The following is a 144,179-nucleotide window of genomic DNA, read 5'->3' as shown; positions in this document are numbered from 1 at the left end:
CACCATACCGACTTACACTTGTTAAGATGGCTATTTCCAAAAGACAAGAGATAAGTTTTTGGCAAGATATGGAGAAAAGAGAAACTTCTTATGCTATTTATGGAAACATGGATTAGTGTAGTCATTATGGAAAACAGTATGGAGGTTACTAAAGAAATTTAAAAATATGACCTAGCAATCCCTCTTCTGGGTATATACCCAAAGGAAATGAAATTATAACATGAAAATATATGCGGTCCATGTTCATTGCAGCATTATTTATAAAATCCAGTATTTGGAAACAACTGAAGTGACCATTGACAAATTAATTGATAGAAAAGCATATCTCTCTCTCTCCCTTTCTTTCTTTCTCTCTCTTTCGATAGATAGATGATATTTGCCACAGTTTCGTTATATGTATGTATACGTATACACACAATGGCATGTTATTCAGCCTTCAAAAAGGAGATTCTGCCATTTGTAGCATTATGATAATTGAAATAATCAAGAATTATATAGAAAAAACTTCATGGTCTCACATATATGTGGAATCTAAAGAAAATGAACACACTGAGATACAGAATAAAATAATGGTTACCAGAGGTAGTAGTGGGTAGGGAGAAACTGAGGAGATATAAGTCAAGGGATACCAAGTTGTAGAAATATAGGATGAAAAATTTTAGAGATCTAATGTACAACATGAAGACTATAGTTAATTATGTATCAGCCTCAGGATTTTTGCTAAAAGACTAGATTGTAGGTGCTCTTGGCACAAAATGAAAAAAGACAACTATGTGAAAAGAGGAATATGTTCATTACTTTACTGTAATAATCATTTCACTGTGAATAAATACATAAAACTTCATGTTATATTTTTAAAATATGTAGCATATGCAATAAAATGTGAAAAATAACAAATTGATTTGCTGTGATTTGACCATAATTGCATTGACTCTATAGATCAGGTTGGGGAGAACAGACATCTTGACAACCAATATTGTCTCCTTGCCCATCAACATAGAATACCTCACCATCTATTTAGTACTTTTATCATCTCTTTCAATAGAGTTTTATATTAATAGTTTTTCTCATGTTGATATAGAATATGTTTTATTAGATTTATACCTAAGTGTTTCATATTTGTGTATGCTGTTGTAAAGCTATTGCGTTTTTAATTTTAAATTTCAATTGTTCATTCCTAGCACATAACAATTAAGTTCCATATATTAACTTTGTATCCTATAATCTTATCACACTCATTTAGTATTTCCAGGAGATTTTTGTTGATTCTGTTAGATTTTCTATATAGACAATCATGACATCTGTGAACAAAGATAGCTTCATTTTTCTTTCTCAATATGTATAACTTTTATTTCCCTTTGTTGCCTTATTGAATTAGCTAAGACTTCAGTATGACAGTGAAATGAAGTGATGAGAGGGGGAATCCTTGTCTTTTTCTGATCTTAGTGAAAAAGCTTTGAATTTGTCATCATTAAGTGTGATGTTAACTGTAGCTTTCTTATAGGTGTTCTTAACAAAGATTAGGAAGAACTCCTCTATTAACATGTTTTTACGAGCAGAAATTAAAACAAGTACAGATTAAAATCTTTGAAAGAAAAGACTACCATTTACTTAGTTTCAATACTTAAGAAAGAGAAGAAATAAAACACAAAAATGGTGATTTAAATTAAGTGGAGGTAGATTTTGTGCATGATTGGTTGTATTTAGTTTAGTTCAACTACTATTTATTGATGAACTTAATGTATGACAGGCACTTCATGACCCAAGGAGAATGGATAATGAACAGCCCTTCTCATCAGGGAGTTTTCAACACACACAAATACACAGAAAATGTAAATTAAATACCCTAAGTCAGTGTTTTTCAGCCTTTTTTATCTCATGGCACACTTGAACCTATAGTTAAACTTCTGTGGCACACAGAGTATTTTTTTTGTTGTTGTTGTTCTTTCGGATTCTTGAAGGTAAAAAGAATTCAGTTATACTGATTGCATTTGTTACATAAAGTCCTCTTATAATTGTGTCCCACGTCCAAGAGTTGTGCCATAAACTGTGACCCCCATCCTTCCCCTTCCCCCATCCCCACTCCTCATTCCCCTGCCACCCCCTTGTATTAGTTCTTCTACTGTCTTCTTATAAGAATAGAGTACATTGGATTCTTGCTTCTTCATTCTTGTGGTGCCTTACTAAGAAGAATGCATTCCACCTCCCTCCAGGTTAAAGTCTCCATCTTTTTTAATGGCTGAAGAGTATTTTAAAAAATAATCTTTAAACTTTTTCATGGCACACCTAAGGTCCTCTAATGGCACACCAGTGTGCTGTGGCACACAAGTTGAAAATCATAGTGCTAAGCTATAGGAATATGTAGAGTGTTATGGAAGTACCCAAAAGGTGGGTATTTGTGCTCTACTATGAATGAGGACAGTTTCCAAAAGAAAATTAAGCCTTAGCGTCATCATTTGAAGGAAATGCAGATAGCAATGTGGAAAATATGTGAAAGATACTTCAGGATAAGAGAAGATAATGAGTAAGTCGTAAAATAACTTTGCGTATGAGGAGGGGTTGGTGGTAAGAGGGGCATGATTTGTCAGATATTGCTGAGACAATAAGACAGAAAGCAGAGACTGAAATTGAACGACGCTACAGAAAGGCAGAGATGCCAGCTCCTTGATTACCACACTAAGGGATCAGGAGTTTATCCAATGAGTGATGGAGAATTGCTGGAGACTTTTTAAGAAGGCATAAATTAAATGACCTGCATGTCCCTTAGTATATTTCCAGCTGCAAGTAACACAAAACCTAATTTAAATGATTTAAAATTAAGGAATTTATAACAAGGTATTTTGCTTGAGAAGGAAGGAAAGCTACTAGCTAATTTGTTAACTCAATAATATCTTTCATAGAACATTTATTCTGCTATTCTCAACCCAACTATGTCTCACCTCACTCCAAATGTGCATGCCCAAGCATAGTTAGAAAGAATAACCAGGTATTTCCCTGGGCATCTCTTCTTATTAACATCTCTTCTGATTTAGATAAATAATAATTCATTTCCTAGAGCTGAAAAACAAGCCACTCTTGTAGAAATATTCAGAGAGCTGATACTTGGATGGAGGGAAGCATTATGTGAGCAAAATGATGGTAGATAATCAACAGAACTTGCTATCATCTAATTTTTGATATATAATTCTTAAATGCTGAAAGATGTATTTGAGAACTTTAGGTTGGAGGCAAGGAGGTCAGTCAAAGCATAAATGGTCTCAGGGAGAGACAATGAGATATTCAACTACAGAATAAGAAATAGAGATAGAGACTAGACTATAACTTGGATAGAAAAGAGAGATTAAAAAAATCATTGGAATTGTATGGTTGCAAGTATGAAAATAAGAAAGATGGCGATGGCACATTCCCATGTTTGTGTATTGAAAGGAGTCTGTTTATTCATCCATTATTTATTAACCTTCTATCATGTGTTAGACATTATTGTAGCTGCTAGAAAGACTGAGGTAAAGAAGACAAAGTCCATTCCCTTTGTGGCTGATATTTTATTGGAGGAGGCAGATTAATAAATAAGCCAACAAATGAATATGAAAGAATTCTATATTTTGGTAAATATTCTTTTTAGATAAGCTGGTTTTAATATTTTTCTGTGGCCACTATAACTAATTGGTACAAACTTGGTAACTTAAAAGTAATTTATTCTTTCATACTCCTGGAGGCCAAAAGTCTAAAATCAAGGGGTTGGTAGGGCCATGCTCGCTCTGGAGGTTCTGGTACAGCATCCGTTTCTTCCCTCTCCCGGCTTCTTGTGTATGACAACATTCATTGGCTTCGGGTTGCATCACTCTAATCTCTGTCTCTATGCCTGCTCTTGTTTCTGTAAGTATACTTTAAACTGAGAATAGTAAGATGTCTTGTAAAAAAAAAATGTAGAATGCCTAGAAAGGAGAGGGAGCAGGAGGTAAAGCTGAAATGGTGAACATGGTTCAGACTGTGAAAGGTTCTCTCTCTTAAGCTTCGAGTCTGGGTCTGGGGTAATTTGATAAGGGCTACCAAAGATATGTGCATGCCTGCTCCCTGGAACCTGTGAATGTTATCTTATTTGCAAGGAAAATCTTGGCAGATATAATTAATTTAATAAATCTTGAGATAGAAAGCTTATCCAGGGTTATTTAGGTGGGTTCTGTATCCCATCCTGTGTCCTTACAAAAGAGAGGCAGGAAGAGATCTGGCACACGGCCAGAGAGGAAGGTGATGCAAGGACAGCACAGAGCCATCTGAGGTGCTGGTACTGAAGACTGGAGTCATGCTCCCACAAGACGAGGAATGCTGGTAGCCACCAACAGATAGAAGAAGCAAGGAATGGATTCACCCTCACTGCCTCCAGAGTGGGCATGCCTGCTAACACAGAGAACAATAAATGTATGACGCAAAATGTGTGTATTAGTAGAAAATATGAGGCACAGTCAGACCAACAGATAGGGCGACAACTATCACTGAAGAGAGTGTTACTTGTAGTTCCCAAGAAGAGAGGGTATGTCACACCACATGGGGCCAAGTGGAAAAACCAGGGAGGTCAGCCGCAAGACAGAGGGAGGAAGGAAACAGTGGACAAGAGTCTTTATTGTGATTCCTGTAACTAGAAACAGGAGATGAGGATTAAGCAGGTTTAGGATTGGCTGGTTTGAATAACTTCAGTGGGCTCTGGAGCATGGGCTGTCGCATGTTGCCTGGTACCCTGTCCTGGGGTAATCAGGGCAGAAGTGTAGAATCTAAGAGTATGAGAGTCCCCCCACCCCCAAAGTGGTTCTATGCAGGGACTGTGGATTGGTGAGTTTGTTTTTGAAAAGTGCACCCCTGGGAGGAGGACTCCTTCAGAGGAAGAAGTGGGGGTAATGAGGGAGGCAGGAGACCGACAGAAGTGGCTCAGGCCAACTATTATGGTGTCAGTACAAGGCGTGGCTGCCCTACACGTGCCGACCAGACATTAAAGCGTCCCCTTTAAAGAATCTAAAAATGTGCTCAACACAGAGTGATACTGATTTTTTACTTCTGGCCTCCAGAAGTGTGAGGGAATTAAGTTTTCTTTTTTTCAGCCACTAAGATTGCGGTAATTTGTTATGGTAGCAAAAGGAAGCTAATACAAGGATTTTATTTCAAGAAATAAAAATCCTTGAAAGCATTTATGGAAGGGAGTAGTATATCAAAAATTTAAAGAATAAAAACAGAAATTAAAGAAATAATATAAGATTTAGCTAAGAATAAAATCATAACTTGAATAAATCATCGTCTTGGTCATGCTCTCAGATAACAACTATTCATGAACAAAAAACTGATCTTTCTTGTGAAGGAAAACTTAGAAGGTATATTGTTCCGGTGGCTGATGACTAGATGAATCTATGAGGAAACTGACCAGCTCCAGCTCGCACACTGACAAGGAGGCCTTTATTGATAAGGAGGTGGAGAAAGGTTTTAATTTCTATTTGCTTTTCTGAGACTGCAGCACTTAACTCCTGTGCTATATCCCCGGGCCTGATAAGAACTTCAGGACAAGTGCGTGCTTGTCCACTGCTCTCATTCTTCTCCTTAGGAGACTTTTGGCATCGTCTGGGCTGATTTGTTAGGATACCAACCTGGTCAGGATTCTTCCCTGAAGATTTTGAATGATCTTGAGGATCAGAATTTGAGATTATAAGAGGGCACTCGTGGTTTATCTAGACATCTTGTGAGTCGGAAGTTATATTTTCTATTTGTGAACTTTCTGTGCAGTGGCTCTACTCCCCAATTCTTTGGCCCTTGCCTATACATCAGTGAAACGGCACCACATTGAGCCTTACTTTAGTCTGTTAAAATTTCAACTTCGTCTTTGGAGATGGGGACATTGCTCTGAATCATCTTTATCTCAGTCAGTAATTTGTGCATTATCTGCTAGAGAACCTACAGCGGGAATCACCACTAAAGTTAGTTTCTACGAAAAGGGCAGAATGTTGCCCTGAATCGTGGTCATTCCTGCCACAGGCTCCTCTAGTCCCCAAGCACAGAATTAGGGCTCCCCATGAACTTTCCTCACTTTTCTGTCTACTCTTTGCCTTCAGGTCTGCTGTTTGTGACTGTCACTCCAGATTCTAGTTGCTTTTTTTCTGACTTACTCCTGCTCTGGTGGCGTTATTCAGTTTCCAAATCCAACCTTCAACTCTCTATATGCTGGTGGTTTGCATTAAGACAATCAGCCTCAGATCATTTGACCCTATTCACTGTCTTTGGGGATCCCCCTTTCCAGTCATGGCCACGCCCTGCTGCAGATCAGCTGCTGGTCCAGCACCACACCTCCTTCTGCAGGCTGCCCTCCCCTGACACATCAGGGTTATGGTGCTCTGCAGTGTATCCACCGGTGTGCACAGAGAAAGGCACCCAAGTGCAGGTGATTTATCAGGCCCCTCCCCTTCCAGAGGTTCAGTGCTCTTCCAAAATCCGAAGGTTTTGATGATGATACAGGGAGACTACCCTTGAATAATACAAACAGCATGAGGAATATCATTGAGATAAAGCAGCCTAGTCATATTCAGGATGGCAGCTAGTACAAAACTCTTTCAAATTATTTAAGTAAGGATTTGCATTTTCATGACTTTCTGCCTCTTTCAACCTCCAGGTTTCTCTGTTATTAAATGAGTGAATTCTTCAGGTACTATTTAATACCAAAAATAATTGTAGCAGACTGGCCCCCAACCAGGAGATGAAGACAAGTTCTGGCAGCAGTAGATATCAACATCCACTGCCTACCTGCCACCCTGTGCAGAGGAAGGGAGGGAGACGCCTTGAGGTCTCACCTTTCCCATTCGATATATGGCAGAGGCTCATTCAAGAAGCGACAGACTTATACTGACCTACATGTAAGTGAGCTGGGTAAGAAAGTTCTAATATTGAAACTCCTCTTAGCCACTGATACTTGTTCAGTCAAAAAAACAAAGAAGGAGCTCTATTGTTTGCTACCATATTTCCTTGTGGCTAGGATTACTGTTTCTAGACACGAACTGTCTAGTTTCTCTGACAAGCCAAATCTAAAGCTACAAAGGTAGGTAGGTGTAACCTCAACATTGTTTCATAATTACATAACTTCTTTCTTGTTAGGAATTAGCGCAGTGTAAGAAGGTCATCGACAATCAGGTTTGGGAGTGAGTCTAACCAGTGCCATTTTTCCTGTTTATCTCTCAAAACACTTCATTTCTCAGCTCTTCATGAGATTATGAATTTCTGCTTTAGAAGCAAAACTTTAAGGTCATCTTTACCTAAATGAGGTAATAATCCCAGCATTTCTGAAGACTCTTGTAGGAGAAGTAACTATCCAGGTGACATCTCTGAGAGTTTCTTTCGAGAAAGATCTGGGTACCTAGTTGGTGGAGAATTAATTCCGGCATGTTTGGGAGAAGAGCTATATCAATCATATTCAAAAAGGAAGAACTGAATCCTTTTCCTATCTGGAAAATAAATGTCTTTTATTCTACTATGACTGGGGTATGAGCAAAGAGAAATGCATTTGGACTACATCAAGTTTCAAAATTAATTCTCAAGTGTCTATTGACAAAAGTTGATATTTAGAGGAGATTTTGGGTTTTCTTGGCTGAAGGATAAAAAGGAAACTTCATGACTAGGAATAGGCCTGGGTTAAAGACAAGACAGTCACATGGGAAAATTTTCATGGAATAATAGTTAGTAAAAAAATAAATCGGGATATCAAGCAGGGGTTTTTGGCCTTTATATTACACCACACTTGAACCTATAGTTAAACTTCTACAGCACACTTAAATTATGTTGATCAAAAAAAAAAAAAAAGAGTAAAAGAAAGAAGATACTATGTTTTAAACTTTTTTCAAAAATAATTTAATTAATGATCTTTAAACATTTTCACAGCACACCTAAGATCTTCTCATGACATATTAGTTGAAAATCACTGATTTAAAGCTTTCTTACATAGTTTTATCCTGATTTTTGAAAGTATACACATATACACATAATAAATACTGTCTCAATTCCACCATTACTTGAAAACATGCTTCTTTATCAGTTTAATTTCTTTTTATGTTTCATTTTATAAAAAGTGTCAAACAAATTATTTCTGTCTTTATCATGTGGTTTATGCTTTACTCAGTCATAGATGATGATCTTCAGGTATAATGAGGAGGCAGAGAGGATCAATTAAATATATTAGCTGCTCCAGATACATTATTACTTTTGCGTGGTCTGATACACAATAAATATTTTCAATTTATTCCATATGTGCTTGTGAAGAGTTTATAAAAGTTGGATTCAGAATGCTTTTGAAGTAAGACACAATTTTGTAATTAAGCTTGTTGATTATGTTGGACAAATCTTCTAAATCTAACCTATTTTATTTTACCTTATACTTTCAGTGATTGAAAGTTAAAAATCTCCAACTCTAAATGATTTTTTCTGTTTCTCATTGTACTTTCTTTGATTTATTTTTCTACCATGCGTTTTTATATGTATAGAATATGTATAATATGTGATATGTGTGTATTTAATAAATAGAAAGGAAATTTTTCTGATACAATATACAGTAAGGCAATATATGAGGTTGGAAAATTAAGTTCACAAAGTCATTCTACGGAAAAAGGGGAGGACTTAAAGGCGACCGTAGTGATATTCAGCAAAGAGGTATGTAGGTATGTAGCACTTTTTCTAGAATGACTTTGCCAACTTAAGTGTCAGACCTTATATGTGTATATATATATATGTTATATAAATACACAATTTGAGCTACTGTATTTTCTTAGATTGAATAATTTACCATTATGTCTGTACATAATTTTTTTTACTAAAATTTACTAATAAACATTTTTATTTACTAAAAGTCTATTTAAAGCTGCAGTATCATGTCTAAAAAGGCTTTTTATTAAAGTCCCTACTTTAACAATATAAATTTTTGCAACTTTTTTTCAATCTTAACTGACATTATAATATATTTGTATTTTGGTAGCAACATATAACTGGATTTATTTTTACTCCAAATTCAAAAAGTTTGCTGCATAGTTGATAAGTTTAATACATTTATATACATTCTGAAAATGTGTGTATTTTAATTTGATTCTTCCATCCTATTTGGTTTCAATTTGTAACATTTATTCTGTGTTTCTTGCTTCTTCATTCTTGTCAAGTTTATTAATGTTTCTAAATTTGTATTCTCCTTAAAATCAAGTCCCTTAGCACACTCTCTTGTGCTCCAGTCTCCCAACCACACCTCTGACTGTGTCAGTGTGTCCACACACTTGCTGTGTTCTTCTCTTTGATTCTGGCTGCACTTATTTTTAAGACAGTGAGAACCATAATTAAGGTATAATATTTGATCACTCTTTCTTCTCTTTTATATTTCTTAGATTTATTTCTTTTCATAATGAATAGTTTTCCCCCAAAGTTTTGGGTCTTTGTATTTATGAATATAAAAATGGTTTGGTTTTGTTTGAAGCATGGTCTGATACATGTAACATAAAAGTTATCATCTTAACCATTTTCAGCATATAGTTCAATAGTATTAAGTAAACATACATTGTGCAACCAATCTCAAGAATGATTATTCATCTTCAGAACGGAAACTCTACCCATTAACCAACAATTTCCCCATTCTCATTTCCCATAAACCTTGCAAACATCATTCGACTTTCTGTCTCTGTGAATTCAAATAATCCAGGCACTTCACCTAAATTTAATCATACAGCATTTGTCTTTTGTGACTGGCTTATTTCACTCAACATGCTGACCTTAAGGTTCATCCATGCTGTAACGTACCATGTGTCAGAATTTCTTTTCTTCCTAGGGTGTAATGATAATCCATGGTATGATACAACATTTTTGCTTATCCATTTCCATTGATGGATACTTTCACAGCTTTCACATTTTTAATCAGATTATTTGGGTTTTATTGTTATTGAATTATAGGAATCCTCTACATATTTTGGTTAGTAAGCCCTCATCAGATATATAATTTGTGAATACTTTCTCTCAAACTCAAGGTTTCTTTTTTTGTTTGCTTATTGTGCACATTGATGCAGAGAAATTTAAAATTCTGATGTAATCTAATATTTTCTAATTTATTCTCATGTGGCTTGTGCTGCTGGCATCATATCTATCAAAGTAGTGTATTGCCAAATCCAGAACCATGAAGGCTTTCCCCTGTGTTTTCTTCTGGCAGTCTTTTTTTTTTTTTAATTTATTTATTTTTTATTGTTGGGGATTCATTGAGGGTACAATAAGCCAGGTTACACTGATTGCAATTGTCAGGCAAAGTCCCTCCTGCAATCATGTCCTGGCAGTCCTGGCAGTCTTATAGTTTAGTTTTTGTATTTAGATCTTTGGTCTACTTTAAATTTATTTTTGTATGTGATTAGGTAAGGGCCCAACTTCATTCTTTTCAATGTAAATATCCTGTTACCCAACACTAGTTTTGAAAAGAATATCCTTTTGTGATTAAATGATTTTGATACCCATGACAAAAATAATTTGATCATATATGTGAGGGTTTATTTCTATGTTCTCTATTCTGTTCAATTGGTTTGTGTATCTTTATTTATACTAGGACCACGCTGTTTTGATTACTGTAACTTTGTAATAAGCTTTGAAAACAAGACAGCTGATACCTCCACATTTGTGCTTCTTTTTCAATATTGTTTGACTATTTGGAGTTCTTTGAAATTCCACATGAATTTTAAGATGAATTTTTGTATCTATTTAAAAAACACTGTTGGGATTTTGATGGAGATTGCATTGTACCTGTAGAGATCCTTTTGGTATAGGCCCCTTTTAAAAGCATTAAGTCTTTTAGTTCATGAACACAGATATCCTTCCTCATATTTGTGTCTTCTTTAATTATTTCTTGATGTTATGCAATTTCTAGTGACTGGTCATTTGACTTCTTTGCTAAATTTATTCCTAAATGTTTGACTACTTTTTAAGCTACTGTAAATGGAATTGCTTTCTTAATTTCCTTTGTGATTGTTTATTATCAATGTATGGCAGTGCAGCTGATTTGCATGTGTGTTAATTGTGTATCCTGCAAATTTGTTGAATGTTTATTAACTCTATGTTTTTTTTTGTAAAATCTTTGGATTTTTCCACATATAAGATCATATCACCTGTGAAAAAGGATAATTTTACTTTTCCTCTTTTGTTTGAATGTCTTTTATTTATTTAATTATTGTTTTCCTGCATGACTGTGCTGGAGTGAACTTACAGTACTCCCTCAAATAGAAGTGAAGAAAACAAGCATCCTTGTCATTTTCCTGATCTTTCAGGAACAGGAGAAATGCTTTCTGCCTTTTATACACAGGGTGTATAGATCAATAAGTGCATGCTAATAATTTCCACTCTATCCAAACTGGAGCTCGTAACTTTACCCTGAATTTTAATAAATCTATTTTGAATGATGTATTACCCTAACAAGGTTGAATTCTGGCTGTGGGATGTATTCAGAGTAATAAATGATTTGATTGTCATTCTCCTAAAGGCAAATACATTCAAGAGCTATGCATACAATCTAAACATTTTTACTCTCTGTTCTAATTAATTAATTTGTTCATTTATTTATGAAGATAGTATTGAAGAACTGAGCAATGTTAAATTCCATAATATTTAAAAGGTAAAGTAATCTAAACCTATCCTTTATGAAAATAATAACTAAAAGCATAGAGTTTTACTGATATGTCCATTCAATCTCTGCCTCCCCATAAAAAGAAAATTACAAAATGCTATTAATGCAACTAACATTTTATATGCTTGATTGCTTCAGAACCCTATATACATGTGTTTTAAGATAGCCCATTTTATCCTCATACTTTCTTACACTCTCTTTAAGAGATCTTGCTTATAAATGCAATTAAAGAATTGGTGAGTAATAGGTTATGTGTGTGAGATACTAGAGAGAAGGAACCGAAGGAGCTAAGTCAATGGAACAAGATATTGGAGAAGAGTAAGTAATGAGAAAAGTTGAAAACAAGTGAGTTATACAAGATTTTTCCTATAAAATTCTCCGTAACCTACTGAATGTATAATTGTGGCAGGTGTTCATTGGTGTCTCCATAGGACGAGGAGTCAAGAATTCCAACAAAAAATAAAAGAAGTCCAGCAAAAATTTTTGCTTCCTTTGTATCCAGGTGCTTCATATAATTTCAGACGACCTGAGATGGGAGCAGGAGAAAAATAGGGAGATAATCATTGTTCTAGAATTGCAAGCCAAAAAAATCCCTAAAGCAGGGAAATCTTTAAAAAATCAAAACAAAAGAAGGGCACTCTAAGATGACCTAGAACAAGCTGCACACACCCCCAGACACACACAAACGTATATGTGTATATATATATATAGGGTGCCCATAAAGTTCACGTGCAATTTAAAATAGTTTAATATTTTGAATTGCACACAAACTTTATGTCTACCCTGTGTATGTGTATGTGTATGTGTATATGTCCATCAATCCATTCCTTCCATTATTGTTACCTGTAGGCTATTAACTGTATCACTTTCTCTCATATATGTGGCACTTAACTAACAGTATTCTCAGAAGCTGGAGGTTAATATTCTTTTTTTGTTGTTGTTTTTTGGCTGGGGCTGGGTTTGAACCCGCCACCTCCAGTATATGGGGCCGGTGCCCTACTCCTTTGAGTCACAGGTGCCACCCTGGATGTTAATATTCTTTTGCAGAAAAGAGTGAATCAGAAGGACACAATCTATGAAATATAATATAGAATGGTTGGAAGTTGTGGGAAATGGAAAATGGTACACTATCAAGTGTGAAAAAGAAGATAAACTTCAACTCCACTGCTTTCACATGAGAACAATTGACTATAAGCTGAAATTGATGTGTGGAATTCACAGTTTCATCAAGGTGAGAACTAGATAGAGAAATCTCATTTTTCCTTAGAGGCAAATAATCTTTTTAGGCTTTTGGCAAGCCATAAAACCAAACCTACACTGTGAGTGGTAACCCAATAATTGAAATGTCATCAGAATGGCAACAGCAGTAACAATAATGGTAAACTCTTCAAAGATTATGAAATAATGCAAAGTCTCTACAAGGAACATTGGTAATGTTTAGTATACAATTCAAAGTCACAGACCTGCAGAGAAAGGGAAAATACAGCCTTATATAGGAAGAAGACACCATCTAGAACTTTCATAGCTAAAGGGACAAAGTCAATGACTGGCTTCAAAACTTCAGGAAGGCTGATTGTCTTGTAAGGGGCTAATGGAGCTGGTAACTTGAAAGTTGAAGATATCACTTACTTACCATCCCACAAACTATAGGACTTATAAAAATTATGCTAAATATAGTTTCCCTATCCTCTCTACATGATACAATAAAGCCAAGATAACAGGGCATCCATTTACAAACAGCTTACTGAGTATTTTAAGCCCATCGTTAAGACTCTGTGCTCAGAAAAAATTCACTTTGAAATGCTACTTCTCATTGACAATGACCTGGTCATCTAAAAGCTCTGACGGAGATGTTCATCTCCGCTAGCACGAAGTCCATTCTGCAGCCATGGATCAAGGAGAAATTTTGAGCTTCAAGTATTATTATTCAAGAAAAATATTTTGTAAGGCTACAGCTGCCATAAATTAGGATTCCTCTGATGGATCTGAGAAAAGTAAATTGTAAACGTTCTGCAAAAGATTTGACATTCTAGATGTCATTAATAACATTTATGATTCATGGGTGAAGTCTAAAATTACCAACATTGACAGGAGTTTGATTCTGACCTTCATGGATGACTTTGAAAGATTCAAGCTTTCAGTGAGGGAAGTAATTGCAGATGTGGTGAAAATAACAAGAAATTAGAATTAGAAGTAAAGCCCGGAAATATGATTGAATTGCTGCAATTTCATGATAAAATTGGAATAGATGAGTAATTGCTTCTCATGGATGAGCAAAGAAAGTGGTTTCTCTAGATGGAATCTAGACATAGTAAAAGCATTCAACAAAATTCTGCATCATTTTCTGACAAGAACACTTAAGAAAATAGTCATAGATGGTACATTCATTTTTAACTTATATTAGTTAAAACATCCCATTTCTTAACTGATAGAAGCCATCCACAACAAGCCCACTGCTAATATTACAGTGTATGGTGTAAAACTGAAAGAATTTCCACTGGAACCAGTCAAGGATGTCCACTATCACCAGTACTACACAACACAGAGCTGGAAGTTCTAGCCATTGCAGTCAGGCAAAAGAATAATAGACCAAACATTTGCTCTTTCCTGCTGATATGATCTTCTATTTTGAAAACCCCAAGGACTCAATCACAAGACCCCTGGAACTGATCAAGAAATATAGTAATGACTCAAGATATAAAATTGATGTCCACAATCAGTAGTCTTCCTATGTACCAATAACAGTCAAGCCAAGAATCAAATCAAAGATACAACACCCTTCACAACAGCTTCAAAGAAAATGAAATATCTGGGAATATACCCAAAAAGGACATGAAGGATTTCTACAGAACGAACTATATGTAACAGTGAGAAAAGTAATAGCAGAAGACATTAACAAATGGGAGAACATACCATACTCACGGCTAGGAGGAATCAACATTGTTAAAATATCTATGTTACCTGAAGCAATATACACACTTAATGCGATCCTCATTAAAACATGAACATCATACTTTGAAGAAATTGAAAAAAATAGTTCTTTGTTTTATATGAAACCTGAAAAAACCTTCAATGGCCAACACAATTCCAAGAAATAAAAACACATCCGGAAGCATTACATTACCAGATTTCAGGTTATACTATAAGTATAGCGATCAAAATAGCATGGTATTAGCATAAAAATAGAGATGCAGATCTATGAAATAGAACAGAGAACCGAGAGATGAAAACATCCTCGTATCACTATCTGATCTTTAATAAACCAAACAAAAGCATCTACTAGGGAAAACCATCCCTATTTAACCTGTATGAGAAGAAAAGGTTAGCCACATGTAAAAGGCTGAAACTGGATCCCTACTACTCACCACTTATAAAAATTACTCAAGTTGGATGAAAGATTTAAATCTAACACAAAAAATTTAGAAGTCTCTAGAAGAAAGTGTGGGAAAATTCTTTTTTTTTGAGACAGACTCTCAAGCTGTTGCCTTGGGTAGAGTACCGTGGCGTCATTGCTCACAGCAACCTCAGACTCTTGGGTTCAAGCGATTCTCTTGCCTCAGTTTTTCTATTTCAGTAGAGATGGGATCTTGCTTTTGCTTAGGCTGATCTCTGAGTCGTGAGCTCAAGCTATCCACCCACCTCAGCCTCTCAGAGTACTAAGATTATAGGCGTAAGTCACCATGCCTGGCCCAGAAAAATTCTTAATGATAACAGCCTGGGAAAAGATTTTATGAAGATGTCCTTATTGGCAATTGGAACTTATTTTGTTGTTGTTGCTACAACAACACAAACTAAATGGGATGTGATCAATCTTAAAAGCTTTGGCACAGCTAAGGACACAATCAGCAAAGCAAATAAATAGCCTTCAGAATGGGAGAAGATATTGTCATGTTATAAATGTGACAAAGGACTAATAACAAGAACCCAAAAAGAACTGAAGCAAATCAACAAGAAAAGAGCAAATAATCCAATTAACACTGGAGAAGAGACATAAACAAATCTTACTTCCAAGAAGACAGATGGATGGCCAACAAACACATGAGAAAATGCTCATTGTTCCTAGTCATCAGAGAAATGCAAATCAAAAATACCCTGAGATATTGCCTAACATCAATTAGAATAACCCACATGACAAAGTCCCAAAGCTGCAGATGCTGGCGGGTGTGCAAAGAGAAGGTAATATTTATTCACTGATGGTGGGATTGCAACTATGTACAGCCTTTTTGGAAAGAAGTATGGAAAATCATCAAAGAATTAAAAATAGACCTTCTATTTGATCCTGCAATCCCATTACTGGATATCTACACAGAAGAAAAAAAAATCACTTTATTATAAGGATATTTGCTCTCAAATGTTTATGGCAGCTCAACTAACAATTACAAAGATGTGGCAACAACCCAAATACCCATCATCCTGTCAATGGATAAATAAACTGTGATACCACCATAAATATATATATATATCCATGTATATATATATATATATATATATAAAACATGGAATACTCTTCAGCCATAAATAAAGATGGAGACTTTATATCTTTGTGTTTACCTGAATGGAAATGAAGAACATTCTATTTAGTAAAGTATATCAAAAATGGAAAAGGAGGGGGAGGCACCTGTGGCTCAGTGACTAGGGTGCCAGCCCCATACCGAAGGTGATAGGTTCAAACCTGGCCCCAGCCAAACTGCAACAACAACAAAAAATAAAAAGCCAGGCATTGTGGCAGGCGCCTGCAGTCCCAGCTACTCGGGAGGCTGAGGCAAGGGAATTGCCTAAGCCCAAGAACTGGAGGTTTCTGTGAGCTGTGAGTACTCTACCGAGGGCAACAAAGTGAGACTCTATCTTATATATAAAAAAAATAATAATAAAATAAAATAAAACAAAAGAATGGAAAAGGGACCCCATGTACTCCATACTCATTAGAAACTGGTAGATGGGGGGAGGAAACAAGATGGCTGAATGAAGCCAGCTTTCCACAGAGGCTCCTGTCCAGTAGGAGAGTTAAAGGACAAAAATTCAGCAAGTAACCTGGTGGATTTGACCTGCACTAAGAGAGAAGGTTGAAGAACGCACGTCAACCCTGCCGAGGTGAGCTGCGACCACAAGGATACAAATGAAAGGTACAAAATCCATCACCAAGTGGACGGGAGTCCCCTCTCCCATGAGAACGGCTCAGAGTGCCCCACAAACAATCGGGCAGAGTACAAAGGTCCTCCCACTACACTCCATGGGAGAGACCCTCTAAAAACTGGACCTATCTCCCTTACTACGGTGCCACGGCATCCTCCTGCCAGGTATAAAACTGTATAAACTGTATATAGTCTCTACCTGGAATTCTGAGCTCCCAGCACTCCCCTTTATTCACACTGAGGTCTGGAAGCCAGTCCCAGTCAGTGGAGAGGGGACCACACCGGAGTGGCAGTTCCCTGAGGCACAGTGCGACAGCTGACTTTTGGTGACAATACGGCCAGGCATAAAACTGTGTAAAGCTGTGTGTGTTCTCTGCCAACAGCCCCAGGCTCCCAGCCCTCCCCACACTCCCCTCTGCTCTCGCTCCAAGGTCTGGAGGCCTGTCCCCCAGGGGTCCAGACTCTTGGGTGATTGCTCGAGGGGTGTAGACAGTGCTGGGCTGCAGCCTGTCGGTGCAGACTCTGGGGTACGGGAGCGGAGAGAGGACGGTTGGCCAGAAGGGAGCTACACCAGAGCAGCGGTTGCCTGAGCCATAAAACAGCAGCCCTCTTTTGCTAGCAATATGGCTTACTACCAAATATTCTGAAGCCACACCCCCTGTCTCCCTGGGCAACCAGAGACTCTGAGTATAGGATTTGCCTGAGGCTACTCCAACTTGCAAACAGGGGAAACTCCCAGGGCGGGGCTGACCCAGAGGTCCACTTTACTAAACCTAAGATGCACCTGGCCCTCAGGGGATCATGAGCCTATAGACAATACAAGAGCAAAGACAAGCTGATTTGGAACTCAATTCAGCTTCTCTTCCGCAGGGGAACCACAGAGTTGTTCTGTTCTGTTCTGTCAGTAACATTAATCAGGGGCGAGACTGGACCTGAGTGAAAACCCCCCCAACCTTCATCAAGCACCCGAGGTTGTCAGGCCTCACCTCCTCCTGCTAGAGAGAGGCAGAGTGCAGTGGCCTGGCAGACTTCCTTGTGATTCAGGCAGGTTCAAACTCCTGGAGTACCGATTCACTACAGGCAACTGGGTCAGCCAACTGCAGGGCTATCAGTGACTGGGTGTGATAGCGGTGCAAGGTGGGGAAGGAGGCACCAACATTCCCAGACTGATCTATTGGCTGGGTGGCTCCTCCTGACTCCATGCAGCACTGGAGCAAGCCACACCACAGTAGTCACCAGACCCCTGTGATCCAGTTCCCAGAGACCTCTTAAACTCTCTCATAGGAGACAGGTACAGAATGAGAAAATTGATTCGGACTTTTTGAACTGAACCAATCACCTGAAGACAAATCAGGTGGTGCCCTTGGGTGCACGGTGGTAGGAAGGTTTGATTTTTCTTTTCCAATTGTTTGCAGGTGGGGAGTGGGGTGACTTAATTGCTGATATTTCTCCACAGCTAAGACTTCAATCCAGAGTATTTGTTTCACTAGGGTGGAACAGAAACCAGCTGAAAACAAGACAGAACCACTTAGCCCCACCACAACAGACGGGGCCCCAGTTTCTCAGGCCACAACACTGTACAAGCCTTCGACAAAGCCCCAGGGGAAAAAATAAGAGGGAGTAAAACAACCATGGGGTGCAATCAGTGGAAAAACTCTGGTAACATGAATAACCAGAATAGATCAACCCCCCCAAGGAAAGATATGGCAGATGCAATTGAAGATCCCATTCATAAACAACTGGCTGAGATGTCAGAAAATGAATTCAGAATTTGGATTGCAGACAAGATTAACAAAGTGGAATTAGGAATTCGAGGAGAAATTCAAAAGTTGTCTCAAGAATTTGACGAATTTAAAGACAAAACCACCAAAGACTTAGACACACTGAAGCAAGAATTTGCAGCCCTCAACGATATGAAAAATACAGTAGAATCCCTCAGCAACAGAATGGAGCAAGCAGAAAAAAGGATTTCTGACATCAAAGAAAAAGCCTTTGAACGCTCCCAAACTCTCAAAGAGGAAGAGAAATGGAGATCAAAAATGGATCATTCTCTCAGAGAGCTCTGGGATAATTTGAAGAAGGTGAATATTCGAATCATAGGAGTTCCAGAAACAGATGAAGTGGCCTCACTGGGCACAGAGGCCCTTCTGCATGAAATTATGAAAGAGAATTTTCCAGACATGCCTAGAGATTCTGAAATTCAGATAACAGACAGCTTCAGAACCCCAGCATGACTCAACCCCAATAAGACATCCCCCAGGCATATCATAATTAACTTCACTAAAGTTAATATGAAGGAGAAAATCCTCAAAGCTGCCAGGAGAAAGAAAACCATTACCTTCAAAGGCAAGAATATTAGAATGACTGCAGATCTCTCTGCTGAAACTTTTCAAGCCAGAAGAGGGTGGTCACCGACTTTTAATCTCGTAAAGCAAAATAACTTTCAACCCCGGATCTTGTATCCAGCTAAACTGAGTTTCATTTATGATGGAGAAATTAAATACTTTAATGACATTCATATGTTGAAGAAATTTGCCATAACCAAACCAGCTCTTCAGGATATTCTCAGACCTATCCTCCATAATGACCAACCCAATCCTATACCACAAAAGTAAACTCACTCAGATACTTCAGATCAAACTCCAATTTCCACACTGGCGAAAGGATTAAGAATGCCTGCTGGAGTTTTGAAAAACTCGATACCCAAAACTTCACCAGACTTATCAATATTCTTCATTAATGTGAACGGCTTAAACTGTCCTCTGAAGAGGCATAGGTTAGCTGACTGGATACAAAAACTCAGGCCAGATATCTGTTGCATACAAGAGTCACATCTTAACTTAAAAGACAAATACAGACTCAGGGTGAAAGGATGGTCATCCATATTTCAGGCAAATGGTAATCAGAAAAAAGCAGGTGTTGCAATTTTATTTGCAAATACAATAGGCTTTAAACCAACAAAAGTAAGGAAGGACAAGAATGGTCACTTCATATTTGTTAAGGGTAATACTCAATATGATGAGATCTCAATTATTAATATCTATGCACCCAACCAGAATGCACCTCAATTTATTAGAGAAAGTCTAACAGACATGAGCAACTTGATTTCCTCCAGCTCCATAAAAGTCAGAGATTTCAACACTCCTTTGGCAGTGTTGGATCCATCCTCCAACAAGAAGCTGAGCAAAGAAATCTTAGATTTAAACCTAACCATCCAACATTTGGATTTAGCAGACATCTACAGAACATTTCATCCCAACAAAACTGAATACACAGACTTCTCATCAGCCCATGGAACTTACTCCAAAATCGATCACATCTTAGGTCACAAGTCTAACCTCAGTAAATTTAAGGGAATAGAAATTATTCCATGCATCTTCTCGGACCAACATGGAATAAAATTTGAGCTGAGTAACAACAGGAATCTGCATACTCATACAAAAACATGGAAGTTAAATAACCTTATGCTGAATGATAGCTGGGTCAGAGATGAATAAATTGTGGTATATGTATACCATGGAATACTATGCAGCCTTAAAGAAAGATGGAGACTTTACCTCTTTCATGTTTACATGGATGGAGCTGGAACATATTCTTCTTAGTAAAGTATCCCAAGAATGGAAGAAAAAGTACCCAATGTACACAGCCCTACTATGAAACTAATTTGGGACTCTCACATGAAAGCTATAACCCAGCTACAACTTAACAATAGGGGGAAGTGGGAAGGGGGGTGGGTAGAGGGAGGGGGATCGGTGGGATCACACCTGTGGTGCATCTTACAGGGGTATTTGCGAAACTTGGTAAATGTAGAATGTAAATGTTTTGGCACAGTAACTGAGATAACGCCAGAAAGGCTATGTTAACCACTGTGATAAAAATGTGTCAAATGGTTTATGAAGCGAGTGTATGATGCCCCATGATCATATCAATGTATACAGTTATGATTTAATAAAAAAAAAAAAATTCAAAAAAAAAAAAAAAGAAAGAAATCGCCAACTTTTTGGAACAAAACAACAATGAAGACACAAACTATCAGAACCTCTGGGACACCGCCAAGGCAGTTCTAAGAGGGAAATTTATAGCACTGCAACCCTTCCTCAAGAGAACGGAAAGAGAGGAAGTTAACAACTTAATGGGACATCTCAAGTAACTGGAAAAGGAAGAACATTCCAACCCCAAACCCAGTAGAAGAAAAGAAATAACCAAAATTAGTGCAGAATTAAATGAAATTGAAAACAAAAGAATAATACTACAGATCAATAAATCAAAAAGCTGGTTTTTCGAAAAGGTCAATAAAATAGATAAACCTTTGGCCAACCTAATCAGGAAAAAAAGAGTAAAATCTCTAATCTCATCAATCAGAAACAACAAAGACGAAATAACAACAGACTCCTCAGAAATCCAAAAAATCCTTAATGAATATTACAAGAAACTGTATTCTCAGAAATATGAATATCTGAAGGAAATTGACCGATACTTGGAAGCACATCACCTTCCAAGACTTAGCCAGAATCAAGTGGAAATGTTGAACAGGCCCATATCAAGTTCAGAAATAGCATCAACCATACAAAACCTGCCTAAAAAGAAAAGCCCAGGACCAGATGGTTTCACGTCAGAATTCTACCAAACTTTTAAAGAGGAATTAGTACCTATATTACTCAACCTGTTCCAAAAGGTAGAAAAAGAAGGAATACTACCTAACACGTTCTATGAATCAAACATCACCCTGATCCCCAAACCAGGAAAACACCCAACAAGAAAAGAAAATTATAGACCAATATCAGTAATGAATATAGATGCAAAAATATTCAAGAAGATCCTAACAAACAGAATCCAGCAACACATCAAACAAATTATACATCATGACCAAGTCAGTTTTATCCCAGGGTCTCAAGGCTGGTTCAATATACGTAAATCTATAAATGTAATCCAGCACATAAACAAATTAAAAAACAAAGACCATATGATTCTTTCAATTGATGCAGAAAAAGCTTTTGATAATATCCAGCATCTCTTCATTATAAGAACACTTAAGAAAATCGATATAGAAGGGACATTTGTTAAACTGATAGAGACCATCTACAGCAAACCCACAGCTAATATCATATTGAATGGAGTTAAATTGGAATCATTTCCACTCAGATCAGGAACCAGACAAGGCTGCCCATTGTCTCCATTGCTGTTTAACATTGTAATGGAAGTTTTAGCCACCACAATTAGGGAAGAAAAGGCGATCAAGGATATCCATATAGGGTCAGAAGAGATCAAACTTTCACTCTTCACAGATGATATGATTGTATATCTGGAAAACACTAGGGACTCTACTACAAAACTCTTAGAAATGATGAAGGAATACAGCAGCGTCTCAGGTTACAAAATCAACATTCATAAATCGGTAGCCTTTATATATACCAACAATAGTCATGTTGAAAAAACAGTTAAGGACTCTATCCCATTCACAGTAGTGCCAAAGAAGATGAAATATTTGGGGATTTATCTAACAAAGGACATGAAAGATCTCAATAAAGAGAACTATGAAACTCTAAGAAAAGAAATAGCTGAAAATATTAACAAATGGAAAAACATACCATGCTCATGGCTGGGAAGAATCAACATTGTTAAAATGTCCATACTACCCAAAGCGATATATAATTTCAATGCAATCCCTATTAAAGCTCCACTGTTATACTTTAAAGATCTTGAAAAAACAATACTTCGTTTTATATGGAATCAGAAAAATCCTCGAATAGCCAAGACATTACTCAGAAATAAAAACAAAGCAGGAGGAATTACGCTACCAGACCTCAGACTATACTACAAATCGATAGTGATCAAAACAGCATGGTATTGGCACAAACACAGAGAAGTAGATGTCTGGAATAGAATAGAGAACAAAGAGATGAATCCAGCTAATTACCGTTATTTAATCTTTGACAAACCAATAAAAAACATTCAGTGGGGAAAAGATTCCCTATTTAACAAATGGTGCTGGGTGAACTGGCTGGCAACCCATAGAAGACTGAAACTGGACCCACACCTTTGACCATTAACTAAGATAGACTCTCACTGGATCAAAGATTTAAACTTAAGACATGAAACTATAAAGATACTAGAGGAGAGTGCAGGGAAAACCCTTGAAGAAATCGGGCTGGGCGAGTATTTTATGAGGAGGACCCTCCAGGCAATTGAAGCAGCTTCAAAAATACACTACTGGGACTTGGTCAAACTAAAAAGCTTCTGCACAGCCAAGAACACAGTAAGTAAAGCAAGCAAACAGCCCTCAGAATGGGAGAAGATATTTGCAGGTTATGTCTCCGACAAAGGTTTAATAACAAGAATCCACAGAGAACTCAACCACATTAGCAAGAATAGAACAAGGGATCCCATTGCAGGCTGGGCAAGGGATTTGAAGAGAAACTTCTCTGAAGAAGACAGGCACGTGGCCTTCAGACATATGAAAAAATGCTCATCATCTTTAATCATCAGAGAAATGCAAATCAAAACTACTTTGAGATACCATCTAACTCCAGTGAGACTAGCCTATATCACAAAATCCCAAGACCAGAGATGTTGGCGCGGATGTGGAGAAGAAGGAACACTTTTGCACTGCTGGTGGGAATGCAAATTAATACATTCCTTTTGGGAAGAGATATGGAGAACACTTAGAGATCTAAAAATAGATCTGCCATTCAATCCTGTAATCCCTCTACTGGGCATATACCCAGAAGACCAAAAATCACATCATAACAAAGATATTTGTACCAGAATGTTTATTGCAGCCCAATTCATAATTGCTAAGTCATGGAAGAAGCCCAAGTGCCTATCGATCCACGAATGGATTAATAAATTGTGGTATATGTACACCATGGAATATTATGCAGCCTTAAAGAAAGATGGAGACTTTACCTCTTTCATGTTTACATGGATGGAGCTGGAACATATTCTTCTTAGTAAAGTATCTCAAGAATGGAAGAAAAAGTACCCAATGTACTCAGCCCCACTATGAAACTAAAACTAATTTAGGGTTTTCACATGAAAGCTATGACCCAGTTACAACCTAAGAATAGGGGGAAGGGGGAAAGAGAGGGGAGGAAAGGAGGAGGTGGTTAGAGGGAAGGGGATTGGTGGGATTACACCAGCAGTGCATCTTACAAGGGTATATGTGAAACTTGGTAAATGTTCTATGAAGCTAGTGAATGATGCCCCATGAATATATCAATGTACACAGCTATGATTTAATAAAAAAAAAAAAAAAAAAGAAACTGGTGGATAAACAACTACAGGCCCACACAAGAGAAAAACATAACTGAATTCAAGAAGAGGGTGCAGGGCATCAAGGTAAGCTCCCACCTAATAGGTACAATGTAGTGGTATAATACGTGGCACACCTCGTGAGTGAAAGACTCAATGAGAACTCGGTTGTTACTTAACAAATGTAGGCAATGTAACATAATAGTATGTACCCTTATATTAATCCAAAATTTGATAAAAGGAGCACCAAAAATAATTTGGTCTGCTAAAAAAGAAATTTAATCTGCAAAATATATTTCACAGCCTACTGAAACTCACCAAGAAGGATAAGAAAAGATAACACAAATGACTAATGCCAGGAATGTAAAAAATGACTCTACAAAAACACATATATTAAAAGGATAATAAAAGAATATTGTGACTGATATCATGCCAGTAAATCTGGTCATTCAGACCCAATGGATGAAATTTTTGTAAAGCACAACTTGTGAAAACTGTCACATAAAAAGAAATCTTAATATACCTTTATGTAGTAAAGAAAACAAATTCATAACCAAAAATATTTACATAATAGAAATTTGGGGGTGGCACCTGTGGCTCAGTGAGTAGGGCGCTGGCCCCATATGCCGAGGGTGGCGGGTTCAAACCAAACTGCAACAACAACAACAACAACAAAAAAAATAGCCTGGCGTTGTGGCGGGCGCCTGTAGTCCCAGCTGCTCGGGAGGCTGAGGCAGGAGAATCGCCTAAGTCCAAGAGCTGGAGGTTGCTGTGAGCCGTGTGACGCCACGGCACTCTACCGAGGGCGGTACAGTGAGACTCTGTCTCTACAAAAAAAAAAAATAGAAATTTGGGGGTTAGACAAATGATGAATTCTATCAAATATCTGAGGAAAAGATATTAAAAGGTCTAAACATACTTTTATAAATGCCACTTTACTGTCAATTGAAAATTAAATGAAAGTATTTCACAAAAAGAAATAAAAAGGCCACTTCCCTCAACAAAAAATATGACATTTTAAAAATAAACCTGTCAGGGCTGCGCCTGTGGCTCAGGGAGTAGGGCGCCGGCCCCATATGCCAAGGGTGGTGGGTTCGGACCCAGCCCCGGCCAAACTGCAACAGAAAAATAGCCGGGCGTTGTGGCGCGTGCCTGTAGTCCCAGCTGCTCCGGAGGCTGAGGCAAGAGAATCGCGTAAGTCCAGGAGTTGGAGGTTGCTGTGAGCCGTGTGACGCCACAGCACTCTACCTGAGGGCTGTACAGTGAGACTCTGTCTCTACAAAAAAAATAAAAATAAAATAAAATAAAAATAAACCTGTCAATGTGGAAATAAATGATAATGCATCATGAAAAAGTATGTTTTATCTCAGAGAAATAGGATTGGTTTAGCATTTTAAATCCAATCACCCTTTCCTGTTTCTTGAGAAGGAAAAGGAGGAAGCAGCTCGTTGGGGAGGCCAATGATATCTTGAATGCATAAATCTACTTTCCTCACTGAGTTCTCAGACTAATAGGCATTATTGTGGCCCTTAGGGACAATCAGTTGATGAAAGAACATTTTCCATTTCTGATTTCTTCTCAGAGGTGACAAACCTTATCATAAGCCTTATCCATGGGCCTACCCGGGACCTTAAGAGCTCTGTGGTTTCTTGATGTGCCTGCTCTTCCATTAATACTGCTCTCACTTTTCTCCTTAGAGTCTTTCTGCTGTCTCCTGGACAGATGGCTGAGTACAGGTTGACAAATGTTTCCTGTGAAGAGCCAAACATAAAATCTTCGACTCTGCAGCGAGATGAATGCTCTTGCAGCTTACCAATGCTTCATTTGCACCATGGTACAGACATTGGCAATAAATAAATGAGTAAGCATAGTTGTGTCTCAATAAAATTTATTTTCAGAAGCAGATAGTGTGTTAGTGTTGTCTCACAGACAGTAATTTGCCAATATCTTGGGTGGGAGACATCCATCTGGTGGGAAATGTTACAGAGGACTTTGAATGATCCTGAGAATGGTTACTTCAGATGATAAAAATTCATGCAGGGGGGCGGCCCCATATGCCGAGGGTGGCGGGTTCAAACCCAGCCCCGGCCAAACTGCAACCAAAAAATAGCCGGGCATTGTGGCAGGCGCCTGTAGTCCCAGCTGATCCGGAGGCTGAGGCAAGAGAATCGCGTAAGCCCAAGAGTTAGAGGTTGCTGTGAGCTGTGTGACGCCACCGCACTCTACCGAGGGCGGTACAGTGAGACTCGGTCTCTACAAAAAAAAAAAAAAAAAAGTCATGCAGGTTCATCCAGACATTTTTCCTCATATTAAGTGTTCTTGTATATTCTATTAGTGAGCTTTTTGTGATGACATGAATGACTAATTTGGGGGGTATTGTCTCAAAGTTGGAAAAAATGCACAATTGTTCACATTTTTTTGTTTTATCTATGAAAATTTCATCTGCACAATATGGATTGTGGAGCATTTTTCTGTATTGTCTTTACTGATTTCTGTAATTTGTGTGATGGTGTCTCAACTGAAAACAATGATCTACGTGAAATAATTACAAGTGAAGAGACAGAAAAATATCCAGAAACATGGTCATTCCTGTCAGGTGTCCCTACCTCTGGACACCTGGGTCCTGGAGTGGGTCCTCTCTAACCTCCCTAACTATCCTCTCTACCAAGTACCTTAGAGCACCTCAGTACATTCATGTTAATAGAAACCTAAAGCCTGTAAAAGAAAACCATGGATATCCAAATATATTCACAGCTATCACTCCACAGATCTTCAGTACTTCTCTTTGACTTACTCCTGTGTTGATAAACGTATTATTATAACATGGTTTTAAATGCAGGCTTCAACTCTTCTTCCATGACCTTACTTTGGAATGAGACAGCTTTATTCTGCTCTGTATATGGCCTCAGATAATTTGTTTGTGTTATCTGTGAAGGAAACAAAAATATTTCTTTCCAAAATATTGAGGATTTTTTAGTTTAAAACGCTGAAAACACACAGGGACATTCTGCCTCAGCTCCTGCTTGTCCGATGGGAGGACATAGTGCCATCCTTACTGGAGACAACCCTTACTTGTGGCTCCGAGAAGGCAACACCAAGAACTAGAGGAATCTGGGAAGAGACTTTGCTATTTTCTCGCCTTTTGAAAGGCAGGTATCACTTTCTCCGTTGTCTTGTACCTACATAGATTTCTGGCTCTTTGTAGAATACTATTTGAACAAGGCCCCTAAGTGACTGACTGGAGGGAGAAACACATTCCAACTGAGGCCTCTTCCATGTAATGAGTATAGCAGGTGTTAATACACTTCTGATTGCTTTTCATTTGTCAATTCAACTTGTTTCTAAGAGAGCATTTCTACTAAGAATCTAAAAAGGAAAAATAAATAGAAATTCTGGGTGGTGCCTGTGGCTCAAGGAGTAGGGGGGCACTGCCCCATATACCAGAGGTGGTGGGTTCAAACCTAGCCGTGGTCAAAAACTGCAACAACAACAGAAATGCTGACAGTGGTCTTTGGGGTGCCTTTTTTCAGTCATGGCCACATTTGCAGATGAGATGGTGGGTTAACACAATCTCGTGAATTGTGCCATTTATTTGATATCTTGGAGTTGTACCATGAAAGGGACCCAATATCTTCACAACAACAACAACAAAAACCCACTGCTGAGGCGGAGCAAGATGGCAGCCGAGTAACAGCTTCCTTGCATCTGGGCACCATGAGTCTGGGGAGATAGGACTCCAGGCATCTCTGGCTGGTGGGAACTGCCTATCATCACTCCTATGAGGATACAGGGAGTCAGCGAGAGACTTCTGGACCCCAAGAGGAGGACTAAAACAGTGGAAAACCGGCAAGTGGTCACGTGTGACCGTCTAAACCCGCCCACAACTTCCACAGGCACAAAAACTTAAAGAGCAAGAGGAAGTGAAAGGAAAATTAGGGCAAGGAAACAGATAAAAGAAATCACTCATGAGGAAGAATCAGCAGAAAACTCCAGGCAACATGAAGAACCAGTCCAGAACAACCTCGCCAAGGGACCATGAGGTAGCTACTGCAGAGGATTCCACCTATACAGAAATGTTAGGAATGACAGAAAGGGAATTTAGAATACACATGTTGAAAACAATGAAAGAAATGATGGAAACAATGAAGGAAACTGCTAATAAAGTGGAAAATAACCAAAAGGAAATCCAAAAACAGAATCAAATCAGAGATAAACGATATGAAGAATATAAAAAGGATATAGCAGAGCTGAAGGAAATGAAAGAGTCAATCAGGGAACTTAAAGATGCAATGGAAAGTATCAGCAACAGGTTAGACCATGCAGAAGAAAGAATTTCAGAGGTAGAAGACAAAGTTTTTGAGATAACTCAGATAGTAAAAGAGGCAGAAAAGAAGAGAGAGAAAGCAGAAGGTTCACTGTCAGAATTATGGGACTTTTTGAAGCATTCCAACATACGAGTTATAGGAATCCCAGAAGGGGAAGAAGAATGCCCCAGAGGAATGGAAGCCATACTAGAGAATATTATAAAAGAAAATTTCCCAAACATCACCAAAGATTCTGACACACTGCTTTCAGAGGGACATCGGACCCCAGGTCGCCTCAACTCTAACCGAGCTTCTCCAAGACACATTGTGATGAACCTGTCCAAAGTCAAGACAAAAGAAAAGATTCTGCAAGCTGCCAGGAGTAAGCACCAGTTGACAGACAGGGGCAAATCCATCAGAGTGACCGCAGACTTCTCTAATGAAACTTTCCAAGCAAGAAGACAATGGTCATCTACGTTCAATCTACTTAAACAGAACAATTTTCAGCCCAGAATTCTGTACCCTGCTAAGCTAAGCTTCAAAATTGATGGAGAAATCAAATCATTTACGGATATACCAACATTGAGGAAATTCGCCACAACAAGACCAGCTCTACAGGAAATACTTCAACCAGTTCTGCACACTGACCACCACAGTGGATCAGCAGCAAAGTAAGAACTCAGAAATCAAAGGACAGAACCTAACCTCAACACTGATGCAAACGATAAAACTAAGCAATGGACTCTCACCAAATAAGACGAATAGAATACTACCACACTTATCAATTATCTCCATAAATGTTAATGGCTTGAATTCCCCACTGAAGAGACATAGATTGGTTGACTGGATTAAAAAACACAAGCCATCCATTTGCTGTCTGCAAGAAACACACCTGGCTTCAAAAGACAAATTAAAGCTCCGAGTCAAGGGTTGGAAAACAATTTTTCAGGCAAATGGAATTCAGAAGAAAAGAGGAGTTGCAATCTTATTTTCAGATACATGTGGATTTAAAGCAACTAAAGTCAAAAAAGACAAAGATGGTCACTTTATATTGGTCAAGGGAAAAATACAACAAGAAGACATTTCAATTCTAAATATTTATGCACCCAATTTAAATGCTCCCAGATTCTTGAAGCAGACCTTACTCAGTCTGAGCAATATGATATCTGATAATACCATCATAACAGGGGACTTTAACACACCTCTTACAGAGCTGGACAGATCCTCTAAACCGAAATTAAACAAAGATATAAGAGATTTAAATGAGACCCTAGAACAATTATGCTTGATAGACGCATATAGAACACTCCACCCCAAAGATAAAGCATATACATTCTTCTCATCACCCCATGGAACATTCTCCAAAATTGATCATATCCTGGGACACAAAACAAATATCAACAGAATCAAAAGAATTGAAATTTTACCTTGTATCTTTTCAGACCATAAGGCACTAAAGGTGGAACTCAACTCTAACAAAAATGCTCGACCCCACCCAAAGGCATGGAAATTAAACAATCTTCGGTTGAATAACAGATGGGTGCAGGAAGAAATAAAACAGGAAATCATTAACTTCCTTGAGCATAACAACAATGAAGACACAAGCTACCAAAACCTGTGGGATACTGCAAAAGCAGTTTTGAGAGGAAAATTCATCACTTTAGATGCCTACATTTGAAAAACAGAAAGAGAGCACATCAACAATCTCACAAGAGATCTTATGGAATTGGAAAAAGAAGAACAATCTAAGCCTAAACTCAGTAGAAGAAAAGAAATATCCAAAATCAAATCAGAGATCAATGAAATTGAAAACAAAAGAATCATTCAGAAAATTAATGAAACAAGGAGTTGGTTTTTTGAAAAAATAAATAAAATAGATAAACCATTGGCCAGACCAACTAGAAATAGAAAAGTAAAATCTCTAGTAACCTCAATCAGAAACGATAAAGGGGAAATAACAACTGATCCCTCAGAGATACAAGAGATCATCTCTGAATACTACCAGAAAGTCTATGCCCAGAAATTTGACAATGTGAAGGAAATGGATCAATATTTGGAATTACACCCTCTCCCTAGACTTAGCCAGGAAGAAATAGACCTCCTGAACAGACCAATTTCAAGCACTGAGATCAAAGAAACAATAAAAAAGCTTCCAACTAAAAAATGCCCTGGTCCAGATGGCTTCACTCCAGAATTCTATCAAACCTTCAAGGAAGAGCTTATTCCTGTACTGCAGAAATTATTCCAAAAAACTGAGGAAGAAGGAATCTTCCCCAACACATTCTATGAAGCAAACATCACCCTGATACCAAAACCAGGAAAAGACCCAAACAAAAAGGAGAATTTCAGACCAATCTCACTCATGAATATAGATGCAAAAATTCTCAACAAAATCCTAGCCAATAGATTACACCTTATCATCAAAAAAGTCATTCATCATGATCAAGTAGGCTTCATTCCAGGGATGCAAGGCTGGTTTAACATATGTAAGTCCATAAACGTTATCCACCATACTAACAGAGGCAAAAATAAAGATCACATGATCCTCTCAATAGATGCAGAAAAAGCATTTGATAAAATGCAGCATCCTTTTCTAATTAGAACACTGAAGAGTATAGGCATGGGTGGCACATTTCTAAAACTGATTGAAGCTATCTATGACAAACCCACAGCCAATATTTTACTGAATGGAATAAAACTAAAAGCTTTTCCTCTTAGAACTGGAACCAGACAAGGTTGTCCTCTGTCACCATTACTATTCAACATAGTGCTGGAAGTTCTAGCCAATACAATTAGGCAAGACAAGGAAATAAAGGGAATCCAAATGGGAGCAGAGGAGGTCAAACTCTCCCTCTTTGCTGACGACATGATCTTATACTTGGAGAACCCCAAAGTCTCAACCACAAGACTCCTAGAAGTCATCAAAAAATACAGTAATGTTTCAGGATATAAAATCAATGTCCACAAGTCAGTAGCCTTTGTATACACTGATAACAGTCAAGATGAGAAGCTAATTAAGGACACAACTCCCTTCACCATAGTTTCAAAGAAAATGAAATACCTAGGAATATACCTAACGAAGGAGGTGAAGGACCTCTATAAAGAAAACTACGAAATCCTCAGAAAGGAAATAGCAGAGGATATTAACAAATGGAAGAACATACCATGCTCATGGATGGGAAGAATCAACACTGTTAAAATGTCTATACTTCCCAAAGCAATCTACCTATTCAATGCCATTCCTATCAAAGTACCTACATCGTACTTTCAAGATTTGGAAAAAATGATTCTGCATTTTGTATGGAACCGGAAAAAACCCCGTATAGCTAAGGCAGTTCTCTGTAACAAAAATAAAGCTGGGGGCATCAGCATACCAGATTTTAGTCTGTACTACAAAGCCATAGTGCTCAAGACAGCATGGTACTGGCACAAAAACAGAGACATAGACACTTCAATCGAATTGAACACCAAGAAACGAAACTAACATCTTACAACCACCTAATATTCGATAAACCAAACAAGAACTTACCTTGGGGGAAAGACTCCCTATTCAATAAATGGTGTTGGGAGAATTGGATGTCTACATGTAAAAGACTGAAACTGGACCCACACCTTTCCCCACTCACAAAAATTGATTCAAGATGGATAAAGGACTTAAATTTAAGGCATGAAACAATAAAAATCCTCAAAGAAAGCAACACTGGAACAACACTGGAAGATATTGGCCTGGGGGAAGACTTCATGAAGAAGACTGCCATGGCAATTGCAACAACAACAAAAATAAACAAATGGGACTTCATTAAACTGAAAAGCTTCTGTACAGCTAAGGAGACAATAACCAAAGCAAAGAGACAACCTACACAATGGGAAAGGATATTTGCATATTTTCAATCAGACAAAAGCTTGATAACCAGGATCTATAGAGAACTCAAATTAATCCACATGAAAAAAGCCAACAATCCCTTATATCAATGGGCAAGAGACATGAATAGAACTTTCTCTAAAGAAGACAGACGAATGGCTAACAAACACATGAAAAAATGTTCATCATCTCTATATATTAGAGAAATGCAAATCAAAACAACCCTGAGATATCATCTAACCCCAGTGAGAATGGCCCACATCACAAAATCTCAAAACTGCAGATGCTGGCGTGGATGTGGAGAGAAGGGAACACTTTTACACTGCTGGTGGGACTGCAAACTAGTACAACCTTTCTGGAAGGAAGTATGGAGAAACCTCAAAGCGCTCAACCTAGACCTCCCATTTGATCCTGCAATCCCATTACTCGGCATCTACCCAGAAGGAAAAAAATCCTTTTATCATAAGGACACTTGTACTAGACTGTTTATTGCAGCTCAATTTACAATCGCCAAAATGTGGAAACAGCCTAAATGCCCACCACCCCAGGAATGGATTAAGAAGCTGTGGTATATGTATACCATGGAATACTATTCAGCCATTAAAAAAAATGGAGACTTTACATCCTTCGTATTAACCTGGATGGAAGTGGAAGACATTATTCTTAGTAAAGCATCACAAGAATGGAGAAGCATGAATCCTATGTACTCAATCTTGATATGAGGACAATTAATGACAATTAAGTTTATGGGGGGGAAGCAGAAAGAGGGATGGAGGGAGGGGGGTGGGGCCTTAGTGTGTGTCACACTTTATGGGGGCAAGACATGATTGCAAGAGGGACTTTACCTAACAATTGCAATCAGTGTAACTGGCTAATTGTACCCTCAATGAATCCCCAACAATAAAAAAAAAAAAAGAAAAAAAAAGCCACTGCTAATCAAAGTGTTTAATAGGCTCCTTACCCAGTCAGACATGAAAGGGTCTTCCAGAAATTTCAAAACTGGAATGTTTTCATGATATGAGCTTATTACCATCCACTTGTTTTATCCATGATTAATGCAGAAAGTATGAATAATCATAAATCATTGTGGTAAAGTAGCCTGGCCATACTCAAGATCAGAGATAGGGTCAAACTCCTTTGTAGGCAGGGTGTCCATAAAGTTCATGCGTGATTTTAAAATAGTGGCATATTTTAAAATTGCACGTGAACTTTATGGACACACTGTATAATAGAGGAAAGGTGTTCAAAGTCATGATTTCATACCTGGCAAGTCCCAGGGTTGTCAACTACTGATAATGGGGCAAATGCTTCAGGTAGTATTTAAGCCAATAGCGATTCAATAGCAGACATCCCCCATCCAGGAGCTACAGTGATGATGGCACTTGATGCTTCTACCAAGATCTCCTCCTGCCAGGGCCACTCAGTGTGCAGGAAGAAGAGACACCTATCAGGGCGGCTCACTTTGCTTCTCACACCTTTGAGCATCACTCAAGGGAATTTGTGTCTCTAATGAATCCCAAGTGAGACTGCCAGATAAAAATGTTCTAATTTGGGAACTCCATCCAGCTATTGACATTTATAATGAAAAAGTTTAACTATAGCTATGGTAATTTTTTCATATTGATTAAGATACTAATAGGAAGAAAGCTGTTTATTTTCACTAAGAGGATGGAAAGCTAAGAACATTAACGGGAGGCATCTCAACATTGTTTCACAACTCCTGTCTCCTTGGGCCATAGCACAGTGTAAGACAGCCAACATATCTGGTTATTACATGACTAATCCAGGTGGGCCTTTTTTCTTTTTTTTTTTATTAAATCATATCTGTGTACATTAATGCGATCATGGGGCACCACACACTGGTTTTATAGACCGTTTGACACATTTTCATCACACTGGTTAACATAGCTTTCCTGGCATTTTCTTAGTTATTGTGTTAAGACATTTACATTCTACATTTACTAAGTTTCACATATACCCTTGTAAAATGCACTGCAGGTGTAATCCCACCAATCACCCTCCCTCCACCCATCCTTCCCCCTCCCTCCCCTCCCTTTCCCCCTTCTCTTTGTTGTCTTTGGAAATATTTCATTTTGTTAGCACTTTGGGAGATTATAACATCCAACAGCTCAGTTTCTGAGAAATTTGCTTATTTATCTCTCTACTCAAAATAAGCATTGGACCCTGTGGTATGTGTACTGATGTTAAATATTTAGGAATTTTTCATACTGATTGTTAAGCAGTTTGGCATCATGAAAACAGAGGTTGTAATATATACACCATGAAAATTGGCAAATTGTGCATATCAGGTCATTTCTACTGTAATTGCTGTAAGTTAGATCGCTGTCTATAATGCTGCTAACTAGATTCTAACTGTTTTTTTTTTTTTATTGTTGGGGATTCATTGAGGGTACAATAAGCCAGTTACACTGATTGCAATTGTTAGATAAAGTCCCTCTTGCAATCATGTCTTGCCCCCATAAAGTGTGACACACACTAAGGCCCCACTCCCCTCCCTCCATCCCTCTTTCTGCTTCCCCCCCATAACCTTAATTGTCATTAATTGTCCTCATATCAAGATTGAGTACATAGGATTCATGCTTCTCCATTCTTGTGATGCTTTACTAAGAATAATGTCTTCCACTTCCATCCAGGTTAATACGAAGGATGTAAAGTCTCCATTTTTTTTAATGGCTGAATAGTATTCCATGGTATACATATACCACAGCTTGTTAATCCATTCCTGGGTTGGTGGGCATTTAGGCTCTTTCCACATTTTGGCGATTGTAAATTGAGCTGCAATAAACAGTCTAGTACAAGTGTCCTTATGATAAAAGGATTTTTTTTCCTTCTGGGTAGATGCCGAGTAATGGGATTGCAGGATCGAATGGGAGGTCTAGGTTGAGTGCTTTGAGGTTTCTCCATACTTCCTTCCAGAAAGGTTGTACTAGTTTGCAGTCCCACCAGCAGTGTAAAAGTGTTCCCTTCTCTCCACATCCACGCCAGCATCTGCAGTTTTGAGATTTTGTGAAAAAGCTTCAGTACAGCTAAGGAGACAATAACCAAAGCAAAGAGACAACCCACACAATGGGAAAGGATATTTGCATATTTTCAATCAGACAAAAGCTTGATAACCAGGATCTATAGAGAACTCAAATTAATCCACATGAAAAAAGCCAACAATCCCGTATATCAATGGGCAAGAGACATGAATAGAACTTTCTCTAAAGACGACAGACGAATGGCTAACAAACACATGAAAAAATGTTCATCATCTCTATATATTAGAGAAATGCAAATCAAAACAACCCTGAGATATCATCTAACCCTAGATTCTAACTGTTAACTTTGTTTCTTTGCCCCTTCTTTTTTCTACCTTCTGTGGTTTGAATCGACCATTTAATGATTCCTTTTCTTATTCATCTCATAGTATACAAATTATAATTCTTTATAAAGTTGGAGTAGTTTCCTGAGAGTTTCCAAAATATATTTTTAAGAAACCTAAATCTACCTTCAAATAACACTATATCACTTCACATATAATGTGGGTGACTTGTAACAAAAGATTTCCAATTCCTCAATTTCTTCTGCTATGGCAATCATGCCATTCATTTCATTTATTTATATGCCAATAAACACTGAATACATTTCATTTTCATTACTATTACTTTAAAGAAACAGTTACCTTTTAAGTTGATTAAGAATTAAAAATAGCTTAAACGGTATGTTATCTCAGAAAATCAAATAGGACAGGTTTTCATTTATGAATGGGAGCTAAATGAACACATGAACATGTACATAGAAAATGGAATAATAGGTGCTGGAGATGTGGAAGTTTGGGGGAGGGACGTGAGGGGAAAGAAATTGCTTAATGTGTATGATATATACAATGTAGGAGAAGCCCAGACTTCACAGCTAGGTAATATATCCAGGTAACAGAACTACACTCATACCCCCAAACTGATAAAAATATATAAAAAATTGAACTTAAACAATAAGCATTCAGGATTAAATTGTTTACTAATCTGGTTAGGTACTAGAGCATTGTTTCACATTTTCTCTGGCTGTAAGGTGCCAGAGGCTTCAAATTCCTTTAGCATCCTTTCTGTCTTTCCTCTTGACTCTGGGTTCCCTTCAGCATCTTCCTCAGAGAAAGTCTGGTTACTAAGACTAATAAAAAAAAAAAAGGAAGGGGAATGTAAATGATCAATACCAAGAATGTAAGGAAATAACACTACATATAATACAAATATCAAAAAGATAATAGAACATATTATACACAATATTATGCCAGCAAGTTTGGTTATTTAGATCTAACAGAAAAAATTCCTATAAATCACAACTTAATAAAACTGCCTCAAAAAGACATAAAATAAATAAATATCCCCATATCTATTACAGGAAATGGAGTCATAACCAAAAATCTTTCTACAATGGAAGATTTGGAAATTGACAAACGATAAATTCTATCAGATATCTAAGGAGAAAAGATTAGCAATGCTAAACACACTCTTTCAGAAATATCAGTAGTATTGTCATACCAAAATCAAATAAAGATATTACATAAAAGAGGCTATTTCTCTCATGAAAATAACTGCAAAATTCTTTTTAATATTTAAAAATTAAACCTGTAAATATTTAATAAGTCATTTTATAAATAATTATGAAAAAGTGTCCTGGGGGTATAAGACTGGTTCACCACTGAAAACTCAATCATCCTTTCCTGTGTTTCCTTAAGAAGGAAAAATGTACTTTCTTGTTCAAGTGGCTGCTGGCTCCATGCATGCGTGAATTGATTTTGCTGACTGAGCTCCTGTTCTAATAGATTTCATTCCAACCATTAGGGGAAATCAGTTGGCGGGGGCTTTAACACTCCCCGTGGTTCCATTTTTATCTCTTAGACAGCAAACCTTATGGTAAGCCTTTATCCATGTGCCTAAAATGGACCATACAAGACTGGACTATGTTCTCCTGACTGCTTTACTCTAGCTTTTCTTCCTAGAGTCTTTCTGTCATCTCCTTGACTGATGGTTGAGTACAGGTAAAATGAACTCTCCTGCAGCTTGTCAACGCCACAGCTGCACCATGACACAGACACTGACAGTGAATACATGAATAACCGTAGCTGTTTCTTATTTTAAAGTAGGTGGTATGTGTGAGACTTGTTTCACAGACAGTAATTTGCCAATATCTTGGGTGGGACATCAATCTGGTGGGAAATATTACTGAGGAATTTGACCCTGGGAATTAGTGCTTCAGATGATAAAAGGTCACACAGGTTCATTTGACATTTCCCCTCATATTAGGTGTTCCTATATGGTCCATTGGTGAGCTTTCTATCTAATGGCAAAAATGACTGGCCACTGCCTTAGAGTCAGGAAAAAAATGCCCATTTATTAGCATTTTATTGCTTCATCTAATAAAATTTCATCTTCACAGTAGGGATTATGGAGCATTTTTCTGGATTATCTTTCTTGGTGGCAATAATTTGTGTATTATATGCTGGAGTCTCAATAAAGAATGTTATCTGATATGAAAGGGTTATAAAAGACAGAAAACGTCCTGAAACATGGTCATTCTCTTTTCTGTGTGTGTGAGCTAGTTTTTTTTTTTTTTTTTGCAGTTTTTTTGGCCAGGGCCGAGTCTGAACCCGCCACCTCCGGTATATGGGGCTGGCGCCCTACTCCTTAAGCCGTAGGCACTGCCTTTCTTTTTTTTTTTTTTTAATATCGGAGATTCATTGAGGGTACAAAGAACCAGGTTACATTGATTGCATTTATTAGGTAACGTCCCTCTTATAATCGTATCCCACCCCCAAAAGGTGTGTCACACACCGTGACCCCCCCACCACCCTTCCTCCTTTCCTCTCTCTGCTCTCCCCTTCCCCTGCCTCCTGCTGTGTACTAGGGTCATTAATTGTCCTCATATCAGATTGAATAACAAACATATGAAAAATGCTCATTGTCGCTAATTATTAGAGAAATGCAAATCAAAACCACCCTGAGATATAATCTAACCCCAGCAAGAATGGTCCATCGCAAAATCTCAAAACTGCAGATGCTGGCGTGGATGTGGAGAGAAGGGAACACTTTTACACTGCTGGTGGGACTGCAAACCAATACAACCCTTTTGGAAGGAAGTACAGAGAATCCTCAAGCTAGACCTCCCATTTGATCCTGCAATCTCATTACTGGGCTTCTACCTGGAAGGAAAAAATATCCTTTGACCATTTTCACTAGACTGTTTGTCACAGCTCAATTTACAATCACCAAAATGTGGAAACAACCTAAATGCCCACCAACCGGGGAATGGATTAACAAGCTGTGGTACATGTATACTTGGCTCTTCTGTACGGAATACTATTCAGTCATTGCAAAGATGGACTTTACCTCTTTTGTATTGACCTGGGTGGAAGTGAAACACATTATTCTTAGTAAAGCATCACAAGAATGGAGAAGAAACTTGGTCATTCTCAAAGGTGTCCTCTATCCTCTGATCTCCAGATTGGGTCCTCTCTGACCTCCCTCGTTTCCCTCCTTACCACATACCTGTAGACCAGCTCGATGCATCCACCTTGTAAAAGAAAACACGAACCTCCAAAAACGTTCATGCCATCACTCCACACCCTCCCTGCTTTTTCTTGCCTTACTCCTGCTTTGGTAAAGGAATTTATTTGCTTTCAAATCCAGACCTCATCTATCTTCTCCCTGATCCTGGTTTGTACTAAGACAATCAGCTTCCTTCTGTTGCATAGACGTCTTCACATTATTTGTCTCTATGAGCTGTTTTTGAGGCCCCTTATACCATACTTGGCTACATCCTGCTTGCAGATCAGATGATGGGACAACACAATACCATCCGCTAGAAGGTATTATTTATATGACATGTGGGTGTATAATACTCCTGAGGGCTCCCCCAGTCCTTAGCGGAACAACAGTGCTGCACAGGGAGTTTAATAGGCCCCTCCCCATACCAGAAGTTCAGGAGGCTTCCAGAACGCTCAAGACTTCAATATTTACATGATAGGAGAGCACAGTATCCACTTGTTTTTACTCATGAATGGTGTAGAAAGAAGGAGTAATCAGGAATTTAATTATTAAGGTGATGTAGCCTAGTCATTGTCAAGAAGAAAGCTAGCATCAAACTCCTTTATAACTATTTGGAGGAGAATTTATATATTTATAATAATTTTCTGATCTGGCAAGCCTCAGGTCTGTCAACTAACTGGGCGAGTGCTTCAGGTAGTATTTAAACCAGTCATGATTCCACAGCAGACATTCTCTCACCCAGGAGATGCAGTCAAGCACTGGTAACTATTGATGCTTCTACCAAGCTGTCCTCCTGCTACTCCGCTCAGGGTCAGGGAGGAGGGAGACGTGGCTGGGGGGCTCTCTTCTTTTCTCTTAAATCTGAGCAGCATTCAAGGGAACATAGGTGTCTTATAAAGCACCTGTAAGACTGCTTGATAAAAAAGTTCTAATGTTAAAAATTCTTTCAGCTATTGACATAAGTAGAAAAAGAATATTTTCGATTACCAATTTATGGATGACAAGTGTAACTTTGTCACACGGCTATGCTGCATGGTGGTGAAGTCTGGGCTTTTATTGCATCCGTCATTCAAATGATATACATTGTGCCCATGAAGCAATTTCTCGCTGCCCACTCCCTTCCTTGCCTTTCCCCTTACTTACAAGGAAGAAAGCCAGTCGTTTTCTCTGACGAAAAGAAACAGAATAGAAAGTGACTAGCACTGACGGGCGGAGTCCCTGTGTTATTTTGCAACTTTTCTCTCCGTGGCGCCCTTGCATAATCTGAGACACCCACCACTAGCCCAGTTACCCAGTACTCTAACCAGGGCTTAGCACTAGCTCAGTTATTAAGTGACTCTAACGAGAGCTTTTGTTCCTTGGTGTATTTTGAAATACTTCATTTTCCTAACACTTCAGGAAATTATAACATTCTTCAGCTCAGTTTCTGAGCGCTTTACCAATTTATCTCTCTCCTCAAAACAAGCATTGATTCCTGCATTTCTAAATACCTCAAGCTGTAGACCACTGTTGAAGAAGTTTCAAGTGAGGTGAGACCTGGGGGTATGATTTGTAGAGATCTGGGTACTACCTTGAAATGCTCAAGGTCACAAGGAGAAAATCAATATCGGTTCTTGGGGGTGGGGGGTGAGGGGAGTAAGACTGTTGTCAACTGTACTCAGGAAAATGAAAGCTGTGGTTGCTTGATTCTAGTTCTTCACTTATGTAGAATGAGTATATATAGAGTAAGTGTATAATGGACATTTTTATTCTGTCACAAGTGAGACCAGAAAAACCTAACATTCATTTTAACTATTGCTGATATTAAAATAAATTTTCCAGGTGTTTCTGAAGGTAAGTTGTAATTTGGCAAAAGGCTTTCTTCTCTGGGATGGAGGGTGCTCAGGAAGTTGGTGGCTGTGGAGAGGCCAGGGTGAAAAGCGGGAGCGTCGTGTGCACAATATAACGAAATAATAATAAGTAAAATCACATCTGGACATAAAGCTGCATCTTATGGTATTACTCCAATTTTATAAAATATGAAAACAAATGCATACGTAGTAGAAAATTTCTCAGTTTCATCAGCACCAAAATTCCAATAAGTGGCATCTTAATATTTTCATAAGTTTAACTTTTACTTTAGCTGTGTTCTATACAAGGTGTTTTAGGCCATATTTCAGTTGTTTGTGGTTACTGTGAACCCTCCTGAATGTTAACAATTATTTGTATGGTGATAAGTTTAGGGAGTGAGTTAGAAAATATTTCAATTGCAAACACTGGGGAATTTTTAAGACTTTTTATATAATCTGGTACAATATTACATGTGAGCTTAAATAGAATGTGAGGTTTTATCAATAAATGCTGATCTCTGTTTTATATAATTGCTGAATAACTCTTGTTAATTTATGAATTTTGCTGCTCAAATTTTTTACATCTTCACTATTTTTTCCTTGTTCCTTTAGTAATTGAGAGATATGCTGTTGTTCTAGCATAAAATTGTGTTATTCCTTGTAGTTCTGTCAAATTCATATATAGTGTACAGATAGACTCACATATATATATTTATATATATGGGTGTCCATAATGTGCATGTACAATGAAAGTAGTTTTACATTGTAAATTGTGCATTAACTTTATGGACATCCTGTATAATAAATGTACAGACATGTATACACATGTAAAAATATATATGTGGATAGGGGTAAGTGTGCTTGTGTGTGTGTATGTCTGTTAACATGTCTGTTAACATGCACACATACAAGCACACATACCCCTATCTACATATATATTTATACATGTGTATACATGTCTGTACATTTATAGGGCCCTAATTATAGGGCCATGAAGATCTATATAATAATAACAAATAATATGTATTTATCATTGTTAGATAAATACATAATTAAAATTTGTATTCTCAGGCGGTGCCTATTGCTCAGTGGGTAGGGTACTGGCCACATATACAGAGGGTGGCAGGTTCAAACCCGGCCCTGGCCAGCTGAGACAGCAGTGACAACTGCAACAAAAAATAGCTGGGTGTTGTGGCAGGCACCTGTAGTCCCGGCTACTCAGGAGGCTGAGGCAAGAGAATCGCCTAAGCCCAAAAGTTAGTGGTTGCCATGAGCTGTGATGCCAAGGCACTCTACCAACAGCGACAAAGTGAGACTCTTTCACAAAAAAAAAAAAAAAAAAAATGTGTTCTTCTGATAATTGAACCTTTTTGTTGTTTAGTGTTTGAAATTACCTTAAAGTCTATTTGGGGTTACACTAACATATATAACATGGCTTTGTTATAGTTCCTGTTTGCAAAATAATTTTTAAACTTTTTCATCTTTAAGCAATCATTTGCTTACAACATATAGGTTGATTTCTTAAATCAAATTTGATGAAAATTGTCATTTAACTGGTTAGGGCTTTTAAGTATATGTTGATAATAGCTATCAGCTATATTCAGTTTATGACATTTCTATCATCCCCTGCTTAGCTTGATTTCTTTATAACTCTATTTCTCCCTCTAAGACAAATTCATTTGTAAAATGCTGCATTCTTTTTCCTTCCTCTTTCCACTATGTTGGTATACTTTGTGTTTCTCTTCTAATCTGTGGTGGTTTTCTTTTTAAGTCATAGGCACACATAATCAAGTTGATTTTTCACACTTATCTTTTGGTCTGTGTTATTTTTTAATCATATAGATTTTTTTTCTTGCTGAATATTAGTTCCAATAGATGTGTTTGTGTATGTCTTTGTGCTGAAAAAGTAGTGAGAACTTCATTATCAGAGAAGAGTTATTGAAGGTCTTCTGTTTGACTGTCATTTTGTGTAGACTAAAATTCTAGTTTTGAAATTACTTTTCCCTCAAAACAAGTGACGGGCAACTTTTCTATATCTCTGGGGTTAGACATTTTTTGAAATGCAGAATTTGGAGGATTTAGAAAGGCTGTTTACGGTGGTGCCTGTTGCTCAGTGGGTAGGACATCAGCCACATACACGGGGCTGGTGGGTTCGAACTCAGCCCTGGCCTACTAAACATCAATGACAACTGCAACAACAACAACAACAACAACAACAACAACAACAGCAACAAAATAGCCAGGTGTTGTGGCAGGTGCCTGTAGTCCCAGCTACTTGGGAGGCTGAGACCAGAGGATTGCTTAAGCCCAAGAGTTTGAGGTTGCTGTGAGCTGTGATGCCACAGTACTCTACACAGGGTGATAGCTTGAGACTCTGTCTCAAAAAAAAAAGAAAGAAAAGAAAAAGAAAGGCTGCTTAATACATATATTCTGAGTGTTGTATGTATTACTATAAATTCCACTGGTATTGGAGTCATTATACTAAAATCAAAAGCATTAACATTTCACAAGAAAACCTATGAACGCTCATATTTAATTGGAATAAATTAAGATTATACTTGGCCTCCTGTCACCTTACATTTTCTTTTAATTTGCAAATAGGTTGTGTTTTCATACACATAAAAAAAATCAAAATTTTCCCTTTCTGAACTTTTTTGGTTTTGCAGTACATAAGGGATTTTGAACCTGCATTGTATAAAAATTACTCTATTGGGTGGCACCTATAGCTCAAGGAGTAGGGCACCGGCCCCATGTACTGGAGGTTCAAACCTGCCCTGGCCAAAAACTGCAAAAAAAAATTACTCTATTGTCCTGCTGCGGGTAGTTTATTACCGAGAATCAGTTTCAATGTGATTCATGAATCTTTGTGGATGATCTATTTTTCATTTCTGGATGCCTCTGGAGTCATCATTTTGTTTTTAATATTTTTCAGTTTCACTATAATGTGTCTGTGTGTAGATTTTCCCTCATTCTGTGGGACTTTGCAATCTGAGGATGCTTACCTTCTCTCAAGAAGGAAGCAAATAACAGTGTCAGGATTTTAAATATTCCAACTATATAAACGGTACACAAAGACTGGTTCTTAAACTAAAAGTAACTATTAATTTTAAAAGAGCATTGGAATCCACACCATGCTCTGAGTATCCACAAGGAAGTTCACAAAGTGAGGAAGATGCCCAGGAGAGGCATATGGGACTCAGTCTATGTTAGGACCCTGGGAGCTACAAAAGATGAGGCCTGTGGTGCATCTTAAAAGTTGAGTAAGACTTGGGCAGAGAAAAAAATGTAAGAACAGCCTTCCAGGCAAGTGTGAAGGAAATTTTCAAAGTCATGAAACATGGAAATACAACGTGTGCTGCCTATTTCCGAAGTACAGGATACAAGGAATAAGAACGTATCAGAAGCAGATATTCAAGGTCTTCTGAGATATTTTAAAAGTAAGAAATTTTATGAAATGAAAATGGGAAAATACTAAAGGATTACAGTGGGATAAAGATTTGGCCTATAGAGAAAAAACTGGCACTGTGGAAAGAACGAATTAGATAAATCAAGCCCCGCCCCCTAAAAAATTAAATGGCTAATGAAATAAACATGTCACTGCACAAGAGAGCACGAAGATGTTCAGCAAAGTGACGGCATGAGGGCCACAGAGGGCACAGAGGACATAGTCAACATGGAGGTGACAGGATGCAAATGAGAGTTGCCTGGGGAGAAACAAGGGGACTTGGATTGAGACCCCAGCTCAGAACTCAGAATAGTATTTGTTTAAGGTAAGAAGCTGCAGACCACTTACCCTGAAACCAGTTTAATGACAGTGGGAGTGGGAAGAGTCAGGAACCAACAGGCAGGCATTGGCTGATGGCTCCAGCCCCAGTATGGAGGCATGGGATGAGGAACAGAAACTCTGGCAATGCACAGCCCAGACACAAAACACCATAACAATTGCCTGTTTCCACACCTCCTTCACCACATGCACCAGGACCCAACTCAACTATTCACATTTACACAGGATGAATTTCACTGTGGACGCAGCAGCTCTCAACCCTATCTCCATACTGACATATCTTGGTCATTAAGTCCCTCTTTGTCACACACATGCATGGAAAACAATTTCAAATGGTTATCCCAGGTAGGCATAAGCAGTCACTTACATTGTCTGTATATGTGAGTAATGTCGTATGCCATTTTTCTCTTGTATGTTTACCCATGTCTTTAGAGATGGCAAATGAACGCATGAAGATTGTTCTACTTAAAGGATTAGAGGAAATCAATGATTATCAGTTTAAGATGATTAAGTTCTTACTGGCCAGTCACTTGAAGTTGAATAAGAAAATGCAAGAAGAATACGACAAAGTCCACATCGCTAACTTGATGGTGGACAGGTTCCAACGTGATTCTGGTTTGGACAAACTTATAAAACTCTGCAAGGAGATACCAGTACTTCAAACCCTTGCTGAAAGTCTTAGAAAAGAAAAGACAAAAGGTAACATTCCCTCCTTGCCACTGTCCCCAACCCTTTTCAACCTTAAGAAGGACCCCACCTTGGACATAAGTGATATATTCCTGTCACAATTTATGTCTCAGCAGCCTTAACAGTGTCACTACTTACGAAGTTTTTAAAAGTCACGAGTCCCAAATCATCTTATCTCTCCTTGAAAATCTGTCTCGCATCTGCACTCACTGTTCTGCCATGTGAACAGGTTATCTGGAGAACAGCACTAAGCAGCACCAGGACAGTCTTTGATTTTCTTTTTTTTTTTTAATTTTTTTTATTAAATCATAACTGTATACAATGATATGATTATGGGGCATCATACACTCACTTCATAAACCATTTGACACATTTTTATCACAGTGGTTAACATAGCCTTTCCGGCGTTATCTCAGTTACTGTGCCAAAACATTTACATTCTACATTTACCAAGTTTCGCAAATACCCCTGTAATATGCACCACAGGTGTGATCCCACCGATTCCCCTCCCTCTACCCACCCCCCCCCTTTCCCACTTCCCCCTATTGTTAAGTTGTAGCTGGGTTATAGCTTTCATGTGAGAGTCCCAAATTAGTTTCATAGCAGGGCTGTGTACATTGGGTATTTTTTCTTCCATTCTTGGGATACTTTACTAAGAAGAATATGTTCCAGCTCCATCCATGTAAACATGAAAGAGGTAAAGTCTCCATCTTTCTTTAAGGCTGCATAGTATTCCATGGTATACATATACCACAATTTATTAATCCATTCGTGGATCGATGGGCACTTGGGCTTTTTCCATGACTTAGCTATTATGAATTGGGCTGCAATAAACATTCTGGTACAAATATCTTTGTTATGTTGTGATTTTTGGTCTTCTGGGTATATGCCCAGCAGAGGAATTACAGGATTGAATGGCAGATCTATTTTTAGATCTCTGAGTGTTCTCCATATATCTTTCCAAAAGGAATGTATTAATTTGCATTCCCACCAGCAGTGTAGAAGATTTCAAAAGGAAATGATGGAGACAGGACTGGGGAGGGGTTGCCTGATGTCTTGCAGTTCAGAGGACAGGAAGGAGGTGCTCAGGGCACAGGGGAGGGGTACAGGAAGCACCGAGCACCACGAGAAGGTGTCTGTGCCTGTGCTGTGACTGTGGCCTCGGTTCACCTTGAGCCCAGGCTGGGCTGGTGCAGTGGAGGCACCTGAAGCACCCCTGAGCCCTCAGCAGGAGCTGAGAGGAATTAGTGGGGCTCTCTGAGACCAGCAGCGCTGCGCTTATACATGTCCTCTTGTTTTCTGCATTAGTTATGAAAAGGAGATCCACACCAGCAAAAGGAAAACCCCCCTCCAAAAAGAACAAGCAGGACGAAGACAGTCCTGCTGTACCTGCACCCAGCACAAGCAACACTGTCAAGTCTGAGGGAGCAGAGGTGACTCCTGGACCTCAGGTGAGACTGAGGAAGAGCAACAGGTGTCAAGTTACACAGAGGTAACTCTGTGCTGAGCCCTTTCATTCAATCTCTCCATCAGGCAGTGATGTCTTCATTGGTTTCCCCTCAAGTTTCAGATTAGACAAATTGTTTAATAATTGATCTTCCTCTTTGTGCAAGATAATAGGCCAAAAACTTTAGTAAGCATAATTTAAATATACATAACCTAAGTATAATTTCATGTCCAGGAAAGAGAAGTGTTAACGTGGGAATCAGATAGGAAAATGCTTGGACTGTGTTTATAAAACCCTAGTTTTTTACTTCGAAATCAGCACGTCTCTCAACAGAGGTAATTAGAGAAATGAAATTATTTCTCGATTTCCTCTTTCCTTGTTTAAAGAAACCATATAAATGTATGTCCACCTCTTGAAACTGGCCAGACATGGGCAGCACCCCTTACGTTTCCATGAAACACTTTGATAGGTATAATAAGCCTACTAGCCAAGAAGGAAAACATGAGGTCCTTTGTGTGACACATCGAAGGAATAACAAAAAAACCGAACTACTTCCAGAAAAGAAAAAAGACAGCCCCAAAAAATGATGGGTCCAAAAGGAAGAAGATGTCCAAGGAGCAGACTCAGCCTCCCTGTCCTGCACGAGTGGACATGCCCACAGCCATCAGCCATCCCTCACCTCCCCAGACCTCATCAGCTCCAGCCAACATGCCTTCAATTGAGGTACCCTCTTTCTGGTCTCCTTTGGTTCAATTTCTGCTACTATAATAAAAAAATATAGAAATTGTATTTCATCCTCTTAAAATAACATCAATAATTAGCCAGTTAATCAAATGTATATATATTGAGAATTTACTACATTTTAAGCTTTTGCTTTCACAGGGATATTGATGAACTTGGCAGTGCAGAATGTTTTCTGTTTTGAGTTGTCTGGAGGAGGGAGAGAGAGCTTGAGGGTCCGTAGCAGCAGTCCTCAATCTTTTTGGCACCAGTTACCGGTTTAGTGGAGGACAATTTTTCCAAGGATTGGACAGGGGAGTGGAGCTAGATTTAGATTCTCATGAGGAGCGCAGAACCTAGATCCCTCACAAACGCAGTTTACAGTAGGAAGCTGTAAACGGTGGGAAGCTGATGCCACCACGGATGTGCCAGAAGGTGGCGCTCGGGCAGTGATGCAAAGATGAGGAGCAGCTGTAAATGCAGGCGGATCTTTGCTCTCTCACAGCTCACCTGGGGCTGCGTGGCCTGGATCCTGACAGGCCAGGAAACTGTACTTGTCCACGGCCGAGGGTTGGGGACTGCAGCACAACAGTACAGAAGGATACAGGGGTCGGTTCACTGTCCACTGCTCCCATCTCACTTACACCTTTCCCTTTGCTTCTAATCTGTTCAGGTTTTTTTCACCAACACTGTTACCGTTTACTACAGGATTTTCACATACTATGTTACCTTCACCTGGAGAACTCTTACCTAGCCAGCCCCGCTCACTGTCTACATCCCAACATGGAAATCTGGTCCTGGGGGAATCCTCACTTAGTCCCCAGGGAGCGTGGTGAAAACTTCATGGTGTTTCCTATGGTAGAAACTTCTATTTTTTTCTTTTTTCCTTTTCTAATATTTATCACAACTGAAATTAAGCACGTTTTCTACACTCCATCAGATTTTTTCCTATGTAAGTACATATAATTTTTCTTGAAGTGGTATCACACAATGTTTTCTCTTACTCTGTCTCTCACAGTTGCTACACAGTTCCCTTCCTGGGTTCCCTGCATTCATGTGACTCCTTATAAGATTTCATATTTCTGCTACTAATAGTCTAACTGGTTAACTTGCATGGGGGGAAGGACTTTACTGAGTTAGGCTACACGGGTCACGTTAATGAGAAGTCACATCCAATAAAGTCCTGTCACCTGCAGGTGATCACTGGGTGTCGCATCCCGGGCCAGAGCACCCCAGAGCCTGCTGGATTGTGGATGAGCCCCACCCAGGCCTCTCACAATTTTTCTTATTGACAAAAACAACTTTCCCTTCATTTAAAGTGTTCTTCTTCAATTTAAGAAGACAGGATGTTGTAGAGAAAGAATATTAAAGACAAATCATCCTGATCCCAAGTTTCTCAGACAGGATTTTGTAGAGAAAGAATATTAAAGACAAATCATCCTGATCCCAGGTTTCTGACAGTGAGCTGGAGCCCTGACCTTGGGAAATGCTGTGGTGGTGGAAATGGCAGTCCCCAACGTGTCTCAACCCTGCACCTGCTGACGCTGGGGTGTTATAAAGGCTTCAGGCCTCGTGTGTTCCCACCTGCTGTGACAGTACTAAGCATTACATTGAGGAACTATACTATGAGGAATTGTGACTCTCAAAATTGCCCAGTCCACTCTGGTGTTAACTGAAAACTTTCATGTCTGTGGTTTTCAGCCAGCACCATTTTCCATTTCAGTGCTGTTTCATTTATTTGTTTATTTCTGTGCCTGACACTGCACCCTGATAAGAGTAAGGCTACAATTTATGATTTTGTAAATTTTTTTTTAAATTACTTCATGGCAATGCTCTCAAAATCCACTGCTCTTACACTATTATTATTATCATTATTATTTTAGAGACAGAGTTTCACTCAGTCACCTTGGTGTTGAGTGCTGTGGCATCATAAGTCACAGCAACCTCAAACTCTTGGGCTCAAATGATTCACTTGCCTCAGCTTCCTGAGAAGTTAGGACTACCGATGCTGACCACACCACCCAGTTATTTTTAGAGACAGGGTGTCAGTTTTGCTCTCACTGGTCTTGAACTCCTGAGCTCAAGCAGTCCTCCCACCTGGGCCTCCCAGAGTGCTGGGATTACAGCCATGAGCCACCACGCCCAGCCCAAAGTTACAAATCTATGTTTCTCTTATAGTTTACTTCTTAAGGATCATTCTTGCACGAAAAGTTCTCCTGCTTTTCACACATGTAGGCTCCTCTGTCTTGTGCCCTGGTTGTGACCCCAGTTCAGGACTTGTTCTCCTGCTCTGCTCAGTGATTTTCAGTCCTGGCCACAGCTCTATACATTTGTAAATGTTGGACTTGGTGTTATGATTGGAGGTCACTGAATAGTGATTCAGTGATTCCTACTCACAAATTTCCCTTTTTTCCTCATATGCTATCATACACAGAAGCCAAAACCACAGGCCAAGCCTCAGGTAAACACCAGAGCGAATCAGCTCCAAAAGGGCCCGATGACAGTGATGGTACTGAGTACAACAGACCCATTCGAATATGAGTCCTCGGAAAAGGAGAAGAAAACGATGTTTCATGCAACAGTGGCTACAGAGAGAAAATTCTTTCATATGAAGGTTTTAAATATCAACTTAAAGAAATACATCAGCAGAGATAAAATCATTACTATATCAGATTATTTGGATTATGACCATCTCCTAGAGGTAAATGAAGCCTCTTCTGTATCTGAAGCTGGTCCTGAACAAAAGCTTGAGGTTCCAGTAAACCTCATAAACAGAGCACAGGAAACCCTGAAAATTGATGTTCTTCAAACACAAGCTTCGGGAACTGTTGTCTATGGATTATTCATGCTACAGAAGGTAAATTGTTTAGTTTCATTTCTCACTAATGCCTAAAACTAAAAGACCTTTTGGTGCTAAATGGAGTTCGCCTGTTTACTGAACATTAGAACCCAGGACTCTCACAAGACTAATGATAAGCTGTCTCCGGTGATCAATAGCTCACAACACAGTATGTTTGTTTCCTAGAACAACCCCTTATTTTGCTTGTACTTTCCTTATTGTCAGGATAAGGCTAGGAATTAGGGAGCCTACTAATATTCTCCCTCCCATGCTTTCTTTCTCAAAATACTACCCTGTACCTTTTAGGAAAATGTTCACTGAGAAACCTTGAGACTTCATGAGCTATGACTGTGTATTCTAAGCCACAATGAATAAGGAAAGTATGGGCCCCAGATCCATATACACACTCTACTGAATTTATTTTTATCATTACCCCAACTATGGCAATAATCAGTATATTTTCATTTTGAAGTATTTCCCTTTGAGATTTGAGCTCCGGTTTTTACCATCAGAGCAAGAAGTGAATTAACTGATTAAGCCTAGAAAAACAAAGGCAGTCAGGAATTAGGATGATGATCTAACCAGTGAGACTCATTCATCAAAGAGGTATTGAGCAATTGAGAAATATCAGTGTAGGCGTTACTTAGAGAATGAGGTAATCTAATCTCAATACTTACATATATAGTAAAAAAAAAGGAGCACAAAGTGGACTTCCAGGTATAACAGGGTCCAAAATCATGAACTTGGCTGTCATAGAACATGTAAACCCTTAGCCAGGCATTGTGGCGGGCGCCTGTAGTCCCAGCTACTCGGGAGGCTGAGGCAAGAGAATTGCTTAAGCCCAGGAGTTGGAGGTTGCTGGGAGCTGTGTGAGGCCACGGCACTCTACCGAGGGCCATAAAGTGAGACTCTGTCTCTACAAAAAAAAAAAAAAAAGAACATGTAAACCCAAGAAACCATCTCTACCATGCTATTGAGTCATATAATATCTCCTATGATCAGTAGCTCACAACACAGTATATTTGTTTTCTATAATATAGAAATATTAAATATAAATATTTAATAAATATTTCTATAATATAAAAATGTTAAATATAAATATAACCCCTTATTTTGCTTGCATTACTTTCTGTCCCTACTCTTAAAGTGATCATTGTTATAAGCGAAATTCTGGAATTGATGAGCACCTTCCTTGGTAGGTATGAAACTAGAAAGTTTGAGCTCAAGGACCTGAGTTCAGGAGGGGAACGAAGACTCAGTAAATGAAGAAGGTAGAAAAAGTAATTCGGAAGTTTCTAGAAGCTTGCTTTTTATTCCATATCACCCAAATCATACTGAATAAATAGTTACAGCACATGGCTATCTTATTTTGCATAGGAGAAAAGGATTTAAAAGCCTAACTCAGATTTCACATTTCTCTGCATAAAGGTGCTTTGGGAAACACGGCTGTCCTGGAGATGAAAATTGTAGAAATTAGGAAGATAACCCATTATTCCATAACTGTCAGAGAAATACATAGGACATGAAAGACTTAAAAGGATAATAAGGAAGATCTCACAGAGAAAACCTGGCAGAAGGCACCTGTGTGTCTACACATTTCTAGCACGTGCTGTCCTAAGACTTGTCTTATCCCATCGCAGGGGACTTTTCCATCTGTGTGATCGTTATTAACTATGTTCTCTGGAATTGGATATTAATTTTGTGTTGCAGAAAACAGTGAATAAGAACAACACAGTCTATGAAATTAAAGATGATACGGGAAACATAGAAGTAGTGGGGAAAGGAAAATGTCACAATATCCCTTGTGAGAAAGGAGATAAACTTGAACTCATCTGCTTTCGACTGAGAAAAAAGAACCGGCTGTCAAAACTGATTTCTGAAATACATAGTTTCATTCAGGTGAGAATTAGATAGAGAAATATTAGTTCCCAAAGAACATATTCATATGGATTAGTTTATCAAAAACCAGATTTCTTCTTTCTTATACATAGAGTCATGTAGGAGGCATAAGAAAATAGGTGATGCTCTTACTTGTATTTCAATACAGAAATATATCAAAACGTATGAAGAGAGTGGCACTATTATAGGCTTTATTGGGTTTTGAATTTAGTTAGGAATATGTGATATTAATCTCACATAGTGGTGAAAAGCGAGGGATTTGGAGTAGGATGGACTTGGTCTGCATATAGCTCATTTGTTGTATGATAGTCAGAAGTATCTTAAATGTTCCTCGTCAGCTGATTTTAGAATTAATGAAATTATGGATGTGTATTTCTTATCTCAGTGCCTTGTAAATTATGAGAAACATAATTCCTCATAAACATGTAGTAGCTACTATTAGTCTTAGCAAAGTAAAGATAAACTTTGGCAAGACTTCTAGGCAGAGAAAATGTCAAATACAAAAAAAATCAAAATTGTAAAACAGCATGTGATTTATGTACAACTCCAGTATGTGTCAAAAGGTATGGAAAATTGATGGTAGAGAGATAAAAAGCAGTCTCTGCTGAGGTGTCCTTTGTCATAAAGACAGAAAAGGATTCTTTACCGTTAAAAAAAAAAAGTAAATGTTGAAAGATTTTATTCAGAAGAATGCCTAATCATTTTACAAGTTAGCAAAAGATATGTGGGCAATTGTCTACACCATATATTAGAGACATACTATGTTTGGAGGTAACCGACATTTATTAAAACCTAATAAAAGATGATATTCTCAGAAATGAAAAGGTATTGTGCTGCTTCTGATGTTAAAAAACATTCAACAGAAAAACAAATACTTTCAGGTAAAGCCAAAAGCAAAGCAGAGGAAATATGACTCCAAGACTGTGAATCTACCCAAGGTGCAGAGCGTGGTTGCCAACCCTTCAGTGGCCTACACAACCCCAACTCAATGCCTCACTCAGAGGCATTCCATGACTCCTCAGATGCAGAGTGTGGTTCCCACCCGTTCAGTGGCCAGCACAACCCCAGATCGCACTCAGAGGCACCCCGTGACTCCTCAGATGCAGAGTGTGGTTCCCAGATGTTCAGTGGCCAGCACAACCCCAACTCTCACTCAGAGGCATCCCGTGAATCCTCAGATGCACAGCGTGGCTCCCAGCCGTTCAGTGGCCAGCACAACCCCAGCTCGCACTCAAAGGAATCCCGTGACTCCTCAGATGCAGAGTGTGGTTCCCAGCCGTTTAGTGGCCAGCACAACCCCAGCTTGCACTCAAAGGAATCCCGTGACTCCTCAGATGCAGAGTGTGGTTCTGAGCTGTTCAGTGGCCAGCACAACCCCAGCTTGCACTCAGAGGCATGTTACGACTCTTCAGATGCCTCCAACAACCACATCCAGCAGTTTCTTAACTAAGGTACAATTTCCTCAATCCCATTCCTCTTGTCTCCCAACTATAAATTACAGGGATTATCAGAATGTTGAGAGAGCTTCTCTCATCTCTAGCTGTGTACAGTCTCTTTATGAATTTAGATCACTAATACATTTATTGAATGCATGCATTGAAATTTTACCAGATCATCGTCATTTGCTGTTTTTAAAGTGCTATTTTTTAGGTGTGCAGTTATGAAATGATGCACCTGGTTGACCAGGTGTTGACCTCACGAAGGTGAGTTTCTCATGTTGCTGCATCTGTGAAGATAGGGGATGTGGTCAGGCAGGTGAAGGCTAAGACGAGAGTGTATTCAGACTCTGCACCCTTTCTCCTTTCCTTCACAGGTAATACTTCTGAATGTATTTCCAACCTTCCAAATTCCTTCAATCATTACTTGTCTTCCCATATGTTGATTCCTTGTTGGAATAGTCATTGGCACGAATCTTCTCCAATTTCAGTTCCCATGTTAAGATTTGTTTCCTCTGGCAAGCTTCTAGTGACGCAGGACTACAGAACTGATGAGTCCTCCCAGCCTTTCCCTTCATTGGTCCTCTCATCAATAAGTTTAAACCTACTCATTTCACAGAAGTGAATAGAGAAACTCACTTTAAAATGTTTCTCTCACACTGCCTTCATCTGGGGTTTCTATTAACAGAGTCAGCACAGCACAGGAAGTACATGTGTGTGAGAGCAAATCTCAGCACAGAGCATAGAGCAACAATCACAGTAATTGTATTTCTACAGTTTTTTTTTTTTTTAGCATTTACTTGGTGCTTGTTCTAAAATATGTGTTCCTTATTTATTTTCTCTCATTACTCTTTTATTTATCTATTTTTTAATTTCAGGTCAATGTGAGGGTATAGACAACCAGGTCACAATATTTGAATTTGTTAGGTAGAGTCCCTCTTGTAGTTGGGTCTTGCACCCAAAAGGTGTGCCTTACACCCCTAACTTGTGCCCATTAAGTGGAGCACTCCAACTTCTTCCTTTTCTCTCCCCCTCCCTCATACCCCCTCCATGCAACTTGAATTTAAATGAGTTTTTCTCCTATGTGGGTGTGAATTAGATTGTCTGCTGCCTTCATATTAGTATTGAGTACATTGGGCATTTGGTATTCTATTCTTGTGATAATTTAATGATAAGAATGTGTTTCAACTCCATCCAGGTTAATGCAAAAGATGTAAAGTCACCATCATTTTTTGTTGCTGAATAGTATTCCATGGTATACATATACAATAGTTGGTTAATCCATTCCTGGTTTGGTGGGCATTTAAGTTGTTTCCACATCTTGGCAATAGTAAATTGAGCTGCAATAAACAATCTAGTGCAAATGTCTTTATGAGAAAATGATTTTTTTTCTTCTGGATAGATGTCTAGTAGTGGGATTATGTGGTCAAATGGGAGGTCCAATTTGAGTACTTTGAAAATTCACCATACTTCTTTCCAAAGAGGCTGTATTAGTTTGCAGTATCACCAAAAATGTAAAAGTGTTCCTCTCTCTCTACATCTGAACCAGCATCTGGAACTTTGGGACTTTGTGATGTGGGCTATTCTGACTAAGGTTAATTGATATCTCAGAATGGTTTTGGTTTGCTTTTCTCTGATGACTAGGGATGATGAGCCTTTTTTTCTATGTTTGTTGACCATTTTTCTTCCTGAGAGAAGGTTCTATTCATGTCTTTTGCCCAGTGATAGATGGGATTATTAGTTCTTTTTTTGGTTGATTAATTTGGGGTTCTGTGCATATGTAGTTATCAAGCCTTTGACAGATTTGTATATGCCAATATCTTTTCCCATTCAGAAGGTTGTCTATTTGCTTTGATTATTGTTTCCTAAACTGTGTGGAAGCTTTTCAGTTTAATTTAGTCCCATTTGTTTATTTTTGTTCTTGCTGCAATTGCCAAGGGAGGCTTCTTCAAAAACAATCTCTCCCCAGGCTGACATCCTCAAGAGTTTTTCCCACAAGTTCTTATAGTATTTTTACCATTTCAAGCCTTAGATTTAAATCTTTTATCCATGTTGAATCAATTTTGGTAAGTGGTGAAAGGTGCGGGTCCAAATCCACTCTTTTACATGTGGTTATCCAGTTCTTCCAGCACCATTTATTAAATAGGGATTCTTTTCCCTAGTGTATGCTTTTGTTGAGTTTATCAAAGATCATATAGCTATAAGAGATTGGTTTCATCTCTTGGTTTACTATTTCATTCCAAATGTCTATGCCTCTATTTTTGTGCCAATATTATGCTGTTTTTATCACCGTGGACTTGTAATAGGCCTCAAGTCTGGTAGGGTGATGCCTCTGGCTTTGTTTTTATTACTAAATATTGTCTTGGCTATATGGTTTTTTTTTCTGGTTCCATAAAAAATGAAGTACTATTTTTTTCCAAATCTTCAAAGTATGATGTTGGTATTTTAATAGGATTGCATTGAATCTGTAGATTGCTTTGGGTTGTATATACATCTTAACAATTTTGATTCTTCCCAGCCAAGAGCATGGTATGTTCTACCCCTTGTTAATATCTTCCACTATTTCTTTTCTTAGGAATTTGTAATTTTCTTTATAGAGTTTCTTCACCTCTTTTGTTATATATATTCCTAGGTATTTCATTTTTTTGTGAAGCTACTGTGAAAGGAATTGTGTCCTTGATTAGCTTCTCATCTTGGCTGTTATCAACATCTACAAAGGCTACTGATTTGTGGATATTGATTTTATAGCCTGAGACATTGCTGTTTTTCTCATATTATCGGCAAAGAGGGAGAGTTTAACTTCCTCCACCCTGCTTTGGATTCCCTTTTTAAAATTCTCTTCCTGATTATATTGGCCAGAACGTTCTAGCACTATGTTGAATAGTAGTGGCAATAGGAGATATCCTTGTCTGGTTCCAGTTCTAAGTGGAAAAGCCTTCAGTTTTACTCTATTCATTATGATACTGTGGGTTTGTCATAGATGGCTTCAATTAGTTTAAGAAATGTGCCAACTGTGCCAATATTTTTAAGTGTTCTTTTTAGAAAAAGACGCTGAATTTTATTGAATGCTTTTTCTGCATCTGTTGAGAGGATCATATGGTCTTTGGTTTTGCTTCTATTGATAACAGTGAATTACATTCATGGCTTTGTGTGTGTTAAACCAGCCTTGCATCCTTGGGATAAAGCCTACTTGATTATGGTATACAATGTTTTTAATGTAGCTAGCTATATGGGATCAGATTTTATTGAGTATTTTTGTATCAATTTTCATTAGTGGAATTGGCTGTAGTTATCCTTTTTTAGTTGGGTCATTTCCTGGTTTTGGTGTCAGGGTGATGTTTGCTTCACAGAAGGTGCTGGGGAAGATTCTTTCCTTCTCAATGTTTTGGAATACTTTCTGCAGTGTGAGTATAAATTGTTGTTTGAAGGTTTGACAGAATTCTGGTGTGAAACTATCTGGTCTAGGGTTTTTTTTTATTGGAAGATTTTTTTTATTGTTTCCACAATCTCAGTGCTTGACGTTGGTCTGCTCAAGAGATCTATTTCTTCTTGGTTAAGTCTGGGGAGATGGTGTGATTTCAGGTATTGATCCTTTTCCTCCACATTTTCCAGTTTCTAGGCATAGAATTTCTTGAATTAGTCAGAGATAATCTCTTGTATTTTTATCATATCTGTTGTTATTTCTCCTTTTTCATTTCTGATTCAGGTTATTAGAGATTTTACTTTTCAGGTTCTAGTTAAACTGACCAAGGTTTATCAATTTTATTTTTTCAAAGAACCAACATTTTGTTTCATCAATTTTTGAATGATTCTTTTGTTTGCAATTTTGTTTATTTGTAATTTAATTTTGGTTATTTCTTTTCGTATGCTGGGTTTGAAATTGGATTGCTCTTCCTTTTCCATTACCTAAGCATGACTCATTATGTTGTTGACGTGCTCTCTTTCTGTTTTTTGTATGTCAGCATCTAATGTGATAAATGTCCCTCTTTAAGACTGCTTTTGCAGTATCCCACAGGTTTTACTAACTTGCCTTCATTGTTGTTATATTTGAGAAATTTAATGATTGCTTGCTTTATCGCTTCTTTCATCCAACTGTAATTCAAAATAAAGTTGTTTAATTTCCATGCCTTTGTGTGAAGGTAAAAGTTTTTGTTAGAGTTAAGTTTCACTTTTAATGCCTTGTGGTCTGAGACGATATAAGGTATAATTTCAATTTTTTAATTTTGTTGAGGTTTGATTCGTGTCCTAGAATATGATCTATTTGGAGTATATTCCATGGGCTGAAGAGAAGAACATATATTCCTTAGGGTTTGGATGGTGTGTTCTGTGTATGTCTATTAAGCCCAATTGTTCCAGGGTCACTTTTAAATCCCCTCTATATTTGTTCAGTTTCTGTTTACAGGATCTGTCCAGTTCTGTCAGAGGATTATTAAATTCTCCAGAAATTATGGTGTATGGGATACCAGATTGCTTAAACCAGGGGTCCTCAAACTTTTTAAACAGGGGGCCAGTTTACTGTCCCTCAGACCATTGGAGGGCCGGACTATAGTTTTAAAAAAAAATCTATGAACAAATTATGTGCACACTGCACATATCTTATTTTGAAGTAAAAAAACAAAGCAGGAACAAATACAATCACACCGCCTCACGTGGCCCACGTGCCACAGTTTGAGGACCCCTGGCTTAAAGCAATGAGGGTCTGTTTCATAAATCTGAGAGCTTTTCATTTGGGTACATAAATATTTAGAATTGAAGTGTCCACTTATTGTATTGTTCCCTTGACCAGTATGAAATGATCATCTTTGTCTGTCTTAGCTTTAGTTGCTTTAAATCCACTTGTATCTGAAAATAAGATTGTGACCCCTCCTTTCTTCTGATTTACATTTGTGTGAAATATTGTCTTCTCTAAAAAAGAGGGCATTTTATATATTAGATAACTGAATGCTATCTAATTCATAGAATTAATCTAATATGATTAATGGTAGAAATGGTACAGTAGAAATGATGAAAATTACTAAGAATAAAAGTATTACATTATATGATTGAAGATCCACCACCTTACCTTTGCCAAAGTACAAAGAAGCCAGTCACTAGAAATGGCCTGATGGGTTCTTGAATATTTCTGAATTTTATTAAGAACCCTAAATGATGGTGCTAGGCATGCTACAAAAGAGCAGAATTCTGCATCTAGAATTGTGGATTTGAAAGGATCTTCTAGCAATGATCAAAACACCCAAAGCACCACAGAGAAATGATCAATTTTGGAGAATGATCCATGGGCTGACCAGAAGAATGTATACTCATCATTATTGGAGTGGACTGTTCTGTGTATTTCTGTTAAGCTCATTTGTTCTAAAGTCATTTTTAAGTCCATTGCGTCTTTGTTTAATTTCTGCTTGGAGGATCTGTCCAGTTCTATTAGTGAGTGGGGGTTGATAGGATATCTTACTGTTCAGATGGGTGAGTGTTCATTTTATATACCTGGGAGCATTTTATTTGGGTATATAAATATGTAGGATTGAAATGTCTTTGTGTTATATTGTTCTCTTGACCTGTATATAATACACATCTGTATATTTCTTTACTTTTGTTGGTTTTAATCCCAAAGAATCTACAAATAAGATAGCAATTTCTGCTTTTTTCTGATTTCCATTTTCCTGAAATATTGTTTTCCAACCCTTCACCCTGAGCCGTGTTTTGTCCTTGGAGGTTAGATGTATTTCCTAAAGGCAATATATACTTGGCTTGTGCCTTTTTATCTAGTCAGCCACTCTATGCCTCTTCAGTGGGGAATTCAAGCCATTCACATTTATTGAGGGAATGGATAAGTATAGTGGAGTTCTGCTCATCTTGTTTCATGGAGATCTTTCTCTTAGTTTTATCACTTGTTCCATTGTGGAAGCTAGTTTAGTTTCTGGGTACTTTTACTTTTCTGGTGGTTCATTGTGATGATCAGTGTGTAGGATAGGTCTAAGTACTTTCTGCAGAGCTGGTCTTACTGTGGCAAATGTCTTCAATGTTTCTCACCTAATGGATGCAACGCAGTGGTATAAGGCACACCTACTGGTTGAAGGCTCAACTACTTGGACTTTCACCTAATAAATTAAAATAAATATGTAACTTAATCATTTGTACCCAGATATTAATCTGAAATTAAAACAAACAACCAAACAAAACCTAAAGCAACATGGTACTGGGTTTCTTGGAACCTAAAAAGCATATGATAAAACAAATTTATGTATTTTCCTGATTATCAAGGCTTAATTAACAAACACCTATTAGTATGACCAATTTGGGGGGAGATTTGCTCCCTTGTAATTAAAAAGGGTTACCTACCAAAACATGACCCACAGAATTGTGCTTCACTAAGTTAGCTTAAACTAGCTTTCAGGACAGGTAGAGCCAGTGTTCCATGCCAAACCAATGAAATTTTAAGTCTCTGAGTTTGGCATTTTTCAGAGTGAATATGGTTATTCTGGTTTCTCTGTATGCAGGAATGCGGATTAGTGAATCTACATGTTTATTATTCTTAAAGAGAAAATTGACAAAGTAACGATCCTGTTAAAAAGGATAAGACAAACAAAAGAAAAAATATATATCATGCCTCATCTCATACTGAAAACCATTACCAAGATAAAATAATTTGTTTTCCTTCAGACAATTGAAACCAAAATAACTAGAACTTGTGATTCCAAATAAATGACGCCTTCTCCAGAGCAGAGTTAGCCACTGAAAACGGCAGCAGTCAACACACTTTCATTTTTGATTTTTAAGGAACTTCCACAAATCTCACCCAGCAGTTATCGTTAGCCAGGAAACATCTTTATTTCTCCATCTTTGTGCTTCCCAACAACATAATAACAAAGCTCATCAGATCTTGTAAGTCAATTTCATTGAATCCCTGCTATATACAGTATCATTATTTGATTAAATTTTTCATAATTAATCAAGATTGTGCATTGAGATCCTAATGTAGCACATGTCCTTTCCTACTCACAAAGTGTATGTTCATCAAATTATTCCTGACTCATGAAGATTTCTGAATTTTACTGGTCCAGTTATGGAGAGAGATTGTTGGGAAGTAGCCAGAGGAGGAAAGATGAATATAATAATGCATTCAAAGTCTATATTCCAGTTTACACTCACCCTGTAATTTTGTTCATGAACTTACTGCAGGTTTTATTTTAAACCATCCATGCTCTCTCCCAAATCAGGAACTTGGACATAGTTTTGACTTCCTTTGCTGGGATCACTTTCCCCAGTCTCTTCTGTAACCCAGCTCTCCACAGGTGTGTACGCCAACATCTCTTCCTGTAGCAAGTCCTCACTGGTACCCCATTTCAGGATAGACTAGTTCTTCCCATTTTTGGTTCTCGCAGGTACTCCTTACATGTTTCTCAGGTCCCTTTACTGTCCCTCGAAGCATGTAAACAACTGGAATGAAGGAGTAATTTTCTACCTTTCTAGACTGTAAGGTTAGATTCTGTAGGTTCTCTCTACTGCAGGGAAAAGAGCTCAAGAGACAAAGTCAGTTCATGACGCTCTCATCAACCCCTATCCCAGCTTGTCTTGCCCTCTGTCCTAAAAGATGCTGCATTCAGGACTCTTATCATTTATGTATATTATATAACTTATTCTTCATGACAACCCCATAAGTATGATATTGTTCAGCTCATTTCACATATGACAATACTGATATTTATAGTTTTGGAAAATGTCTGTTAAAGAACACACAAGGGAGGAGGTTCATGTTGCTTGCTGCACAGAAAGCCAATTATTGAGACAAGAGGATTGTCAAGGAAGAAAAGATTTATTACAGGAGATGTATCTGCTGAGAGGGGGAGGTCAGAACAGTCTCAAATAGGTCTCCCCGACCAACAGGGTCAGGGGATTTTTATGAAGGTGAGAATGAATAATGCATAAGGGGAATGAAAATCATTATGTGTTTGAAGTGGAGTGTATGTCACACAACTACAGTGAGAAATCATGCTAATACATACATCTCCTGAACAAAAATGGCAGACGTTTCCCTCCCAGGGTAGGGAAACTAATATTTTAATGGGCTAGGAGTTAATATTGCTTATTCTTTCGGTCTTGTGCCAGGCTCAGTAGGTGCTTTGGCATAATCTGCAGTGAAGTGTCACTTATCTTGTCTTTTCTAGACAACTGGTGGTGTGTGGCTTTGTAGTTATCTCATCACTGTAATGAGGTACATTCCTGGGAAAGAAACTCAAAAGAGAATGCTTCAGTGCCACAGAAAGTTACAAAGTTCTGATCAGCAATTCTTACTGGCCTGGGAAATTGAAACATAAGTGAACTATGAAAAAACATCCATAAAAAATGTTTTCTTGCTTATGGAGCTGGTTACATGTTCGTTCCAGTAAGAAAGAGCAGATTTTAACTTGTCTGAAGTATATTTAGATGTGTGTGTGTATATAAGTATTTCAGAATACACATTGTAAGGGTTGGCTTTTTTTAATAGCTGAACTCTGCAGCCTCCAATGACATAGGAAAGGCAGAAGAGAAGTCAGAGAATGCGCCAGTCAGGGACGGCAGTGTGGCAGCAGGCTCCTCCAGCCCCTCCACCCATGACCTTTTAAACAAATGGTACAAGAGAAGTATATTACTGAAAGCTGGGAAGTGAGAAAAACTGTGGCAAATGGACATCAAATGTAAATTGGAAAAAATGGGTTTTCAGTATTATAATTAATAGTAGCGAAACTGTAACATTTTGTAGATACCCTCTGATCTCACTTAAATGAAGCATAAAGATCCAGATCCTGGAAATTCCCTAAGTGAGACCTAGAATCCTGTAATTGTGACTATGACTATTTAAGAATTATGGTTGCCTCATTTCTACAGCAGCTCACCTGTCGTTATGCTGACACTTGCTACCCTTATCACCAAGAAGGCTTATCTACCCAGAAAAGAGCCCAAGGGAAGTGCTTGACCATGCTGGGTCACATCAGTTCCTAACACAGGTTGAGCCAGGAATCTAAGATAAATGAACTTTCAATCATCTGCATTTCAACCTTTCCAGACCAAAGACTGTAATGCTGGTTCCTGTGTCTGCTGAAATGTGGATAAAGGAAGCTATATTGATGCCAATATCCAGGGGGAAATTAACAGAAGAATGATCTTATCAATAATTAAAAAACTTGTATATCACATTCAACTTATAGAGAAAAACTTTGTTCAGAAATAATACTACTTTTCTTCATAAAATAATAATAAATCTTCCATATTTATTGCTCCAGAAGGGAGAAGCTGCCCAAGTAGCACAGACATCCTCCAGAAATTCCAGTGCTGGAGTGCTACCTGCCACCAATCCATATGTTTCTCACCCCCATTCAACAGTTTCTTAAGCAAGGTACCACGTTTCTGTTTCTTCTGCTTTTGTCTCCTTCAAACATAAGGGTTGATCAGAACTTTGAAAGGGATTCTCCTTTTCTCTCTGAGTAAATGTAATTTCATTATGTTACTGGTTAACTTTCATCATTGATCATTGTATAATTGGACATGTCACTGGATTCTACATTCTTCATTACTCATAAGATATGCATTCATAGTGTCATTTTGGTCTTCTAAAAGATTAGTGTCTGTTGTTGGTCCAAATATAGAGAGAGTATGAGGAGAGGTGTCCAGTCAAGGAGAGATGAATACAACTGTATGTTCATTTCTTACATTCCAGTTCCCTTTCATAACTTTCCACTACGATAATGAACATACATTAGGGTGGTTGTCCAAAAGTCCTTCTCCTTCCTATATAAGGTGTTTTAACATATGGTGCTTCCTTTTGTTTAGATTCCCTTGCTCTCTTCTCTTCATTGGCCCAGAAATATTTCTGGATGGACCAAAATCCCTTCTTCAGCAAAACCTTGCTGCTACACCCCTTCTGCAATAGAGCATATCATGCCAAGTTTCCTGAACACAAGCCTTTATTTTCTTTATACCTTTAACAAAATCTAATGATTCGGTGTATTTCAACCCTACTAGAAAAAAGGTCCAGAAAATGGATTTTATGTCCAGGGGAAAAGCAGACAACAGTGCACAAATGAGTTGTACCTCTCTGTTCAAATTAAATCCATGCCTGCCATTGTTTTGCTATGATGTGACCAGTGTGGTCATGTCTTCCTGGGACACAGAACACATTGAGTGTGGAAACAGCTGGGGATAAAAGCAAGGAGAGCATTTCATCACTATTCTCTTACCTAGATCCTCACTAAGAGCCAAGGTGTACTCTAACCAGGCTACAGACGCCTTCCCCACCCCACACATACAAGTTGAAGACCATATACAGGGATTTGTGGTTTGTGGTAGCTTTTTGGTTTGTAATGTGTTTGTTGGTGTTGATAGGTCTAAGAGTCCTATTTTCTACTCAATAAAGTCTACATGTCTTATATGAGGGTCATCTTGATTTAGGTGACCCTGGATGGACTTCATGCCTAGTCATTACCAACTTAGACCCATTTATCTGGGATACTTCAGAAACATAAGTGGACATCCCAGGACAACATCCTAGGAAGGAATTTATTTTAGCTACATCTGGTTTAGAAGGGTCTATATGGAGTTTTCCTAAGTCCCATCTTTCACTGTCGGCAATACAACCATTCCTATAGCCATAGGAGTTATTTGTCCACATGTAAACCCCACTTGGCTTAGGCATCCCAGGCAGGGTCTCATGTCTCCTGCACGTAACCACCCCGTGTATTCATTTCTTCTTTAACATATTTCACCTCCACAGGAGGCCTAGAAAATATGTCTGATCACTTCCTCTATGATTCACTAGCTCTCAAAGAAGTCCTTGTTCATATACATCATGGGTAATTCCAAAGATATGGTTTGTAATTTGATTTCCCTAAGCCTCCTTATTAAAAACCAGAAGCAGGCTATTCTTTTTTTTTTTTCTTAAATAACTTTTGTCATGACTCCCCTCAAGCAAAGAGCACAGAACGGTCAGGAAACCAATTAGAGATATTGCTGGTTTAAAATTACTATACAGGGGAAAGAAACAAAATACTATTTTTATTCCCATTCATCATAACTTAATTTGGGGGTTTCACAAGACAGTCAACATAAATCTTGTCTGTGGATTGGGCAGACTTACAAACTTTACACACACCACGAAATAACAAAAGCAATAGTGAAGCTTCTGGTAACTGATCACCCACTGAGTATAGGTGGAAGTAAAAATTGTATTTTATGGACATTATTCCATTTATTCTTTAGTATACCCCTGTGATCACAGTAGGAAAATCATGTTCTAGGTAGCAAAAAAGTGTTTTTTGGACAGGTTAAGTTTGGGATCCCCATAGGATATATACAAGCTATCCACATGATGTGTAGATATTGAACATGGAAGATAATTTGGGCTGGGTCTTTGACTGAGTTATATCATTGTAGACATAGTCGTTAAAGTAGTGGCTGTGACTAATAGTATCTAAATAAAATAGTGATTTTGATGTAATTCATGTAATTCATGTAAAATCCATTGTTTTATGTATTAATTAATTTAACTTATTTAATTCTTTATGACACACAGTGATCAGGAAAGAGAATTTAATTTGAGGGTGATCAGCAGAGCTCCTATCACACTTAAATAATCAAGGATGCCCCTGAGCGAATGAGAACCTGCCCTGGTGAGAGACATACACTATAGCAGACAGGGGTAGTTGGGGCTCCATGACAGAGGCCACACTGTCACAAAGACAGACACGTTCCTGTGGGTTTCCAGGAACACTAACAAAGCCTACTACTGGAATGAAAACAGCTCAGAACCAAGGCTGACACATCCTGGCACATAGTCATGTACGTGCTCTCAGATGGGTTTAGTGCAGGGGCCATACGTCAAGCATCACAAATATTTCTTGACCTGGAATACCTTTGTACTCTCCTCTCAACTTTCTACCCAAGGAGAACCTTCCCCTCAATTCCTTGCATTGGGTACCTCAGCTCCTTCCTCTTTGATGTTTCTCCAGCATCTCCTGTACTTCCCCTGTGTTCATGCTGGGTAGTACTGTGAACCCCATTTCACAGTCCCAACCAAGGGGAGGGGAGACACGACTCAAAGGGCAAGAACTCATCCAAGGAGGTAGGTGGGAGTGCGAAGAGAGTCCTTTAGAGGGGAATAGAGGAGAAGAGGTTGTTTGGGAGGAGACAGTGTGAGTGAATGGAGAAATGAATTACCATCTGCCTTTCAACTGGTTAATCTGTATTTTTTTTTTCTTCAAGGTCATCAAGGAGGAGAATGCCAAAAAACAACCATTCAATCTAAATTTCACCTGAAGTCTTCCTCCTAAAAACATGGATGGCATTGATAATAATGTTTATGGAGTTAACATATAAATGCAAATAAAAAATGTGTGTGTGTGTGTGTAGGTGAAATACAACAGTATGTACACCAGATACTATTCTAGGGAACAGAGTACTAAGGATGCTTTTTTATTTTATACTGTTTACCTTTTTGTATTAACATGAGTTTTTGCATTTATGGCTTTCAGAATTTGAAAAAAAAAAAAACATTTTTTTACAGAGAGAATGGGGACTTAAAAGCCCATTTTTGGCAAGGTAAAACACCTCCAGAAAAAGGGAAAAACAGAGAAATAAAGTGACCAAGGCAGAATAAATACAGTTTACATAGCTTACTTTTAAGCCAGCAGCTAAATTACTTATCTGAGCAATTCCTACTTTTTCTAGAAGCCTGACTTGTATGCAAGAGATAAAGCTTGCAAACACCCCTGCTGGGTCTGTAAACAGTCTGAAGAATAATGGCCATAGAGGAAGCTACATGCAGGGCCCAGGAAGGAACATAAGCAGGCCATCCCCTGCCCAGTCAACAGTCAAAGCAAATACCTATTGTGGGGATTCATATTAGGGCCAGGGCAGAGATTAAGGGAACTGCTTGAGCCCTGAAATATGGGCAGGAGGGTTTGTAGCCTAATCACAGAGGGAGATGCTTTCAGGTGGCTATCAGAAGAAAATTCTTCTTTTCCACCAATTCTTCAGAGGAGCCTGATGCCATTGGGTCTGCACCACAGAGAAATAGAGGGGAATAACCTCCCCCAAGGAATGTGTGTGTGTGTATCCACAGACAGGAAGCTGCCCCACATAAGGCTCAGGTTTTGGATTTCTCAAGGCTGCTTAGACCCTTAAAATTAATGATTATAGATAGAATAAGACCTAACATGCTTACTCAGAAAAACTGCTGATGTTTTTGTTCCCTTCCTTGGCTTACCCTCTGGGCTAAAAGAGGAAATCACCTTCAATAAAAGCTGAGTGGAACAAACTCAGGGCCACTTGCTGGAAGCCTACAAGCTAGCAGTGGTCTCCGGTGTTCCCACCTTTGATAACTATTCTGTGTGTCCCGTCTCTTTGTCTCTTGCCACTTTTAACTTTATTTTTCATTAAAGTGGTCAACCACCACCAATTCCAAAGGTCTTAAAGGACTCTGCCCCAGGGTAAGGACACTGGCTTTTTTTTTTTTTTTTTTGTTCTTAAATAGTGCTTCTCAACAGTGACTTTAATCCATTTATGACTTTCTGGGAATCCTAGGAGGTGTTTGCAAGCTGCAGATTCCCTTCCCCCAACCGCAGGCCCTGGCTTTTTCAATTTGTTGCTGGCAAGGCTGAAACTTTGGCTGTGACAGCTCTGCTCCTATTGTGAGCTGCCCCTGGCCTCAGAACATCACTTAGAGGTCCTGCCCCCAGCTCCACTCCAGCCAGCATGGAGACAACAAAGCTGGTCCTCAGGTACCCCTACACCATGTATCTCCAAAAGGGAGCTTTGGGAGCTGTGTGCAAGAAGGACCACAGGAAAAAGCAGTAGCTCATTTAAACAGTCAGTGGTGATGGGAAGCAGTGAGCTCCACATCCTGGGGTTTCTGGATCTGATTGCAGCCTGTGAATTTTAGTTTCCAAATTGCCTTAACTCCTTGTTGAGTGGGTGAGTGAAACAAGCTGCCACATAGCTTTGACAAGCCCTAAAGGAGCATGGTGAACTCCATAACCTGACGCCCTTGAAACTGTTATCAGCCAGACTGTTTTAGTATACAAATATCCCCAAATCCCTGCTGAGCGGGCTACCTGTGTATCAAGCAGCCGCTTGACTCTGACAGGTTCTGGAAGGGATGGGGTGAATGTGGGGTGAACTCCACATTCTGGGGCCTCTGAACTTGAAATCAGCCCCTCAGATTAAGCATCCAAATGGTCCTAATAATCTACTGAGTGGTTTATAGAACAAATAGCTGCCTTGCATCAGGAATAAGAGTAAAGAGTCCAGCGCTTAGGAACCATCAAACTGATACTAGCCCACCAGATCAGGCAGCCACATAGCCCCCATACCCACTGAGCAGCTGGTGGAATGAGGAGCTGTCATTTGGCATTGGCAAATCCTAGAAGGGGTGTGGAGACCTCTGCATTTTGGGGTAGCCCATGCTATCACCATCCCATCTGACTGGACATCTAAATGGTCTCAGAGCTCACTCAACAGCAGTATTGCTGGCAGAGAGGTATGCTGCTACTTGGTCAGCCCAACCACCACCTTCCAGGTCCCAACTTTCTCTTAGGGGCTACCTAAGTAAGCTCAACTAGAATATTTGTCAACAAAAATTTAGGGACATCTTATCATTTTAGCTTAAACATTAAAAAATAATTGAAAGCAAACATGGGAAAGGATCAGCAGAGGAACCCTGTCAACATGAAAAATCAGAGCAGATCAACTCCCCCAAGAGATTACAAGGGGAAGAAAATACTATCCATAAAGAATTCATCAAAATGACAGAAATAGAATTCAGAATATGACAAATGGAATTGAGATGTTGGAAAAAGAAGTCCAAAAACTGTCTTGAGAAATCAACAAAATGACAAAGTCAGGAAGAATCTGGTCATAATTAGGAAGGATACAGGAGAGCTTAAGGAACTGAATGCGGCATTCAAGGAGTTTCAAAACACAGCGGAGAGTCTGAGCAACCGAGTAGAATGTGGGGAAGAAAAATCTTAGAGTTCAAAGCAGACTTTGTAAGTAACCCAATCATTCAAAGCGGCAGAACACAGTGCTCCGGTTGCGCAATTGGTTAGCACACGGTACTAGTATGCTGACGCAAGCAGAGCAAAGAGGCAGAACAGAAGAGAGCAAAAGCACACAATCACTTAGAGACATATGGAACTATGCAAAGTGTGCTGATACATGAATTATAGGGATACTTGAAGAGAGTGCCAAAAGCATGGAAGCTCTACTTCATTCGTTATTTAGGACTTGTCTTAGGCACTCTTTGATCTCTCAACTGTATCTTAGTTTCAGAGGTGGTATTTCTATGTTACCCAGTTTTCTATATTGTTGAGATTCTCTGTCCACAATTACTACAAATTTAATGAAGGTAAAGACAGGCAAATTGAAAAGATGATGAAGTGGTTTAAGTGTAGCCCTAACGGCTAGACAAAATATGCCCAGGGATATTCCCAAAATGCAAAGGTAAATTAGTTCCATAAAACTGGCTTCAAAGAATATTCGGATAAAGTCTGCCTTCTCTGTTATCAGTACAGGAGAAAAAACAGAGTGGAAAAAAAAAAAGCCAAGGGCATCATAACATTCTATCATCTCACTAATAGCTTTTCATTTCATACATAGTGGTACCACAGAAATATTTTTAGAAAAGCATCTCTGCCCACTATGTATATCTCATTTTTTTTAATAATTAGATGCAAGTTTTAATATCTTGCTTCGTTTATTCTTCTCAACCTTTTTTTTTTTTTTTTTATCTTATAGGCTTTTATAGACTTTGACCATACTCCTGCTCAGCTTAAGTGTTCCAGGCTTAAGTGGCCTCATATTTGTCATCCCTCTTCCCATCTACTATGTTGCCCATTTAATGATTCATCTAAGAATTCTCCAGGTCACCGCTACCTTCTATGAGGTGAAGTCACAAGTAGAATGTGTAGGACATGGTACTCTGTGTGCAGACATAGCTATGGTTATACAACAAAAGAACTTTCCATAAAGAATGGAAGATGCAACCTACAGAAAACAAAATGAAAGCTGTTTTTTTTTCACATAATAAATAGGGGCAGCAGAGGTAATAATAAATTTACCACATTCAATGCGGCCTAGGAATGACCTACAAGGAATTTTATAACTATAAGGGAAGTTAATTGATTTTTTTTCTATAGAGCAGTTGGTTGCTTTGGCACATTTTGCAAAGTTACTACTAAGTAGTAGCTATGCATAAGAACTACATTTTCTAACAACCTGGGAAAATATAGTGCACATCACAGTCCCTTCTGCAAAATGCCTTAGATCCAGCCTACCAGTTTATATCTATATAGCATTATGGTTTATATTACCACCTGCAAAGTCTCATTTAGCTTTCCTAAAAATCTTGTGATGGAAACCATGATTTCATGGTGTTTATACACACACACACACAGGCAAACATTGTGCAAAAGATGTCATAATTTTTGCTTTTAGAGTTGAACTTAAGTATTTAAAATTGTTATATTTGGGGGATCTCATTTTGGGAAGTCCTTGTGTGAGATCCTCTTCTGTTGGCCACTTTAGAACCTAAAGACATAAGGCAAGGATATGAAAATTGCATTTAGGGAAGAAACTCAGGAATATAAAAAATATATACTTCTGGCAGTGCCTGTGACTCAAAGGAGTAAGGCGCTGGCTCCATATGCCAAAGGTGGTGGGTTCAAACTCGGCCTGGATCAAAAAAAAAAAAAAGTATATATATTTCAGATGGAGATATTCAGTGATTTACCAGTTATATAAAAAGCAGTTTTGATGTGTGGGTAATTGATACTGTCATCAGTTGAAAGAAATAAAAGGATAAAGAATATTTGAATTTGAAGGAGAGTATCTCCTTCAAAGAAGTAGAAGAAACCCTTTAAGAAAAAAGTGTTCTCTGGGCCTTCAGTGGGCTGGAGAAAGGAAGGCAAAGTACAAACTGTGAAGAAGACCCAAAATGCCCAACATCCCAGCTTATGATTGTTCAGTGCTACAATTGCTTTATCTTCAAGACTTCGATAAAATGTGAGAGCAACACACACTGTATAAATGCAGGTTTGAGAAGTTTACATTGAAATTTTCTGTCTATGTTCACTGCAAATAAACCTGGGGCAAAGACATTCAAGGCAAAAGACGATAAATGGTAAGTGGTTCTAATGGCTGGAACAAGAGATGGAAAACAAATGCATAAATGGATTTGTGGAATTTGTAACAAAGTCTGCCTAAAAGCAATTCTCCTTAGAAGAGGACAGAGAGGCAGGTGCACTACATTAGCAAACAAATTCCAATAGATGCACTTTGGGCCTTATCTCACTGCTGTCAGGAAAGGAAAGCCCCAGACTGGGCAGAGAGAGGACTGGTCCTCCCACATTACCTTTCTCCTTCTCTTCCTGAAGACTTTTTGCCACATGCATGTAATTCAACTTCTGCAAAACACAAATGGTCTTCATCACTGCGGACTTCACAGCAGCATTTTGAGTCATCAAGTTAGCTACCTCTGTCATGTTTGTAGTTCTAGTTTGCCTGTAGGAATATTAAACTCATCTGGAGCAGAACCCACTCTCAATAGCCAGTCCATGAATCTCAGCCCATCCTCCACAAGCAGATTTTTCTGGCTTGGTGGGGCCACTTCAGCCCCTCCCTAGTAGCTTGCCCCAGTGGCCTGAGAGCTTCCCTTTGACCCCTGCACATTATTAAGAAACAGGGTGAAAGGATGCCTGCAAAGGAGCACATCACCAGCTCTCTAGCAAAGGATCACAGCAAAATGAAAATTTTACTAAAGTGACAGATAAAGAATTCCAAATATGAATTGTAAGGAAGACCAATAAAATCCAAGAGGAAGTAGAAAACTAACTCAAAGAAACAAGAAAAACATTCAGGAAATGAATGAAAATTTTCCTAAAGAGATAGATGTATGTTTAAAAGAATTACTGGAAATAAAGTTCATACAGGGAAATAAAAAACAGGGTGGAAATTTTTAAGAATTGACTAGACCAAGCAGAAAAAAGAATTTCAGAGCTTGAAGACAACTCTTTTTCTCCAACCCAGTCAAAAATAAAGAACAAACAATCAAGAGAAATGAAGAAAACCTTCAAGAAATATAGCAATCATAGATATCCTAGAAGGTGAAGGAAAAAAAGCACAAGAGTCATTGCAAAGAAGGAATCACCAAGACTTACAGTCATCATAATTCTCCACTTAAAAGACGTAGATTGGCTTAATGGCTGAAAAAGACATAACCCACAAGGACTCACACAGATTCAAGGTGAAAGAGTGGGAAAAAAATATTCCATGGAAGTGGAACCTGAAAGCAAGCAGGAGTCATCCTCATATCAGATCAAATAGACTTTAAATTAACAATGGTTAAAAAAATACAAAAAGTGGCGGCACCTGTGGCTCAAAGGAGTAGGGCGCCGGCCCTGTATGCCAGAGTTGGCAGCTTCAAACTCAACCCTGGCCAAAAGCTGCAAAAAATACAAAAAGTTCATTATATAATGGTAAAGGTAGAAATTCACCAAGACAGAACAATCCTAAATATACATGCACCTAACACAGGAGCCTCCCCTTTCATAAAGATAATTTTTCTAGATCTATGCAAATAAATAAACAGTGGTATCTTAATATTGGGAGCTTCAGAACTTCACTGACAGGGCTGGACAGATCACTGAAGTAAAAAATTGAAAAAAAAATAAAGAAAGAAAAAGAGAGAGAGAGAGAGAGCACTCTGGAACAAATGCACCTAACTTTTACAGAACGTTCTACCAAAAATTGACTTAATATAAATTTTTTTTTTCTCATCAGCACATGAAATGTTTTGCAAGACTGGTCATGTAATAGGTGACAATACAAGTTTCAGCAAATTAAAAAAAATTTAAATCATACCATGTGTCTTCTTAGACCACATGGAATAAAACTAGAAATGAATTTCAAGAGAAATATTCAAATGCACACACAATCATGAAATTTCAACCACCTGGTGCTGAATGATTTGTAGGTAAAAGATGAAGTTAAGATGGAACTCAAGGGAGGCGCCTGTGGCTCAAGGAGTAGGGCGCTGGTCCCATATGCCAGAGGTGGTGAGTTCAAACCCAGCCCTGGCCAAAAACCACAAAAAAAAAAAAAAAAAGATGGAAATCAAAAGATTCCTTTAAGCGGATGTCAAGGGAAACACAAGCTTTGAAAACATATAGGACACAGGAAAGCAACTTCAAGAGGAAAGTTCATAGCCTTAAATGCCTACCTTTAAAAGTTAAAAAAAAAAGTTACAAATTAATGACTTACTGTGCCTCAGATGCCACAGGAACCATATGGGAAGACTGGGCAACTGTCATAGTGGGTTCTAGGTCTGTGGGGAGAAACTTCGCTGACCAGAAACTATGGCCCACCTATGTATACCCTGCTGAGACAAATCTCTGGCTGTGTGACTGAGCATCAGCATTCAGCACAGTGGTACAGCAGCCTTCCTGCCCCAATGTGGGTAGCTCTGCCTCTGATATCACCAGAGTCAGCTCTGAAGCTCTTCCTATGCCAAAGTCTGAGTCCAAAACCCTTTCTGGGCCTGTGATTCCATGCCTACAACTCTTGAGTTGTGCCTGGACATCAAGACCCTACAGGTGAGGCCCAGCAGAAATGGGCCGGCCAGCAGAAATTCCCAAAGTTCCAACAATTCACTCAGAACAACCCTAGCCTGAGAATCCATCACTTCTAAACCTAGTTTGAAAGAGTCCCAGGAAAGGAGAATAGGTACCTTGCAATTCTATTAGCCTAGAGCCAAGAGAAGAGGAGCCAAATAAGAAGAATCAGAATCAGGAGCCAAATAAGAACTGGGGCAACATGAGAAACCAAAATAGTTCGATACTCACAAGAGAACATGGTGAGCTGTAGCAATTTACTCCACCCAGAAGAAACTTGGTGAAATAACAGAAATGGAGCTCAGAATATGGATGGCAAATAAAATGGATGGGATTGAAAAGAAAGTTGAAAATCAACAAAAAGAAGCCAAAAAATATTTCAGGGAATTAAAAAAAAAAAGGAAAAGTCAATAAAGAGATAGACAACATAAAAAAGGAGATAATAGGACTTAAAGAAATGATGGAGTCATTTAAGGAATTTCAACACAGCAGAAATCTTTAGCAATGGACTAAGTCAAGGAGAAGAAATAATCTCCCAGCTTGAAGATAAAGCTCTTAAGATAACCAAATCATTCAAAGGAGTACAGAAGACTATAAAAATGGCCAAGAAATCAATCAGATAGATACCAGACTTTGTGAAGCAAAATAACATTGTAATTATAGGCATCTCTGAGAGGAAAGAAAAAAATAAAGGCATGGAAAACCTGTTTGCGAAAATTCTTGAAGAAAACATCCCCAGCATTGCCAAAATTCGATGGCAATAAATTTTGTAGAGATGAGGTCTTGCTCAGTATGATCTCAAACTTCTGCCCTCAAAGGATCCTCCTTCTCTGCCTCCCAAAGTCCTAGTACTACAGTTGTGAGCCACCATGCCCAGCCCATTTGCGGGTCTTGCTTGCAGTCATCTACTAGACATAATAGTATATAGGCTGTTGCTATTTGTTTATTTTTTAATTGGCAGTCTACTGAAATAGAAGTGCCTTGTAGGCACAAACTTTGTCTTCTGTTCATTGCTACATTCCTACCACTTAGAATGGTATCGGGGACACAGCAGGTATTTAATAAACACTTGTTTAAATAAACACTTGTTGAATCAACTGTCCAGGCTCCCCACTCTAAGAATTCTGCCCTGGGCATCTGCATTTACTAGATCCCTTTGATTTACTTGGTTTGATTAATCAAGGGCTAGAGTTACTTGGAGATGGATTGAGTAAAAGTTCTTACTGTATAATTTCAAAGAGAGATTTTGCAAGCCAGAAATAGCACAGATGAAGCACAGAACAAGTCACTGTAATCAAATTGCAGTTCTACTGGTGGAATAATTTCAAAATGCAGAAAGGTTAAGAGGGCTTTTCAAAGTTTAAGATATGCCATATATGTAACACCATGATATCTAGGAAGTGGGAGGATTGATAGAGCTCAGAAGTTTGGAGACCAGCAGAGGTAAGAGCAAACCCTGTCTGTACAAAAATTAGAAAACTTAGCAAAGCACTCTGGTATGTTCCAGCTACTTCAGAGACTGAGGTAAGAGGATTGCTTGAGCTTAGGAATTTCAGGTTGCTGTGAGCTATGATGCCACTGCACTCCAGCCAGTGTGACAGAGTGAGACTCTGTCTCATCAAAAAATAAACAAAAAAGGATTTGCTCTGTTAAAATTGGATTCAGTCAGAAGGCCGCACTCAGGGATCCAGAAGACTGCATGTGGCCCCGAGGCCACAGGTTCCCCAACCTGAGATGAATGAATCAGGTTTTGGTTCTGTTAGCCTGAGAAGCTTTGGCCGTTTGTCATTGGCTAGGGAATAAGAAAGACCACAGTAGTGGGCATTTGTCCATCAACTTCCTATAATTTTTACGTCCATAATTCTATATATTTTTTTTTATTTTCTTTCTTACTCTTGCGCACTGGTTCTTAAACATCCAAGAATACAGAAAAATTTATTTGGTTTTCTGGAAGTTTCTTTTGCAAAGGTTCTCAAGCCCTGATCTAAAATATCAAAGGGAATAAAATTAAAACACCGTTTCTCCATCACTTGCAAATTATTTTTCTCTTCTCAATATATCAACACCCTAAATCAAGAAAAAATATTAAGAAATATAAGTCCCAATTCTTTTTGTACTTTTTTCTAAGTGAATCTGAATAAAGTATAAATTTTAGTAATGTGAGGTGAAAATTCCCAAAAGTAGATATTTAGGGTGTAGCTTTTTACTACTGTCAACAGTAGAGATTCTCAAATCCTATTTTAGGGTGAAACAATATCTGCAGAAAACTTAAGAGCCAAAAAAGGAAATATGGAAATAAAGCACAGTAAAGGAATTATCAATCTAGTAAAGAGTCTCAATGAATGCTTCCTAGAGAATGGTCTATCTTAGATGAAATAAGCAAATAGAACATGGAGATAGCAGAGATAAAGCCAGAGTAGATTCTATGGTTTGAAAGCTCTCTGTTCCCTCAAAAATCGCCATTGAAAGTTACCTCCCAAAGCAACTGTTGGGGGAGATGCCTAGATCCTGAGGGCCGTAATCTCACAAATGCACTAATGCTACTTTCAAAAGGGCTAAAGGGATTGAATTAGCTTTTGTGTTGTTATTGTTCCATCATGTGAAGGTACGGAAAGAAGACCTTACCAGATAATAGTGCCTTGATCTTGAATGTTCCTGCTTCCAGAACTATGCGAAATAAATTTCCATTTCATATAAATGGCCCAGTCTGCTATTCTATTACAGCAGCACAAAACAGACTGAAATGGTAGGAAAGTAGGCCTAGTCCAGTACATGAAGGGTCAGAGAACAGCAGCTTGGATGATCCAGAAGTGTCACTCAGTTGATACTCTCTACTCGCCATGTGATGAAGATGCGATCAATGGTGCCAACTCCATTCTACCTTAGGCCAGAATTAATCCACACCACTCCTGATGTTTACATGCAAATTCACCCTTCTCTCCCTCCCAACATTGAGTCTCTCACCTCACTCCAAAGTGCAGAGCTCATCCCCAGAACTACAGAAACCATTGCTACTACTAAAATTGTCTGGAGTTTATATTATTATTTATGCAAAAGTAAAAATAAAAGAAGACAAAACTTCTATACAGGCTTCAAAATTATAAAAAAGTCCAGTTGAGAGAAGGATTGAAGTTGAAAAGGAAGAAAGGCCCCACATCATGAAAATGTGTTCTGGGAACTGACCTCATTATAAGCTGTAGGAGGCTGCAGTCCATCCTGAAAAATGCTTACTGATGCCAAGTTAACCACGATGTCTCTAAACACCTTTCTTCCCCTTAAGATTGTGGGAAATGCAAACAATCCCCTTAAGCAGGAAGTAAGCAGATTAAGAGAGAAACCAGGTGGTTTAATACATCAGTGACTCAGGCACTGCCAGCCCTCACACCCGGCTTTCCCCATTCTTCTCACAGTATAAAAGATGAGACAGGCGTGCATTACAAACAGGGAAATCTACCTTCTCTTTCTCCCATTTAAGACTAACAAATATGGAAGTTTCTCCAGAATAAATCATTGACTACCAAACTGGGGTGGTCTGCCTGTTTCTTTGGCCTGTGCTTTCCTTGTTGTGTAGGGTGGTTCTTGGCCCTATGGAAAATCTTCCCATCAGCCAACTTACTACATCATCAGCCAACTTAACACCTTGGTACAGGTGCTCCACCTTCCTCATATTTTATCTGTAGAATGGAATCATACTATAACTCTATCATATAATAGATATGTATCTCAAAATACACGTTAGAAAGAATATAATCTATAAAATATAAGAAAATATAGAAGCCATAATTCAGTGGTGAAAATAGTACAGCATCAAGAGTGAGCAAGGGGGCAGCGCCTGTGGTTCAAAGGAGTAGGGTGCTGGCCCCGTATTCCGGATGTGGCAGGTTCAAACCCAGCCCCCGCCAAAAACTGCAAAAAAAAAAAAAAAAAAGTGAGGAAGGAGATAAGCTTTGACACCTGCTTTCAACTGAGATCAATGATCCAAAGATTGAAGCTGATATCTGAAATTCATACTTTCATTAAGGTGGGAATTAGATAGATAAGGGCTAATTTTCCAAAAGATGAAACATGGTTTAGGCTTGGTAAATACTCTGTTTCTTGTGGTTAAACCCCAAAAGTCTAGCCCCAACAGGAAGCATGAGAATCCAAGCAATGCCCTTGTGCTAATAATCTAAGTGAGTGGTTCTCAACCTTCCTAATGCCTCCTAATGCCGTGACCCTTTAATATAGCTCCTCGTGTTGAGGTGACCCCCCAACCATTAAGTTATTTTTGCTGTTACTTCATAACTGTAATTTTGCTACTGTTATGAATCGTAATGTAAATATCTGATATGCAGGATGTATTTTCATTGTCACACAGGGGTCAAGACCCACAGGTTGAGAACAGCTGATCTAAGTAGAAAATTTTGTTAAGAGACAATGTGGGGGGGGCGGTGCCTGTGCTCAGTGGGTAGGGCACCAGCCACCTATACAGAGGGTAGAGGGTTGAAAACCAGCCCCGGCCAAACTGCAACAATAAAATAGCTGGGCGTTGTAGCGGGTGCCTGTAGTCCCAGCTACTTGGGAGGCTGAGGCAAGAGAATCACCTAAGCCCAAGAGCTGAAGGTTGCTGTGAGCTGTGACACCATGGCACTCTACTGAGGGCGACAAAGTGAGACTCTGTCTCTAAAAAAAATAAAGAGAGAGAGAGACAATGAGGGAACTGGCATTCATGTGAGCTTAAAAGGGTACGAATGCTATGCTAAATGGTAAAAGTAAAGCAGGGAAGTAATTTTGCTTAGTAGTCAAGAGTGTGGACTTTGGAATAAGATAGACCTGGTTTGAATCTGGCTCCAATGTTCACTAGTCAGATACTATTGGAAAAACAGCTTAAATGAACAGGATTGTGTCCCCCAAATACATATGGTGAAGCCCTAACACCAAAAGTGATGATATTTAAAAATATAGAGCCTGGGGGTGAATTAGATTAGGAGGGTGGGCTTATTATAATGAAATTAGTGCCCATATAAGAAGCAGTATCAAGTTCTCTCTCTCATTCCTTTCCCTCTTTCTTCCTACAAGGTAAGGACCCAGAAAAAATATGGTTATCTGCAAGGCTGGAAGAGAGCCTACACCAGAAAACAACCAATGAACTGGCTGTCACCTTGACTTTAGAGCCCCCAGCATCAAAACTAGGAGAAATGCCTGTCATTTAAGCCACATAATCTGTGATATTTTTTGTATCAGTCCAAATGGAGTAAGACAATAATTGTCTTCTCATAATGGAAAAACTATGCCTTATAGGGTTGATTTTAAAATCAAATGACTTAATGTGTGTACTTTTAATACACTCATACATCGCAAGGGGTCAATATTCAGTAGATGCTACCGCTCTTAGTGAGGTGAAGACACTGAAGCTACTGATAGAGGGAATGTCACCTACAAATACTCAGAAGTTTGAAACAACATAAACAGCTCTACAAAACGGATGATGTATGTGCAACAGTATGGAAAATGAGGCCAGAAGGTAAAGTAGCTGCCTTTTGTCATAAAAAGAGACATGGAAGATTATTGTAAAAAAAAAAAAAAAAGCTTATAATTCAAAGATACTCTGCAGAAGAATGCCTGATCAATTTAACATTTTACTTATATATTCTGACAATTATCCTGAAGACTGCATCAGAAAGAGAGACACACAGACAGACAGACGCTATGTTTGGGGAAAGAAAGAATTGAAGGCAGTGGTGTTCTGGAGCCTAATCATTCCCAAGCTGGAAGGTAGAAAGAACTGATTGGTAAATATTGAGGACATACTGAGCTGATTGTAAAACATTTGGCATAATTAAATCAGCGGAGGTGATGCTACCAATCTAATGGAAATTTGCAAATGCTACAAATCAGGGCTCTTCTGCAGTAACTGCTGGAGTTAGATTACTATCTATAACGTTTTTAACTGAATTCTACTTGTTGCATTTGTTCTTTGTTTCTTTGTACCCTCTTTTTCTGCCTTTCATGGTTTCAATGGAGCATTTTATGATTCCTTTTTATTTCGCCTCATAGTATGTGAATTATGCTTCTTTTTAAAATTCTTTTATAGTTGTCTGAGAGTTTCCAAAATATATTTTTAAGTAACGTAACTCTAACTTCAAATAATGCTGTGATTATTTCAGATCTACTACAGGTAACTAACTTATAACAGAGAATTTCCAATTCCTCCATCTCTTCCCCTATGACAATTGTGTCATTTATTTCATTTATCTGTATGCTAATAATTACTGAATGTTTTTATTATCACTTTAAAGAAATAGTTATCTGTTAAGTTGACTAAGAAAGAAAATTTAAATTATGTTTTGTCACAGAAAATGAAATACTGCATGTGATCACTTATGAGTGGGACCTAAATAATGCAGGCACATGGACGTAGAAGGTGAAATAATAGATACTGGGACCTGGAAGTGTGGAAGGGATGTGAGGGAAGGGAAACTGCTTCATCGGTATTACACATAGGATGGGGATGATGCTACACTAAAAGCCAGGAGTTCAAAGCTATGCAATATATCCACATAACAAAACTGCATTTGTACCCCCTAAATCTATAAAAAATAAAAAACAATCAAAAAAAAAGAACTGAAATGATATCTAGAACTTCAGTATGAAATTGTTAATCTGGTGAGGTGTTAGAACATCGTTTGAAAATTGTTCCAGCTATAGGTGCCAAAGGCTTCAAATTCCTTCAATGTTCTCCTAGCTTTCCTCTTGACTCTGGCTTTCCCTAAGCATCCTTCTGGGAGAGAGTCTACCTGCTCACATTAGTCGAAAAAAATAAAATAAGGAGCAATAATATAAATGACCAATACCAGAAATATAAAGAAATGACACTACAGGTAATACACATATTAAAAAGATAATAAAAGAATATTACAAATAAGATTATGCCAACTAGTTTGGTTTCTTAGATCTAAGAGACAAAATTCCTCTAAAGCACAACTTACCAAAAATGTTTCATAAAGAAATGAAACACACAAATATTCCTAGGTTGATTACAGAAAAAGGAAGCCAAACCAAAAGTCTTTCTACAATGAAAGTTTTTGGAATAGACATTTGGTAACTTCTATCAAATATTTGAGGAGAAAATATTAATAATCCTAAACACATTCTTTTAGAAATACCAGTGCTACCATCGTACCAAGATGAAATAAATACAGCAGAACCTCCGTAAATGGACCAACCAATGGACGGTGACAAACTGGCCAGCATGCGGATGAGGTGGCCAAATAAGGAGATGCACTGTACTGTGAGTACATGTGGTGCATTTATGGTCTACGAAAATTAGGTCAACTTAAGGAAGTGGTCAATGTAGGAAGGTGGTCAGCTCTGGAGGTTCTACTATATATTATCCAAAAAGGAAAAAGGACCATTTCCCTCATCAAAATAAATAAATATTTAAAACATTTAAAAATTGAAACTATCAGGTTGGGCACTGTGGTTCACACCTGTAATCCTAACACTATGGCTGGCTGAGGCAGGTGGATTGCCTGAGCTCAGGAGTTGAAGACCAGCCTGAGCAAGAGTGAATCCCTGTCCTTAAAAAAATAGCTGGGCATTACGGCAGGCGCCTGTAGTCCCAGCTACTTGGGAGGCTGAGGCAAGAGGATCACTTGAGCCCAAGAGTTTAAGGCTGCTGTGAGCTATGACACCATGGCCCTCTACTTAGGCCACAGAGTGAGACTCTGTCTCAAGAAACAAAGAAACAAAAATCCTATCAATATTAAATAAATCATAATGGGTTATGAATGTGTTCTAAGGGGTTTAAGGATGTTGCAACATTCATCACTCTATCACTGTTTCCTGAGAAGGAAATGCCTATTTCCTTGTGAAGCAACTTAGTCAGCTGACTGATGACCTCCTGAATATGTCAATGAGTTTTGCTGAGCTCCTATTTTAATAGGTTTCAGTCTGCCCTTTATAGATAATCAGTTGAAGAAGGGCTTTGACACTCTTCATTTTCATTTTCTGCTTGGAGACCTCAAGCCATATCATAAGCTTTGGCCCATGGGCCTACAATGGACCTTAAAAGCTCTGACCATGGTTTCCTGATATGATTGCTCTTCTCTGAATACTACTCTCACTTTTCTCCTTAGAGTCTTTCTGCTATTTCCTAGAATGATGGCTGAGTACAGGTTGACAAACATTTTCTAGGAAATGTAAAATCTTTAGGCTCTGCAGCCAGATGAACTCTCCTGAAGGTTGGCAACCCCACAGCTGCACCATGGCACAGACACTGACAATGCATAAATCAGTAAGCTTTGTTTACATAAAACTTTATTTACAAAAGCATCTGGTGTGTTGGTATTGTGCCACATGCAAAATATACAACACCTTGGTAGGGCATCAACCTGGAGGGAAATACCCCTGAGGTCGGAATGGCCTAGGAATTAGTACTTCAGATGAGAAGTCATTCAAGTTCATGCAGACATTTTTCTGCATATCAGGTATTCTTTTATGTTCTATTAGTGAACTTCCTCTGTGATGACACAAATGACTAATTGTTCAGCTACTGTCTCAGAGGAAGGAAAACTGCACACTTTAGCATTTGTTTCTCTCATCTATCAAAATTTCCTCTGCACAATATGGATTATGGAGCATTTTTCTAAGTTCTCTTTATTGGTGGCAGTAACTTCTGTGTTATATCCCAGAGTCTCAAATGAAGACATTGCCCCAAATGAAATAATGACAGGGAAAGAGACATAAAAGTGTCCTGAAACATGGTTATTCCTGCCAGGTGTCCTCTGTCCCCTAAGCCCTGGATTGGGTCCTCTCTGACTTCTTTACTATCCCTTTCTAGCACACACCAAGGGCAGCTCGAGGCATCCACCTGACAGCAACCTGAAGCCTGTGAAAGACAGTCAGGAACCTCAAAAGGTGTTTGTGTCCATCTCTCCTGCTTTGGAAAAGGTACACATGTGCTTTCACATCTAAACCTTACCTATCCTCCCCATGACCCTAGTTGACATTAGGACAATCAGCTTGTTTCTGAGGCATAGACAGCCTGAAATCATTTGTCTGTGTGAGCTGTCTTTGAGGTTCCTTGTGCCACACCTAGCCACATCCTGCTTGCAGATCAGATGGAGGGTTAACATAACACCATCAGCTAGATGGTGTATTTCCGTGACATGTGGGGTTACCGTAGTTCCAAGGGTACCCACTGTCCTTAGCTGAAGAAACAGTGGTGAACAGACAGTTTAACAGGCCCCTTACTGTACCAGAAGGTCACTGCACTACTACAATGTTTAAGACTTCACCATCAGCCGGTCATGGTGACTCACGCCTATAATCCCAGCACTCTGGGAGGCTGAGGCAGGTGGATTTCCTGAGCAAGAGTCTGAGACCAGCCTGAGCAAGAGCAACACTCCATCTCTACTAAAAATAGAAAAATTATCCAGGTACCTGCAGCCTCAGCTACTTGGGAGGCTGGGGCTAGTGTCTCTTGAACCCGAGACTTTGATGCTGCTGTGAGCTATGGCACTGTAGCCTGGGCAATAGAGACTCTGTCTGAAAACAAACAAAACAAAACAAAAAGAAGACTTCACTGCTGTCCCTATATGCCCCCACCATCCACTTATTTTTCTAGGAATAATGAGAAATAAGTAACCATGAATCATTGAGGAGAAGGAGCCTAGTCACAATCAGGAGGACAGCTCATGATAAACTCTTTCATATATATAAGTAGAGGAAGAGTTCTGAATAGTCATCAAGATTTTCTGATCTGGCAAGCCCCAGGATTGTTAACTACTAATAACGGGGCGGGATTGGGGGGTGGTGGTGGTTGTGTCAGGCCAGTAGTGATTCTATAGCAGACACGCCCCATTCAGGAGATGCAGGAAGTACTGATGATGGCACTTGATGCTTCTACCAAGATCTCCTCCTGCCACTGCCACGCAGGGTGCAGGAAGAAGGGACACCTGTCTGGGTGGCTCACTTTGTTTCTCCACCCTTGAGCATCATTCAAGAGAATTTAGGTCTCTAATGACTCCCAGATGAGACTGCTAGATATGAAGGTTACAATACAGAAATGCTTTCAAGCTATTGACATTTGTGATAAAGAATATTTAAATAAATATATTTTATTTATTTTAATAAGTATTTACTTCACAAGTGTAATTTTCTCACGTGGCTATATTATGTCAGTGGTAAAGTCAGGGTTTTACAAATAGTGTATATTGTGTCCACTAAGTAATTTCTTCTCATCCACTTCCCTCTCTGCTCTATCCCTTTTTATTTGGGCAAAGGTATTTATAGGAAGGAAACTGTTTTCTCTGACTCACAGAATGGAAGACTAAGACTCTGATGGGAGGAGTCTCTGCCTGGGGCGATTGCACAACACCAGACAGTTATAAAGGGATCGCACTGGGCCCTTTCTCCTTGCTGTCTTTGGAAATACTTCATTGGGTTAGCATTTGAGGAGATTCTAACACTATCTGGTTCCATTCCTGAGAACTTGTCTGAGTTATCTCTCTACTCAAAATGAGTATTGATTTGTGCATTTCTAAATATCTCAAGATCTGGACTACTGTCAAAGAAGTTTCCAGTGAGGTGAGCTGGGGGGGTATTACTGGTAGAGAAGTTCTGGCTACCTTCAAATGCATAAGGTCACAAGGAGAAAATCAGTATTTCATTTTTCAGGTTGTGGGGGGCGAGGAGAGCAGGGCTGATGTCAACCACCCCCAGGAAATTGATAACTGAAGTTGCTTGATTCTAATCCTTCACTTATTTAAAAAGATAATAGACATTTTTTTTTTCCCATCACAACTGAGACCTGGAAATGGGGAATATGCATTTTGGCCATTGCAGCCTCTAAAAGATAATTTTCCAAGTGTCTAATAACATAAGTTGTAACCTGGAAAATGGCTTTGGTACTCTCGGCTGGGGTGTGGTCAGGAACTCAGGGGCTGTGGGAGCGACTGGGGAAAAGAAGAGTGGTCACTCATACCATGAAATAATATTAAGTAAAAATCACATCTGGACTTGAGGCTGTACCTTGTGTTAGTCCAAGTTCACAAACAAGAACAAATGCGCACAGAATAGAAAACTTCTGTTTTATACAGACTTTCCAATAAGTGGTGCCTTACTATTTTCATAAGTGTGTGCAACTTTTACTCTTGCTTCAACTGTGCCAGGTATTCAGGCAGTTTCAGTCATTTGGGGATTACTTTACGCTCTCCTGAAAGTTAATGTGATTTTTGTCTGCAGGCAAAGTGACGTAGTCAATAGAAAAAGGATGCTCTTGGCAGCTTTTACAATTTTTCTGGTTTTTATTTTTTTACTGTTTTTGACACAGAGTCCCACTCTGTGCCCTGGGTAGGGTGCTATGGTGTTGTAGCTCACAGCAATGTCAAACTCCTGGGCTCAAGAGATTCTCCTGCCTTATCCTGATGAGTACCTGGGAGCACAGGTGCCAGCCACAGGCCCAGCTAGTTTTTCTATTTCCGGTAGAGGCAGGGTCTTGCTCTTGTTCAGGCTGGTCTCAAACTCCTGAGCTCAGGCAACCCACTGGCCTCAGCCTCCCAGAGTGCTGGGATTACAGGTGTGAGCCACTGTGTCCCGCTTAGAAAAATTGAGAGTTTTTACATAGCCTGGTACAATATTTATTTCATGTGTGCTTGAATAAATGTAAGATTTTAAATGTTGATTTTTGTCTTTTATAAATGTTAGATAAACCTTGTTATTTTATCAATTGTGCTGCTCAAATGTTTTTATATCTTTATAATTTTTACCTTGTTCATTTAGTAATTGAGAGATACCTAATATTGTGTTATTCATAATATTGTGTTATTCTTTGTAGTTCTGTCAAATTCATATATAGTGTACAGATCTACTCACACATACAGAATGTATCTTATGTATATACGTAACATGTACATGTGTGCAAGCCTGTATACACATATATGTGTGTGTAAGAGTAACTGCGCATGTCTGTGTGTATGTGAAAGGAAATATATGAGTAATTATAATATATTGGAATGTAAATCAATAACAAATAAAATATTTATTACCATTATATAAAGTCATAACCAAAAGTTATATTTTCTTAAGAGTCCAACCTTTCATCATTATTTGGTATCTGAAATTATTCTTTGTCTTAAAGTCTATTTAGAGTTATGCTTACATAGATAAACTGGCTTTTCTTCAGTGATTATTTGAAAAATAATCTTTTTTATTAAGTCATATACACATAGATCATGTATACATTAATGCATTTATGGGGTACAATGTTCTGACTTTATATACAATTTGGAATGCTTAGATTGAATTAGTTAATATAGGGTTTCACTTCATTTCCTTAATTATTGTGTTAAGACATTTATACTCTATACTTAGTAGATTTGACATGTACCCTTGCAATATGCTCCATAGGTGTGGTCCCACCATAATTTTTCAAATATTTTCACCTTTAAGTGATTGTTTTTAACAACACGTATGTCAGTTTCTTAAATTAAATTCTACAAAAGTTGTCACTTAACTGGTTAGGCCTTTTAATATATGTTGAAGTTAGCTATCTGGTCTCATCAATTTATGACACTTCTATATCTCTGAAACTCTATTTCACCCTCTAAGAAATTAACTAGTACATTGTCATAACTTTTTTTCCTTCCTCCTTCCACCATATCAGTATACTCTGTGTTTCTCTTCTCTTCAATCAAGGTTTTCTTTCTAAGACACAGGCACACATAATCAAGTTGATTTTTTCCACTTACTTATCTTTTGGTCTGTAGTGTGTGTTAATCTTATTGATTTTTTTTCTTGTTGGATGTTACTTCCAATGTGTTCCTGTAGGTCTTTATCTCACAACGATGCTGAGGTGTTCCGTGTCAGAGAAGTGTTATTGAGCTTCTTCTGTTTAAATGTCATTTTCTCTAGATGACAATTTGAGTCTCAGTGTTACTTTCTCCTCAAACCAGTGGAGAACACCTTTCCTATGCCTGTGGGATTAGACATGCTTTGAAACACAGAATTTGGAGTCTTCAGAAACACTATTTAATATGTATATTTTAAATACTGTAAAGTCGGGGTTTTTATCTGTGTCTATCCCCCGAATAATATACATTGACTCACTCAGCAATTTCTTCCCATCCACTTCCCTCTCTGCCCTTCCCTTTTTCATTTTGACAAAGATACGCACTCTGACTCACAGAATGGAAAACTAAGAATGTTGATGGGAGGAGCCTCAACGTTGCTTCACAACTCCTCTCTCCCTTCCCTGTGGCAATTGCATGGCTTGGGACAGTTATAAAGAGACTCTAACTGTTTCTCATTTTTGTCTTTGAAATATTTCATTTTCCTAGCATTCCTGGTGTTCTTAGTGGCCAATAAGCTAAACCTCACTGAAAATGTAAGGAAGCACCAGAGATCAGCTTGCCACCTTTTTCTCAAGGATGTCCATAGATGATGCTGAATCAAACTAACATAGAGAATTCTGTCAGAATTTACCAAGAATTTACCCACTTGGCCTCCACATTCCCTGACCAGGAACTTCGGGAGCCACACAGCCCTGCGTCCTCCCTCCTGTGTCCTCCTAGCTTCCACACTAGCCCGTCCATCTGGACAGGAATTCTGGTAGCTGCGTGCCCTTTGGAGCCCTCCCTGCCGCTGCACAGAGCTCCTCTCCTGGCCAGAGACTGCTGGAGCCTTGGGCTCTCTGTGCCAAAGTCACTGGGTGTCTGGCACTCCCACAACCATGCGTACCACCCCCAGCCCTGTTGCTGGATCCGGGTGTGTCACAAACTGGAGCTGCTTCCACAACCAGAACTCCCTAGCTAGAGCAGCCCCAGAGGAACTACACAGGGTCACTCCCTACAAAGATCCAGCAACAATAGAGTGATCCCGTTGGAGTCTAATCTCGGAGAGACACCTCCCCAACTCTGAGGACAGCCAGAGGCAATGGTGAAAAACCATCATGAGGCGAAATCAACAGAAAAACTCTGGCAATATGAATAATCAGAGTAGATCAACTCCCCCAAGGATCAATTGGGCAGAAACAGCACAAGACCCCATGCACAAACAAATAGCTGAGATGTCAGAAATTGAATTTAGGATATGGATAGAAAATAAGATTGAATTAGAATTCCAAAAGTTATCTCAAGAATTCAGTGGATTAAAAGACCAAATGACCAAAGATTTCGACACATTGAGACAAGAAGTTGCATCCCTCAAAGATCTGAGAAACACATAGAATCCCTCAGTAACAGAATGGAGCAAGCAGAAGAAAGGATTTCTGACATTGAAGACAAAGCTTTCGAAACAAACCCTCAAAGAAGAAGAGAAATGGAGAGCAAAAACAGACCACTCTCTGAGAGAGTTCTCGGATAATTTGAAGAAAACCAATATTCATCTTATAGGGATCCCCGAAAGTGATGAAGTGGCTTCACAAGGCACAGAGTCTCTTCTCCATGAGATTATGAAGGAGAACTTTCCAGACATGCCAACAGATTCTGAAATTCAGATAGCAGACAGTTTCAGAACTCCAGCACGACTCAACCCAAATAAGACATCGCCCAGACACATCATAATCAATTTCACTAAAGTTAATAGGAAGGAGAAAATTCTGAAAGCTGCCAGACGAAAGAAAACCATTACCTACAAGGAGAAGAATATCAGAATAACTGTAGATCTCTTTGCTAAAACCTTTCAAGCTAGAAGAGGATGGTCATTGACTTTTAATCTCCTAAAACAAAATAACTTTCAACCCAGGATCCTGTACCCAGCTAAACTGAGCTTCATTTAAGATGGAGAAATTAAATACTTTAACGACATTCACATGTTGAAGAAATTTGCCACAACTAAACCAGCTCTCCAGGACATTCTTAGACCTATCCTCCATAAAGACCAGTGTAATTCTCCACCACAAAAGGAAGCCCACCCCAAAAATTTTTGATCAAATTCCAACTTCCACAGTCGCAAGGATTAAAAATGTCCACCAGTCTCTCGAAAGGTTTATCAATACTCTCAATTAATGTGAATGGTTTAAATTTTCCTCTAAAGAGGCATAGGTTGGCAGACTGGATACAAAAACTCAAGCCAGATATCTGCTGCATCCAAGAATCGAATCTTACATTAAAAGACAGATATAGACTCAAGGTGAAGGGATGCTCATCTATACTCCAGGCAAATAGAAAGCAGAAAAAAGCAGGCATTACAATCCTGTTTGCAGACGCAATGGGCTTTAAGCCAATGAAAAAAAATTAAGGATAAGGATGGACACTTCATATTTGTTAAAGGTAATAGTCAATATGATGAGATCTCAATTATTAATATTTAGGCACCCAAGCACAATGCACCTCAATTTATAAGAGAAACTCTAACAGACATGAGCAACTCGATTTCCTCCACTTCCATAGTAGTTGGAGATTTTAACACCCCTTTAGCAGTCTTGGATAGATCCTCCAAAAAGAAACTAAGCAAAGAAATTTTATATTTAAACTCAACCATTCAACATCTGGACTTAACAGACATCTACAGAACATTTCATCCCCAAAAAACTGAATACACATTCTTCTCATCAGCCCACAGAACATACTCCAAAATTGACCACATCCTAGGCCACAAATTTAACCTCAGCAAATTTAAAAAAACAGAAATTATTCCTTGCAACTTTTCAGACCATCATGGAATAAAAGTTGAACTAAATAACAACAGGAACCTGCATACCCATACAAAAACATGGAAGCTAAACCACCTTATGCTGAAGGATACATGGGTTATAGACAAGATTAAGAAGAAAATCACCATATTTTTGGAACAAAACAGCAATCAAGACACGAATTATCAGAACCTCTGGGATACTGCAAAGGCAGTCCTAAGAGGGAAATTTAAAGCACTACAAGCCTTCCTCAAGAAAATGGAAAGAGAGGAAGTCAATAAATTAATGGATCATTTCAAGCTACTGGAGAAAGAAGAACACTTCAACCCCAAACACAGCGGAAGAAAAGAAATAACCAAAATGAGACCAGAATTAAATGAAATTGAAACAAAATAATTATACAATAGGTCAATAAATCCAAAAGTTGGTTTTTTGAAAGGATCAATAAAATAGATAAACCTCTGGCCAACCTAACCAGGAAAAAAAGAGTAAAATCTCTAATTTCATCAATCAGAAATGGTAATGATGAAATAGCAACAGACCCCTCAGAAATTCAAAAAATCCTTAATGAATACTACAAGAAACTCTACTCTCACAAATATGAAAATCTGAAAGAAATTGACCAATACCTGGAAGCACACCAGCTACCAAGACTTAGCCAGAACGAAGTGGAAATGTTGAACAGGCCTATATCAAGTTCTGAAATAGCATCAACTATACAAAATCTCCCTATAAAGAAAAGCCCAGGACCAGATGGCTTTACATCAGAATTCTACCAAACATTTAAAGAAAAACTAGTACCTATACTACTAAACCTCTTCCAAAATACAGAAAAAGAAGGAATATTACCTAGCACATTCTACAAAGCAAACATCACCTTGATCCCCAAACCAGGGAAAGACCCAACAAGAACAGAAAATTATAGACCAATATCACTAATGAATATAGATGCTAAAATACTCAATAAGATCCTAACAAACAGAATCCAACAACACATGAAAAAAATTATACACCATGACCAAGTCGGATTTATCCCAGGGTCTCAAGTATATTTACGTATACTGGTTCAGTATACATAAATCTATAAATGTAAATCAACACATAAACAAACTTAAAAATAAAGACCATATGATTCTTTCAATTGATGCAGAAAAAGCCTTTGACAATATCCATCATCCCTTCATGATCAGAGCACTTAAGAAAATTGGTATATTGTATGAAATTGGTCTGTTCAGGAGCTCTATTTCTTCCAGGCTGAGTCTAGGGAGAGGGTGTGATTCCAAATATTGATCCATTTCCTTCACATTGTCAAATTTCTGGGCATAGAGTTTCTGGTAGTATTCAGAGATGATCTCTTGTATCTCTGTGGAATCAGTTGTTATATCCCCTTTATCATTTCTGATTGAGGTTACTAGAGATTTTACTTTTCTATTCCTCATTAATCTGGCCAATGGTTTATCTATTTTATTTATTTTTTCAAAAAACCAACTCCTTGTTTCATTAATTTTCTGAATGATTCTTTTGTTTTCAATTTCATTGATCTCTGATTTGATTTTGGATATCTCTTTTCTTCTACTGAGTTTAGGCTTAGATTGTTCTTCTTTTTCCAATTCCATAAGATCTCTTGTGAGATTGTTGATGCACTCTCTTTCTGTTTTTCGAATGTAGGCATCTAAAGCCATGAATTTTCCTCTCAAAACTGCTTTTGCAGTATCCCACAGGTTTTGGTAGCTTGTGTCTTCATTGTTGTTATGCTCAAGGAAGTTAATGATTTCCTGTTTTATTTCTTCCTTCACCCATCTGTTATTCAACAGAAGATTGTTTAATTTCCATGCCTTTGGGTGGGGTCGAGCATTTTTGTTAGAGTTGAGTTCCACCTTTAGTGCCTTATGGTCTGAGAAGATACAAGGTAAAATTTCAATTCTTTTGATTCTGTTGATATTTGTTTTGTGTCCCAGGATATGATCAATTTTGGAGAATGTTCCATGGGGTGATGAGAAAAATGTATATTCTTTATCTTTGGGGTGGAGTGTTCTCTATGCGTCTATCAAGCACAGTTGTTCTAGGGTCTCATTTAAATCTCTTATATCTTTGTTTAATTTCTGTTTAGAGGATCTGTCCAGCTCTGTAAGAGGAGTGTTAAAGTCCCCTGTTATGATGGTATTATCAGATATCATATTGATCAGACTGAGTAAGGTCTGTTTCAAGAATCTGGGAGCATTTAAATTGGGTGCATAAATATTTAGAATTGAAATGTCTTCTTGTTGTATTTTTCCCTTGACCAATATAAAGTGACCATCTTTGTGTTTTTTGACTTTAGTTTGCTTTAAATCCACATGTATCTGAAAATAAGATTGCAACTCCTCTTTTCTTCTGAATTCCGTTTGCCTGAAAAATTGTCTTCCAACCCTTGACTCGGAGCTTTAATGTGTCTTTTGAAGCCAAGTGTGTTTCTTGCAGACAGCAAATGGATGGCTTGTGTTTTTTAATCCAGTCAGCCAAATTTAAGGCATGAAAGAATAAAAATCCTCCAAGAAAGCATAGGAAAAACACTGGAAGATATTGGCCTGGGGAAAGACTTCATGAAGAAGACTGCCATGGCAATTGCAACAACAACAAAAATAAACAAATGGGACTTCATTAAACTGAAAAGCTTCTCTACAGCTAAGGAGACATTAACTAAAGCAAAGAGACAACCTACAGAATGGGAAAGGATATTTGCATATTTCCAATCAGACAAAAGCTTGATAACTAGAATCTATGGAGAACTCAAATTAATCCACATGAAAAAAGCCAACAATCCCATATATCAATGGGCAAGAGACAGGAATAGAACTTTCTCTAAAGATGACAGATGAATGGCTAACAAACACATGAAAAAATGTTTATCATCTCTATATATTAGAGAAAAGCAAATCAAAAAAACCCTGAGATATTATCTAACCCCAGTGAGAATGGCCCACATCACAAAATCTCAAAACTGCAGATGCTGGCATGGATGTGGAGAGAAGGGAACACTTTTACACTGCTGGTGGGACTGAAAACTAGTACAACCTTTCTGAAAGGAAGTATGGAGAAACCTCAAAGCACTCAAGCTAGACCTCCCATTCGATCCTGCAATCCCATTACTGGGCATCTACCCAGAAGGAATAAAATCTTTTTATCATAAGGACACTTGTACTAGACTGTTTATTGCAGCTCGATTTACAATCGCCAAAATGTGGAAACAGCCTAAATGCCCACCAACCCAGGAATGGATTAACAAGCTGTGGTATATGTATACCATGGAATACTATTCAGCCATTAAAAAAAATGGAGACTTTACATCCTTTGTATTAACCTGGATGAAAGTGGAAGACATTATTCTTAGTAAAGCATCACAAGAATGGAGAAGCATGAATCCTATGTACTCAATTTTGATATGAGGACAATTAATGACAATTAAGGTTATGGGGGGGAAAGCAGAAAGAGGGAGGGAGGGGGGTGGGTCCTTGGTGTGTGTCACACTTTATGGGGCAAGACATGATTGCAAGAGGGACTTTACCTAACAATTGCAATCAGCGTAACCTGGCTTATTGTACCCTCAATGAATACCCAACAACAAAAAAAAAAAAAAGGGGGAAAAAAAAAGAAAATTGGTATAGAAGGGATATTTCTTAAACTAATAGAGGCCATCCATAGCAAACCCACAGCCAATATCGTATTGAATGGAGTTAAATTGAAATCATTTTCACTTAGATCAGGAACCAGGCAAGGTTGCCCATTGTCTCAATTGTTCTTTAACATTGTAATGAAAGTTTTAGCCATTGCAATTAGGGAAGAAAAGGCATCAAGGGTATCCACATAGGGTCAGAAGAGATCAAACTTTCACTCTTCGCAGATGATATGATTGTATATCTGGAAAACACGGGGATTCTACTACAAAACTTTTAGAAGTGATCAAGGAATATAGCAATGTCTCAGGCTACAAAATCAACACCCATAAATCTGTAGCCTATATATATACCAACAATAACCAAGCCGAACAAACAGTCAAGGACTCTATTCCATTCACAGTAGTGCCAAAGAAGATGAAATATTTGGGAGTATACCTAACAAAGGATGTGAAAGATCTCTACAAAGAGAACTATGAAACTCTAAGAAAAGAAATAGCCGAAGATGTTAACAGATGGAAAAACATACCATGGTCATGGCTGGGAAGAATCAACATTGTTAAAATGTCCCAAGGAATATATAATTTTAATGCAATTCCTATCAAAGCTCCATTGTCATACTTTAAAGATCTTGAAAAAATAATACTTCGTTTTATATGGAACCAGAAAAAACCTCGAATATCCAAAACATTACTGAGTAATAAAAACAAAGCAGAAGGAATCATGCTACCAGACCTGAGACTGTACTATAAATCCATACTGATCAAAACAGCATGGTACTGGCACAAAAGGAGAGAAGTAGATATCTGGAACAGAATAGAAAACCAAGAGATGTATCCAGCTACTTACCATTATTTGATCTTTGACAAGCCAATTTAAAACATTCAGTGGGGAAAAGATTCCCTATTTAACAAATGGTGCTGGGTGAACTGGCTGGCAACCTGTAGAAGATTGAAACTGGACCCACGCCTTTCACCATTAACTAAGATAGACTCTCACTGGACAAAAGATTTAAACTTAAGACATGAAACTATAAAAATACTTGAAGAAAGTGCAGGGAAAACCCTTGAAGGAATCGGCCTGGGTGAATATTTTATGAGGAGGACTCCCCAGGCAATTGAAGTAGTATAAAAATACACTACTGGGACCTGATCAAACTAAAAGCTTCTGCACAGCCAAGAACATAGTGAGTAAAGCAAGCAGACAGCCCTCAGAATGGGAGAAAATATTTGCAGGTTATACCTGCAATAAAGGTCTAATGACCAGAATCCACAGAGAACTCAAACATATTAACAAGAAAAGAACACGTGACCCCATCTCAGGGTGGGCAAGGGACTTGAAGAGAAACTTCTCTAAAGAAGACCGATGGAAGATCTACAAAGACATGAAGAAAAGCTCATCATCCTTAATCATCAGACAAATGCAAATCAAAACTACTCTGAGATATCACCTAACCCCAGTAAGAGTAGCCGACATAACAAAATCCCAAAACCAGAAATGTTGGCGTGGATGTGGAGGAAAGGGCACACTTCTACACTGCTGGTGGGAAGGGCATTAATACATTCCTTCTGGAAGGATGTTTGGAGAACACTTAGAGACCTAAAAATAGACCTGCCATTCGATCCTATAATTCCTTTACCAGGTTTATGCCCAGCAGACCAAAAGTCACAACATAACAAAGACATCTGTACCAGAATGTTTTTTGCAGCCCAATTCATAATTGCTAAGTCATGGAAGAAGCCCAAGTGCCCATCAACACATGAATGGACTAGCAAATTGTGGTACATGTATACCATGGAATACTATGCAGCCTTAAAGAAAGATGCAGACTTTACCTCTTTCATGTTTACATGGATGGAGCTGGAACATATTCTTCTTAGCAAAGTATCTCAGGAATGGAAGAAAAAGTATCCAATGTACTCAGCCCTACTATGAAGCTAAATTATAGCTTTCACATGTAGACTATAACCCAACTATAGCACAAGACTATGAGGAAAGGGCCAAGGAAAGGGAAGGGAGGGGGGAGGTTTTGGTGAAGAGAGGGTAATGGGTGGGGCCACATCTATGGTGCATCTTAGAATGGGTACAGGCGATTGCACTAGTATACACAGCTATGATTTAACAATAAAAAAAAAAAAAGAAAAAAATTTTTTTTTGGTTTCAGGTTAATATGAGGGTACACATGATTAGGTTACATTATTTTCATTTGTATGATAAAGTCCTAATCAGAAAATAATAGATCAACAACCACAGGCCTACAAGAGAGAAAAACACCATTAAATTCAAGAAGCGAGGAGATAAGTTCCCACCTATTGGATATAATGTTGGGGTACTAAATTTATTTTTATTACCTCCACTTAGCAATAATCAGTATATTTTTATTTGGGATGAAGTATCTCCCTTTGAGGTTTGAGTCCCAATGTCTATAGCCAAAGAGCAAGAAATGAATAGACTGATCATTCCTGGAAAATGAAGGCAGTCAACCATTAAGGTCAGATTCTAACCAAAGGAGACTCATTCATCAGAAAGGTATTAAACACTTCAGAAGGAGGAATTTAGGTAAGACTTAGAAAGTCATGTAATCAAACTCGTCATTTAGGTATATCAGCAAAATAATGAGCAGAGAGTGGTTTTACTGATATGGCAAGGTCTGAATTCATGAATCTGGTTGTCATAGGACATGTAAACCCAAGGAACCATCTAGAGCCTGCTATTTATTCAAATAGATCTAATATAATCAACAGCTCACAACACAGTATTTTTATTTTCCCAATTAACCCCTTATTTTACCTGCATTATTCTGGGTACACACTCTTTTTTTTTCTTTTTTTTTCCAGGTTTCTGGCTTTTATTAACTAGTGAAACATTTGTATTTACAAGTTGATTGTCCTATACTCAAAATGCTTGAGACCAGAAGTATTTCATATTTTGGTATTTTTTTAAGATTTTGGAATATTTGCATTATGCGTGCTGGTTGAACATTGATGTGCATAATTCCCCAATGAGCTTTTCCTTTGAGCATCATCATATGGGTGCTCGTTTTAGACTTTGTAGCATTTCAGATTTCAAATTTCGAATGCTCAATCTGTATTAACTTACGTTTTTTGTTTGGTTCTCAGTAAGGAGAGATAAATGAGTTAAACATTCTGATTATAAAAGAAAGTTTTCAGAGTAGGACACATTATAATAAAGAGAAATTTTAATCAATTAAGAAATCCCTCCTTGCAAGTTTTCAGGAAGGAAATATTAATACCCCTTTTTCTTTTCTTTTTCATACTGTTTTTTCCCTTTGGAGGCAAGGTCTCACTGTGTCGCCCAGGCTGGAGTGCAGTGGCAATATCATAGCTCACTGTAACCTCAACCTCCTGGGCCCAAGAGACCTGCCCAGCTTAGCCTCCCCAGTAGCTAGCATTACAGGTGTGCACCATTACAGCTGGCTGATTTTTCTTAATTAGTTTTATAGAGATTGGGGGTGGGGGTCTCACTATGTTGCCCAGGTTTATCTTGAACCCCTGGGCTCAAGTGATCCTCCTGCCTTGGCCTACCAAAGTATTAGGATTAGAGGCATAAGCCACCACACACTGGCTCTTTTTTCTTTAGTCATTGTTCACTGAGTGACTCCTAACTCAGCCCCCTGTATAGTTTGGACTATAGGTGTATATCAACATACCCCGCTAATTTTTAAATTTTTTGTAGTGACAAGGTCTCATGATGTTGCCCAGGCTGGTCTTGAACTCCTGGCCTGACGTGATTCTCCCATCTCAGCCCCTCAAAGTACTGGGATAATAGCGATGAACCACCATGCCTGGCCTATGTGATATTTTTATACACACAGACACACACACACACATAAATATACACACACAGGGTATCCATAAAGTTCATGTGCAATTTAAAATTCCACACTATTTTAAAATGCACAAGAATGTGTATACACACACACATACATATACATTATATATATAAATTCCTTTCTGTAACACCCAAATTATCTTTATGAATCTCATTCCTAGAGTAATTCTAGGCTAGTGTCATATTTAAATAAACTACCTCCTCAAAACAATCTTTACAGGCTTTGTTCTCCCAGAAAAGGTTCTCAGTAACAAATCCATGAATCTCCAAAGTCCCACATCATAGTACTAACTACATTTTGGATAATAGTAATAAAAATGTTAAGTTTCCTGAGTTTAATTATTGTGGTTAAGTGGGAGACATGCATTGAATATTTTAGAGTGAAGGATTATGACTGTCTTTGCAACTAGTTCATCATCATCATCATCACAGTGGTGAAAGAGAAGAGAAGTTCTTGTAAATACAGAAAGATAAAACAAAATATTACTCATAAAATGGGGCCATGGACGTATAGGTGTTCAGTCTACCAATTTAGTAACTATTTGTTAGGTTTGTAACTGTTTTTTTTTTTTTTTTTTTTTTTTTTTTTGTGATTTTTTGGCCGGGGCTGGGTTTGAACCCGCCACATCTAGCATATGGGACTGGCGCCCTACTCCTTGAGCCACAGGCGCCGCCCAGGTTTGTAACTGGTTTTAAAACAGTGGCATACCAATGGTGGGGGAGCCAGGACACGTGGAAACAGATGGTCTCTGACTCCCGCCCCGCCCCGCACTGGTATACAACTGTTAATAAATGTTCTTGGCTACACACTTTTAAAGTGATCATTATTATGAGCACAATTCTAGAATTAATGAGTGAAATGTGTAGCTGTGGTGAGCAAAGAACTGAAAGTTTGAACTTAAGGTCCTGAGCTCAGAAGGAGGACGAAGTTCCCTTAAATAGTTCTTATTGCACATCCACATAACATACTGAATAAATACTTGTAGCAAATGATCATCCATTTTGCACAGGGGCAAAGGCCAAAAAAGCCTAGCAAGTGTGGCAGTGGAAAGCTCAGGAGGTGCTCATGGTATGCGGTGGAGGTACAATTTCTGCAGACAAAAATTACTATATGAGTATGGAATTTATTTTATATGCTTAGAAAGAGAGAGGGAATGAGACAGAAAGATAATGGGGACGTGGGAGAAAAGAAAGCAGGGAGATGGCAGCATGGCAACCCAAGGAATGAAAAGGGAAAAGCCAGCAGCTGAGGCCCTGGGCTAGCTGATATTAATGGAACTGTAAATTGGGGGCTGCAAAATCTGCTGCATCTGCTCCTTTCCTCCTTTTTTTTTTTTTTTTTTTTTTTGCCAAGGCTGGGTTTGAACCCACCACCTCCAGCATATGGGGCCAGCGCCCTACGCCTTTGAGCCACAGGCACTGCCGTCCTTTCCTCCTTTTTGCAGCAGGCAGATAACAATTGAAGCTGGGTAAGGTGTCAAAGGACAAAAGCTTGCCTCTCACCTTTCTTTGGAGGCGGGATTCATGTGGGACATAGAACTCAGCCCTGGAGATAACGCTGAAGCTGTTCTGCTGATGTTTACTCAGGATCTCTGTAAAGCAGATTCTCAAACAAATGATTTTGAGGAGAAAGATTTACCTCACTGTTCTGTCTGTTCAGCTCTTTCCAGAAGTTATTCAAAGGAGGATTCAAGCCAACTTATGGGACTGATCATTAATTTTTAGTAGGAAACTACAGGATTAGAAGGATTAGGTATTTTCCTGTTACTTTTGCAAATTTTGGCAATTTTTGAATCCCTTTGGCCAAGGATTTCAGATTGCCCTGTGTAAAGGTGCTTTGAGATTCATCGCTTGCCTGGAGGTGGAATGCAGTTGAAAGTAAGAAGATGTATAACCCACTGTTCTATACACATAACTATTGGAGAAATACATAGGACTGGAAAGACTTAAAAAGGATAATAAGGAAGCGCTCACTGAGAAAACCTGGCCTAAGGCCCATGTGTGTCTACACAGTTCTAGCACTTGTCCTGAGACTTGTTTTAACCCATCACAGGGACTTTCTCATCTGTGAGGTAGTTATTAAATATGTTCTCAGGAATTGGATATTAATTTTCTGTTGCAGAAATCACTAACAGGTCAGAGAACAATCTATGAAGTTCAAGATGATACAGGAAGCATCACTGAAGTGGTGGGGAATAAAAAATGTCATGGTTTTCCCTGCGAAGAAGGAGATACACTTCAATTCTTCTTCTTTCGACTGCAAAAGAGAAGAGGCACAATCAAACTATATAGTAACACACATAGTTTTATCCAGGTGAGACTTGAATACACAAGTATTTGTTTTTCAAAAGGAAAATTATTTGGTTTATGCTTTGCAAGGACCAGATTTCACCTTCTATAGCACATAGAGTCAAGTTAAGCATGACAGAATAGATAATGCCCTTGCACTCATATTTCAATAGAGAAACTTCTTAAAGTGTACTGAGACAAGGGTAGTCGTTGTTGGCTTCAACAGGATTTGAAACCAGTGGAAAATGCTAAAACAGTTGAAATTAGGCCAGTGTGGTACTACTCTCACATAGTGGTCAAAAGCAAGGGATTTGGAGTGGGATGGACTTGGTCTGCATGTGGCCCATTTGTTGCGTGATGTTGGGGAAGTATCTTTCATGTTCCTCATCAAGTGATCTAACAATTAAGGGGCTAGTGGACATGTATTTTTTCTACTAGTATGTACAGGACCCTGTACATTCTAAGAAATTAGCATGCAGTAGGTACTATTTATTGGTCTAAGCAAAATAAAGACAGACATAAGAAAGTCTTCAAGGCAGACAAAATAGTCCATACACAAAATCAAAATTGTAAAACAGCACGTGATTTTAGTTCAGCTGTAATATGTGTTAAACGGTACGGGAAACTAATGATAGAGAGATAAAAAACATCCTCTACTGGGGTGTATTTTGGCTTAAAGCGAGAAATTAAGTCTTCATTGTAAAAAAAAATAGTAAGTAAATACAAAACATTTTGTGCACAAGAATTCCTAATTATTTTATAAATTAATAAAAAAATATTTTGACCGTTGTCTGCAGCAATGCATTAGGGACTCTGACCCAGGCTGCAGCGTTCACCACTACCTCACACGTGCTAGTTGAAGACAAGCTACCTATACATAGGGGGTTTACAGTTAATGTTTATTGCTGTTAATAGGTCCAAAAAATCCTATTTCCTCAAAAAAATCCACATATGGGTCAGAAATCCACATTGAGGGTCAAGTAGCAGCCTCTGCTTTTTAGCCATCTTGGTTTAGGTGACCCTGGATGCAATTCATCCCTCATCATTACCAGCTCAGACCCAACTTTCTCTGGTACTTCAGAAACATAAGTGGACATCCCAAGACAACATCCTGGGAAGGAACTTACTTCACCTACATTCTGGCTTAAAAGGGACTATATGGAGTTTTCGTAAGTCCCATCTTTCTATGTAGGCAACACAAATATTTCCACAGCCATAAGAGTTATTTGGCTGCACATAAACTCTGCTTGGCTTAGGAATCACATAGCTCTGAAAGAAGTCCTTGCTCATATACATCCTGGGTGATCCCAAAGATTGTAATATGATTTCCATAAGTCTTCTCTTTGAAAACCAAAAGAAGGCTATTTCTCTCTCTCTCTCTCTGTCTCTCTCTCTCTCTATCTTTTGTCCCAACTCCCCTAAAGCAAAGAGCACAGAATGGTCAGGAAACCAGACATATTGCTACTTTAAAATTACTATACAGGGGAAAAAGAGAGACATTATTTTTATTCCTATTCGCCATATTCTTACTGGGGGACCCCACAGATAGTCAACATGAATTATGATACATCTGTAGACTTGTACAAGCCTTGCATAGACTGTGAAATAACAATGCTAATAATGACATTTCTGCTAATTAAATATCTGGGTCTAGTAGAAGTAAAAGTTGTGTTTTCATGTACATTATTCCATTTATTCTTGAATATACCCCTATGAACACAGTAGAAAGATCATGTTCCAGGAAACAAAAAATGTCTTCCTTTTTAGACAGGTTAAGTTGGAGGGGTTTCCATAGGAAATTATGAATATCCATGTGATATATAGATATTGAACTTAAAAGATAATTTAGAGCAGGTCTTTGACTGAATTACATCACTATAGACATAGTTGTTAAAGTAGTGGCTGTGCCTGGTACTATCTGAACAAAATAGTTACATTAATCATATTGATGTCAATATTTACTGAGCACTCAGGATGACTCAGCTTCTTCTAAGGGGTTTTCAATTATAATCTTAAGTAAGCCTTATAAAATTCCATTGTTTTACATATTAACTAATTTAATTCTTTATGACACACAGTGATCAGCAAAGGGAATTTAATTTGAGAGCTATCAGCAGAGCTCCTATCACACCTAAGTAATCAAGGATGCCCGTGAGCGAATCAGAACCTGCCTTAGTGAGAGACATACACTGCAGCAGACAGGGGTGGTTGGGGCTCCATGTCAGAGGCCACACTGTCACAAAGACAGAGATTACAAGATTATAGGAACACTAACAAAGCCTTCTACTGGAATAAAAACAGCTCAGAGCCAAGGCTGACACATCCTAGCGCACAGTCATACGTGGGCTCTCAGATGGCTTCAGCGCAGAGGCCACAAGTCAAACATCACAAATATTTCTTGATCAGAAATACCTTTTGTACTCTCCTTTCAACTTTTTATACAAGGAGAACCTTCCCCTCAACTCCTTGCATTGAGTACCCCAGCTCCTTCCTCTTTGCTATGTTTCTCCAGCTTCTCCTACTTTTCCCCTGTCCTCATCCGTGTAGTACTGCGAACCCCATTTCATGGTCCCAACCAAGGGGAGGGGAGACATGGCTCAAAGGGCAGGAACTCATCCAAAGAGGTAGGTGGGAGTGAGAAGAGAGTCCTTTAGATAGGAATCGAGGAGGAGCTCTGGCTGATTGGGAGGAGACAGTGTGAGTGAAGGGAGAAATGAATGACCATCTGCCTTTTAACTGATTTATCCTTTATCTTTTTCTTCTTGAAGCACATCTAGGACAAGAAAAGAAAGAAAGAAACACTCAATCCAGATGGAGATATGGAAACTTCATTAGAGCCTTCCTTCTAGACCCTTTTTAAAAATTTTATTAGCATTAATTTATAAATTAATTTACATTTGTGAATCCATTTGATTGGGAACTTGGGCTGCTTCCATGACTTGGCAATTGTGAATTGGGTTGCAAAAACATTCTTGTGTAAATGTCTTTGTTGTAAAGTGATTTTGGGTCATCTGTACATATACCTAGTAGAAAAATTACAGAATCGAATGGCAAGTCTACTTTTAGTTCCTTAAGTGTTCTCCAAACTTCTTTCCCGAAGGGACGTATTAGTTTGCATTCTTACCAACACTGCAGAAGTGTTCCCTTCTCTCCACATCCATGCCAACATCTGAAGTTTGGGGATTTTGTTATGTGGGCTAATCTTACTGGAGTTAGATGATATCTCAAAGTGGTTTTGATTTGCATTTCTCTGATGATTAAAGATTATGAGCATTTTTTCATGTGTCTGCTGGCCATGTGCCTGTCTTCTGCAGAGAAGCTTCTGTTCAAGTCTATTGAACACAATGAAATGGGATCACTTGTTCTTTTTTTATTAATAAGTTTGAGTTCTCTATGAATTCTCGTTATCAAACCCGTGTCAGAAACATAACCGGCAAACATCTTCTCCTATTCTGAGTGCTATCTGCTTGCTTTACCTACTGTGTTCTTGGCTGTGCAGAAGCTTTTTAGTTTGATCAGATCCCAGTAATGTGACGTAATTCAGTAACGTAATTTTGGTATTGCTTTGATTGCCGGGGGAGTTCTCCTCTTACAGTATTCTCCCAGGCCAATTTCTTCAAGTGTTTCCCCTATACTCTCTCCAAGAATCTTTATAGTTCCATGTCTTAAGTTTAAATCTTTTATCCAGTCAGAGTCAATTTTTGTTAATGGTGAAATGTGTGGGTCCAGTTTCATTCTTCTACAAATTGCTAGCCAATTCACCCAGCACCATTTGTTAAATAGGGTATCTATCCCCTAATTCATGTTTTTGATACCATGGAATATTATGCAGCCATAAAAAGATGAAAACTTTGCCTCTTTTATGTTTACATGGATGGAGCTTGATGATATTCGTTTTAGTAAAGTATCTCAAGAATGGGGAAAAAAATGCCCGGGTGGCACCTGTGGCTTAAAGGGGTAGGGCGCTGCCCTATATGCCAGACGTGGCAGGTTCAACCCCAGCCCCAGACAAAAACTACAAAAATAAAAAAAAAAAGGAAAAAAATGCCCAATGTACTCAATAGCATTATGAAATCAATACATAATCACCCACACTTTCATACGAAAGATAAGACACAATTATAGCCCAGAAAGAAGGAGAGAAGAGGAGGGTGGAGGGGGGGATGGACAGGCAGAGGAAGGGTAATCAGAAGGAGGGTAATTGGTGGGACCTTACCTACTGTGCATGACGTACATGTCAAATATACAAATAATAGAGTGTATGTGTCTAAACACAACAATTAAATCAGTGAGGTGAATGATATGTTAACCAGTTTGGTATAAACATTCCAAATTGTATATAAAATCAGCACATTGTACTCCATAAAGGCAGTAATGTACACAATTATGATCTAATAAAAAATTTAAAATATAATATATAATGCAAAAATATATTAATTAATTTACATTAATTTTTATAAATTTGATGAAAAAAAAAACTACTTTTTCTAAAAGAGTGCTTCCCCAGCAGTCTCTTCAACTCATTTGTTGAGTTGCTCAAAAGCAAATAGTGTGTGGCTTGCAAATCAAAGTGGAGCAGAAGGGCCTCATATCTGGACTTCATTCTTTGGGTGTGATTTCACCAGATGAGGCCCAGGTCAGGCATGAATAAACTGCGTCCTGCACACAGAAGCCAGGCTTGGCAGCCCGAGTGAACTATAGCCTGTACTTCAATGTCAGGCTCTGTGTTCTGCAGAGACATTGCTCTAGCCCAAAGCTGGGGATATCTTTTCAGAATTGGTTTCCTACAGAGGGCACAACCAGGATTTCCTCTGCTGAGTAGGACACATTCTGTGATTCACATGAAGGTACTTGTATTTTAGAAGTATTTCTCACCCTGTCTGATGTGAAATACCTGGCTTCATTCATTTCTTCCATACCAAAGCATCTCAACAAGTCTCAAATCTTATTTCCTGGTTCTCACATTCCACATGTAAGGAAACACTTAGACAAATCAGAGAATAATTAATTTCTTTAGAGTGGGAAAGAGAAGATATCAAAACTGAAGCTTACAACATATTTACTGATCACATATTTGGTACTTGGTATTTTGCAGTTATTGTGTGTTGTTTAATCTTTGAAATAGCATCAGAGAGTTGGTCATTTTCTCCTTTTTATTTGCCTTATCAAAGGTATAAAAAGGTGAACAGAAAGGTAAATTCACTCTCCTAGTGACACTTAGATCAATTATAGTCTCAAATTGGAATCTAAGCCTGATATTCTGGTTTGGAGTAGATGTCCTAATTTTCGGGACCAGGGATGAGATGAAAACGAAACAATGAGTAAGACATGATTCTACCCCAGATGGAGAAAGCTGAAAAGACCCTCACTCTCACTCCTATAATACTAAAGTGAAATAATATGCCAAGTCACAACCTTATAAACCCAGATTCTATAGTGGCCTGAAGCTATTTATAACCAATTATTCTAAGGAAAAAAGGCATTTGAGTTCTACTGTTACTGTTTGGAGCCAACTATTCAAAGAATAAATTAGTTGTTTCCCCTACACTGCTCTTTTCTGATATTTTTTTTTGTTTGTTTTTGGCCAAGGCTGGGTTTCAACCCGCCACCTCTGGCATTTGGGGCTGGGGCCCTACTCCGTTGAGCCACAGGCATCGCCCTCTGATGAGTTTTTTATGAGAAGCCATGGTAGATATTTATACCAGGGCTGAGATCTTGTAGACTTTTTCTGTTTGTTGTCAATGAAAGAAGTTTAAAGGCTACAAATCCAGTTTCCTCCTCTATTGTGGGAGGTAGATAGGTTGACTTCTCAGCAGTGTGCCCCACCTCAACCATGGGATAACCAAGGAAAATGCCCGCAGATGGCAATTCCTGGGGGTTCTTCAGAATCACAAGAGAGGAAAAGAATCCAGAGGTGTCCCACCCCTGGTCAGGACCAACTAGGCCCAAGCATTTGAGAGTCAACAGGGGAGATTAAACTCTTCTAATATGTAGTTAAAATAGAAAACCTGGTTTACTTCCCCTACCTGAACAGAACTGGCTTCTCCCTCCCCATCTATTTACATACACTCCAGGTTGTTTACCATCCCCCTGCCCCTCACCCTGGCTTTGTCTCTGTCCAGTCATCCCAGGAACCTGGGATTCTTTCAACCCTCTCTTTTGCAAATGCACCTTTGTTAAAAACTAATAAAAACCTTCTGAAGAAGCCCGGAAGGGGCTGCTGTTATCCTGGTCTACCCAGTCTGAGTTACCGCTTCCCCTTCTGTAAAAGCCTGCGGTTCTGTAAAAGCTGGAGCCTGCTTCTGCAGCTTGATTCAAACTGACCAGTGAGAAAGGTCCCCATGGGCTGGAACTTTTTGACCAGAGATAAAAAGGAGAAGACTGAAGCACTCCGGGAGCATGGCCATTTTGAGACTCTGTGTCTGCTGGTCCTGGGCCGGCTGAAATAAAACCAGCCCTTCCTCTTTCAAACGTGGTGTTTGGGTGCCCTTTCTCCCCATTGGGCCTTGTTTTCCCGCGTCACCACTTGTGAAACTGCTAGATGAAAAGTTTCTAATATTGGAATTCCTTTCAGCTATTGAAATTGTAAGAAAAAAACCGTTATTTATTTATGTGTACAAATTTATGGGATGCAATGATAGGTTTGTTACGTGGACATGTTGCATAGCAGTGAAGTCAGGGCTTTTATTATCTCCGTCCCTCAAATAATATATATTTTACCCAGCGAGTAATTCTCATCCTCCACTACTCACTCTACCCCTCCCCGTTGTTCTGATAAAGATTCTTGCTGGAAGGAAGCTGTTCCTTTTCTCTGACTCACTGAGCAGAAACGAAACCTAAGCCAGTTGATGGGAGGAGTCTCTGCACTGTTTTACAAGTGCTCTCTCCCAGGGGCCATAGCACCCTGTGAGACAGCTAGCACTCCTCCGTTATTAAGTGACTTTATCCAGGGTCTTTTCTCCTTGTTATGTTTGGAAAAACTTCTTTTTGGAAGCACTTTAGAAGATTATAACATCCTGCAGCTCAGCTTCTGAGAGCTAGCCTGATTTCTCTTTCTACTCAAAACACATTGCTTCCTGCATTTCTGAAGATCTCAAGATCTGGACTACATCGGAGAAATTTTCAGGGAGGTGAGTGTGGTGGTTTCATTTAGGTAACTAGAAAGGAATCAGTATTGGTGCTTCCTGGTGTGGAGAGGGGAGCAAGAGGAGTAGGGCTGACAGGAGCTGTACTCTGGAAAGTGAAACCTGCCATTTCTTGATTCTGCTCCTTTAATACCTCAGAAGGATAATAAACATTTTTTTTTTAATTTCATCACAACTGAGGTGTGAAAAAGTGGAAATGCATTTGAAACACAGAGACAGGAAAGGGTCCCCTCAAGCTTTAATGGCCAAAAAGACAGCAAATTTGGAGAACAGGAGAGTAAATCTCCCAAATTTACTCTGCTTTGCTTACAAACACAGCAGTTTTTTTTTTTCAAACACAGCAGTTTTTTATAGAAAGTTACAAAGAAAAAGGCATCTAGAAAATGATAACTTAATCCAAAACTTGTTCTACAGCAACATCAGAGTAACATTTACTCTAACAAGGAACACTATCTTTTGCGTCCTGGTGTTGATACTCCCTAGGACTGTTTTCTCAATTCCTTAACATACACATCTTTATGGTCTGAGTCTGGTAGTTGGTGGGAGCATGGAAAAGGAATGTTGCATATTTTTGCATCTATATTCATTAGTGATGTAATCATAATTATAGATTATAAAAATCTATAATTTTCTTTTATGTTGGGTCTTTTCCTGGTTTGGAGATCAGGGTGATGTTTGCTTCATAGAACGAGTTGGGTAGTCTTCCTTCTTTTTCTACATTTTGGAACAGGTTGAGTAATATAGGTACTAATTCCTCCTTAAAGGTTTGGTAGAATTCTGACGTGAAGCCATCTGGTCCCGGGCTTTTCTTTTTAGGGAGGTTTTGTATGGTTGATGCTATTTCAGAACTTAATATGGGCCTGTTCAACATTTCCACTTGATTCTGGCTAAGTCTTGGAAGGTGATGTGCTTCTAAGTATTGGTCAATTTCCTTCAGATTTTCATATTCCTGAGAATAAATTTCTTATAATATTCATTAAGGATTTTTTGAATTTCTGAGGAGTCTGTTGTTATTTCGTCTTTGTTGTTTCTGATTGATGAGATTAGAGATTTTACTCTTTTTTTCCTGGTTAGGTTAGCCAAAGGTTTATCTATTTTATTGACTTTTCAAAAAACCAACTTTTTGATTTATTGATCTGTTGTATAATTCTTTTGTTTTCAATTTCATTTAATTCTGCTCTGATATTGCTTATTTATTTTCTTCTACTGGGTTTGGGGTTGGAATGTTCTTCCTATTCCAGTAGCTTGAGATGTCCCATTGTTGTTAACTTCCTCTCTTTCCGTTCTCTTGAGGAAGGCTTGCAGTGCTATAAATTTCCCTCTTAGGACTGCCTTTGCGGTATCCCAGAAATTCTGATAATTTGTGTCTTCATCATTGTTTTGTTCCAAAAATTCGGCAATTTCCTTCTTAATCTCATCTGTGACCCAGCTATTATTCAGCATAAGGTTATTTAACTTTCATGTTTTTGTATGAGTATGCAGATTCCTGTTGTTACTGAGCTCAACTTTTATTCCATGGTGATCTGAGACGATGCAAGGAATAATTTCTATTCCTTTAAATTTACTGAGGTTAGATTTGTGACCTATGATGTGATTGATTTTGGAGTATGTTCCATGGGCTGATGAGAAGTATGTGTATTCAGTTTTATGGGGATGAAATGTTCTGTAGATGTCTACTAAATCCAAATGTTGGATAGTTAGGTTTAAATCTAAAATTTCTTTGCTCAGCTTCTTATTGGAGAATTAATCCAACAGGGCCAAAGGAGTGTTGAAATCTCCAACTATTATGGAGCTGGAGGAAATCAAGTTGTTCATGTCTGTTAGAGTTTGTCTTATAAATTGAGGTGCATTCTGGTTGGGTGCATAGATATTAATAATTGAAATCTCATCATATTGAGTATTACCCTTATCATTATTTGATTTTTGACAAGCCAATTAAAAACATTCAGTGGGGAAAAGATGCCCTATTTAACAAATGGTGCTGGGTGAACTGGCTGGCAACCTGTAAGAGACTGAAACTGGACCCACACCATCCACCACTAACTAAGATTGACTCTCACTGGATTAAAGATTTAAACTTAAGACATGAAACTATAAAAATACTAGAGGAGAGTGCAGGGAAAACCTTGAAGAAATTGGTCTGGGCGAGTATTTTATGGGAGGACCCCCCGGGCAATTGAAGTAGCATCAAAAATACACTACTTGGACCTGATCAAACTAAAAAGCTTCTGAACAGCCAAGAACACAGTAAGTAAAGCAAGCAAACAGCCCTCAGAATGGGAGAAGATACTTGCAGGTTATGTCTCTGACAAAGGTTTAATAACCAGAATCTACAGAGAACTCAAACGTATAAGCAAGAAAAGAACAAGTTATCCCATCACAGGCTGGGCAAGGGACTTGAAGAGAAACTTCTCTGAAGAAGACAGGCACACGGCCTACAGACATATGAAAAAATGCTCATCATCTTTAATCATCAGAGAAATTCATATGAAAACTACTTTGAGATATCATCTAACTCCAGTAAGATTGCCTCATATCACAAAATCCCAAGACCAGAGATGTTGGCGTGGATGTGGAGAAAAGGGAACACTTCTATACTGCTGGTGGGAATGCAAATTAATACATTCCTTTTGGAAAGATGTTTGGAGAACACTTAGAGTTCTAAAAACAGATCTGCCATTCAATCCTATAATTCCTCTACTAGGCATGTATCCAGAAGACCAAAAATAACATCCTAACAAAGATATTTGTACCAGAATGTTTATTGCAGCCCAATTCATAATCGCTAAGTCATAGAAAAAGCCCAAGTGCCCATCGATCCATGAATGGATTAATAAATAGTGGTATATGTACACCATGGAATATTATGCAGCTTTAAAGAAAGAAGTAGACTTTACCTCCCTCATGTTTACATGGATGGAGCTAGAACATATTCTTCTTAGTAAGGTATTTCAAGAATGGAAGAAAAAGTATCTAATGTACTCAGCCCTACTATGAAACTAATTTATGGCTTTTAAATGAAAGCTCTAACCCATTTATAATCTAAGAATAGGGGGAAGAAATAAAGGGATGGGAGGGAGGGGGAAGGTGGGCAGGGGGAGGATGATTGGTGGGATTACACCTGCAGTGCATCTTACAAGGGTATATGTGAAACTTAGTAAATGTAGAATGTAAATGTCTTAACACAATAACTAAGAAAATGCCACGAAGGTTATGCCAACAAGTCTGATGAAAATGTGTCAAACTGTTTATAAAACCAGTGTATGGTGCCTCGTGATCACATTAATGTACACAGCTATGATTTAATAAAAAACAAATGTTTGTGGGGGGGAGGGAAGCAAGCAATCATCTTATCTTTAGCAGAAACAAGACCATACTGCAATTCTCAATTCTCATGAAGAAATTTGTTTTCTTCCTTCAGTGTTCCCTTGGTCTTCTTTCCATAGTGGGCTGTGAAGCAGACAGAATAAAAAAATACCACTGAGCCATGCAATAATTCACAAATTCTACTTCAAACAGAAACATAGCTGCTGATATGTAGGAACAGACTAGTGTCTTGGAAATTCTTACCAAATAGCCTTGTGAGGTAGTAGCCCCAGTGAGGTGGGGGAAGTTAGAACTAAATCATGAGCATAGCAGTCATTAATTTAGCCCTTGTGTCTTACTAATGTTCTAATTGTGCTAGTCAATCTTGGAGGATTGTTTTGTCGATACTTATTTTATTATTTGGTATTGAAAATACATTCATTTAAAAAATAAAAATATAAAAGATGAACAAAAAAAAAAAAGAAAAGGAATGTTGCTTAAGCAAGGTGAGGGTGGGGGTCACAAGTAGTCTTCTAATTTTAAATACTCCTACTTTGTAAATAATCCAGAAATAACGATAAAAATAAAAAGCAGTAAGAGTGTACTTTGGATTTCTGTGATTTTCATTTCCTGAGACATTTCTCTTTGGTTTAGGAAATCAGTATGTTTACTTTGTTTATCCTCAAGTATCTACCAGAGAAACTTAATATATTTTTTACCATGATTTTATGCTTATAATGATTTTATGTTCACTATGATCAAAATATGAAAAATGACAAATAAATAAATACTCTTGCCAGGAGGCTATCAAAAACTTTAGCCTCAAACCTGAAAGTGGGGGCACTCCACCGGCAAAGATCTCACAGACCACCAAGGCTTGTAGAAAAGGTTTTTATTGGCAAGGGAGGGATGCTGCAGAGCAGCACCAAGAAGGAGAGAAAAGGAGAAAGAGAGAGGGGAGAAAAGAAAGAGAGAGGAAAGGGGAGGAGGGAGACAGAGACTGAAAGAGGAGGAGAGAGAGAGAGAGTTAGTTATATAGGTTCGGTTAGGGGCAGTCTTAGAATGGTGATGGGAGGGCAGAATAGCCAATAAGGAGTTACTGCCCTGGCCGGAAGAGGCGTTAGGGGCAGGACATACTTAATCTTGGTCTGTAGACCAAGTAGAAAGTAGGAGTGGCTTTTCTGCGGCAATTACCTAACATTTCTCCCTTCTTGATTTATTAAAAAATAGGGGGTTGGCCTTGGGATAGGGGAGGTAGAGTTCTCTCTTCTGTAGTTTCTTCCGGCTGAGAGGAGCTCATAGTTTCAATTGGCCAATTATGAATTTTTCTGTTGGGAGGATGTAAGTTTTTCTTTTCAGACTGTTCTTTATCAGTGGTTGTTTAGAAGTGGTATTTAGGAAAGTCTTGTGGTTCGGAGTAGCTTAGTTCATTCACGAAGAGCAGTTTCTCTTGTTGTAGGTTTGGAGTATCAACTGAGTACCTGTTGAAATAACTTTGAGAATTGAGTTTGAATAAAACAAGTTATTGAGTAGGAAATGTTAGCTGTTTCTGTGTCTATGTTAGCTGTGATTTTCACCCTTGTTAGTAAGGGAAGTTATGGCAACTTGGGAGGTTCATGTTTCATAGGTTGTTGGATAGGGAGAAAGAGGAGGCAATAGAATGGATTTATTTTCTGTAATAATTTTAAAATTAGGTAGTAACATAACTATGGAACAGACACTCTGAATGTGGATGGGGGAATTGGGTATAATTTTTTCCCACAGAGAAACTGGAAGGAAGGATGGCACTTTCTGTGTAACTTCTTTTTTTCGTTTGAAAGGGAAAGTGACTATATCAGAGCACTTTGATGGGTTTAGGCCTGATAGGGGAGTGGTTCCGGTAAAGTTAAAGTAAAGAGGGTATGACTGGATGACTTGACTGAGGGTACAAAAGGTTTAGTTTCATGTGTACAAGTTGTTAAATTAAGAGATGTGGGGTCTGAAAGGTTGAGAGATAAAATGTTAGGAATTATGATTGGGGCAGTTTGAAGTTTAGTGTGTAAGAGACCTTGAAGATTTACTCTAATTCAGTAGCCCAGTTTATATTTAGGGTGATGTTTTAAAAGCGAGTATGTTTGTAAGATGGAATTATAGGTTAGATTAATATTTAATTGGGGTATGAGGGTGGAGAGATTGAAATTTCAGATTTTGGCTAATTTCTTCTTTTAAAATTTGACAATGAGTGTTAATGAATTTGATAACATCTGTAAAAGGAGGGGTGAAATTTTGGTTTTAATACTGTTATGGTGAGTTCGTAAAAGTATGGTCAAGGGCATGGAAAAGTAGTTGTTGATAGTTGTATATTGGTGTCAGTGACCTTCCAGGGGGCTATGGATTTTCAGCCCCAATAGGCATATCCTTTTCCACATTTTGAGTTAGGATTTTGAGTACTACAAGTGTATATTTGGAGGGTGTAGTTTAGATAATAATGTTTGCCTAAAGAAACTAAGGTATATGAATTACCTTTAAATAATTTACATACGGTGACATTAAATAATATATTAGAGTGATTTGATTTTCTAATTAATGTTTTGTTAATGGAGGTGTGATATGATTTCCAGGTGTTAGACCACTAGTCGATGTGTAATTTTCATGTTTCTTGTCAGTGGTCAGAGAGTGAGAGAAGGTGAGTAATTGAGACCCGTAAGTATTAGGAGAGGTTATTAGGAATAAGAAAATTATGAGAGACATTTTAGGAAGGTAAAGAGAATACTTTATAAATACGCAGTAAAGGGATGGAGAGTATTTTGTTTTTGTGATTATTATGGTGGAGTAATTGTGATTGGATTAATCTTAAAGAGTAATATTAGGTTATTACTATTATGAAGATGTCTATTGGTAAGCATTAAGGGAGGTAGTGATTGAAATTTTATGAGATGTATCTTTTAGAGCATTGGGACCTCAGGTGGAGGCTGAATTTCGGTTTCCTGGACCTCTGGAATCCGAGTGAGTTTAAGCATTAGGGGGCTTGTTTCTTGAGTTGAGTATGAGGGAAGATTTTTAGGTGTCATCTGTTGACCTGTAGTAATAGCTGGATTAAGGAAAGGCTTAGTGTGAGATATATGAAATTATCCAGGAAATGAGGCTAATTTTACTGCACTGGGTGTTGATAAAATTACTCTATGAGTTCCTTGTCATTTTGGCTTAACTGGGTTTTGGGTCCTGTTTCTTGAGTAGAGTATGAGAAAAGAGTTTTAGGTGTCATCTGTTGACCTGTAGTAATAGCTGGATTAAGGAAAGGCTTAGTGTGAAACATATGAAATTATCCAGGCAATGAGGCTAATTTTACTGCAGTGGGTGTTGATAAAATTACTCCATGAGGTCCTTGCCATTTTGGCTCAAGTGGGTTTTTGGGATGATTAGGAGGAGCTACTAGAACTTGATCTCCTGGGTGAAAGGAGGTGGGTAATGATGGTGTTGGGATAAGAAGAAGTGTGTCTGTTTGTTTCCATAAAAGGGATGGGATATACTGAAGAAGAGAGGATAAGATGGAGGGAGATAATGGGCTATCTGATGGTGTAAGTCCTGGAGGAAGAATGGGCCTACCAAACATTAATTCAAAAGGAGAGATGTTGGAGCGTTTCTTTGGAAGGGAATGTAGGTATAGAAGTGCCAGGGGTAGAAGAGTGATCCAGTCTAAGTGAAGTTTAAGGGAAAGTTTGGTTAATATAGATTTTAGGGCTCTGTTAGACCTTCCAAGCTTCTCTGAAGATTGAGGATTGAAAGAAATATGGAAATGTCAGGGGACACCTAAGGCTTTGGTTAAGGTTTGAGAAATGTTGGAGGTGAATTCAGGTTCATTGTTGGACTGTAAAGAACAGGGGATTCCAAAGTGGGGAATAATGTCTTGGAGTATGATAGAGGCAATAGTGGTAGTTCTTTGGTTCGTAGTAGGAAAGGTTTTAATTCAACCTGAGAAGGTATCTACTAATATTAAGAGGTATTTATACTGTTTGATTTTAGGTATGTGTGTGAAATCAAGTTGCCAATCTGTTTCAGGAAAAAGTCCCCTAGCCTGGTGAGTTGGAAAGTGTGGAAGGCAAGACTTTGTGGGTTGGAGTGCTGGCAGATTTTACAGGATGATGTAAGTTGTTTTAGAAACTCTGAATCTATTTGTGAGAGAGGAAAGAAAGTTCTAAGAAATTGTAGTAAAGTTTGATAGTTGGGGTGAAATAACTTGTGGAGATAGATGAGGAGGTCATGAGTGAGAGGTTGATTTGTTTCTTCTACTGTAGCAGTGATAGGAGTAGAAATAAGTAGGAAGTTAGGAGGTGTCAAGAGATGAGTGTTGGAGAGTAGCCGTACGTGCTGCATGGTTGGCTCGGTTACTACCCTTTGATATAGGTGAGTGGTTAGATTGATGTGAATGGCAATGAACAATGCTTATAGTCTTAGGTAATTTAGAAGCTTTTAGTAGTTAGATAATAAAGTGAGAGTTAAGAGGTCCTTCTTGTATGTTGGAGAGGTAAGGGAGAATCATGAGTGGGTGACGAGTCAGAGGGAGTAGGTAAGAGGGATGCAGGATTTAATGTAGATATGTGTTAAAAGATAATGATGGGTTAGATAAGAGAGGTTTGAAGATTAAGAATGTGGTATGGCGGTAGAGTTTGAAATTTTTGTATGTTAAAAGATCAGATAGAGAATGAGGGGATAGGACAGTACTAGGGGAATTAAAAGTGAGTTTCTTTGATTCTTGTATTAGAGTAATTGTGGCTGCCAATGTCTTGAGATAAGGGTTTCAACTTTGAATAGTGTGATCTGTTTTGAGAGATAAGTAATTGGAGTAAAGGTGGGGCCTAGTTGATGTTTAAGTACGTTGAGAGAAAATATATGTTTTTTTGTAATATATAGGAGGAACTGGTGAGAAAGATTAGGAAGGTGGAGGGCTGGAGCTTTTAATAAAGTACGCTGTAGAGATTTAAAAGAAGTTGGAATGGAGGTTAGGAGAGGCTTATGAGGGTTATTTTGAGTAGTATTATATAAAGGAGTAGTTAGGAGAGAAAAGTTGGGAATTCATGCTCTGAGGTATTCAGCTAATCCTAAAAAGGAGAGGAGTTCTTGTTTTGTGGTAGGTAGAGGAAAGTTGCAAAGAAAGCTTTTTGTCTATGGTAATAGTTTTGAAGTTTGGGGATAAAAGGATATTAAGGTATGTGACTTTCTGTTTGAATAATTAAATTTTTGAGGGAGCGATCTGATATCTCCTATTTGCAAGGAAATTAAGGAGGGAATAGGGGTTTTGCTTAGAGTCATATAAGGTGGGATTATAGAGTAGGTTATCAACATGCTGAATTAAGGTTGAAGGAGAGGGATTATAGGATTGGAGGTCTTGTGCTAATGTTTGACCAGATAAGTGGGGGCTGTCATGAAATCCCTGGGGGAATATAGTTTAAGTAAGTTGGGAGGGAGTCTGAGAAGTAGGGTCAGTCTATGTGAAGGAAAATATATTCTGGCAGGGCGGCACCTGTGGCTCAGTGAGTAGGGCGCCAGCCCCATATGCCGAGGGTGGCGGGTTCAAACCCGGCCCCAGCCAAACTGCAACAAAAAATAGCCGGGCGTTGTGGCGGGCGCCTGTAGTCCCAGCTGCTCGGGAGGCTGAGGCAAGAGAATCGTGTAAGCCCAAGAGTTAGAGGTTGCTGTGAGCCGTGTGACGCCACGGCACTCTACCCGAGGGCGGTACAGTGAGACTCTGTCTCTACAAAAAAAAAAAAAGAAAATATATTCTGGCAATTAGGGTGTAAGGGAATGAGCGTAGAGTTAATGAGTTTTAGATTTTGTATTAAGTGATAGGTGTCATTAGGTTTTTTAATTGCTAGTATGGGAGTATTATATGGTGAGTGGACAGGTTGTAAAAATCCTTTCTTTTTTTTTAGGAGATCTTGTATAATAGGTTGGAGTTCCAGGAGATTAGATTGGGAAGTATATATTGATGTTGAGAAGGAAAAATAGAGGGTTTTTTTTTTTTTTTTTTTTTTTTTAGTTTAATAAGAATTGGAGAGCAGGAGGCAATCGAAGGTGGTTTAGTATCCTAAATTTTAGGATTTACTTGCTGTGGTGGAATGGGCTAGGGCAACGAGTTTTTTATAGCTGGGGAAAAGACGAGGCAGAGGGAGATGGGTCAGCATTTATCAATTTAAGATTAAAAGTTAGGGTGGTACTTAATTTGGAAAGTATGTCACGTTCCAGAAGGGGAACTGGACAGGAAGGTAACATTTAAAAGGAATGGATGAATGAGAAATTGCCAATTATGCAGTGTAAAAAAGGAGTTTGATGTAGATGGTGGGAAAAAACCTTTATTCCCGATAATAGTGGTGGGTGACAGGGAGGTAGGACAGGTGAACTCTTTAAGAACTGAGATGCTAGTTTCCATGTTTAATAGAAAGGCAATCATCGTACCTGCCACCATCATGGTTACTCTTGACTCAATAGAGGTAATCTTCGTCAGGTGAGAGAAGCCAGGGTCCCATTAGCCTTCAGAAGAGGTAATTCCCAGTACATCTGCTTGTAGATGCTGTATGTTGACTGTCCCCATGTCCTCTCTGAGCCAAGGGGCAGTCAGCCTTCCAGAGACCCTTTTTTTTAGAGAGAGGAAATGGCCGTGGTGGAGTTTGGGATTGGGGCAACGTATTACCCACTGGCCTTCTCCATCGCATTTGTAGTACGATTCAGGTGGTTGAGTCATGAAGCTGTCGTTTGTCCCTGATTACTTAGGTAGGTTAGGAATGATGGCTTTAGAGATACTGTAATGTTTTGAGCTAGCATTTGATAATTTTGGGTTTGAGATTTTTTTATTTTCCCTTTGGGAAATATCATCCCATCTCATGTAAACTTTAAATGCCGTGTTTAAAATTACAGCCTGGGTGTCAGGGGTCCATGCTTCAAGCACTTTAGCTTAAGGTTGATGTTGGGGTAACTTTGGTTAAAGAAATAAGTTATGAGAACGTTTTTCCCATCTACTGTTTTAGGATTTAAGTTAGTATATTTACTAATAGCCTCAGTAAGGCCTTGGAGGAAAGTTGAAGGATTTTTAGACTTATCCTGTATGATTTCCTGTAATTTATTATAATTGATAATTTTTTGGCAGAAGCTCTAAATCCACAAAGAATGTAGGTAATAAAAATGTTTCTATGTTTTCTTAGTATTATTATAATTCCAATTTGGCTGGGAGTTAGGGACTGTAGCATCACCTGTAGGATGCTTATGATATATGAAATTGATTTGCTGCCTCTTTTGCCCTCTCTCACACTCATTTGCACTCGTTAGAGGTTGGGGTATTGGTTAAAATAATAAAAACATTATGCTAGGTAAGTTGATAAGATATAGTAATACATTGTTATATGGTGGTACTGTAGGATTATTATATGGAGGAGCTGGAGGGAGAAAGGAGTAAAGAAATCTGGAAGAGTTTCTTGGAGTAGTCAGAAGTGGACTGAGAGACCTACAGAAGAACTGAGTGCTAGTTGGAGGGGAGGAGTTAGGAGACGAGCTCAGATTGATTGATGGGGAAGTAGGAGGGACAGAGGGTGGAGGTAACTGTGTGGTTGAGGGAGGAGTCGAATATGGTGGGCCAGAACAAAAATTACTCCTGTTTAGGAACCGGTGGCCGCTGGTTTTCATGGTGGAGGATTATTTGCCGGGTCAAATAGGTTTGGTTTAGGGAGATAGAGAGTAGGAGAGCCCTTAGTTATGAGAATTTTGGAATTATCCGTACGTAAATTAGGCTTGGTTTTAAGAAATGAGAAGCCCTGAACATGGGGAACCTCGCTCCATTTGCCAAGGCGCTTACAATGGTTATATAAGTTTTGATTTAAAGAAAAATTAAATAAAGTGGTTAAACCCGGGTAGAGAGTTTCTTAATTCTACCAGGTGGTGTAAGGAGCACCCCAGGGGGAGTTAGGTGGGCTAGAATGGCTTGCACCCATGGCGATTCCTTGCAGAAATAAAGCATGAGTAGAATCACGTGAGGACCAGGACAAAGAACAAACATCTTTGTTACTTTGTTGCTGGCCAAGAAAATGAGTAGTCTAGGCTGGTCAACAAGGTACAGTAGAGCAGTGTCAGGCCCTTGAGGCCTTGGAGAGCTTAAGACCTGGCGCCAGGAATTTTCATGCGAAGGCGTGGAAGCTCTGTGCTAAGCCACGCAAGGTCAAGGGGAATAGGAAACTCAAGCCTCAAGGAATGGGTGAATCACCAGGAATGTAAGCAACCCAGCCCACGATTAGGGAAAATTTACTCCCATGGGGGTACTCACCAAATCTGGATGGGGCTGGTGGTGGGTGCTGGTTAGAGCGCTTTGGCGAAGGGACACAAGCCGATGGGGTGGTGAGTGCCGGGAGTGCGAGAGGAAGATAGGGAGCTCCCAGGAGCTAAAATCCCGTGGAAGAGGTGGAAGTTACCCTTGGGAGTGTTCCCTAATAACATCCCACTTCTGACTCCAGATGAAAGGGGGGACACTCGACTGGCAGAGATCTCACAGACCACCAAGTTTTGTAGGAATGGTTTTTGTTGGTGAGGGAGGGATGCTGCAGAGCAGCACCAAGGAGGAAAGAAAAGAAGAGAGAGAGAGGGGAGAAAAGAGAGAGACAAAAGGGGAGGAGAGATGGAGACTGAGAGAGACAGAGAGAGAGAGGAGGGGAGAGAGAGAGTTATAAGGTTTGGTTAGGGGAAGTCTTAGAATGGTGATGGGAGAGCAGAATAGCCAATAATGAGTTACTGCCTTGGCTGGAAGTGGCATTAGGGGCAGGCCATAGTTAATCTTGGTCTGTAGGAAGTAGGAGTGGCTTTTCTGGGGCAATTACCTAACAAAACCAACCCCATTTTCGCTTTTCTGTTCACCAACATTCCCCACTTTTACTACTAAGTTCATATCTATGAAATGGACTTTAAATGGAAATTATGGCTATTATTCATTGCATTAACTTTAGGATTAAATCTCCTAAAACTAAAGCAAGCAGCACAATTAGTGATCCAATCTGGGACACATTGAACGCAGCAGCAAACAATCCAGAAGAATAAGGGAACTGGCCGCAGCGATTAAGGCTCAAAGCCACCCTGTACTGGGAAGCCAAGAAAACAGTTCAAGATCGGCTGTGAAGAATCCTTCTCTCTGTTTGATACCATGAATACCTCTTTTAAAAACCTCTTTTAACTTATTTTCAATTAATTGGGAGTTATTAGATAGGCTAAAGCAGCACATTCCTTTGAAATCGTCACAGGTATGGTTGTGTCTGAGGAAAAAATAATCTATTACAGCCCAGTCTTCTAGGCTCCCTCCCTGATTTGCCCCTACTCCATACCCAGGGAACCTAGGGCCTGAGGGGTGGCATTTAATGCCTTGACCTTAGAGCAAGCCAAATGACCGACTGCACTGTTGAGGCCAACGACCCTGGCAGGCATGACAAAATCAGATGGGACAGTGTATTCAGCAGGACTGAGGAGTTGCAGGTCCCTGCTGCAGTCACCTGACAACTGAGTTCTCTGGCAACTTGAGTGAGGTTAGGCAGGAAGTCCTACATAGGATGGAAAAATCCGGTTAATCTTCCCAGAGCACAGGGTCCTCTTGTGGCATCTTCAGAGAAGGCCTATCTCTCACATAATAAAACCATCCTCTGGGCAGCTTGATGTGCCTGTTGGCATAAGAGACTGTTGTGCTTTTACTGCAATTAAGAAAAGTGAGTCATCCTGAGCAAGAGCAGGAACCTGTCTCTACTGAAAATAGAAAAGCAGCCAGACTTTGTGGAAGATGCTATAGTCTCAGGAACTGGGGAGGCTGAAGCCAGAGGATCTCTTGAACCCAAGATTTAGAGGTGGCTTGTGAGCTATAATGATGCCATAGCACTCTACTCAGGGCAACAGTGTGAAACTCTCTCTTAGCAAAAAAAAAAAAAAAAAAAGAGGAAGTTGATAAGGTTCAAACAAGAAGACAGGCATCCTGAAAACTTAACACACTCTTCACTGGGGTGACTGTTTTGATCTAAATGAAAAATATGTCCCTCTCTTTCTCTCTCTGCTGATGGGTCCCTAACCAGTAGATGGATATCCAATAGCCCGTGGTCTTTTGGGTGTTGGCAAAAGAGTGAAATTGCTAGTCAATTCTATAGAGGTACAGACTCCCGTTGAACATGAGGTAAACTCCTGTTGAACACAAGTTCCTCGGCAAGGCAGAAGTCAGACACATTACATTTTGAACAAGATTAAGTCCACATGTTTTCATTTCTCTGAAAAGGAATGATATCTTGGGACAGTCCAAAAGTTAAACAAAGTTAAAAGAAGTCACTGCCAAACATCTTCTTATCTTTGATCTTAGTTTCTCCATCACCTGAGGCTGGCCAGGTGTCTGGTGTCTCCAAAGGGTAAACTGTGGTCCTGGTGTGCTGAGTCCATGCCTTCAGTCCAGCCACTTGTCCTGCAGTGGGAGTGGTGAGCAGAATGTCTCTGGGCCTGCTTTTCTTCCAGTTGTTCCTCAGGTCCGTCCCTCCTGGTTTTCAGGAGGACCTTATCTCCAGGCTGGACAGGGTATATATTACCTAAGGGAGAAGGTGAGGATCTGGGGAGAAAAAACCGATAAATTGCAGGCAAAACGTGTTGGATATGCTGTACACATTTTTGAACCTTGAAATCAGGTTCAACCTACAGGGCTACCTGGACTGAGGCAGTATGGAAGGGTCTTCCATAGCCTGTTTCATAGGAACTTAACTTAGGCCTGCTTGTGGGGGCTACCAATCTGCAAAACCTGGTCCCAGTGTAGATGGGTCTCCTGGCATGGTTTGGCAACATGTTTCTTTAAAGTTTGGCTCATCTTTTCAAATTTACCCGACAATTGAGGTCTCCAGGCTATGTGCAATTTCCCCCGGGTTCCCCCCAATTTGCTTACTCTTTGTGTTACTTCAGCCACAAATGACAGACCATTATTACTCTGTAGGCTCTTTGGAAGCCCATAATGGGGAAGGGGTGGATCATTTCTTTTAGCAGAATTTTTACTATGTCTGGGGCCTTTTCAGTTTGGATGTGGAAAGCCTCTACCCACCCTGAAGGCGTCCACAAGTATGAGAAGTAAATACAGCCCATGGGTCAAGGCCATCTGGGTAACATCCACTTGCCAGTCCTCAAATGGTCCCATTTCTTGATGTCACAGGAGTTCCTTATTCTTGTTTTCAGGCCTGGGATTGTTCTGTAGGCAGATTAAATGTTGAGAAGTCACTTCTTCAATTATTTGGGTCAGGTTTCTTCCTTTTAGCCAGGATCAGACAAACTCAGTTAAAGCCTCTTTTCCATAAGTCATATCATGTCATTGTCTGATGAGTTGGGAGGCCAAAGCCTCAGGCAGTAGCATCTTCCTTAGTTATCTAATAGCCAACCAGCACCTTCCTTTTGTAACTTTTCCTTCTTAGCCCACTCCATTTCTGCCTTGTCATATGCTGGTTGAAAGTCTGGCAAGTCCACTGGTGGCTTTTGTCAGTTGTAACCTTGTGGCTCGTCATGCTTCAGCATCTGCCGGTCAATTCCCTCTGGCAGTCAGGTCCGTGCCCTTTCAATGTCCCTGGCAGTGCATAACTTCCACCTTACAAGGGAACAAGACTGCTTCTAAAAGGCGGAGGGCCTCTTGATCCTGCTTCATTTCTTTCCTTCCTATTGTCAGCTGACCTCATTCCCACCAGATGGCCCCAGGTGCATGTAAAAGTAAATAGGAAAACCTTGGATCTTTTTAAGTATTACCAACCTTACCATCTGGAAGTTCCAAGGTTCTGGTGAGCACAATCAACCCAGCCATTTGTGCTGAGGTTCCAGGAGGGAGAGCCCTTCCATAGTGACCACTGCACGTCCTGCCCTCCGGGTTCCATTTTCAACATAACTACTTCCATCGACATACAAGGCCCAGAGAGGTCAGGCTGTCTGGAAAACACTTGCTCGGTAATCTCAAGACATAGATGTTCTAAGGGTTCCTGACTGGGAACTTGACAACTTTCCAGGCAGTGAGAAAGAAATTAGCAAGGTCATGAAGCACACAAATACAAGGTCTGCTATTTCCACAGCATCAGTTATAATGAATACAAAAGTACAAGAAGTAAAGAAAATGTGGATATTTGAGGTCTTCTGAGTCATTTTAGGAGTAAGAAATTTTTTAAAATGAAAACAGGGAATCACAAAAAATGTCAGTGAAATAAAAATGTGGCTTAATGAAAGAAAACTTACATAAATCCAAAAAAATCAAGCAGCTAATGATATCATTTCAGCTAATAAGTTCTGTAACCCTGCACCATAGATTGCAGAGATGTTCATCTAAGTGGTGGTATTAGGACACAGAGGACATGGTCAGCACCACAGCAGAGAGTATGTGAATGAGAGCCGCCTAGGAAAGAGAGAAGGGGAATTGGGTTGGGACTCCAGCTCAGAACTCAGAATGGTATTTGTTTAAGGTACGAGGCTGCAGACCATTTACCCTTAAACCAGTTTAATGACAGTGGGAGTGGGAAGAAATAGGAACCAACAGGCAGGCATTGGGTGATGGCTCCAGCCCCAATACTGGATGAGACAAGGAACAGAAACTCTTGTGCTATATAACCCATGCTCAGAACTCCATAGTGATTGCCCATTTCCATACCTCCTTCCACCACACACAACTCAGCTATCTTCATAAAACAGGATGAATTTCATAGATGTTCCTAATACAGCAGCTCTCAACCCTATCTCCACAGTGACCTATCTGATCATTAAGTCCCCTTTTGTCACACACATCCATGGAGAAAACCTTGGCTCCTCAGGTCGGCACAGTCATTTAAATTGTGTACGTGTGTAATATTGTATGCCATTTTTCTCTTGTATGCTCACCTGTGTCTTCAGAGATGGCCAATGAATGCTGGAAGATTATTCTGATTAAAGGATTAGAAGAAATCAATGATGACCAGTTTAAAATGGTCAAGTTCTTACTGACAGATCCATTAAAACTGACTTCAAAAATGCAAGATGAATGTGGCAAAGTTCAATTTGCTAACCTGATGATAAAGAAGTTCCCGGAAGATGCTGGTGTGGACAAACTGATGAAACTCTGCAAAGAAATAGCATCACTTCAAGCCTTTGTTGAAATTCTTAAAAGAGAAAAGGCAAAAGGTAACAGAGAACACTCCCTCCCTGCCACTGTCCCCAGCCCTTCTCAACCTCGAGTAGAGCCCCACCTTGCACATAGGTGGCACATCCCTGTCATAATTTATGTCTCAGTGGCCTTGATAGTGTTGTTGCTTTCTGATTGCAATACATTAACAACATAGAGATTTCTAATTCTAAAGCAGTTTGCTGTGTTTTGGAGGGTGTGTTTGGAATGCAGTGAGAGGGAGTTGAAGAGAGACTGAGATTTCCCATACCTTAGAAAGATGAGACCATGACAAAATAAAAATTTAAAATTTGTTGTTTATATTTGAAAGTAAACTTTTAACCAATTAATGTATTTGTCCCATTGAGACTATTTAATGCATCATTAACCCTCATACTAAAAGAGGCAGTAAAGTTTAAGCCTACTGCTAAGAAGCATGCTCTTCCCTGTCATAAAAGTCATTGAGTTACTATATGTGTATAGAATGCGTGTATGTGTACACACAACAGAACCTCAGTCGTTGACCACCTCCCTACCATTGACCACCTCCTTAACTTGACCTAATTTTCATACTCAGAAAGGAAAGTACATGTACTCATCACTACAGTTCCTATGCTGACCAGCTTGTTATAGTCAATTCGATGATAACTTATAGAGGTATTACTGTGTATATATATTCTTTAAGTCAGGAGTCCCAAACTGCCCTATCTCACCTTGAAAATCTGTCTCGCATCTGCACTCACTGTTCTGCCATGTGAACAGGTTATCTGGAGAACAGCACTAAGCAGCACCAGGACAGTCTTTGATTTTCAAAAGGAAATGATGGAGACAGGACTGGGGAGGGGTTGCCTGATGTCTTGCAGTTCAGAGGACAGGAAGGAGGTGCTCAGGGCACAGGGGAGGGGTACAGGAAGCACCGAGCACCACGAGAAGGTGTCTGTGCCTGTGCTGTGACTGTGGCCTCGGTTCACCTTGAGCCCAGGCTGGGCTGGTGCAGTGGAGGCACCTGAAGCACCCCTGAGCCCTCAGCAGGAGCTGAGAGGAATTAGTGGGGCTCTGTGAGACCAGCAGCGCTGGGCTTATACATGTCCTCTTGGTTTCTGCATTAGTTATGAAAAGGAGATCCACACCAGCAAAAGGAAAACCCCCCTCAAAAAAGAACAAGCAGGACGAAGACAGTCCTGCTGCACCTGTACCCAGCACAAGCAACACTGTCACGTCTGAGGGAGCAGAGGTGACTCCTGGACCTCAGGTGAGACTGAGGAAGAGCAACAGGTGTCAAGTTACACAGAGGTAACTCTGTGCTGAGACCTTTCATTCAATCTCTCCATCAGGCAGTGATGTCTTCATTGGTTTCCCCTCAAGTTTCAGATTAGACAAATTGCTTAATAATTGATCTTCCTCTTTGTGCAAGATAATAGGCCAAAAACTTTAGTAAGCATAATTTAAATATACATAACCTAAGTATAACTTCATGTCCAGGATAGGAAAATGCTTGGGCTGTGTTTATAAAACCCTAGTTTTTTACTTCGAAATCAGCATGTCTCTCAACAGAGGTAATTAGAGAAATGAAATTATTTCTCGATTTCCTCTTTCTTTGTTGAAAGAAACCATATACATGTATGTCCACCTCTTGAAACTGGCCAGACATGGGCAGCACCCCTTACGTTTCCATGAAACACATTGATAGGTATAATAAGCCTACTAGCCAAGAAGGAAAACATGAGCTCCTTTGTGTGACACATCAAAGGAATAACAAAAAAAAAAAAAAACTACTTCTAATAAGAAAAACAACAGCCCCCCTAAATGATGGGTCCGAAAGGAAGAAGATGTCCAAGGAGCAGACTCAGCCTCCCTGTCCCACAGGAGTGGACATGCCCACAGCCATCAGCCATCCCTAACCTCCCAGACCTCATCAGCTCCAGCCAATATGCCTTCAATTGAGGTACCCTCTTTCTGGTCTCCTTTGGCTCAATTTCTGCTTCTATAATACAAAATATAGAAATTGTATTTCATCCTCTTAAAAATAGCACCAATAATTAGCCAGTTACTCAAATGTATATATATTGAGAATTTACTACATTTTAAGCTTTTGCTTTCACAGGGATATTGATGAACTTGGCAGTGCAGAATGTTTTCTGTTCTGAGTTGTCTGGAGGAGGGAGAGAGAGCTGGAGGGTCCGTAGCAGCAGTCCTCAGTCTTTTTGGCACTAGTCACCGGTATAATGGAGGACAGTTTTTCTAAGGATTGGGCAGGGGAGTGGAGCTAGATTTAGATTCTCATGAGGAGCGCAGAACCTAGATCCCTCACAAACGCAGTTCACAGTAGGAAGCTGTAAACAGTGGGAAGCTCATGCCACCACGGACGTGCCAGAAGGTGGCGCTCGGGCAGTGATGCAAAGATGAGGAGCAGCTGTAAATGCAGGCGGATCTTTGCTCTCCCACAGCTCACCTGGGGCTGCGTGGCCTGGATCCTGACAGGCCAGGAAACTGTACATGTCCACCGCCCGAGGGTTGGGGACTGCAGCACAACAGTACAGAAGGATACAGGGGTCGGTTCACTGTCCACTGCTCCCATCTCATTTACACCTTTCCCTTTGCTTCTAATCTGTTCAGGTTTTTTTCACCAACACTGTTACCGTTTACTACAGGATTTTCACATACCATGTTACCTTCACCTGGAGAACTCTTACCTAGCCAGCCCCGCTCACTGTCTATATCCCAACATGGAAATCCTCACTTAGTCCCCAGGGAGCGTGGTGAAAACTTCATGGTGTTTCCTATGGTAGAAATTTCTTTTTTTTCCTTTTCTAATATTTATGACAACTGAAATTAAGCATGTTTTCTACACTCCATCAGATTTTTTCATGTAAGTACATATAATTTTTCTTGAAGTGGTATCACACAATGTTTTCTCTTACTCTGTCTCTCACAGTTGCTATACAATTCCCTTCCTGGGTTCCCTGCATTCATGTGACTCCTTATAAGGTTTCATATTTCTGTTACTAATATTCTAACTGGTTAACTTGCACGGGGGGAAGGACTTTACTGAGTTAGGCTACACTGGTCACGTTAATGAGAAGTCACGTCCAATAAAGTCCTGTCACCTGCAAGTGATCACTGTGTGTGGCATCCCGGTCCAGAGCACCCCAGAGCCTGCTGGATTGTGGATGAACCCCACCCAGGCCTCTCACAATTTTTCTTATTGACAAAAACAACTTTCCCTTCATTTAAAGTGTTCTTCTTCAATTTAAGAAGACAGGATGTTGTAGAGAAAGAATATTAAAGACAAATCATGCTGATCCCAGGTTTCTGACAGTGAGCTGGAGCCCTGACATTGGGAAATGCCGTGGTGGTGGAAATGGCAGTCCGAGAGTGTCTCGACCCTGCACCTGCTGACGCTGGGAAGTTATAAAGGCTTCAGGCCTCGTGTGTTCCTGCTGTGACAGTACTAAGCATTACATTGAGGAACTACACTATGAGGAATTGTGACTCTCAAAATTGCCCAGTCCACTCTGGTGTTAACTGAACACTTCATATCTGTGGTTTTCAGCCAGCACCATTTTCCATTTCAGTGCTGTTTCATTTATTTGTTTATTTCTGTGCACTGACACTGCACCCTGATAAGAGTAAGACTACAATTTATGATTTTGTAAATTTCTTTAAAATTACTTCATGACAATGCTCTCAAAATCCACTGCTCTTACACTATTATTATTATTTTTTTTTTGAGACAACATTTCACTCAGTCACCGTGGTGTTGAGTGCTTTGACATCATAACTCACAGCAACCTCAAACTCTTGGGCTCAAATGACTCACTTGCCTCAGTTTCCCGAGAAGCTAGGACTACAGACGCTGACCACAACACCCAGTTATTTTTAGAGACAGGGTCTCACTTTTGCTTTCACTGGTCTTGAACTCCTGAGCTCAAGCGGTCCTCCCACCTGGGCCTCCCAGAGTGCTGGGATTACAGCCATGAGCCACCACGCCCAGCCCAAGGTTACAAATCTTATGCTTCTCATATAGTTTACTTCTTAAGGATCATACTGGCACCAAAAGTTCTCCTGCTTTTCACACATGTAGGCTCCTCTGTCTCACGCCCTGGCTGTGACCCAGTTCAGGACTTGTTCTCCTGCTCTGCTCAGTGATTTTCAGTCCTGGCCACAGCTCTATACATCTGTAAATGTTGGACTTGGTGTTATGAGTGGAGGTCACTGAATAGTGATTCAGTGTTTCCTACTCACAAATTTCCCTTTTTTCCTCATATGCTGTGATACACAGAAGCCAAAAACACAGGCCAAGCCTCAAGTAAACACCAGAGCAAATCATCTCCAAAAGGGCCCGATGACAGTGATGGTACTGAGTACAACAGAGCCGTTCGAATATGAGTCCTCGGAAAAGGAGAAGAAAACGATGTTTCATGCAACAGTGGCTACAGAGAGAAAATTCTTTCATATGAAGGTTTTAGATATCAACTTAAAGACATACATAAGCAGAGATAAAATCATTGCTGTATCAGATTATTTGGAATATGACCATCTCCTAGAGGTAAATGAAGCCTCTTCTGTATCTGAAGCTGGTCCTGAACAAAAGCTTGAGGTTCCAGTAAACATCATAAACAGAGCACAGGAAACCCTGAAGATTGATGTTCTTCAAACACAAGCTTCGGGAACTGTTGTCTATGGATTATTCATGCTACAGAAGGTAAATTGTTTAGTTTCATTTCTCACTAATGCCTAAAATTTAAAGACCTTTTGGTGTTAAATGGAGTTCGCCTGTTTACTGAACATTAGAACCCAGGACTCTCACAAGACTAATGATAAGCTGTCTCCGGTGATCAATAGCTCACAACACAGTATGTTTGTTTCCTAGAACAACCCTTATTTTGCTTGCACTATCCTTATTGTCAGGATAAGGCTAGAAATTAGGGAGCCTACTAATATTCTCCCTCCCATGTTTTCTTTCTCAAAATATTACCCTGTACCTTTTAGGAAAATGTTCACTGAGAAACCTTGAGACTTCATGAGCTATGACTGTGTATTCTAAGACACAATGAATAAGGAAAGTATGGGCCCCAGATCCATATACACACTCTACTGAATTTATTTTTTATCATTACCCCAACTATGGCAATAATCAGTATATTTTCATTTTGAAGTATTTCCCTTTGAGATTTGAGCTCCGGTTTTTACCATCAGAGCAAGAAGTGAATTAACTGATTAAACCTGGAAAAACAAAGGCAGTCAGGAATTAGGATGATGATCTAACCAGTGAGACTCATTCATCAAAGAGGTATTGAGCAATTGAGAAATATCAGTGTAGGCGTTACTTAGAGAATGAGGTAATCTAATCTCAATACTTACATATATAGTAAAAAAAAAAAAAAAAGGAGCACAAAGTGGATTTCCAGGTATAACAGGGTCCAAAATCAGGAATTTGGCTGTCATAGAACATGTAAACCCAAGAAGCCATCTCTACCCTGCTATTCAGTCATATAATATCTCCCAAGATCAGAAGCTCACAACAGAGTATATTTGTTTTCTAGAAGAATCCTTTATTTTGCTTGCATTACTTCCTGTCCTTACTCTTAAAGTGATCATTGTTATAAGCGAAATTCTGGAATTGATGAGCACCTTCCTTGGTGGGTACGAAACTAGGAAGTTTGAGCTCAAGGACCTGAGTTCAAGAGGGAAATAAAGACTCAGTAAATGAAGAAGGTAGAAAAAGTAATTTGGTAGTTTCTAGAAGCTTGCCTTTTATTCCATATCACCTAAATCATACTGAATAAATAGTTACAGCAGATGGCCATCTTATTTTGCATAGGGGAAAAGGATTTAAAAAGCCTAACTCAGATTTCATATTTCTCTGCATAAAGGTGCTTTGGGAAACACGGCTGTCCTGGAGATGAAAATTGTAGAAATTAGGAAGATAACCCATTGTCCATAACTGTCAGAGAAATACATAAGACATGAAAGACTTAAAAAGGATAATAAGGAAGATCTCACTGAGAAAACCTGGCAGAAGGCACCTGTGTGTCTACACATTTCTAGCACGTGCTGTCCTAAGACTTGTCTTAACCCATCGCAGGGGACTTTTCCATCTGTGTGATCGTTATTAACTATGTTCTCTGGAATTGGATATTAATTTTCTGTTGCAGAAAACAGTGAATAAGAACAACACAGTCTATGAAATTAATGATGATACAGGAAACATAGAAGTAGTGGGGAAAGGAAAATGTCACAATATCCCTTGTGAGAAAGGAGATAAACTGGAACTCATCTGCTTTCGACTGAGAAAAAAGAACCGGCTGTCACAACTGATTTCTGAAATACATAGTTTCATTCAGGTGAGAATTAGATAAAGAAATATAAGTTCCCAAAGAACATATTCATATGGATTAAGTTTATCAAGAACCACATTGCTTCTTTTTTATACATAGAGTCATGTAGGAGGCATGAGAAAATAGGTGATGCCCTTACTTGTATTTCAATACAGAAATATATCAAAACATATGAAGAAAGTGGCACTACTATAGGTTTTATTGGGTTTTGAATTTAGTGCTAAATACTAAATATTTGAAGAAATTAGGAATATGTGATATTAATCTCACATAGTGGTAAAAAGCGAGGGATTTGGAGTAGGATGGACTTGGTCTGCATATAGCTCATTTGTTGTATGATAGTCGGAAGTATCTTAAATGTTCCTCGTCAGCTGATTTTAGAATTAATGAAATTATGGTTGTGTATTTCTTATCTCAGTGCCTTGTAAATTATGAGAAACATAATTCCTCATAAACATGTAGTAGCTACTGTTAGTCTTAGCAAAGTAAAGATAAACTTTCACAAGACTTCTAGGCAGAGAAAATGTCAAATACAAAAAAAATCAAAATTGTAAAACAGCATGTGATTTCTGTACAATTCCGGTGTGTGTCAAAAGGTATGGGAAATTGATGGTAGAGAGATAAAAAGCAGTCTCTGCTGAGGTGTCCTTTGTCACAAAGACAGAAAAGATTCTTTACCGTTAAAAAAAAAAAAAAGTAAATGTTGAAAGATTTTATTCGGAAGAATGCCTAATCATTTTACATGTTAGCAAAAAATATGTTGGCATTTGCCTTCACCATCTATTAGAGACAGACTATGTTTGGAGGTAACCGACATTTATTAAAACCTAATAAAAGATGATATTCTCAGAAATGAAAAGATATTGTGCTGCTTCTGATGTTGAAAAACATTCAACAGAAAAACAAATACTTTCAGGTAAAGCCAAAAGCAAAGCAAAGGAAATATGACTCCAAGACTGTGAATCTACTCACCGTGCAGAGCATGGTTGCAAACCCTTCAGTGGCCAGTACAACCCCAGATGTTACTCAGAGTCATACCATGACTCCTCAGATGCAGTGTGGTTCCCACCCATTCAGTGGCCAGCACAATCCCAGCTCTCACTCAAAGGAATCCCGTGACTCCTCAGATGCAGAGTGTGGTTCCCAGCCATTCAGTGGCCAGCACAACCCCAGCTCTCACGCAAAGGAATCCAATGACTCCTCAGATGCAGAGTGTGGTTCCCAGCTGTTCAGTGGCCAGCACAACCCCAGCTCGCAAGCAGAGGCATGTTACGACTCTTCAGATGCCTCCAACAACCTCATCCAGCAGTTTCTTAACTAAGGTACAGTTTCCTCAATCCCATTCCTCTTGTCTCCCAACTATAAATTACAGGGATTATCAGAATGTTGAGAGAGCTTCTCTCATCTCTAGCTGTGTACAGTCTCTTTATGAATTTAGATCACTAATACATTTATTGAATGCATACATTGAAATTTTACCAGATCATCGTCATTTGCTGTTTTTAAAGTGCTATTTTTTAGGTGCGCATTTATGAAATGGTGCACCTGGTTGACCAGGTGTTGACCTCACGAAGGTGAGTATCTCATGTTGCTGCATCAGTAAACATAGAGAAGGGATGTGGTCAGGCAGGTGAAGGCTAAGACGATCGTGTATTCAGACTCTGCACCCACTCTCCTTTCCTTCACAGGTAATACTTCTGAATGTATTTCCAACCTTCCAAATTTCTTCCATCGTTACTTGTCTTCCCATATGTTGATTCCTTGTTGTAAATCCATTTCTGTCACAGTCCTTGGCACTAATCTTCTCCAATTTCAGGTCCCATGTTAAGATTTGTTTCCTCTGGCAAGCTTCTAGAGACGCAGGACTATAGAACTGATGAGTCCTCCCAGCCTTTCCCTTCATAGATCCTCTCATCGATACGTTTAAACCTACTCATTTCACAGAAGTGAATAGAGAAACTCGCTTTAAAATGTCTCTCTCACACTGCCTGGATCTGGGGTTTCCCTTAACAGAGTCAGCACAGCACAGGAAGTACATGTGTGTGAGAGCACATCTCAGCACAGAGCATAGAGTAACAATCACAGTAATTGTATTTCTACTGTTGTTTTTTTTTTTTTTAGCATTTACTTAGTACTTGTTCTAAAATATGTGTTCCTTATTTACTTTCTCTCAATACTCTTTTATTTATCTATTTTTTAATTTCAGGTCAATGTGAGGGTATAGACAACCAGGTCACAATATTTGAATTTGTTAGGTAGAGTCCCTCTTTTAGTTGGGTCTTGCACCCAAAAGGTGTGCCTTACACCCCTAACTTGTGCCCATTAAGTGGAGCACTCCAACTTCTTCCTTTTCTCTCCCGCTCCCTTATTCCCCCTCCGTACAACTTGAATTTAAATGAGTTTTTCTCCTATGTGGGTGTGAATTAGATTGTCTGCTGCCTTCATATTAGTATTGAGTACATTGGGCATTTGGTATTCCATTCTTGTGATACTTTAATGATAAGAATGTGTTTCAACTCCATCCAGGTTAATGCAAAAGATGTAAAGTCACCATCATTTTTTATTGCTGAATAGTATTCCATGGTATACATATACCATAGTTGGTTAATCCATTCCTGGTTTGGTGGGCATTTAAGTTGTTTCCACATCTTGGCAATAGTAAATTGAGCTGCAATAAACAATCTAGTGCAAATGTCTTTATGAGAAAATGATTCTTTTTCTTCTAAATAGATGTCTAGTAGTGGGATTATGTGGTCAAATGGGAGGTCCAATTTGAGTACTTTGAAGATTCACCATACTTCTTTCCAAAGAGGCTGTATTAGTTTGCAATATCACCAAAAATGTAAAAGTCTTCCTCTCTCTCCACATCTGCACCAGCATGTGGAACTTTGGGACTTTGTGATGTGGGCTATTCTGGCTAAGGTTAAGTGATATCTCAGGGTGGTTTTGGTTTGCATTTCTCTAATGACTAGGGATGATGAGCCTTTTTGTCATGTTTGTTGACCATTTTTCTTCCTGAGAGAAGGTTCTATTCATGTCTTTTGCCCAGTGATAGATGGGATTATTAGCTCCTTTTTGTGGTTAATTCGAGTTCTGTGTATATGTAGTTACCAAGACATTGACAGATTTGTATATGCCAATATCTTTTCCCATTCTGAAGGTTGTCTGTTTGCTTTGATTATTGTTTCCTAAACTGGGCAGAAGCTTTTCAGTTTAATTTAGTCCCATTTGTTTATTTTTGTTCTTGCTGCAATTGCCATGGGAGGCTTCTTCAAAAACAATCTCTCCCCAGGCTGACGTCCTCAAGAGTTTTTCCCACAATTTCTTTTAGTATTTTTACCATTTCAAGCCTTAGATTTAAATCTTTTATCCATCTTGAATCAATTTTGGTAAGTGGTGAAAGGTGCGGGTCCAAATCCACTCTTTTACATGTGGTTATCCAGTTCTTCCAGCACCATTTATTAAATAGGGATTCTTTTCCCTAGTGTATGCTTTTGTTGAGTTTACCAAAGATCATATAGCTATAAGAGATTGGTTTTATCTCTTGATTTTCTATTTCATTCTAAATGTCTATGCCTCTATTTTTGTGCCAATATTATGCTGTTTTTATTACCGTGGACTTGTAATAGGCCTCAAGACTGGTAGGGTGATGCCTCTGGCTTTGTTTTTATTACTAAATATTGTCTTGGCTATATGGGTTTTTTCCTGGTTCCGTAAAAAACCAAGTACTATTTTTTCCCAAATCTTCAAAGTATGATATTGGTATTTTAATGGGATTGCATTGAAATCTGTAGATTGCTTTGGGTAGTATATACATCTTAACAATTTTGATTCTTCCCAGCCAAGAGCATGGGATGTTCTACCCCTTGTTAATGTCTTCCGCTATTTCTTTTCTTAGGAGTTCGTAATTTACTTTATAGAGGTTCTTCATTTCTTTTGTTATATATATATATAGATATATAGATATTCCTAGGTATTTCATTTTTTGTGAAGCTACTGTCAAAGGAATTGTGTCCTTGATTAGCTTCTCATCTTGGCTGTTATTGGCATCTACAAAGGCTACTGATTTGTGAATATTGATTTTATATCCTGAGACATTGCTGTTTTTCTCATATTATCAGCAAAGAGGGAGAGTTTAACTTCCTCTGCCCTGCTTTGGATTCCCTTTTTAACCTTCTCTTCCTGATTATATTGGCTAGAACTTCCTAGCACCATGTTGAATAGTAGTGGCAATAGGGGATATCCTTGTCTGGTTCCAGTTCTAAGTGGAAAAGCTTTCAGTTTTACTCTACTCATTATGATATTGTGGGTTTGTCATAGATGGCTTCAATTAGTTTAAGAAATGTGCCAACTATGCCAATATCCTTAAGTGTTCTTGTTAGAAAAGGACGCTGAATTTTATTGAATGCTTTTTCTGCATCTATTGAGAGGATCATATGGTCTTTGGTTTTGCTTCTATTGATACAGTGAATTACATTTATGGATTTGTGTGTGTTAAACCAGCCTTGCATCCCTTGGATAAAGCCTACTTGATTATGGTATACAATTTTTTTTAATGTGTAGCTAGATATGGGGTCAGATTTTATTGAGTATTTTTGCATCAATTTTCATTAGTGGAATTGGTCTGTAGTTATCCTTTTTTAGCTGGGTTATTTCCTGGTTTTGGTGTCAGGGTGATGTTTGCTTCACAGAAGGTGCTGGGGAAGATTCTTTCCTTCTCAATGTTTTGGAATATTTTCTGCAGTGTGAGTATGAATTGTTGTTTGAAGGTTTGACAGAATTCTGGTGTGAAACTATCTGGTCTAGGGCTTTTTTTTGTTATTGTTTCCACAATCTCAGTGCTTGACATTGGTCTGCTCAAGAGATCTATTTCTTCTTGGTTAAGTCTGGGGAGATGGTGTGATTTCAGGTATTGATCCATTTCCTCCACATTGTCCAATTTCTAAGCATAGAATTTCTTGAACTAGTTAGAGATAATCTCTTGTATTTTTATGATATCTGTTGTTATTTCTCCTTTTTCATTTCTGATTCAGGTTATTAGAGATTTTACTTTTCAGGTTCTAGTTAAATTGACCAAAGGTTTATCAATTTTATTTATTTTTTCAAAGAACCAACATTTTGTTTCACCAATATTTGAATGATTCTTTTGTTTGCAATTTTGTTTATTTGTAATTTAATTTTGGTTATTTCTTTTCTTATGCTGGGTTTGGAATTGGATTGCTCTACCTTTTCCATTATCTAAGGATGTCTCATTATGTTGTTGACGTGCTCTCTTTCTGTTTGTTTTATGTCAGCAACTAATGTGATAAATGTCCGTCTTTAAGACTGCTTTTCCCACAGGTTTTACTAACTTATACCTTCATTGTTGTTGTATGTGAGAAATTTAACAATTTCTTGCTTTATCGCTTCTTTCATCCAACTGTAATTCAACATAAAGTTGTTTAATTTCCATGCCTTTGTGTGGAGATAAAAGTTTTTGTTAGAGTTAAGTTCCACTTTTAATGCTTGTGGTCTGAGACGATACAAGGTATAATTTCAATTTTTTAATTTTTTGAGGTTTGATTCGTGTCCTAGAATATGATCTATTTGGAGTATATTCCATGGGCTGAAGAGAAGAACATATATTCCTTAGGGTTTGGATGGTGTGTTCTGTGTATGTCTATTAAGCCCAATTGTTCCAGGGTTACTTTCAAATCCCCTGTACATTTGTTCAGTTTCTGTTTACAGGATCTGTCCAGTTCTGTCAGAGGATTATTAAATTCTCTAGAAATTATGGTGTTATGGGATACCAGATTGCTTAAACCAGGGATCCTCAGACTCTTTAAACAGGGGGCCAGTTCACTGTCCCTCTCACTGTTGGAGGGCTGGACTATAGTTTAAAAACAATCTATGAACAAATTCCTATGCACACTGCACATATCTTATTTTGAAGTAAAAAGACAAAACAGGAACAAATACAAGCACACCACCTCATGTGGCCTGTGTGCCGCAGTTTGAGGACCCGTGGCTTAAAGCAATGAGGGTCTGTTTCATAAATCTGTAGCATTTCAGTTGGATGCATAAATATTTAGAATTGTATTGTTGTATTGTATTGTTCCCTTGACCAGTATGAAATGATCATCTTGGTCTGTCTTAACTTTAGTTGCTTTAAATCCATTTGTATCTGAAAATAAGATTGTAACCCCTCCTTTCTTCTGATTTACATTTGTGTGAACTATTGTCTTCTCTAAAAAAGAGGGCATTTTATATATTAGATAACTGAATGCTATCTAATTCATAGAATTAATCTAATATGATTAATGGTAGAAATGGTACAGTAGAAATGATGAAAATTAGTAAGAATAAATGTATTGCATTATATGATTGAAGATCCACCCCCTTACCTTTGGCAAAAGTACAAAGAAGCCACTCACTAGAAATGCCCTCATGGGTTCTTGAATATTTCTGAATTTTATTAAGAACCCTAAATGATGGTGCTAGGCATGCTACAAAACAGCAGAATTCTGCATCTAGAATTGTGGATTTGAAAGGATCCTTCTAGCAATGATCAAAACATCCAAAGCACCACAAAGAAATGATCAGTTTTGGAGAATGATCCATGGGCTGACCAGAAGAATGTATACTCATTATTATTAGGGTGGACTGTTCTGTGTATTTCTGTTAAGCTCATTTGTTCAAAGTCATTTTTAAGTCCATTGCTTCTTTGTTTAATTTCTGCTTGGAGGGTCTGTCCAATTCTGTTGGTGGGTGGGGGTTGATAGGATGTCTTACTGTTCAGATGGGTGAGTGTTCATTTATATACCTGGGAGCATTTTTGGGGGGTATATAAATATGTAGGATTGAAATGTCTTTGTGTTATATTGTTCCCTTGAGCAGTATATAATACACATCTGTATACTTCTTTACTTTTGTTGGTTTTAATCCCAAGGAATCTACAAATAAGAGAGCAATTTCTGCTTTTTTCTGATTTCCATTTTCCTGAAATATTGTTTTCCAACCCTTCACCCTGAGCTGTGTTTTGTCCTTGGAGGTTAGATGTATTTCCTAAAGGCAATATATACTTGGCTTGTACCTTTTTATCTAGTCAGCCATTCTATGTCTCTTCAGTGGGGAATTCTAGCCATTCACATTTATTGAGGGAATTGATAAGTATAGTGCAGTTCTGCTCATCTTGTTTCATGGAGATCTTTTTCTTAGTTTTATCACTTGTTCCATTGTGGAAGCTAGTTTAGTTTCTGGAACTTTTTACTTTGCTGGTGGTTCATTGTGATGATCAGTGTGTAGGATGGGTCTGAGTACTTTCTGCAGAGCTGGTCCTCTTGTGGCAAATGTCTTCAATGTTTCTCACGTAATGGGTGCAACGCAGTGGTATAAGGCACACCTGCTGCTACAAGGCTCAACTACAACTTGGACTTTCACCTAACAAATTAAAAAAAAATGTAACTTAATCATTTGTACCCAGATATTAATCTGAAATTAAAACAAACAACCAAACAAAACCTAAAGCAACATGGTCCTGGGTTTCTTGGAACCTAAAAAGCATATGATAGGAACAAATTTATGTATTTTCCTGATGATCAAGGCTTAATGAACAAACACCTATTAGTGTGGCCAATCTGGGGGGAGATTTGCTCCCTTGTAATTGAAAAGGGTTACCTACCAAAAGATGACCCACAGAATTGTGCTTCACTAAGTTAGCTTAAACCAGCTTTCAGCACAGGTAGAGCCAGTGTTCCATGCCAAACCAATGAAATGCTAAGCCTCTGAGCTTTGGCATTTTTCAGAGTGAATATGGTTATTCTGGTTTCTGTGTATGCAGGAATGGGGATTAATGAATCTACATGTTTATTATTATTAAAGAGAAAATTGACAAAGTAAGGATCCTGAAAAAGGGGTAAGACAAACAAAAGAAAATATATATATCATGCCTCATCTCATACTGAAAACCATTACCAAGATAAAATAATTTGTTTTCCTTGAGACAATTGAAACCAAAATAACTAAACTTGTGATTCCAAATAAATGACGCCTTCTCCAGAGCAGAGTTAGCCACTGAAAACAGCAGCAGTCAACACACTTTCATTTTTTATTTTTAAGGAACTTCCACAAATCTCACCCAGCAGTTATCGTTAGCAAGGAAACATCTTTATTTCTCCATTTTTGTGCTTCCCAACAACATAATAACAAAGCTCATCAGATCTTGAAAGTCAATTTCATTGAATCCCTGCTATATACAGTATCATTATTTGATTAAATTTTTCATAATTAATCAAGATTGTGCATTGAGATCCTAATGTAGCACATGTCCTTTCCTACTCACAAAGTGTATGTTCATCAAATTATTCCTGACTGGAAGATTTCTGAATTTTACTAGTCCAGTTATGGAGAGAGATTGTTGGGAAGTAGCCAGAGGAGGAAAGATGAATATAATAATGCATTCAAAGTCTATATTCCAGTTTACACTCACCCTGTAATTTTGTTCATGAACTTACTGTAGGTTTTATTTTAAACCATCCATGCTCTCTCCCAAATCAGGAACTTAGACATAGTTTTGACTTCCTTTGCTGGGATCACTTTCTCCAGTCTCTTCTGTAACCCAGCTCTCCACAGGTGTGTACGCCAACATCTCTTCCTGTAGCAAGTCCTCACTGGTACCCCATTTCAGGATAGACTAGTTCCTCCCATTTTTGGTTCTCGCAGGTACTCCTTACATGTTTCTCAGGTCCCTTTACTGTCCCTTGAGGCATGTAAACAACTGGAATGAAGGAGTAATTTTCCAACTTTCTAGACTGTAAGCTTAGATTCTGTAGGTTCTCTCTACTGCAGGGAAAAGAGCTCAAGAGACAAAGTCAGTTCATGATGTTCTCATCAACCCCTATCCCAGCTTGTCTTGCCCTCTGTCCTAAAAGATGCTGCATTCAGGACTCTTATCATTTATGTATATTATATAACTTACTCTTCATGACAACGCCATAAGTATGATATTGTTCAGCTCATTTCACATATGACAATACTGATGTTTATAGTTTTGGAAAATGTCTGTTAAAGAACACACAAGGGAGGGGGTACATGTTGCTTGTTGCATAGAAAGACAATTACTGAGACAAAACTAGGATTGTCAATGAAGAAAAGATTTATTACAGGAGATGCATCTGCTGAGAGGGGGAGGTCAGACTGTCTCAAATAGGTCTCCCCAACCAACAGGGTCAGGGGCTTTTTATGAAGGTGAAAATGAATAATGCATAAGGGGAATGAAAATCATTATGTGTTTGAGGTAGAGTGTAGGTCACACAAGTACAGTGAGAAATCATGGTAATAGATACATCCCATGAACAAAAAATGGCAGATGTGTCCCTCTCAGCGTAGGGAAATTAATATTATAATGGGCTAGGAGTTAATATTGCTCATTATTTCGGTCTTGGCCAGGCTCAGCAGGTGCTTTTGCATAACCCTCAGTGAAGTATTACTTATCTTGTCTTTTCTAGACAACTGGTGGTGTATGGTTTTGTAGTTATCTCATCACTGTAAGGAGGTACATTCCTGGGAAAGAAACTCAAAAGAGAATGCCTCGGTGCCACAGAAAGTTACAAAGTTCTGATCAGCAATTCTTACTGGCCTGGGAACTTGAAACATAAGTGAACTATGAAAAAAAATCCATAAAAAATGTTTTCTTGCTTATGGAGCTGGTTACATGTTTGTTCCAGTAAGAAAGAGCGGATTTTAACTTGTCTGAAGTATATTTAGATGTGCTATTTAGATGTGCGTGTATATGTAACTATCTCAGAATACACATTGTAATGTTTGGCTTTTTTAAATAGCTGAACTCTGCAGCCTCCAATGAGGAGGCAGAAGAGAAGTCAGAGAATGCGCCAGTCAGGGGCAACGGTGTGGTAGCAGGCTCCTCCAGCCCCTCCACCCATGACATTTTTAACAAGTGGTACAACAGAAGTATATTACTGAAAGCTGGGAAGTGAGAAAAACTGTGGCAAATGGACGTCAAATGTAAATTGGAAAATATGGGTTTCAGTATTATAATTAATACTAGTAAAACTGTAACATTTTGTAAATACCCTCTGATCTCACTTAAATGAAGCATAAAGATCCAGATCCTGGAAATTCCCTAAGGGAGACCTAGAATCCTGTAATTGTGACTAAGACTATTTAAGAATTATGGTTGCCTCACTTATACAGCAGCTCACCTGTTGTTATGCTGACACTTGCCACCCTTTTCACCAAGTAGGCTTACCTACCCAGAAATAAGCTCAAGGGAAGTGCTTGACCATGCTGGGTCACATCAGTTCCTAACACAGGTTGAGCCAGGAATCTAAGATAAATGAACTTTCAATCATCTGCGTTTCAACCTTTCCAGACCAAAGACTGTAATGCTGGTTCCTGTGTCTGCTGAAATGTGGATAAAGGAAGCTATATTGATGCCAATATCCAGGGGGAAATTAACAGAAGAATGATCTTATCAATAATTAAAAAACTTGTATATAACATTCAACTTAGAGAGAAAAACTTTGTTCAGAAATAATACTTCTTTTCTTCATAAAATAATAATAAATCTTCCATATTTATTGTTCCAGAAGGGAGAAGCTGCCCAAGTAACACAGACATCCTCCACAAATTCCAGAGCTGGAATGCTACCTGCCACCAATCTGTGTGTTTGTTGCCCCACTCAACAGATCCTTAAGCAGGGTGCCACGTTTCTGTTTCCTCTGCTTTTGTCTCCTTCAAACATAAGGGTTGATCGGAATTTTGAAAGGGATTCTCTGACTAAATGTAATTTCATTATATTACTGGTTAACTTTCATCATTGATCAATGTATAACTGGACAAGTCACTGGATTCTACATTCTTCATTACTCATAAGATATGCATTCATGGTGTCATTTTGGTCTTCTAAAAGATTAGTGTCTGTTGTTGGTCCAAATATAGAGAGAGTATGAAGAGAGGTGTCCAGTCAAGGAGAGATGAATACAACTGTATGTTCATTTCTTACATTCCAGTTTCCTTTCATAACTTTCCACTACAATAATGAACATACATTAGGGTGGTTGTCCAAAAATCCTTCTCCTTCCCATATAAGGTGTTTTAACATATGGTGCTTCCTTTTGTTTAGAATCCCTTGCTCTCTTCTCTTCATTGGCCCAGAAATATTTCTGGATGGACCAAAATCCCTTCTTCAGCAAAACCTTGCTGCTACACCCCTTCTGCAATAGAGCATATCATGCCAAGTTTCCTGAACACAAGCTTTTATTTTCTTATACCCTTAACAAAATCTAATGATTGAGTGTATTTCAACCCTACTAGAAAAAAGGTCCAGAAAATGGATTTTATGTCCAGGGAAAAAGCAGACAACCATGCACAAATGAGTTGTACCTCTCTGTTCAAATTAAATCCATGCCTGCCATTGTTTGGCTATGATGTGACCAGTGTGGTCATGTCTTCCTCGGACACAGAACACATTGAGTGTGGAGACAGCTGGGGATAAAAGCAAGGAGAGCATTTCATCACTATTCTCTTACCTAGATCCTCACTAAGAGCCAAGCTGTACTCTAACCAGGCTACAGACGCCTTCCCCACCCCACACATACAAGTTGAAGACCATATTCAGGGATTTGTGGTTTGTGGTAGCTTTTTGGTTTTTAATGCGTTTGTCAGTGTTGATAGGTCTAAAAGTCCTATTTTCTCTTCAGTAAAGTCTACATGTCTTATATGAGGGTCATCTTGATTTAGGTGGATGAACTTCATGCCTAGTCATTACCAACTTAGACCTATTTATCTGTGATACTTCAGAAACATAAGTGGACATCCCAGGACAACATCCTAGGAAGGAATTTATTTCAGCAACATCTGGCTTAGAAGGGTCTATATGGAGTTTTCCTAAGTCCCATCTTTCACTGTCGGCAATACAACCATTCCTATAGCCATAGGAGTTATTTGGCCACATGTAAACCCCACTTGGCTTAGGAATCCCAGGCAGGGTCTCATGTCTCCTGCACGTAACCACCCCGTGTATTCATTTCTTCTTTAACATATTTCACCTCCACAGGAGGCCTAGAAAATATGTCTGATCACTTCCTCTATGATTCACTAGCTCTCAAAGAAGTCCTTGTTCATATACATCATGGGTAATCCCAAAGATATGGTTTGTAATATGATTTCCCTAAGCCTCCTTATTAAAAACCAGAAGCAGGCTATTTTTTTCTTTTTCTTACGTAACTTTTGTCATGACTCCCTTCAAGCAAAGAGCACAGAATGGTCAGGAAACCAATGAGAGATATTGCTGGTTTAAAATTACTATACAGGGGAAAGAAAAAAATACAATTTTTATTCCCATTCATTATAACTTAATTTGGGGGTTTCACAAGATAGTCAACATAAATCTTGTCTGTGGATTGGGCAGACTTACAAACTTTACACACACCACGAAATAACAAAGGCAATAGTGAAGCTTCTGGTAACTGATCACCCACTGAGTATAGGTGGAAGTAAAAATTGTATTTTATGTACATTATTCCATTCATTCTTTAATATACCCCTGTGATCACAGTAGGAAGATCACATTCTAGGTAGCAAAAAAGTGTTTTTTGGACAGGTTAAGTTTGGGATCCCCATAGGATATATACAAGCTATCCATATGATGTGTAGATATTGAGCATGGAAGATAATTTGGGCTGGGTCTTTGACTGAGTTATGTGATTGTAGAGATAGTTGTTAAAGTAGTGGCTGTAACTAATAGTATCTAAGTCAAATAGTGATGTTGATGTAATTCATGTATGTAAATAGTGATATTGATATTGATCAATAGTGATATTCATGTAATTCATGTAAAAGCCATTGTTTTATGTATTAATTAATTTAACTTATTTAATTCTTTATGACACACAGTGATCAGGTAAGAGAATTTAATTTGAGGGTGATCAGCAGAGCTCCTATCACACTTAAATAATCAAGGATGCCCCTGAGCGAATCAGAACCAGCCTTAGTGAGAGACATACACTGAAGCAGACAGGGGTGGTTGGGGCTCCATGACAGAGGCCACACTGTCACAAAGACAGACACGTTCCTGTGGGTTTCCAGGAACACTAACAAAGCCTACTACTGGAATGCAAACAGCTCAGAACCAAGGCTGACACATCCTGGCACACAGTCATGCACGTGCTCTCAGATGGCTTTAGTGCAGGGGCCATACGTCAAGCATCGCAAATATTTCTTGACCAGGAATACCTTTTGTACTCTCCTCTCAACTTTCTACCCAAGGAGAACCTTCCCCTCAATTCCTTGCATTGGGTACCTCAGCTCCTTCCTCTTTGATGTTTCTCCAGCATCTCCTGTACTTCCCCTGTGTTCATGCTGGGTAGTACTGTGAACCCCATTTCACAGTCCCAACCAAGGGGAGGGGAGACATGACTCAAAGGGCAAGAACTCATCCAAGGAGGTAGGTGAGAGTGCGAAGAGAGTCCTTTACAGGGGAATAGAGGAGAAGAGGTTGTTTGGGAGGAGACAGTGTGAGTGAATGGAGAAATGAATTACCATCTTCCTTTCAACAGGTTTATCTCTATTTTTTTTTCTTCAAGGTCATCAAGGAGGAGAATGCCAAAGAACAACCATTCAATCTAAACATCACCTGAAGTCTTCCTCCTAAAAACATGGATGGCATTGATAATAATGTTTATGGAGTTAAGATATAAATGCAAATAAAAAATGTGTGTGTGTGTGTGCGTATAGGTGAAATACAACAGTATGTACACCAGCTAATATTCTAGTGAACAGAGTACTAAGGATGCTTTTTTATTTTATACTTTTTACCTTTTTGTATTAACATGAGTTTTTGCATTTATGGCTTTTATAATTTCAAAAAAAAAAAAAACAAACATTTTTTACAGATAGAAGGGGGACTTAAAACCCCATTCTTGGCAAGGTAAAACACCTCCAGAAAAAGGGAAAAACAGAGAAATAAGTTGATCAAGGAAGAATAAATATGATTTATGTATCTTACTTTTAAGCCTGCAGCTAAATTACTTATCTGAGCAGTTCCTGCTTTTTCTAGAAGCCTGACTTGTATGCAAGAGATATAGCTTGCAAACACCCCTGCTGGGTCTGTAAACAGTCTGAAGAATAATGGCCATAGAGGAAGCTACATGCAGGGCCCAGGAAGGAACATAAGCAGACCATCCCCTGCCCAGTCAACAGTCAAAGCAAATACCTATTGTGGGGATTTGTTTTAGGGCCAGGGCAGAGATTAAGGGAACTGCTTGAGCCCTGAAGCATGGGCAGGAGGGTTTGTAGCCTAATCACAGAGGGAGATGCTTTCAGGTGGCTATCAGAAGAAAATTCTTCTTTTCCACCAATTCTTCAGAGGAGCCTGATGCCATTGGGTCTGCTCCACAGAGAAATAGAGGGGAATAACCTCCCCCAAGGAATCTGTGTGTGTGTATCCACAGACAGGAAGCTGCCCCACACAAGGCTCAGGTTTTGGATTTCTCAAGGCTGCTCAGACCCTTGAAGTTAATGATTATAGATAGAATAAGACCTAACATGCTTATTCAGAAAAACTGCTGATGTTTTTGTTCCTTTCCTCGGCTTACCCTCTGGGCTAAAAGAGGAAATCGCCTTCAATAAAAGCTGAGTGGAACAAACACTCAGGGCCACTTGCTGGAACCCTACAAGCTAGCTGTGGTCCCCTGTGTTCCCACCTTTGAAAACTCTATTCCATGTGTCCTGTCTCATTATCTCTTGCCACTTTAACTTTATTTTTCTTCAGTCAACCACCACCAATTCCAAAGGTCTTAAAGGACCCTGCCCCTGGGGCAGGACCCTGGCTTTTTTTTTTTTTTTCTTAAATAGTGTTTCCCAACAGTGTCTTTAATCCATTTATGACTTTCTGGGATATCCTAGGAGGTATTTGCAAGCTGCAGATTCCCCTTCCACAACCACAGGCCATAGGTTTTACAATTTGTTGCTGGCAAGGCTGATACTCTGGCTGTGACAGCTCTGCTCCTGTCTTGAGCTGCCCCTGGCCTCAGAACATCACGTGGAGGTCCCACCCCCAGCTGCACTCCACCCAGCATGGAGACAACAAAGCTGGTCCTCAGGTACCCCTACACCATGTATCCCCAAAAGGGAGCTTTGGGAGCTGTGTACTAGAAGGACCACAGGAAAAAGCAGTGGCTCGTTTAAACAGTGAGTGGTGATGGGAAGCAGTGAGCTCCACATCCTGGGGTTTCTGGATCTGATTGCAGCTTGTGAATTTATTTTCCAAATTGCCTTAAATCCTTGTTGAGTGGGTGAGTGAAACAAGCTGCCACATAGCTTTCACAAGCCCTAAAGGGGCATGGTGAACTCCATAACCTGCGGCCCTTGAAACTGAATCAGCCAGCCTGTTTTAGTACACGAATAGCCCCAAATCCCTGCTGAGTTGGGCTACCTGTGTATCAAGCAGCTGCTTGACTCTGACAGGTTCTAGAAGGGATGGGATGAATGTGGGGTGAACTCCACAATCTGGGGCCTCTGAAATTGAAATCAGCCCCTCAGATTAGGCATCCAAATGGTCCTAATAATCTACTGAGTGGTTATTAGAACAAATAGCTGCCTTGCATCTGGAATAAGAGTAAAGAGTCCAGCCCTTAGGACCCATCAAACTGATACCAGCCCACCAGATCAGGCAGCCACATAGCCCCCATACCCACTGAGCAGCTGGCAGAATGAGGAGCTGTCATTTGGCATTGGCAAATCCTAGAAGGGGTGTGGAGACCTCTGCATTTTGGGGTAGCCCATTCTATCACCATCCCATCTGACTGGACATCTAAATGGTCCCAGAGCT

The 144,179-nt window shown here is 38.9% G+C and overlaps 2 protein-coding genes and 1 long non-coding RNA gene across 7 annotated transcripts; all 3 read left to right on the top strand.

Moving 5' to 3' along the window:
• Positions 1-40,056: 40,056 nt before the first annotated feature.
• On the top strand, positions 40,057-66,722 carry LOC128596892 (pyrin and HIN domain-containing protein 1-like). Of its 3 annotated transcripts, XM_053606725.1 has the most exons (9): positions 40,057-40,282; positions 44,799-45,065; positions 46,362-46,504; positions 47,059-47,223; positions 49,655-50,077; positions 51,770-51,958; positions 52,840-53,409; positions 62,652-62,764; positions 65,626-65,676. In XM_053606725.1, the coding sequence occupies exons 2-8, from the start codon at positions 44,801-44,803 to the stop codon at positions 62,757-62,759; spliced, it is 1,863 nt and encodes a 620-aa protein (XP_053462700.1). In that variant the 5' UTR covers positions 40,057-40,282; positions 44,799-44,800; the 3' UTR covers positions 62,760-62,764; positions 65,626-65,676. The 3 variants fall into 3 exon arrangements, with proteins under 3 accessions (XP_053462700.1, XP_053462701.1, XP_053462699.1); XM_053606726.1 differs by lacking the exon at positions 62,652-62,764 and having other exon boundaries at positions 65,626-66,722; XM_053606724.1 differs by lacking the exons at positions 62,652-62,764; positions 65,626-65,676 and adding an exon at positions 61,877-62,588.
• Positions 66,723-83,459: 16,737 nt separating this feature from the next.
• On the top strand, positions 83,460-103,923 carry LOC128596894 (uncharacterized). Its single transcript, XR_008383162.1, has 3 exons — positions 83,460-83,597; positions 98,269-98,460; positions 101,204-103,923. It is a non-coding gene; the product is annotated as an uncharacterized LOC128596894 (long non-coding RNA).
• Positions 103,924-105,004: 1,081 nt separating this feature from the next.
• On the top strand, positions 105,005-143,066 carry LOC128596893 (gamma-interferon-inducible protein 16-like). Of its 3 annotated transcripts, none has more exons than XM_053606729.1 (8): positions 105,005-105,020; positions 121,763-122,029; positions 123,119-123,261; positions 123,832-123,954; positions 126,292-126,714; positions 128,168-128,356; positions 129,267-129,672; positions 141,934-143,066. In XM_053606729.1, exons 2-7 carry the CDS (start codon positions 121,765-121,767, stop codon positions 129,669-129,671), a joined length of 1,548 nt encoding a protein of 515 aa, XP_053462704.1. In that variant the 5' UTR covers positions 105,005-105,020; positions 121,763-121,764; the 3' UTR covers position 129,672; positions 141,934-143,066. The 3 variants fall into 3 exon arrangements, with proteins under 3 accessions (XP_053462704.1, XP_053462702.1, XP_053462705.1); XM_053606727.1 differs by lacking the exon at positions 105,005-105,020 and adding an exon at positions 105,322-105,565; XM_053606730.1 differs by lacking the exons at positions 105,005-105,020; positions 123,832-123,954 and adding an exon at positions 105,322-105,565.
• The last annotated feature ends 1,113 nt before the right edge of the window (positions 143,067-144,179 follow it).

This window comes from Nycticebus coucang, chromosome 10 (genome assembly GCF_027406575.1).
Source record: "Nycticebus coucang isolate mNycCou1 chromosome 10, mNycCou1.pri, whole genome shotgun sequence".
NCBI classification, from domain to species: domain Eukaryota; kingdom Metazoa; phylum Chordata; class Mammalia; order Primates; family Lorisidae; genus Nycticebus; species Nycticebus coucang.
The sequence above is the reverse complement of the archived record's forward strand: the minus strand, read 5'-3'. Positions and strand labels throughout refer to the sequence as shown.

Bases quoted from the DNA above. Each gene is read 5' to 3' on its own strand.
- LOC128596892 (XM_053606724.1), top strand. From the start codon at position 44,801: ATGGCAAATGAACGCATGAAGATTGTTCTACTTAAAGGATTAGAGGAA. The intron at 45,066-46,361 runs GTAACATTCCCT...TTTCTGCATTAG, and splicing joins TAGAAAAGAAAAGACAAAAG to TTATGAAAAGGAGATCCACA. The intron at 53,410-61,876 runs GTACAATTTCCT...TTTTTTTAATAG, and splicing joins CCAGCAGTTTCTTAACTAAG to CTGAACTCTGCAGCCTCCAA.
- LOC128596893 (XM_053606729.1), top strand. From the start codon at position 121,765: ATGGCCAATGAATGCTGGAAGATTATTCTGATTAAAGGATTAGAAGAA. The intron at 123,262-123,831 runs GTGAGACTGAGG...TGGGTCCGAAAG, and splicing joins AGGTGACTCCTGGACCTCAG to GAAGAAGATGTCCAAGGAGC. The intron at 123,955-126,291 runs GTACCCTCTTTC...TGTGATACACAG, and splicing joins CCAATATGCCTTCAATTGAG to AAGCCAAAAACACAGGCCAA.